Raw genomic sequence first — 144,179 nt, 5'->3', positions numbered from 1 at the left:
TGACTGAGGCCTAGACTGGCCACCACAACCACAGGCCCCAGAGAGAAGGGGGGATGCTATAGACCCCCAAGTTTGGGTTTCCTTGGGGTGGCTCAAGCTCTTGTATCTGAGCAGCAGCAGGAGTTGATAGGCCACGCCCCCATGGACATTCCACAGAGCCTAGGGCTTCGGCTCTCCGTCTCTCTTCTGCCCTGGAGACCCACAGTCCAGTCCTCAGCTGGGCTTCTGTGTCCTCTTTCTCTCAACAGCTGTGGCCCCGTTCCCTGAGTGCCCCCAGCCCACCCCGGCCACCCCAGGGTCTGTCCCCTGCCACGGGGACCTTCCGCTGCCTGCTGCACCCAGTAGAAGGGTCACCAGGACCTTCCACGCCACGGGGAAGAAGGGCTCCAAGACAGCTTTCAAGCCTGATGTGACAGCAGCAACTTTTAGGACCCACTCCTTGCTTGTCCCCTCGGCCTCCGTAGCCTTCTTGTCACTGAGGTCAGAGCACCAGCTGGTGACATCGCCCTGAATATCGCTCTCACAATGCTGGAAAAGTCAAAGGAGAAGCCAGAAAGAACAAAGGGGCCCTTCCCTGCCCGACAGATGAGCGGCTCTCTGATCTGGAAGGGTTTGGATCAAGCATCTGCGGTGCAAGCGGCCCAGGGAGGGGGAACGACTTGCTAATGGTCACACAGCAGGTTCACACTGGGATGCAAGCCATGCTCCTGGGAGCCAGTCTCAGCACGACCTGCACTCTGATCTTCGCCTTCCTCTTCGCCCTCTCATGGTGATAACCTGACTGTGAGGACAAAGCCTTGCTGAGAGGACTTCTAGCAAATTCCTAAACCTGTGGGTGGCCTTGGGGGCTTTCAAGAGGTGTTGTGACCACACCCAAGTCCCTCTTCCACCTGGGCCTCTGTTACTACCCCAAAGTGAGGAATAAAAGCCAAAAAGTCTCCTGGTCCTTCCAGAAACGTGTGCTCAGTCACCCAGTCATGTCCAACTCTGTGACCCCAGCCCACCAGGCTCCTCAGTCCATGGGATTTTCCAGGCAAGAATATTGGAGTGCATTGCCATTTTTCTTCTCCAGGGGATCTTCCCAACCCAGGCATTGAACCCATGTCTCTTGTGTCTCCTGCATTGGCAGGTGAGTTCTTTACCACTAGCGCCACTTCCAGGGATATCTGCTCTTAAATCGCCTGTGTGTGTGCACTCATATTTCAGCTGAAAGAATTAATCCCTAACAGTGGAACTTCAGTGGTGTGGGGAGAAACAGGGAACTTCACCAGCTCAGGAGGTGTCCCTCCCAGCCCCCACCCTAAGGACCATGCCCCATAAAGTGGGCATTTCAGGCAGCAAGGGAGCCCCCCAGGCCAGTTCCCTGCTGCCAGTTCCAGCCTCACTTCCAGTGGATGCTGCTCCTCCTTTGCTACTTACTGGGCAGCTGGTCCAGGCCTGCTTTGCCCAGGTGCTGGGACACAGAGCTCAGTGGACAAGCTACCGCCTGGGGAGCCACATCCTTCCGGGAGGTTCAGGGTGCCTATCTGCCTCAGAAGTGCTGACGAGGCCTGCAGGGTAGACCATTTTTAACTTTAAGGAACTCTGCATTTCTCCTTTTTTGTGGGAAGTGCTGATAAGGCCTGCAGGGCTGACCCTTTTTGGGGAACTCAGCATTGTCTGTTGTGAAGGCCACTCAGCATCTTATGGGGCGCGTGGCCCCAGCCACCTCCTGGCACCCCTTCTCCTGCCTACCTCCATGCTGTGTCTCTCTCCTGCCGTCTCGTCCTCCTCGTGGTCCATGGTATCGAAAGGGGAAGGTGCTGTGGTCCCAGGAGGCCTCGCCAGCTCATGGCCAAGCCTGGAGGTGACCAGGCCCACAAGTGCCATCCCAATGTCTGGGGCCAGGAGGCGCACAACGTCCATCGCATCCACCCGGCCGAACCTGAGTTGGGGGTGGGGGGCTGAGAGAGTGTCTAGCCTGGTTCCCTGTTCCCTCCCACCCACAACCCCCACCCATCACAGTCTTGCCCCTCTTCCAAGAAAGGTGACTGTGTCCCACCTATCCTAGGAGGCTTCCCTTTGCCTCTCACCAACCCCCAGCCCTTTCTGGATCTCCCTGTCTCTTGGTTATCTTCCTCAGGTATGGGGCCTGCATCCCTCCAGGACTCAGGTCCTCTGGGGAAGAAACCAGCCATGTTCTGCTGTCTCTGAATGCTTGCTTGGGTCTGGGCATCTAGATACTTCTCAATCAACAGGGGTCAGGGGTCTGAGTTTTCCCCCTGCAGCCCACCCTCGTGCCCAAGTTCCCCTCACCTGACGATCCCCAGATGCTGGATGGCCTCCTCCCAAACAGCACCTGCGGAAGACACAGTGGCTCAGGCTCTAGCCTCCAAGGTGCTCTGGGGGCTGCAAGGACACTGGGCAGCCCAGGCAGGGTTGGCCTCTCCCCTGGCCACCTTGGGACCCTTAAGGACCTTGGCCCTCCGCAGGAGGATGGGGATGGCCGTGTCCACATTCCCTCCTGGTGCTACAGGCAGGTAGGGGAGCATCATGCTCTCATCTCTGCCCACGACTGGCTGGTTCTTGCTGACAGTCAAGCACAGACTCAAGCATCACCCAGGGCCAGAAGGGGACCCAGGAGGGCTAGCTGGGAGGAGTCTGCAGTGGGGGCAGGGAGGGGCACCTCCAGACTGAATCCTGAGAAGAAGGGTGGGGAATCACCTGGGAAGTGGTGGGGTCCCAGAAGCCAAGTGTTATCCCCGTGGATGCCATCCCAGACAGGAAGTCAGAAATGGCCCCAGAAGCATGCTGTTAGAAATGTAGGAAGAAAGGGCTAAAAACACAGATTAGGGAACAAAGGGTGGGATAAAGGACCATCTCTTTCGTGAGGAGCGAGTGGAACTCTTCACTTTTCAATTATGCATGTGCATTACTTTGATAAAAAGAAAGAGCTAGAGCTGTGCTAGACTTCCTGGATTCACCTGACGGGAGTAAGAGGTTCTGAGATGCCGAGATATGCAAGCAGGTCACATCAACTGCATCTGAGGGTCATTACTTACAGGCTGGTGAGACCATCAGTTGAGTGTACTAGGCAGTTAAAAAGAACGAGGTAAATTGGAGCTACTGAACTGGAAAGTTGTCTCCAGTGCCTCACTTCCCAGAGGCTGATGGACTTAGTAACATTATGCTTAGGCACAAGCGTGGGAAAACACAGAGGGTCTGACCCACACAGCTCAAGAGGACCAGGTAGTCCCCAAGTGGCCAGATCATGGACACTTGCCCTTCATTTCTTATCCATTTCATCCAGGGTTTAAATTTTTTATACTAAGTGCAGATTTCTGTGAAATCAGAACAGAGCTTATGCCATAAAGATTTATAAAAATCAATTCACGGGAAATAAATGTAACGTCTTATTTTGACTAGACCACCACGTGACTCAGGAAGCACTGGGGGTGGGTGGGTGGGTGGGAGGAAACAGGAGAGACGGAGGCACCAGCTTGGTGGTGAAGGAGGGGCTGTGAGAACCAGATGCTTAGGGGGCCGGTCCCCTGTCTCTTCCCATCCTGGTGGCAATCCACAAGTCCCACCAAATCACGCTGGAATTTCAGATGAACAATGGATAAGTTTCAGTACGTGTCTGTCCCAGGAAATATCTGGGACATCCTCATATAAAAGTGTCTTTCTTGTTTATCTGAAATTCTGATGTAACTGGGTGTCCTGTGTTTACATGTTCTAACTCCGGTGACCCTGTGACTTGGGAACCTGGGCTCTGGGAGGACGTGATGAGAACTGTGCGCCTTCCTCTAAACAAATGTCCAGCCCCCACTTTGCAAACAATTCCAGGGAGTTGACAGAACCCTGTGCAAACCCATCCATTGGTTTGGACCAGGACTCAGGAAACTTATTCTATAAAAGCACCCGATAGTAAAAATCTTCAACAAAAGCAGCAACGCACAATACGTGTACCCCGCCGGGTGTGGCCACAAACCGATAAAACTTTATGGGAATTTCAAATTTCAGTTCCCGTAAATAATTTCCATGGGTCAAGAAAAATATTCTCCTTTTGATGTGGTTTTTCTTTTTTTTCTTCTTCCCAACCATTTAAAAATGTAAAAATCATTCTTGGGATTTGACCCTGGGGCCATAATTTGCCCACCCTGGGTCTAGAGCCCCCAGCTGACTCCCTCCTTAGCTCCCACGCCCTCCATGTCCTGCTGCAGCCCTGGTGCCCCCTGAATGGAGAGGGCGTGCGTGGTGCCCCCATGAAGCGCAAGGTCTTTCAGAAGTGGCAGGGAGGGCTTTTAGGGAGACAGTTGTCATGGACAAAAAGAGCTGGTACCGGTGTGATCTTTCTAATGATTAAATCACTTGTGGGCCCACAGCCTCAGAGTCCTTGCATCCAAGTTGCTGGGGGGCAAATGGGAAAGTGGTCTTTACCTTCAGGTCCCAGGGAGACAAAAGCAACCTGTAGGGCACCCTGCAGCAGTAGGAAGAGGACACTGGTGGCCCACACGGCTCGCAGGAAGAGCTTGGTGCTCCCTGGAAGAGAAGAGGAGTGTGGGCATGCAGGGTAAGGGTGCCAGGCAGCCTGGGAAGGCCTATGCAGCTCTCTCTGATGCCAGGCTCTGCCCTCAGCTCTCACTGGTTCCCTGGTGATGCGTCCCTAAGCAGGTGGTGGCTTACCTGGGGTGTTGAGGAGAAATTAAGTGGGCCGCCCCTCCTATTTCCTATCACCCTGTCTCCTGAGCTGTAGGACTCACAGCCGCTCTGCATCCAGCCCAGCCCCACTGGACCCCAGTGTGGGGCCATATTGGATTTGTGGCCGTGCAATCACCACCTAGAGACACGTGACTTCCCTGTGTGGGTGTTGAGGGGGAGGGCACAGACTTGCCGGTGAGCACAGCAAAGCCTCTCCCAAGGTCAGTCCCGCTCCTCGGGGACGTGAGCCCAGTGGCAACAGTGAGCTTTTCCAGAGGCTGGCCATCCTTGGTTCGAAGGGTGGTCTTTGCAGGCAGCGGGACCTGGTTTGCCCTGAGTCCTGAGCACCTGGGAGGCGCCTGGAGAACACTGGTCCAGCGAATACATTATTTAATCAGGCCTGAGATTCAGTCCTTCTTGTTCAGGTCGCCCTCAGGGAGCCCAAATGCTCTTTCTTTTATGAGAAGTGGCCTGAGAAGGTAACTGCTCCTTAATGGCCTTTCCTGATGAAATAAAAAATGGCACTCTCCCCTCTAAATTTTTTTTTTAACGGGACTATAAAATCCCAAATCTGGGGATTGGTGCCTCAAGTGAAGAGTAAGAACAAGCTCCCAGTGTATTCGTTTACTGGGAAACGAGGATCCCTAGGGCCCTGGGAATATTCTGTATTCATCCATTGCTCCCATCACCTCCGAAGGACTCTCTGACACAGATGCCTCGGTCCCTCCGCCAACTTTGTAAAACAAGGCATCGAAGAGCGTTTGATCCCTGGGAAGACACTGAGGAAATTCTCTGGCTGCAGCCAAGACACATTAAAAGGCTATTTTTTTAAAGGCTGGATGACAGAGTCCACAAGTATGGCGTGTGATTTTGCTCACCTCCCCTTCCCAATCCACCTGCTTGCCATCGGGGTCAGCCTACCTCTCATGCAACCAGCCGAAGGTGCCCCCAGCAGTGGGCTAAGCAGAAGAAACACCAGGCAGACCACTGAGAAACCATTGTATCTGGATAAAACAGCTGAAGGACCGGCGGTGGGGGCATGTGAGCTGGGTCTAGGGTACCCTAAGAGCCCCACAGTGGAAATGAAGACAGACAGGAGAGTGAGCAGGGAACAGATGTGCTGAAATCTCATTAAGAGGGTCTTGAAAATCAACCTGTCAGGATTAGATGCTTGTTCTTTCCAAGTGGTTTTTTGAATTCTTGGGTTTTTGTTGTTTTTTTTAAGAAAATAAATAATTCTATAGATTCTTCTCCCCAATCAGTTGCCTGCCTTTGAAATTAACCATTTCTCTGGCTCTTCTTCTGATTGGGATCTTGTCCCCCCTCAGTCTTTCTGAAGTGCTATTGTGCCAGACGCGATTCACTCAGCCACACACAATGTAACTTTGAAATGTGATGAAAAAAAAATTAGCATTTCCAGTGAACTGGAAAGAATGCATCTGATTTCAAAATGTGTACTTAAAAAAAAAAAAGAAAAAGAGCACCCAAATTGATTCTACCAACTATGGTGCTTTTTCTGCCAAGCCAAATCTGAAATGCATTTTTGCAAAGGGACAACTTTATTTATGATTTTTTTTTAGAGGAAGGAAATATGAAGATCCAGGAACAAGGAGGAAAAAAACATCTTGAGGATTTAATATAGCTTGGATTAATCAAAGTGCCAGCTTTTAAACTGTGTGCCCCCATGGAGGGGTGAATTAATGAGCGATTTATACAATGAATATATTTTTTTCTTTAATTATCTAGGTATTTCAGACGAACCTGCTTTTTCTGACTTGAATTCTCCAGATACTTCTCTGAAATTTTAGCTTCACTTTGCATGTATAATTACAGCCTCAAGTTGTTCAGAGAGCAAGTCTCCAGGTGGAGGGAAACTTATCTGGCCCCCCTACCCTCATGCAAATCAAGCTGGTTGCTCACCACTCAATCTCAACTCTCCCCTGAATCCTTCTGCAATGAAGAATCCATTTTGGAATTATCTTTAGATCAGGGTTTCCAAGGCTGGCTTGGTGGGGAAGTGAGGGGAGGTTAATGAGAATCCAGGCGCTGGACCCCATGCCTGGAAACTCAGAACCAGCAGGTCTGGGGCAGGGCCTGGAAACATGTATTTCTAAAGATCCACCTAGCAAAGTGGTCGATAACCCCTTCCTGCTTCTGCACTCACACACATAGCGAGAGCGAGAAGAAAATGCTCAGTTAGACAAGCTCACTTGTCTGCTGCCTTCCAAGGGCCATCTGTAGACACGAGGCTGAAGCTGAAGGCTGAGAAGATGGATTTTCCCCTCTCACAGCCCAAATTCAGTTGCAATTTAGATCTCCAAGAAATGGTAGGGTGGGGGGAGGGGGTGGACTGTGGAAACAACTTGTGCTTGCAGCCTGTGCAGCTCCCTAACCACACTGGGTTGGTTGGCCATCGTTGTCCTGCCTTCCAGAAAATGGGGAGGGGGCTGGTGGCACATGGTGGTGGAGTTCCCAGAGCAAGCCCTCTCGGGGGTCAAGGTCAGCCTTATCTCCCCCCTGCAGCTTTGCCAAAATGGACGGCCAGGTTGTGAAAATCAAGGGAGGAGGACCATCAAGGCGGCTTGAGCTACCGGGAGCTCAGGGCGGCAGACATTAGCCAGTGGGATGTCCCTTCCTCCCTCGGAAACAATCAAGCCATCTTACCTGAGAGCAGGGAACACGGCAGCAGGACCCGGAAGAGAAGCCTGGACATCACCTCTGAGGCCATGGGCTCTAGGCCGCCCTGTGACGCCTGCATCTATGCAGGGTGTCCTGCCCGTCCTCTCCTCGGCACCCTGCCCGACCTAGCCCATTTTAAGCCAGAGGAGGGGAGTCTGGGAAGGGGTGGAGATCACCCTGACTCCAAAGTGCTAGTTCAGTGGAAAGAATCGATCCTTCTGTCTTCTCCCCTCTGCCCCCAACTCCTTCAGAGTCTAAGGCTCCACATTGATGCCCAGCCTCACTGCCCTCCACTCTGCCCCCCTTCAGAGTGGAGGAGGGGCCTGGTTTTGAGATGGGCCAAGATGGATGCTCCCAGACAGCCTTTCTCTCCTCTCCCCACCGGAGAACTTTTGGGAACCAGAAGCCTTGAGTTCAGAAACGTCCAAGAGTGGCCCTGTCTTCATTAGCACTGATGTCTCGGCCTCCAGGGCCTGGGTGGCTTTCTGGCTTGGGTAATTATTTTTTCATTAGTTCCATCCATGCTCACCTGCAACCTTCACTGGATGCTGGGGCATAGAACAGTCACCTCTGGGCACACACATGACCACCTAGGTGCCTGGCTCTGTCTGCCCACCCTTCACCCCATGCCCACTCCCCCACCATGCAGGGCAGGCATCTGGCCCCAGGTGCCCTGCATACCCACCCCGGACACCTCCTCTGACACCCCTGGAAAGGCCTCAATGACCTGGGCATTGCGCTGGATTGAGAGCTACTGTGTTCCTGGGCCCGGGAATGGGAGTGGAAGCATCCCATCGTTATGCGCAGCTGCTCCCCCAGCCCCAAGAGGCACCCAGAGCATCTTCAGAGTCTGGAGGGGTCTGCCTCTGGGGCCGACACCCCAGGGGTCAGTGTTCTAGATGCTGAAACAGCCACCTGTATACACTCACTCACCAGCATTTACCGAACACCTACTTTGTGGTGGGCACTGTTCTAATGACTGGACTTCAGCAGGGAATCAAGGAAAGCTGTCTAGTTGGTGATGACATGTGCGGCTTCCAGTATTCAGTAGTTTTTGACCCATGAGGCCAGCTAGCAGCCCACTGGTCCCCAGCCTTGGCTCTCCTCAGGTGCCCTCTCAGGACAACTGTGCCTGGCCTGGCCCCTTTCCCTTGTCTTGCCTCTCGGGGTGGTCCCTGCTCCTCTGACTCTGGAGTCAGACCTGGATTTGAGTCCTGTCCCCATGATCTTGGTCTGTGTGGCTGGGAGTAAGCTACCCGCCTTATCCGAGCCTCTGTCTGCCTGTCTGTGAAAGAGGATCATTCCAGTACCTTCCTCGTGAGATGCAGCGGGGTGATGTGTGGACGTCGGTGGTCCATGCTCACCATGGTGCCAGCTGGGCTTATTCGCTGTTTCCAGGGATGAGCTGGAAGACCCTGGACATACTCCACTCGTGTCCGTCTATGCCCAGTAGCTTCCAACACTATCTAAAACCTCAAAGACCTACCAGAAACTTCTCCACAAACCAGCCAGATAATCAAGCTCCCCAGGAACCTGACTTTCCTAAATTCAAACCTAAATCAAAGATGTTTTCTTTGTTATTCAGTCTTTAAGTTGTGTCCGGCTCTTTGTGACCCCATGGACTGCAGCACACCAGGCTTCATTGTCCTTCACTATCTCTCAGAGCTTGCTCAAACTTACGTTGAGTCAGTGATGCCATCCAACCAGCTCATCCTCCGTTTTCCCCTTCTCCTTAGGCCCTCAATCTTTCCCAGCACCAGGGTCTTTTCCAATAGGTCCACTCTTCATATCAGGTGGCCAAAATACTGGAGCTTCAGCTTCAGCATCAGTCCTTCCAATGAATATTCAGGGTTGATTTCCTTCAGGATTGACTGGTTTGATCTCCTTGCTGTCCAAGGGACTCTCAAGAGTCCTCTAGCACCACAATTGCATTAACTAGGCTTTCGATAGAAGAAAATAACCAGCCAATGAGGAGATGACCATGAGCTCATGCACAAGGACCACACTGTAACCAGTTCCAAGTGAGCGGGCACTTGGGGTATTCTGAAGGTAGACAGCGCACTGGGTTCCTGTGAGATGCTGCTTCTGTGCAGCAGTAATTCCACTTGGCACTCTCAGCTGAAATTCCAATCGGGAAAAACCCTTAGGACCTTCTCCCTTAGAGCCCTCCATGTGTTTCCACAGTGTGATTTAGAGCTCACTTGCATCTAAGAATCCTATAAAAACAGTATTGCCATCTCCCTGGTTAACCAGTTTTTAGATCTTCTGAGGGGAGCTTTACCCCAGGACCCATGTCTGGCCCTAGCTGTCTGCACTGTCTCTGAGAATGAACTGCAGGCAAGTGTTGATCCTGCCAAATGCTAGAGGTTCAATAGACTTACCTTATCAGCTGGAGATTTACGGCACTTAGACAGCAGAGAGTGGACAATACGTTCTAGGACAGAATGGAAAGTACCTTCTAAAACAGAATAGAAAGTGAGGGTCATCGTCTCTGAACAGAGGTGGACAGACCCAGCTAAAGAGCACAGTGTACTTTGGGGAGCCTGCCCCACCCACCTAAGCACAGGACACCTGGATTTTCTCCTCAGCACAGCAATTAAAATCTCACTACAAAGGCCCGTTTATTTCCTCTTTTCTTGATCCTATTGCATGAGAGTCCAGGAGACCAGGTCATCAAACGTCAAACAGATTTGCAGAGGAGAAGGGGCCGTGTTGTACAGAGCTGTGTGTCCCCAGTTTCAGTACCAAGGGATCTAGCTCTGTGATTTGTGCTTATCTGCAGGCTTAGCTGTGCTATTGTTCACTCAATACTGTTTTGCTCTTGCGTTACTTAAATTATTTGAAAGGGAACTTTGACACTCCCATAGTGGATGGAAAAATCTATACCACTTGCCACACATAGGAAATATCCATAAAAACAAGTCCATGCTTATCAGCCTAATAACCTAGCCAGATATCAGCCTAATAACTTAGCCATAACATATCAGCCAGAAGCAGGTTAAGGGGGTTTAAGAGTTCTAGAACAAGTCACCGCCCACGACTAGAGGCTGTCATCAACACGTTGTAATTTGAAGACATCCAAAGATCATGGCATATTAGCAAAGCAAAGTGCCTTAGAAAACAACTGCAAAATGAAAAATTCCAAGATGCGGAGAGGGGCCCAGGTTTGCCCAAGGCGATACACTGGAGTTGGTTTCACAGGAATTCATCATCCTTTCCGCGTGATATGTTTTTCAGAACAAATTAGCATGGTGTGTGGTTGTTTTCTCTTTTTAAAGGAAACTTAATTTTATGTATTTATTTCTGAGCACTTATTTCTGGTTCAAAAAAATCAAAACACAGAAAAGGGTGTGCGGTAGCACGTCCTGTGGGCTCTCTCCTCCTGGCCTCCCCCTTCCCCTCCTGGGACCCAGCCAGCCCGGTTCACTGGTCTATACAGACTAGGTGTACACAAGCCAACGCACACGTGCATATTTTTTCCTTTCTTTATAAACACAGATGGTAGCACACTATAAACACTGTTCCCCACCGGGCCTCAACAATGTGACCGTGATGACGCATCTCCTCTCACTGTGCAGTGCGTCTCCGGGTCTGTTTTTAGCGCAACATGGTAATTCCATGGGCAGGGGAGGAATGGGGTTATTTAACCGGTTCTCTATGGCGGGCATCTACGTGGTTTCCAGTCTGTTGCTATTACCAACCGATCCTCAATGAATAAACCTGTTTATTCATCATCGCCAGCCCGAGCGAGGGGACAGCAGCAGAACAAATTCCTGGCAGTGCAATTAGCATGTGTCTGTAATGTTCTGTCCCCGCGGGATGGAGACCTGGGCCAGGGAGGTCAAGACCAGGGGACATGAGGGCCCAAGAGTTGCTTTTTATTTTCTCCATTTCAAGAAATTGCCTCTCTCAGCCAAGGTCTTTGGAGGAAAAAAAAAAAAAAAAAGAAAGGATAATTCAATTTGAGCTGCACACCCCCTGACTGGGTTCTCTATGAATTATGGATTTTTAAAAAGACAGAAAGGGAGGTGAGATATTGAATTTCCAAACTGGTTTTATCTTACTCAATTTAAAGTTCATCTCCTGATTCTTGTGTAGGTGCTGGCGTGCCAAGTGGCCACAGAGGCATTTGTCCCGGGCCTGTCCCAATTAGTCAGGGGCTTTGTTTGCAGGGCCAGCAAATAGGTTTGCCCTGTGGTCACTCAGCTGGAGCACAGCCTGCCCGCCTGTCATTATTTTTTGAGAAAGCAGAGACCCAGGCCTCACCACCTCCTGGTGAGGCTCATCCAGGGGACTCCAGGGCTCACAGACCATCAGGGGTTCCCTGCTTGGGTGAGGGGCTGTGTCTCAGAGTGGAGACCCACAAAGGGAAGACTTTTGAAGATGGAAAACACAAGCAGTGACTCAGAAATGCAGCAGACGAGCCTCCTGAGCCAGGAGCCTATACCACTGCTCTGAGGCCTTCTCGTTAAAACACCAGGCATGCCTGGCCAGCCCAGTGGCTCTGCACGAGCGTGATCTTCAGCTCCCCCACTCTACCGTTTGGCCTTGGCTAGAGACATTTCTAGTTGTCACGGACTTGGGGAAAGGAGGGGTGGGTGCTATTAGTTTATCGTGGGTGGAGTCTGGGGTTGAGGGTGCTCCTAGACACCCAACAGTGTCTCTGCCTCCCACCTCCATCCTCAGAGCAGGGAATCATCCCACCTGAAGATCAACAGTGCCCCAGTGGAGAAACCCAGCTCTTAGCCTGGCCTTGAGATGAAATCAAAATGATCTGAGTGCTAAATGCTACCTTGGGAAGGTGGGAGCCGCAGTTCTGCCCACCCTGAGCATAAGAGATTGTGGACCCCACTCTATTTCCCAGTCCTGGGCACATAGAAGACCCTCCCTGAATGCCAGTCTCCTGAATTTCTAGGTTGCAGAAATGTACACATTACATCAGAGGGAAGATGGATACACGGGAAAAGCAATAACTCAGCGCTCTCAACAATTCTCCTCTGGGCTCAGAGAGCCTCTTTCCAGGACACTGTTACTTTATATTCCTACAATATTGCTCAGGAAGGATTGTTCTTCTCAGTTTCCAGATAGACATATTTTCCAGAGAGCTGTTCCTGACAGCTAGTTAGTGAGGCAACCGGATCAGAATCGATAAGTCCTGGATCCCTTTCTCCTCTTTTTTTTTTTTTTTTTACAAAATGAAAACAGTTCTTCTTCTCGGATTATTAAAATGATACATGCACCTTGTTCCTTACAAAATTCAGACAGTACCAAAAACATGAGGAAGAAAAATAAAAAATTACCCAAACCTGTTCACCAAGAGATAAACAAATGTAGACATTCTAGTGCTTATCTTTCCAGCCCTTTCTCTGAGCCTGAGCATATGCATATATTTTTACTGTTTTACCCACATTAGGGTTTCCCCACCTGGATGCTGCTGACATTCTGGGCTGGATAATTCTCTGCTGTGAGGTGTCCTCTGCATCGTAGGATGTTTAACAACATCCCCGACCACCAGATGCTAATGGCATCTCCCCACCCCTGAGCAGTGACAACCAAATCTGTCCCTGAAAGTGAAAGTGTTAGTCACTCAGTTGTCTGATTCTTTTCGACCCCATGGACCGTAGGCCTGCCAGGCTCCTCTTTCCATGGAATTCTCCAGGCAAGAATACTGGAGTGGGTTGCCATGCCCTTCTCCAGGGGCTCTTCCCAATCCAGGAATGGGACCCAGGTCTTCCGCATTGCAGGCAGATTCTCTACTATCCGAGTTACCAGGGAAGCTCAGAACTGTCCCTAGACATTGTCAAATGCCCCAGGGGCGAGAGGGAGCCAGACTGCCCTGAGTCGGAAACCACGGATATCAGTGGAATCCCATGCCCAGTGCTCTGCATACACACAATGTTGGGAGAGAGAAAATGCTGAAGTTTATGACTTCCGTGTCCTTTGGCATTAGCGTCAGAATTGGGCATCAAAGTCCAGCTCTGGTATTTACGAGGTAAGAGCTCTAGGAAATGAGTTGGCTTCTCTGAGCCTCAGTTTCCGGTCTGCAGACTGGGACAGGGATAGGACTTTGTGCCAGGAGTGATCCCGAGGGGCCCATCCACAGACCTTGCCTAGACTGGTCCCGTGTATGCCTTTCCCTGTACTTCCTGCCGCAGGGACCCCAGGATCAGAAGGAGGATGGCCCCTGGCCAGGAGGGGGAGGTAGGCTGAAGGGTGATTTATTGCAGGCACCTAGGCGAGGGGAGCAGTGAGGGGCCTGGCGCAGACAGCATCATGAGGCTCTGTTTGTGGGCTTTGTTTTTTAATTCAATTCTTTTGAAAAACAGATAAGCGCACGTCTGCTTCAATCTAGTATGCTGGGTTTTTTTCTTTTCGTGTAAACTTTGGTTTCTTTTGAGCTTCAAATATTAAAAAAAAAAAAAAAGACAAATGTACTAGATCAGTGGAGGTTTAAGCAAATTGGTTTATTTCACTGCTGGGGGAATTGGGCTGGATGAGTCACTATCCTAGACTTGTCGGATTCCTACCAAGAAGTGCATGGTTTCCATGCTGATGAGGAAGACGAGGCCTGCAGCCTCCTATGGGCCGAGGAATCAGGCCCTGAGCCCATGGGCCCTTCGGGACCCTCCTTTCATGACCCCCAGTGGTCTTGGCTGGGCCTCTGCTCGCTCTGGTCTATGGTTGTGCTAAGTCACTTCAGTCGTGTCCAACTCCTTGTGACCCTATGGACCATAGCCCACTAGGCTCCACTGACCGTGAGATTCTCCAGGCAAGAATACTGTAGTGGGATGCCATGCCCTCCTCCAGGGGATCTTCCCAACCCAGGGATCGAGCCTGCGTCTCTCACATCTCCTGCATTGGCAGGCAGGTTCTTTACTGCTAGTGCCACCTCCCTTGTCCATAAAATGATCCTGCAGACAGATCTGATTGTGGCCCACCCGCTCCCTCTAGCATCAGTGCACCCCCTACCTTCAGAACACTAAGCTCATCCCCTGCAGGGGCCCCAGAGCCCTGAACTCTGAGCCCTGCCCACTGTTCTGCCAGCTCACTTGGCTTTCCATGGGCCCTGCCTGCCCCCTGGGTTCTCCCTCAAGAGGCCTTTGCACTTGCTGTCACACAGCTCTGCAGGCGGAGCATCCCGGCTCTCAGCCTCCAATCACCTCCTGGGGTGGGGGTCTGGGGGACCGTCCTGGCGTGCATCCTCATGTGCAGCAGTTTGGTAGGTGCTTCTGCGATCAACCAGTCTGTCTCTGGTTCGGACACAAGCACCTCCCCCACCCCGGGGGGGAGTGCTGAAATCCCGTCTAGTTTTGTTCTCTATGGCATCACCAGCGTCTCACACGATGCAGGGCACAGTCAGTAAATACAGCTCGAAGGAGGGAAAGTGACCCTCGCATGTTTGAAAGAGAGATTTTTCTTTTTTACCCTCAACATCTCACTCTTCCACATTCAAGTGGGACTTGTAACATAAGCTCTCACTATCCCCCTCGGCTCCCGGGCCCGAGGTGAGCATCTCCCATTAGTGATAGGGAGCCGCATCCATTAAGCCACCTGCGAGGGCCGGCGGCCGCCAGCCGGCGCGTGGGCGGAGCGATGACTCAGCGCTTCCCGGCTCGGGTGTCCACGCCGCCGCCCGCCTTCCCGGGGAGCCGTCCTAGCCAGCAATGGAGAAATTATGTGAGGCGTAATTTATAGTAAAAATCAAATGAACATTAATTCTGGTGAGTCACCCATGCAGAAAGGGCACCGGCGGCTGTGGACGTGGGCTGCGGGCGAGGACGGCTGGATGTTTAATCAGAGGGACGAGAGACTGTGCTGCCTGGTACCTAAAGTTTGGGGGGAGGGGGAGGGTGGGGACTCGAGCCCCTTTTGGTGACCACAGTCCCACATCAGCACCATCCCGGGGCTCCTGGACTCGGAGGGACGTGGCCAGTAGCCTTTCCAGCTCCCTATTTGACAGGTGAGGACTCGAAGACCAGAGGGAGACTCCAAACTCATCAGATGTCTGGCCCCAAAGCACCCTTCCCGGCCTCGCCCATCCCTGCTGTCTCCTGGGTGGCCCCTCTCAGCCGTCCCCATCGTCAGCGCCGCCTGCACCCAGTGCTCTCTCTGCACTCCTCTCCCTTCCTCCTGGCTGGATGCTGCCACCTCTCAAGGGGCAGCTCCAACAGCTCCTCCCCCAACTTGTGTCCTGGCTTCCCCTCTGGCCTGAAGTGGCCTTCTAGAAGGAACTTTCCAAAATGCAAATAGGTTGTCATTTGTCTGAAGCACTTGGGTAGTTCTTTCTTCCCTGCCCCCTCAGTCTAATCCAAGCTCGGGGTGGGACTTGGAAGGGGAGCGGCTTTGCAAGGTCAAGGCCCTCCCACTTGCTGCCCCATCCCCCATGGGCACACTTCCCTTCTACCTAGTCATCTGGCGACCTCAGGTACATGCCACCTCCTTCAAGAAGCCCTCCTTGCTTTCTCCTGGCCAAGACCCTGCTATACCCATGGCCAGGGTCTGTGTCACACCTGGGCTCTACACTCCATGAGGACAGGCTGGTGTCCAGCTTGTCCTCCCCTGTGTCCCTGGGGCCCAAGTCAGTGCCTGGCTTGCAGTGGGTGTGCTTATGTCTTTTCACACTGTCTGCAGGGAGAGGTGGGTAGTGACTGGCCACAGAGAGCTGGTGATGGTGCTGGGCAACCCCACTCTTCTTCTTCTGCCCAGAAGGGAGCTGGTTCTCAGAAAAGTTGAGGGGTGCCTTTGCTCACATTGACACCCCCTGCCCCACCATCACAGCCCCTCCACCTGGCAGCAAACCACACCCTTCCCCCCAGCCTTCCTCACATCCCACTTAGATGTGAAGGACTAGGTCGCAGATGACCGCTTTCACAGGTGGGTGCAAGTGCCTAGGACAGGGGCACGTCCTCTTTTTATCAGGATGTCATCAGTCCCAAGTCAGTGATGAGAACATCCTGCCTCTTGAGAAAGGGAAAAATTCAGAGAAGGGGGATATTGGAGGCAGACAGGGCCTCCCCTAATTTCCTTCTCCAAGCGTGTGCTCTGAGTTTTGTTCATCTGTGGAAACTCCAACCAGCTGCCAGGAAGCCTGGCCCTATGGAATCTCGGCTGTGGGGCAGGCTTTGCCAGGGAGCTGACCAGGAAGGCTCTGCAACTAGTGGTTCTGGCCCAGTGAGGCTGTGGCCTTTCCCCAGGCTGTCCTGGTGGGCATGTTGGGGGCACCTGGAAGCTTCCAGAGTGCAAAATCCCACCACACCTGTCCTGTGCCTTAAACATAGAACCAACAGCCACTCCTCATTTGCTCACTGCCTGTCTTTGGTGCTGAAGCCCCAGGTGCCTCCTGTACCCTGACTTCCCACTCCCACCCACAGAAACCCCCTCGTAAAGGACTGTCTCCCTCGCCTCTTCTACTTGGATATCGGCCGTGCACCTGCTGGGTGGCAGTACACCTAGGACTTGGGCAGAGCAGGGCAGAGCCCCACCGTGCAGCCTGCATCCTGGCAGAAAGGGACCCCCAAGCCCTGTAAACAGGCGAACTTTGAAGTGTGATGCAGAGACAGAGCAGCAGGCCCCGACTGGAGTGAGGGCCTCCGGTGGTTCTCTCTGCAGCGCCTGGCTCTGTCCAGGAAGGCCTGGTCCTTTGTCACTCTTTCTCATGAGTCTGGCCCCAAAACTATCTCCATATGTATATACATATATATACATGTATATATGTATGTATATTATGGTGTCATCTAACTTTATTTCTGTGTTGCTTTTCTTTTTTTTTTTTTACATTTTGAAGTGCCTTTATCTTTTCTTAAAATTTTATTGCAGTATAATTGATTTACAATGTTGTGTTAGTTCTAGGTACACAGCAAAGTGATTCAGTTAGATGTATACATATATTCATTCTTTTGCAGATTCTTTTCTCATGTAGGTTATCACAGAATAGTGAGTAGAGTTCCCTGTGCTCTACAGTAGGTCCTTGTCGCTTATCTACCTTCTATACAGTAGTGTGTGTGTGTTCATCCCAAGCTCCTGATTTGTCCCTCTGCCTTTGGGAAAGTTTGTTTTCGATACCTATCAGTCTGTTTCAGTTTGTAAATAAGTTCATTTGTATCATTTTTAAAAGGTTAGATTCCACATTTGAGTGATGTCGTATGCTATTTGCATTTCTCTGTCTGGCTTACTTCCCTTAATATAATCATCTCTAGGTTCATTCATGTTGCTGCACAAGGCATTATTTCACTCTTTTTATGGCCGAATAGTATTCCATAGTATATATGTTTGTTGTTTTTTCAATCACTAAGTCATATCTGACTCTTTGTGACCCCATGGACTGCAGCACGCCAGGCTTCCCTGTCCATCACCAACTCCCGGAGTCTGCTCAAACTCATGTCCATTGAGTCGGTTACGCCATCCTCTGTTGTCCACTTCTCCTCCTGCCCCCAGTCTTTCCCAGCATCAGGGTCCTCTCTGGCGAGTCAACTCTTCATATCAGGTGGCCAAAGTATTGGAGCTTCAGCTTCAGCATCAGTCCTTTCAATGAATATATTCAGGGTTGATTTCCTTTATGACTGAGTGGTTTTGTCTCCTTTCTGTCTAAAGGACTCTCAAGAGTCTTCTCCAACACCATAGTTTGAAAACATCATTTCTTCAGAGCTCAGCCTTCTTCATCTACATCTGTACATGATACTTGGAAAAACCATAGCTTTGATTTTACAGACCTTTGTTGGCAAAGTGATGTCTCTGCTTTTTAATATACTATCTGGGTTTGCCATGGCTTTCTTCCAAGGAACAAGTGTCTTTTAATTTCATGGCTGCAGTCACTGTCCACAGTGATTTTGGAGCCCAAGAAAATAAAATTCTTTCCACTTTTTCCTCGTCTTCTTGCCATGAAGTGATGGGACCAGATACCGTGGTCTTGGTTTTTTGAATGTTGAGTTTGAAGTCAACTTTTTTCACTCTTCACTCTCCTCTTTCACTTTCATCAAGAGGCTCTTTAGTTCCTCTTCGCTTTCTGCCATTAGGGTGGTATCACCTGCCTATCTGAGGTTACTGATATTTCTCCCTGCAGTCTTGATTCCAGCTTGTGATTCATCCAGCCCAGCATTTTGCGTGATGTATTCTGCGTATAAGATAAACAAACAGGGTGACAAATATACAGCCTTAACGTCTTCTTTGCCAATTTGGAACCAGCCTGTTGTTCCATGTCCGGTTCTAACTGTTGTTTCTTGGAACTGCATACAGGTTTCTCAGGAGGCAGGTAAGGTGGTCTGGTATTCCCATCTCTTTAAGAGTTTTCCACAGTTTGTTGTGGTCCACATAGTCAAAGGCTGTAGCATAGTATATATTGTATATATTCACCACATCTTCTTTATCCGTGCCTCTCTATATTTCTTTTTTTCTTTATTGTAGTTGATTTACAATGTTGTGTTAATTTCTGCCATATAAAAAAGCTATTCAGATATAGATATATAATGGAAAAGAATATGAAAAAGAATGTATGTGTGTGTATATTCTTTTCCATTATGGCTTATCCCAGGATATTGGATATAGTTCCCTGTACTATATGGTAGGACCTTATTGTTTATCCATTCAATATTTAATAGTCTTCTGTACACTTGTATTTTATCTTATTTGGCTGCACTGTGCAGTTTGCAGAATCTCAGTTCCCTGACCAGAGATTGACCCAGGACTGTGACAGTGAAAGGCCAGAATCCTAATCACCAGACCACTAGGGAGCTCCCTGTACACCTATATTTTAAGTAAACTTTGTATTTTAGAGGTTTTAGACTTACAGAGAAACTGCCACTGTGTGTGCTCTGCCATTATCACATGCCAAGGTATTAATAATTCATCACAACTAATGAGCCAGTGGGGCTGCCCACTAGTGGGAAGTGGGGCTTTACCACTACTGGTAAAGAACTCGCCTGCCAATGCAGGAGACATGAGAGTTGAGGGTTCGATCCCTGGGTTGAGAAGATCCCCTGGAGGAGGGCATAGCATCCCACGCCAGTATTCTTGCCTGGAGAATCCCATGGACAGAGGAGCCCGAAGGACTACAGTCCATGGGATCACAAAGAGTCGGACACAACTGAAGTGAGTGAGCATACACACACACACACACACACACACACACACACACACACAAAATGAGCCAATACTGATACATTATTATTAACTGAACTCCACCCCGTATTCTGATCTCACTAGTTTTTCACTCATGCCCCTTTTCTGCTCCAGAATCTCCTGGGGGACCCTGCATGACACTCAGCTGTCACGTCTCCTTAGCTTCCTCGTGATTGAGACACTTTCTCGCATTTTCCTAGTTTTTGATGACCATTTTCAAGGGTGCTGGCAGGTGTTTTGTAGGGTACCCCTGACATTTGGGCCGTGGGTTTGGGGGAGGCCTTCTCATCATATCCCTTCAGTTCTAGGCTCTCCATGCGGCCCTGCCACTGATGGGGGGCTCAGCTTGGATCATGACGGTCCTCCCTCTCCTTTCTACAATGGACTCTGGGAGCAAGTCCCCTTGTCCTGCCCAGACTTCAGGGCTGGGGAGTTGAAGGGGCACCTGCATGAATTCTCTGGAGTTACTAACATCCGTGTAGCCTTGTAGATGTTGGTTTTATACACTGGGTTATGACTCAGTACTACTTGGCTAGTCAGATGGTCCTAGCCTGGGTTCCACACTTGTCCTGCAGTCCTGGTCCCAGCCCAGGAATAAGCTCTTTTTAGCAAGGTGCCTGGTTCCTTTTATTGGAAAATGGTATTAGAAGCCAAAACCTGAGTGTAGGGTATGGTTGTTGCTACTGGATGTCATTACTTCTCAGAGTCCTGGATAGAGCTAGGAAACCTCTGTTTGTACACTAGCTTGTGTTGACACACCAGCCCCTGTAGACACACTGTTCTGGGACTATCTCTTCATCCATCAGTCTCTACATTCAGCTAAACATCCTCAATCATCAGGGCCCTTGAAGGGCATTTTTTTTAACTTTTTATTTTGTATTGGGGTATAGCCAATTAACAGTGTTGTGATAGTTTCAGGTGGACAGAGAAGGGATTCAGCCATACATATACATGTACCCATTCTCACCCAAATTCCCCTCTCATCCAGGCTGCCAAAGAACATTGAACAGAGTTCTCTGTGATGTACAGTAGGTCCTTGTTCGTTATCCATTTTAAATACAGCAGTGTGTACATGTCCTTCTCAGACTCTGCAACTATTCCTTTCCCCAGGCAACCATAAATTCATTCTATATGTCTGTGAGTCTCTTCTTGTAAGTATATTCATTTGTATTATTTCTTTTTAGATTCTACATATAAGGGATGTCATACAACATTTCTTCTCTGTCTGGCTTGCTTCACTCAGTATGACAGTCTCTAGGTCCATCCATGTTGCTGCAGACGGCATTATTTCATTCTTTTTAACGCCTGAGTAATATTCCATTGTGTGTGTGTGCCACATTTTTATCCATTCCTGTCCATAGACATTTAGGTTGCTTCAGTGTCTTGGCTGTTGTAAACGGTGCTGCAGTGAACACTGAGGTGCATGCATCCTTTCAGATCATGTTTTTATGTGGATATATGACAAGAAACGGGATTGCAGGATCATTTGGTGACTCTATTTTTAGTTTTTTAAGGAACCTCCATACTCTTCTCCATAGTGGCTGCACCAATTTACATTTCCACCGACAATGTAGGAGGGCTTGAAGGGCATTTTCTTTACCACTCAGCTGCCCTGGGGCATTAGAGTCTAGGTCAGGTTAGAAGCAACCTGAATGTCTATTGACAGGAATGGATAAAAATGTGGCACACACACACAATGGAATATTACTCAGGCGTTAAAAAGAATGAAATAATGCCGTCTGCAGCAACATAGATGGAACTAGAGATTGTCATACTGAGTGAAGTCAGACAGAGAAGGAGAAATATTGTATGACATCCCTTATATGTAGAATCTTAAAAGAAATGATACACATGAATGTACTTACAAAACAAGAAGAGACTCAGACATAGAGAATGAACTTACAGTTGCCAGATCAGGTTTAAATAGCTAATGTGCTAAAAAAAATTATTTTTCTCTGCCAAGCAAGACAAGGTAAAATTTGTGTAAGCTGCTTGTGCACCAGTAGTTCTCAACCAGGCATGAATATCCCCCAGGAGGACATGGGGCAGTGTCTGGAGATGTTTTTGGTTGTGACAGCTGGTGAGGGTGGCATCCCAGGGGTGAAGGTTGGGAATGCTGCTTAACATCCCACCATGCTCAGGATGACCATAGAGGATGATCCAGCCCCAAGTCTCCATACTGTGAAAGGTGGAGAAGCCTCAGGGTGCAAAGATGCAAGTGGGGAGGAACACTTGGGGGGCCCCCATTTAAAGTCATAATCTGTTTTCTTTCTTCTCATGAAATAATACTTAAATTTGTAGAAATGATGCATTATATTTTCTCTATTATGTTATAATTCTTTTATTTTTATATTTTAATTTAAAAAATTCAACCATAGTTAATTTATTATATTAACTTCAAGTTTACAACTTCAGATTATATTAGGTTATTACAGGACACTGAATATACTACCCTGTGCCATACAGTAAATCCTTATTGTTTAGTTATATATGGTGGTGTGTATATGTTTATTCCAAACTCCTAATTTATCCCTCTCCCATTCCGCGCACCCCCCCTCCCCTCATAAGTTCATTTTCTATGTCTATAGGTCTGTTTCTGATTTGTAAATGATTGTTTTTTTTTAAGATTCCACATATACATGCTACATAATATTTGTCTTTAACTTACTTCACTAGGTCCATCTGTGTTGCTGCAACTAGCAAGAATTTATTCTCTTTATGGCTGTGTAATAGTCCACATCTTCTTTATCCCTTCATCTGTTGATGGACAAGGTTTTTCCCATGTGTTGGCTGTTGTGAACAGTGTGAAGAACTGACTCATTGGAAAAGACCCTGATGCTGGAAAAGACTGAAGGCGGGAGGAGTAGGGGATGACAGAGGATGAGATGGTTGGATGGCATCACCGACTCAGTGGACATGAGTTTGTGTAAGCTCCTGGAGTTGGTGATGGATAGGCAAGCCTGGCATGCTGCAGTCCACGGGGTCGCAAAGAACCGGACACGACTGAATAACTGAACTGATGAACATTGGAGTGCGTGTATCTTTTCAAACTCATGTTTTCTTCTTTTGGGTATATACCCAGGAGCGGGACTGCTGGATCATATGGTAGCTCTATTTTTAGTTTCTTAAGGAAATTCCATACTGTTTTCTGTAGTGGCTGCACCAGTTTACATGCCCACCAACAGTGTAGGAGAGTTCCCTTTTCTCCACACTCTCCAGCATTTATTGTTTGTAGACATTTTGATGATGCCCTTTCTGACCAGTGTGAGGTGATAACCTCTGTAGTTGTGATTTGCATTCTCCAATAATTAGCAATGTGGAACATCTTTTCATGTGCCTGTTGACCATCTGTATGAACTATGTGGTCCTACAAACCACATTTGGAAGAAATGTCGATTTAGGTCTTCTGCCCATCTTTCGATTGGGTTGTTTGTTTTTTATGATTTTTTTAAACTTAAAAAAATTTTTAATTTGTATATATATGAATCACTTTGCTGTACACTTGAAACTAGTACATTGTAAATAACTTATACATTTTTCAGATTCTTTTCTCTTGTATGTTATTATAAGATATCAAATGTAGTTCCCTACATTCTACAGTAGGTCCTTGCCCTTAATCTATTTTATTATAGTAGCGTGTCTGTGTTAATTTCAAAGTCCTATTTATCTCCCACCCCATCCCATCCCCCTCAGTAACCATAAGTTTGTTTTCTATGTCTGTGAGTCTATTTCTGTTCTGTTAATAATTTCAACATTTTTTAAAATTCCACGTATGATATGATAGTAATAGTTGTCTTTCTGACTTTCTTCACTTAATATAATAATCTCTAGGTCCATCCACGTTACTGAAAATGGCATCATTTCAATTTTTATGGCTCAAAAATATTCCATTGTATACATGTACCACATCTTTTTCTTTATCTGTTCATCTGTCTGTGGACATTTAGGTTGCTTCCATGGCTTAGCTATTGTAAATTATGCGGCTATTGGTAAAGAATCTGCCTGTAATGCAGAAGACCTGGGTTCGATCCCTGGATCCAGAAGATCCCCTGGTAAAGGGAATGGCTACCCACTCCAGTATTCGTGCCTGGAGAATTACATATTCAGAAGAGCCTGGCAGGTTACAGTGCATGGGGGTGGCAAAGAGTCGCACATGACTGAGTGAATGGCACTTTAACTTCCATGAACATTGAAGTGCATTTTTGTTTTTGCTTTTTTAAAAAAATTATTTTATATTATAGTATAATTGGTTTACAAAGCTGTTTTAGTTTCAGGTGCACAGGCTTCCCAGGTGGCATTCATGATAAAGAACCTCACTGCCAATGCAGCAGACTTAAGAGCCGTGGGTTCGATCCCTGGGTTGGGAAGATCCCCTGGAGAAGGAAATGGCAACCCACTCCAGTATTGTTGGCTGGAGAATCCCATGGACAGAGGAGCCTGGCGGGCTACAGTCCGTGGGGTTGCAAAGAGTTGACGACACGACTGAGCACACACAAACTTGTACAGCAAAGTGATTCAGTTACACGTACACATATATCCATTTTTTTCAGTCTTTTCCCGTATAGGTTATTTCAGAGTATTGAATAGAGTTCCCTGGGCTATACAGTAGGTCCCTCTTGATTATCTATGTATAAATCATAGTGTATGTATATTAATCCTAGGGGTTCCCTGGTGGCTCCGTGGTGAAGAATCTGCCTGCAAATACAGTGCATGGGGTTACAAAGGAGTCTGACGTGACTTAGCAACTAAATAACAACAAATATGCTAATCCCAACCTCCTTATTTGTCCCCCCCCCCAAAAAAAAACTATCCCCTTTGGTAGCCATAAATTTCTTTTCTAAGTCTGTGAGTCTTTTTCTGGTTTGTAAATAAGTCCATTTGTATCATTTCTTTTTAGATTCTGATGTGAGTGATATCATTTGTCTTCCTCTGACTTCACTTAGAATGGCCATCTCTGGGTCCATCCATGTTGCTGTAAATGGTATTATTTCATTCCTTTTTATGACTAATACTCCACTGTGTACATGTACCACATCTTCCCTATCTATTCATCTATTCATTTCGGTTACTCCCATGTCTTGGCTATTGTAAATAATACTGCTAGTTTTTCTCTGGATATATGCCCAGGAGTGGCATTGCAGGATCATAGGGTAGCTCTATTTTTAGTTTCTTAAAGAACTTCCATACCATTTTCCACAATGGCTGTACCAGTTTACATTCGCACCAATAGTGTAGAAGGGTTCCTTTTTCTCCAAACCCTCTCCAGCATTTTTGATTTGTACTTCTTAATAATGGGCATTCTGACCAGTGTGCAGTGATACCTCATTGTAGCTTTGTTTTGTTCATTTATTTATTTGCGCCGGGTCTTAGTTGCAGCACGCAGGACCTAGTTCCCTGAGCCAGGTCAAACCTGGGCCCTCTGCAATGGAGCACTGGGTCTAAATTGCTAGACCACTAGGGAAGTCCCTTCACTGTAGTTTTGACTTCCATGCCTTTAATAAGTAGTGATGCTGAGCATCTTTTCATGTGCCTATTGGCCATCTGCATGTCTTCTTTGGAGAAATGTCTATTTAGGTCTTCTGCCCATTTTTTGATTGGGCTGTCTTTATGATATTTCCTAAAACATTAAAAAAATTTTTATTCACATAGTGATTCACAGGAATCACTTTGCTGTACACTTGAAAATAACACCACATTGTAAATTAATTATACATATATATTCTTTTTCAGATTCTTTTCCATTATAGGTTAATACAAGATATTGAACATAGTTCCCTCTGCTATACAGTAAACCCTTATTGTTTATCTATTTTTTTCTTTAAGACTGCAAAGAGAGATGATTTATTATATATATATATAGTATATATACATTCAACCACAACTGAGAAGAGAACTAGTCGAGAATGAAACTGTCACAGGTCCAGGGTAAAGCCAGGTGGATCTGTCAGAGGTGGTTGAGGTGATCAGAATGGCCATCAATGTTCCAGACCCATTGAGACAAGTTCTAGATGGTAGGCATGCAGACCAACAGCTTGTACCGCGTCCCTCACCTCCGACTTCCCTTCTTTCTGCTTCTGTGACTTCCATGGGTGTATCAGCTTACTTGGACCTCTGTCTAATCTTTCTTCTTTTGCGCTTCAGCCTGCACACCCTCTTCTTCCTCCACTTCACCCTCTTGGCGTGGAGGTTTCTCAGAAGATGACGCTAAGGCTGAGAGCTATCTGTTTTATATATAGTGGTGTGTAGCTGTTAATCCTAAACTCATAATTTATCTCTCTCCCCCTTTTCACCCATAAATTCATTTTCTATGTCTGTAGGTCTGTTTCTGATTTGTAAATAAGTTGATTATATTACTTTTTTAGATTCCACATATGTGTGAACATAGTATTTATCTTTCTCTAACTTCATTAGGTCCGTCCATTTTGCAGCTAGTGGCAAGAATTCATTCAGTTTTATGACTAATACTCCATTACCTACATACACACATATATATGTATATATACCACATCTTCCTTGTCCATTCATCTGGTGATGGACACTTAGGTTGCTTCCTCTTCTTGGCTGTTGTAAACAATGCTGCTGTGAACAGCGGGGTGCATGTATCTATTCAAACTAGTGTTTTCTCCTTTTGGATATATACCCATGAGTGCAAATGCTGGATTATACGGTAGCCCCATTTTTAGTTTCTTAAGCAAACTCCATATGGTTTTCCAGAGCGACTACACCAATTTACATTCCTACCAGCAGTGTAGAGGGTTCTCTTTTCTCCACACTCTCCAGCATTTATTGTTCGTAGACTTTTTGATGATGGCCTTTTGGACCAGTGTGAGGTGATACCTCATTGTAGTTTTGATTTGCATTTCTCTAATAATTAACAATGTGGAGCATCTTTTCACGTGCCTGTTGATGATATGTATGGACTATGTGGTCCATACAGACTATATTTGGAAGAAATGTCAATTTAGGCCTTCTGCCCATTTTTTTCATTGGCTTGTTTTTATATTTTAAAAAACTTAAAAAAATTTTTAATTCATAGATATATAAAAATCACTTGCTATATACTTGAAACTAGCACTACATTGTAAATCAATTATACATATATTTTTTTTCACTCTTTTCCCTTATAGGTTGTTACAAGATATTGAATATAGTTCCCTGTGGTCCACAGTGGGTTCTTGCTGTTTACCTATTTTTATATAGTAGTGTGTGTAGTCATGGGAAATAGACGGGGAAACAGTGGAAACAGTGTCAGACTTTATTTTTCTGGGCTCCAAAATCGCTGCAGATGGCAATTGCAGCCATGAAATTAAAAGACGCTTACTCCTTGGAAGGAAAGTTATGACCGGCCTACGTAGCATATTAAAAAGCAGAGATATTACTTTGCTAACAAAGGTCTGTCTAGTCAAAAACCACTGGGTTTTCCAGTGGTCATGTATGGGAGAGTTGGACTGTGAAGAAGGATGCGTGCTGAAGAATTGATGCTTTTGAACTGTGGTGTTGGAGAAGACTCTTGAGAGTCCCTTGGACTGCAAGGAGATCCAACCAGTCCATTCTAAAGGAGATCAGTCCTGGGTGTTCATTGGAAGGACTGATGTTGAGGCTGAAACTCCAATACTTTGGCTACCTGATGCAAAGAGTTGACTTATTGCAAAAGACTCTGATGCTAGGAGGGATTGGGGGCAGGAGGAAAAGGGGATGACAGAGGATGAGATGGCTGGATGGCATCACCAACTGGATGCACATGAGTTTGAGTGAACTCCGGGAGTTGGTGATGGACAGGGAGGCCTGGCGTGCTGCGATTCATGGGGTCGCTAAGAGTTGGACATGACTGAACGACTGAACTGAACTGAACTGAACTGTGTGTAGTCAAAGCTATGGTTTTTCCAGTGATCATGTATGGATGTGAGAGTTGGACCATAAAGAAGGCTGCCCGCCAAAGAACTGATGCTTTTGAATTGTGGTCCCAGAGAAGACTCTTGAGAGTTCCTTGGCCAGAAAGAAGATCAAACCAGTCAATCCTAAAGGAAATCAACCCTGAATATTCATTGAAAGGATTGACGCTGAAAGTGAAGCTCCAATACTTTGGCTACCTAAAGCAATGAGCCAAATCACTGGAAAAGATTCTGATGCTGGGAAAGATTGAAGGCAGGAGGAAAAAGGGATGACAGAGGATGAGATGGTTGGATGGCATCACTGACTCAATGGACATGAGTTCGAGCGAGCTTCAGGTGATGGTGAAGGACAGAGAAGCCTGGCATGCTGCCGTCCATGGGTTTGAAAGAGTCGGACATGACTGAGCGGCCGAACAACAAAAGTGTGTACATGTTAATTCTAAACTCCTGTTTACCCCCCACCCCCAGAATTAACCCCCATGTTAATTCTAAACTCCTGTTTACCCCCACTATCCCCTTTGGTAACTGTCAGTTTGTTTTCTTTTCTATGTCTGTGAGTCTATTTCTGCTCTGTAAATAATTTCAATTATTTTTTTAGATTCCATGTATATCATATGATAGTTGTCTTTCTGACTTTTTTCACTTACAATGATAATCTCTAGGTCCATCCATGTTACTGCAAGTGACATTATTTCATATTTTATGGCTTAGAAGTGTTCCATAATATATATATATATATGTAACGTATCTTCTATATCCATTCTTCTGTCAATGGACATGTAGGTTGCCACCATATCTTAGCTATTGTAAACTATGCTGCTATGAACATTGGAGTGCATGGGGGTTTTTTTTAACTTAAAAAAATTTATATTGTAGTATATTTTGGAATTCCCTGGTGGCTTAGATGCTAAAGAATCCGCCTACAATACAGGAGACCCAGGTTCGATCCCTGGATCAGAAAGATCCTCTGGAGGAGGGCATGGCAACCCACTCAGTATGCTTGCCTGGAGAATCCCATGGACAGAGGAGCCTGGCAGGCTACAGTCCATGGGGTCGCAGAGAGTCAGACATGACTGAGTGACTAACACTTTCATAGTTTATTTTGGAGCAGGAAATGGTAACCCACTCCACTATTCTTGCCTGGGAAAGCCCATGGAGAGAGGAGCCTGAAAGGCTACAGTTCCTGGGGTTGCAGAAGAGTTGGACGTGACTTAGCAACTAAACCACAACAACATAGTTGATTTGCAATGTTGTTTTAGTCTCAGGTGTACAGCAAAGTGATTCAGTTATGCATGTATCCATTCTTTTTCAGATTCTTTTCCCATATGGGTCATTTCAGAGCAGAGCTCCCTGTGCTATACAATAGGTCCTTGTTGATTATCTGCTTTATATACACCTGCATGCTAAGTTACTTCAGTCATGTCTGACTTCTGTGGCCCCGTGGACTGTCTAGCCCACCAAGCTCCTCTGTCCACGGGATTCTCCAGGCAAGAACACTGGAGTGGGTAGCCATTACCTTCTCCAGGGAATCTACCCAACCAAGGGACTGAACCCAGGTCTCCTGCATTGCAGGAAGATTCTTTACTCTCTGAGTCGCCAGTTTTGAGTAGAATTCCCTGTGCTATATAGTAGGTCCTCGTTGATTATCTATTTTATACATGCTTGCGTGCTAAGTCACTTCAGTCATGTCCAACTCTTTGCGACCCCATGGACTGTAGGCGCTTCCTTCAGGAGACCTTCTCAACTCAGTGATCAAACCTACAGCTCCTGCATTGCAGGTGGATTCTTTACTTCAGTTCAGTTCAGTTCAGTTAAGTCACTCAGTCGTGTCCGACTCTTTGCGACCCCATGAATTGCAGCACGCCAGGCCTCCCTGTCCATCACCAACTCCTGGAGTTCACTCAAACTCACGACCATGGAGTCGGTGATGCCATCCAGCCATCTCAGCCTCTGCTGTCCCCTTCCCCTCCTGCCCCCAGTCCCTCTAGTGTATATATTAATCCCAACCTCCTTTTGTCCCTTCCCCTACCCATCCCCTTTGGTAACCATAAATTTTTTTTCTACGTCTTTGAGTCTGTTTCTGGTTTGTAAATAAGTCCATTGTATCATTTCTTTTTAGATTCCACACGTAAGTGACAACATTTGTCTTTTTCTGGCTTCAGTTAGTATGATCATCTCTAGGTCCATCCATGTTGCTGTAAATGGTATTATTTCATTCCTTTTTGTGGCTAATACTCCACTGTACACATGTACCACGTCTTCCTTATCTGCTCATCTGTTAGTGGTCATTTAGGATACTCCCATGTCTTGGCTATTATAAGTAGTCCTGTTACAAACACTGGGGTGCATGTATCCTTTTGGATCATGTTTTTCTCTGGATATACGCTCAGGTGTGGGACTGCAGGGTCATATGCATGTGTGTGTTAGTTGCTCAGTCGTGTCTGACTCTTTGGAGGCTCCTCTCTCCATGGAATTCTCCAGGCAAGAATACTGGAGTGGGTAGCCTTTCCCTTGGTAGCTCTTCGTTTGGTTTTTTAAGGAACCTCCATACTGTCCTCCGTAGCGGCTGCATCAGTTTATATTCCCACCAACGGTGTAGGAGGGTCCCCTTTTCTCTACACTCTCCAGCATTTATTGTTTGTAGGCTTTTTGATGATGGCCATTCTAATCAGTGTGAAGTGATACCTCATTGTAGTTTTGATTTGCATTTCTCCAATAATTAGCAAAGTGGAGCATCTTTTCATGTGTCTCTTGGTTATGCGTATGGACAATGTGGTCTATATAGACCACATTTGGAAGACCTATTTAAGTCTCCTGCCCATTTTTTTGATTGGGCTTTTTGTGTGTGATATTTTAAAAAACTTTAAATTTGTTAATTCACGTGTATATCAATCCCTTTGCTGTACACTTGAAACTAGCGCTGCATTGTAAATTATACATTTTTCAGGTTCTTTCCCCTTATAGGTTATTACAAGATACTGAGCATAGTCTCCTGTGCTCTAGAGTCCTTGCTGTTTACCTATTTTTACATACTAGTGTGTATATGTTAATTCCAAACTCCTATTATCCCCTGCCCCCTGTCCCGCTATCCCCTTTGGTAACCCTAAGTTTGTTTTCTATGGTTTTCTATGTCTGGGGGTTTGTTTCTGTTCTGTAATTTTGTCTTTTTGTTTACATCTCACATATGATATCATGTGACAGTTGTCTCTCTTCTGTTAATATGACAATCTCTAGCTCCATCTATGCTGCTGCAGATGGCATTATTTCATCTTTATGGTTCAAAGATATTCCATTATATACACGTACCACATCTTCTTTATCCGTTCATCTGTCAGTGCACATTTAGGTTGCTTCTGTGTCTTAGTTATTGTAAATGATGCTGCTGTGAACACTGGAGTGCATTTTTTTGCTTTTTAAAAAACATTTTCTATCATATGGTAGTATAGTTGATTTACAACGTTGTTTTAGTTTCAAGGGTACAGCAAAGTGATTCAGTTATACATATATCCTTTCTTTTTCAGATTCTTTTCCCATATGGGTTATTTCATAGTTTTGAATAGAGTTCCCTGTGCTATACAGTAGGTCCTCGTTGATTATCTATTTTATACATGCATGCATGCTAAGTCACTTCAGTCATGTCCAACTCTTTGCGACCCCAGGCTCCTGTCCCTGGGATTCTCCAGGCAAGAATACTGGAGTGGGTAGCCATGCCTTCCTCCTGGAGACCTTCTCGACCCAGTGATCGAACCTACAGCTCCTGCATTGCAGGTGGATTCTTTACCACTAGTGTATATATTAATCCCAACCTCCTTTTGTCCTTCCCCTACCCATCCCCTTTGGTAACCAAAAATTTTTTTTCTACATCTTTGAGTCTGTTTCTGGTTTATAAATAAGTCCATTTGTATCATTTCTTTTTAGATACCACATGTAAGTGGTAACATTTGTCTTTTCCTGACCTCACTTAATATGATCATCTCTAGGTCCATCCATGTTGCTGTAAATGGTATTATTTCATTCCTTTTTGTGGCTAATACTCCACTGTACACATGTTACCATGTCTTCCTTATCTATTCATCTGTTAGTGGTCATTTAGGATACTCCCATGTCTTGGCTATTCTAAGTAGTGCTGCTACAAACATTGGGGTGCATGTATCCTTTTGGATCGTGTTTTTCTCTGGACATATGCTCACGTGTAGGATTTGAGGGTCATGTGGTAGCTCTATTTCTGGTTTTCTAAGGAACTTCCATTCTGTTCTCCATAGTGGCTGCACCAGTTTACATTCCCACCAACAGGAGAACATTCCCCCTTTCTCCACACGCTCCAGCATTGATTGTTTGTAGACTGTTCAATGGTGGCCATTTTGACACGTGGGAGGTGTTACTTCATTGTAGTTGTGATTTGCATTCTCCAGTAATTAGCAATGTGGAACATCTTTTCATGGGCCTGTTGACCATCTGTATGGAGTAAGTGTTCCACACAGACATTTGGAAGAAATGTTGATTTAGGGCTTTTGCCCAGTTTTTGATTGGGTTGTTTTTTTTATGATATTGAGTTGCCTGAGCTGTATATTTGGAATTTAAGCTCTTGTCAGTTGCCTCATTTGCAAATATTTTGTCTTGGTCTGTAGGTTGTCTTTTCATTTTGTTTCTGCATACCTTGTTTTCTTGTTTCTCTTAGGTTGCTTCACTTTTCAGCAGAATTTATCAGTTTCTAATAAGGCTTATCTTCGGTCTTACTCTTGACCTTCCCCAGAACCCCTGGCCTCCCTGTCCTGTCCACCCAAGGGCCTTTCTGCCTGGTACCCTGCTGTGGGGGCACCTGAGCCTGGTTGGTATTAACTGCTGGAGCAGAAGAGGGACAGCCATCTCCCAGGCAAACCCCCAACATGAGGTGACTGGAGGCGTGGCACTGTTCCTGCAGTTCCCCCTCAGCTCCCCTTCCCAGCCTGTGGAGCCAGGCCGCACCCAGTAAGGTTTGTGAATGGGCACCAGGTCCCAGGAATTGTCCATCAACTCCAACTGCTATTGTGATTGGCAGGGGGGAGCAGTCAGTTTCTCAGAGGAATTAATCTGCTATACTGGGAACAGGGTGTCCTCCTGCCTCTGCTCAGATCACTACATCCTGGGCCACCGCTCACCCCCACACCTCCCACCCCTGCCCAGAGCATCCCATCAACTGTCGGGAGGCCACTCTGCACTTTTCAACTTCGCTGCCTTTTGCACATCCTCAAGTGTCTGAGTCTGTGTTCTGTGCATCCATTCGTCTGCCCACCCATCCCCTCATCCACCCATCCCCTCAATGCCTACTCTGCTCTAAGTGTGCTCTGGGATGTAGTGTTAGGCTCCGTGCGTTAGGAGCGCCTGCGGGAGGGCAGACCAGGATGTGTGTGCACATGGGCTTGCAGGGCTCCCGTGTGTGGAGCTGCGCTCCATGCACAACGAACAAAGAGAAAGAGACCCATCTGCTCGTTCTAAACAGGTTTATTAGGCACCTACTGAGTGCCACGTGTGGAGAAAGAAGCTGGAGGACCAATCAGTTGGCACAGCAGCTCTGGCCATCCCCTGGGTGCTCATCCAGAAGAACTAGAAGCCATGGGCAGCAAATAGACTTCAGCAGAGAGATCAGACGAAAGGGATGTGATGTCCTAGGAGGGCTGATGGTCAGAGAGGCTTCCCAAGGGTGGGGAGGGCTGGCCAGGCCAGGTGTCCAGCTGGGGTGAGGGAGAAAGACCCCAAAAGGGGGCACAAAGGGAGGTGCAGACTGGCCAACAGCTGCGGGCTCAAGAATATGAGGGCTGATGAGCTGCAGGTGCTCAAGGTCAAGGCTGGGGTCGGGGGCCTGCGCTCCTGGGTTTTCATCTTGATGCTCACTGGCCACCACAGGGTGGTTGACTGGGTCGGGCCTCCATCAGGGGAGCTGGCAGACACGCGGCCAGGCCAGGCTGGCCTTCCCCTCATCCAACCCCCCACGTCCTAGCTCCTGAGTACACAGCCTGTGGGTGCTGCTCTCTCAGACCCTTCAGGAAAGCCTCCGCCCAACCCTCTGAACCAAGCACAACAGGATTGGGGGGGGCCCTCCGGAAGGGTCCTTCATGGTCACTTTCCACAAGGCGGTGCCTGATGCCCCTTCCCAGCCCCGCCCATGTGGGGCCAGGTAGCGCCCAGGTGGACATGGACCCCTCTTCCCAGCCCAAGTTCTCACACCATCATAAACCAAAGAACCCCTACTGCCCCTTCAAACATGCACATGGAAAAGGGCCTCCCAACTGCCCGCTTCCCCTCCCAGCTCAAAGGCGGCACCATTAACTTTGAAGAAACAGCCTTTGAACGTGGGCTTGGCAGCAGGCTCAGGGCACTACGGGAAGCAGAAGAACTTGACCGTGGCTCTGCCGTGGCCTCAACATTTCACTTCCAAAGGCTTCTCCGGGAAGGTTCTGTCACTGCCTTGGTCTGAATGACGGGTGGTGCTAACAATGTCGTCCTGCACAGGGGGACCCAGAGAGGGGGCCATGACCATGCCCAACCCCCACCCAACCACCCAGTGCCGTGGTGATGGACAGAGACGCTGCCCCGAATCCAACAAAAGCTGCAAATCAAAACGGAGCTGGCAGCTCACCCAGGCACCAAGCAAAAGGTTTGTCCTCAGTGGTCACAAGAAGCCCTCTTCGGCCTGTGCTCCTGTTTCCTGCCCTGTAGGCTGGCCTCCACGACAGGTCCATGAGACTGACCACAAGGACTCTCAGCTGATGGGATGGATATCCTGCTGGGAACAGTCTCTGGGGTCTAAACAAGAGTTAGAAACCCTCAAATCCAGCCAGACCTAGACGAGGGGCCTGGGAGCAGCTAGGACGAGTGATGCTGGCTGCTGGGGGAGGGGAGTGGTGTGGTGGTGCTCTGCCTTCCACAAACCTGGCGCCCCGGGTGAGAGGGATGGAGGACAAGCCTGTGGCCACCTCAGCCGAGGTCACTGCATCCAGTGGGCTCATTCACTATGCAGCAGTACAAAGTGTTAGCTCTAGGGCTGTGCTGCTGTTAATTTTTTATTTTTAAACAGATGGTCTGGCGTTTCCTGCTTATCAACCAATACAGCTTGGCAATAAACTGGTACAGTAAATCCTCATGTCTCGGGTGGCTATGGGTGGGGGGGAGGGGGGCACCATGAATTAATCAGGCCTCTTAGAGAAGCCCAGTCACGAACCTAAGGTCAGCTGTGATGAGGTATTTCTAAGAGGCCCGTTGCTGGCCCAGACAGGACCCCAGTCTAACTGATATCTGCAGACCCTGCAACATGGAGACCCTTAAGTATAGGTGGGTTCTATCGGAGGGTGAAGACCACACCTTACCTCCCAGGACTCTATTTTCTGAGCAAAGGTCTCCTTCAAGGGCAAGATGAGATACCCATCAAGAAGAGGCTGAAGCACTAAGATTTCACAGCAAGGAGGGACATTAAGGAGGCTCAGTAGTACCACACAGAGTAGTGTCAGGGCTTTGTGGGGGACACAGCTGCTGATGGCTCCAAGGACACTGAAAGCAGAAAGGCTCGGGGGAGAGAGAAAAGGGGGCAAAGGGTTAACAGGATAAGCAAACCCCTCACACACCACAAGATGCCCACAACCCCCAAGGTCACACCCAGATGGATCTTCAACTTGGTGTCCTCCTTCCATTAGCCAAAACAGCCCTCAGTGCAGCGGACGTTTACGGGTGTTCTTCAGGCTGTTGTCTGCTGATTTAGAGAAGTAGCCATGATTTTGAGAACGGCCCCTTCTCAGGTGAAAGCAAGTAGGCTGTAATGAAATGGGCTGAGTGGAGCTCTCCCAGGCCTCCAACATGATCTCAGACAGATCACCTGTGTGAAGTTAACTCCTGCTGGCCTTAGCCCTTCTACTTGGCCAGAGGAAGGAGTCAGAGTTGCGAGGCCCTGCTGATGCTATAGAGCAGGGGTGGGGTGGGGAGCTGTATGGCGTGGCCTCCTTCACAATGGGAGGGAAAAAGCTGGTGGAACCCGTGATGCGTCACCCAACCATCATGCAGACAAGGAAACCCACATAGGTCATGTCACCTACCTGAGACCACAGGGCTACAGGTCCAGAGCAGGTCCAAAAAGTGTCCAGGGTGGGAGAGGATGGGTGGGCACAGGAACCCACCCTGGAGAGTCTCCTAAGAAAGGGACACCGCCTGTTGGTGGGGGCCTGGAGCACTTTGTGCCAAGGCTCTAGTCCCAGCAAGGTCTATCACCCAGAGAGCAGTACTATGGGCGGGGCTCCATTGAGATCATGGGGGTGTCCAGGAGCCCCCATCATAGCAGACACACTGCACCAGGCACCCACCCACTGCCCCCCCGCCCCCCGCCACAGCTAACCCCCAGGTACCTGCTGTTCCCATCGGGACTAGAGAAGTGGCTCTCGTACTGAACTCTCTCTAGGATCACTCTCCTCACTGGTCACAAAACCCGGGAAAACTTGAATCACCCTGTCCGGAAGATGAGGATAAGCAGCCTCCTCAAAGGGGGCCAGAGGAGGGGAGGCACTGCTGGTATCCGTAAGGCCAGCGGGGCACCCTCCCCACCACGTGGGCTCCAGGCCCCAAGGAACCAGCTCAGGACAGACTGAGCCCCGGAAGCTGAGGAAGGGCCCAGAAGCAGCAGAGACCCTCTACTACACAGTCCATAGAAGGTCTCAGAGGGAAAGCCTCCCAGACACTGGCCTCTGGAAGCCACCCCAGCTCCAGACTGACCCACCACCTGAGTTCAAATCTGGGCTCCCCCACTTTCCAGCTGTGTGGCCTCAGGCAAGTTATTTGACCTCTCTGTGCCTCAGCTTCCCTCTCAGATTACTGTGAAGACTGAGCGAATGAATATTCTCCTGGGAGAGCAGGCACTGCTTGTTGTGTGTGCTCACTTGTGTCCGACTCTGTGACGCCCGTGGACTGGAGCCCACCAGGCTCCTCTGTCCATGGGATTTTTCAGGTAAGAATACCGGAGTGGGTAGCTATTTCCTCCTCCAGGGAATCTTCCCTACTCAGGGATTGAACCCGTGTCTCCTGCATTGCAGGCAGATTCTTATACCCGCTGAGCCACCAGGGAAAAGACTCATCAAACAGAGAGGAACAAACAAGGCAGGAGGAGAGCTTCTCTAGGCCAAGCTCCTCAAGGAAAGAGGACCTCCCAATCCCCCAGGAAGGTGTCCCTGAAGGCCTAGCAGTAGTCACAGCTGCCGTGGCTCTTCCCACGGGCCTGGACAAGCAATAGTGAAGTCGGAACCACAGAGGACCAGGAGAAAATTCTGCACAGGAATAGGAATTACTCGAGGGCTGCCCACAGCCAAGGCCCCGAAGGCCCTCAGAGACCCCCAGTGCAGTGCCCTCCTCCTCTCCCTCCCCTGTGCCTTGAGCCACACCCAGGCTTCAGCCTTGCCCCAGCCTCCTTGGTGCCTTCCTAACCACAGCTGAGAGGCCCAGAGCTGCACAGATGTTGGTGTAGCCGTGGTCACTACCCTGACCCTATGGAGTCTGTTCCGACTGCTAAGCGGCCGCTAGAGAAAACCAGGCTACCTCGCTGGGCCCATGGGCTCGGTGAAGGCCCAGGGAGGGCTCACTGCCCCCTTCCTCCACTGCCTCCTCGCCAGGCCAGGCCACTCCAGGCAGGTCCATGAGCCCAGGTCTCTCAGCCCAATGTCAAGACAAAGTCAAGGAGGCCCTGGGCAGCCACTCAGAGGCTAATTCTGACGGCCCTCATTCCTCCTGAGATAATAATAGCTCCACTTTACTGCAGGAGGCAAGTGCAGATGCCTACAGAGGCCAGGCCTGCTCAGCCTTGACTGATGGGGCCAGGTGGTGGCGGGTTTGTGGCTCACCGACAGGGGGCGGCCGCCCCTCAGCTTCAGGGCCTGTGGACTGCGGGCCCCAGACAACCAAAGGCTCCCTAGGCCCAGAAAAGTCAAATCTCCAAAGCTTTTGGGAAAATCTCCTATGATTGAAACGTTCGCGGCTAACAGAAGTCAGACTTTAAAAATATCTGTGCAGATGAAACACATCCTGGGTGGGTTCAGGCCTGGGGGCAGCGTCGAGCTCCCCTCTGGGGTGGCGGGCATCCACAGATGCACTCCTGCTGTTAGTAACAGCGGTGGCACTTAGGAGTCTGTGCGGGAAGGGAGAAAGGTCCTAGGCAGAGGAACAGTTGCCCAAGGGGCACTGGTGGGGTGCTGAGGCAGGTGCTCAGGTCTGTTCTACAGCCAAAACCAGGGCCTAAACCAAAGCTGTATTCCCACTCCCCTCTGAGCTGGGGGTTGGGTCCTGCTGACCTCCCACCTCTAGACCTGTCCCTCGTGGGTGGGTCCCCTGTCCCCAGCACCCGCTCAGAGTCCTCACCTGCCCCCCCCTCCACTTGCCAGGGCCTTTAGCTCACTCACATGACCTTCCCACTACCTCTTCACATGCTGGGCTGCTCCCCAGACCTAATCCCGCCCCACTCTCCTGACCATATCTGGCCATGGCGAGGCGGCGGCCTCCAAACCCCCCTGCCCCTCTACCCTGCCACGACTGGGCTTCTGTGTGTCCTGGGACATTTAAAATATCTGTGCGGCCTTGGCACATAAAAGCCTAGTGCCCCCAGCTGTTGGAATACAGGGCCTCACTGGCCGGCACATGCCACCGCTTCCAATAAACATGTCAGCTGACCTGGAATGCGGCGGCCAAGCCCTCCACCCCATCTCACAGCTCTTAACTTGGCTCCTGTGTCAAGGGTATTGTCAGCCCAGCCCATTCCCGACCCTACAAGGAGAAGACAGGCGCGGGCTGGGGGCCTCTGTGGCATCTGTGTGCCCAGGATACAGAGCACATGCACAGAGCGTGGCACGGCATCCACCACAGCTGTCCCCCTGCCTGGCTGCTGACCCCAACGGGCCCCACGGCCCTGGGATTAATAGAGCACAAGGGGCCCGACAGCTGGCGGGGGCAAAATCTTTCCACACGGATGGTGACAACTGACATCACGCTGATTTGGGCCCTGACGGCTCCATGTGTGCATTCTTTTGGAAAGACCACAGCTGCAACCCGCCTGCTCACTGGAAATGTGTCCACTTCGCTGGGGAAACTGAGGACATTTCCAGTGAGCAACTGGGGCCTTTAAGAGGGAACTCAGATGTCGGGTGGTGGCTTTGGGAGACTCGGACTCGCAGGAGTGAGGTCTGCTCCTCGGGCCAGGCCCCCTCGGTCTGTGCTGTGGTTACACATCTTGTGGGGAAGAAGGGAAAGCAGGTTCATGACCCGACATGCTCACCTCTGGGGAATGGAGGAAGAGGGTAGCCTCAACAGCCCCCAAAAGAACTCAAAAAGTGTAGGGGTGAAATGAGATGATTTCTGGAATTGAGATCCTTTAAAGTCCACCCAGAGAAAAGGTAGAGGCAACCAAGGGAAGCAGGGCAGTGGGGCTGATGGCCATGCAGACGTGCTGGGGCCCTGGCCCCTCTCTGCCTCAGGGCACTTGGAAACTTCCGTAACAAGTTTAAAAATATACACGTCAAAAAAGTATTCAACAGAAGTTTGCTGAGGGCCTAGTGTGCGCTGGTACTCTCTGGCAGAGAAGGGAGTGGGTCCTGGCAGGTGATGGAACATTGAGTCCCCTCCTTGTGGGCCGCGGACTGGTGTCAGATGTCCCATTCCACTGGTGCATACCTTTTAAATTCAGTGTTTAAAAATACCACGATGAGCCTTGTAACCCTCCAGCCGACCCAAGAAAGCACAGGCGGTAACCTGATCAACTGGACCCCCTGCTCCCCTGCCCACCTTTTCATGGAGGCAGTGAAGACGTCACATGAGTTGATCTGGGTTGACCGTATGCTGCTCATGAACAGCACTTTGCCTTCATCATGCATAGACCACTTGCTTTTGAACTTCACTGTCTGAATATGGCCTTTCAGGCACAGGCTCTCTTTCCTGGCATTTTCTGGCAGTCAGTCAAAAACAGAGAGCGCGATGGAAGACCCCCTCCCCCACCAAACCCTTGAGTGAGAAGGGCAGCCGCAGCCCTCCTGGGCCTGGGGGCGCTGCTTGTGAGGCATCTCTGCTGAGGCCAAGGGCATGCATGGGGTGAAGCCCCTCATTAAGCCTCGTTCTTGGCTGCGTCTACAAATGGAACTGAAGTATGTGAAGTGGCAGAAATGTCATGGTAAAAGCAGAGCAAGACAACTGCGTCTGTCGATGTATTATGAGAAGGCAAGTGTCACTGAAAAGACCCGCCCCAGCCACTGGGTCCTGGTGAGACTCCACAGGGCACTGCAGCATGGGAGAACTCTTCTCACCACGTGTCCACCAGGAGAGGCCTTTCCTGGTTCTGGGGTCAAATCTAACCTGTCCCCTTTGATGGTGAGGGATACAGGAAGACCACCTGTCTTCACAACCCTTCTGGGTTCCACACGAGTATCTATCAGGGAGAGGAGGGTGCTGGACTGGATGTAGGCAGTGTCTGGGCCGATTTCCAGAGACGAGGACCACCGCTATCTGTTTTAAGAGCTATGCATTGATCTTGGCATACTGTATATGTATTTAAGAAACACGCAGCCAGGAGCTAAGTGATGGTGGTATAACTGTCCTTTAAAACCAAACTCATTTACGTAAAAAAAGCAAGTGAACCTAAAGAAAACCATTTCATGGCTAGAGTGTGGCAATATGGCAAAATCATGAAGCTACAGGAGCAACAAGTTTGAGCACAAATGATCTCAACACTTCCAAGAGACTGCAAAAGCTTCTCTAATTTCTAAGCTGCTACTGAGCTCAGAACATTCTGACTATGTTATCTGCTTAGAAGTGGCCATTCCACACAATAGGCAGCCACCTGGCTGGACTGAGCCTCCTCGGCTCCATGTCCTGTGCTTTGGAGCATCTCCACAGCTCTGCCAGCCCACCAAAGCTGCTGCTGAAGGAAGCCCTCAACAACAGGGCTCAGCTCTTGGTCAGGAGCGCCCCAAGGAACCTCTTGGAAAGCTCCCATTTTTCTCTCCTGAGTTTGCTCTTTGCCCCAAGTTTCCATAGTGACTTCAGAAAGAAACAGACAAGCACATTATTCTTCATGCAGGTAGTTCTCCCAACTCCACAAGTGCTCTCAACCACAGACCCTCTCTCATCACACACAAGCCTATTTGAAAAATACTTTGAGATGGGAATGACTTCTTTTAAATATCGTTTAAAATAATTAAATTATTAATTGTATTACCTCCTTTATTTATGTATTTTAGTGCCACATTATTAATACTATTATTAAGGGAAAGCCAGGGTTTACCTGTCATCTCAGCACCTTTCTCCTCATTAGCACTGCCTTCCACACTCAAGTATGTCCCATTTGGCTGACAATGACACAGTCACCCTAGTTGTGCACCATGACGAACTTGTCTATGCCTGCAATGAGTGGCTGGGTAGGAGCAGGGGGAGGACAGAGATTCAACAGGTCGAAGAACATTGTTTAAATTGCAGCCATTCTGAACTTAAACTGTCCAGATCCAGGATTAGGAAAAGAGGTCTACTGCTTGGGTTCAAAACGATCAGCTGCCCCGTAGTAGCGGTGTGAACAGTGCTATTTTACAGCTCAGTTACCTTCAAGAACTAAAAGTGGCCCTGACCCCAGCATACACAGCCTCTCTCTTCTCAGATCTTTTATCGAGGTTTTTCCACCCTTTGTCTTCGTGGCAGACTCTGAAATAAACTTCACTGAAGTTCAGTGTTTTTTTCTTGACCCATTAGAGATAAGAATAATGAAGTCTAGATCACGACCCCCCATACCCAGGCCCAAGCCCTCACGCCCACCCTGGGGAGGTCTGGGCTATCCAAGCCAGAAGAACAGGGTGGTGTGGAGAGTGGAGTCACATGTGCTGCTGGGGATCAAACTGGTGGCCTTGTATTGAAGGGCGGCTGAGCCAAGGCCCCGTGTCTACCTGTGACCCAGGCAGACAGTTAGATCCACCTCAGCAGTCGCATTGCCTGAGATCAACCCTAGAGAAGCCCTTGTGAACACATACACAGAAGCAGGTGAAAGGACAGGGGCGATGGTCTTCTAACAGGGACCAAGTGCATGGGGTGGGGGTGGGGGGGAACTATCAGCATCTTCTATTCAGACAGAGATGATGACTGACAATCTAAGAGCCAGGCAGCTTCCGTGACCCAGCCAAGGGTCTCCAAGATACAGGGCCAAGTGAAAAGCCACAAAGTGACATAGATATTACTTCTATTGTTTTTTTTAAAGCAATTTTGCTGTGGAAACTGGCCAGTATGTGAAGTTGGTAACCTCAGGGGCATTCGAGAGGTGGGTTATGGAGATGGTCACAAGTTGAGGGTTATTAAGGCAGACTTTGGCCTTTAGCTCTAGTTAGTATTTTAAACTTCTTATGTAATGTACTAGTTTACATATTCTACATGTAATTAAACATTAAATTTTTCACAGTAATGCCAGGGAGGAGCTGCTGCTATGTCACAGGTTTCATGGAGCAGACATCTTGAGAAAACTGACTTGTCTTTCTTGCGCCTAACTTCCATATTTGGGGGACAAGCTTTAAGTAGTTAACAGGTGCTTTTGGAGTTGGGTGAATTTTTGAACAACCGGCAGAAATAAGTGTCACCAAATTATCTTCACTTTAACCTTGCCCAAGCCTTTCCTGGCTGCTGGGTGGACTCTGCCAGGCTTGATTACTAAGGGCAGGTATAGTTCTATTTCTAGCTTCCAAACCACTTCTGGTCAGTTCCTGCTCTGCTCTTTCTTTAACAAGAAGCTGGCAGAATGTCAGTTCTAAAGTGATCAAGAAAAGAATGCGAAGCTGGGAACTGTCCATTTGGATGCTCACAAAAAGTAGATCTGATATCATGGGGCTGACATCCGAGCCCTCAGCTCACGGTCCGCATCTCAGTGAAGACGCCTCACTTGTTGGAATGAACAGGCACTAACCCTGAATCACAAAAGTTCTCATCTAAGAGATGGCTTTGCCATTCCTAGCAGGTCCCACCTCTGAGCCTCAAGTTTCCCCACCTGTACTGCCAAGGAGCTAAGATTTCATCTCTCGAGGAACATGAAAAGATACCCAACATCACTAATTATTAGGAAAATGCAAAACAAAACTACAATGAAGTATCATCTCACACCAAAGAGTCTACAAATAACAAATGCTGGAGAGGATGTGGAGAAAAGGAAACCCTCCTACTACCCTGTTGGTGGGAATGTGCATTGGTGCAGCCACTATGGATAACAGTATGGAGTGTCCTCAAAACACTGAAAACAGAGTTACCATATGACCCAGCAATCCCACTCCTGGCCATACATCAGGAAAAGACAAAAAGTCCAATTCAGAAAGATACATGTTCCACTATTTACAATAGCCAAGACATGGAAGCAATCTAAGTTTCCTTCAAGAGATGAATGGATAAAGATACGGTACATAAGAGGCCACCAAGACAAGACCCAACTTGACTGGCTGCCCCAACTTTACGTTAGGTTCTTCCTGCCTCTCTGGGAGGAGCACCATCGCCTTCCTGGCTTCTTGCCTTTTACCACCACCACCACCAACAACAACTGAGCTACCATCAATTAAGCTATCATTTCAGCAGCTCAATACCAGTTTGCTCGCTAATTCCTTTCCTCATTTGATCACCTTCACAACTCTGGAAGGTAGGTTTCTTTAGACCCTTGAAGGACCTTATTTTGCAACCGTGGAAGCAGAAGATGGAATAGGTAGTGCCACTAGTTAGCTATGAAGCAGGAGGCAAGATGTATCTCCAGCCCCAGCTGTTCCCAATCCGGCTTCTTGTCTCTCATCCTAGCCTTTCTGTTGAGTTCCTCTCACAGGATACCATCTTATTTCCTTTTATTGTATTATTATTTTTGTACAGTTTTGGTCATGCCACACGGCATGTGGGCTCTTAATCCTCTGAACAGGGATGCATTGGAAGCTCAGAGTCTTAACCGCTAGACCACCAGGGAAGTCCCTGTTTCCTTTTAAAACCCACCTAAGTAGCTTCAGAGAAAAGACGTTGAGAAAATCCCTTTAAACACAGAAGCACAGTGAGGCTGCCCCACTGCACCCATCTCCTCTAGAAAAGGAGCAATGATTCCTGTCTCTCACACAGTCTCAGGAGCACGGCAGCACACAGAGGAAGGGTGGCGAAGCCAGGAAAAGAGGAAGGAAGTAAGAAAAACATGGATCTAACTACACGACAAGACTAACTAGGAGAAGACAAAAGGTTAAACCAAAACTTATTTTTAAATTAAAAAAAAAAAAACCCAGAATTACCAAATAACACAGAGCTGTGAAGTCCAAAAGAACATGAGTTGGAAGTTCCTGATTTTGACATTTCAGAAAACGCTAAAATGTTCAAATTAATATGGAATGCCAACCTAGGCTGCCAACGAGGTTTTTTTTTTTAATATGCTGTCATTTAAAAAACTAAATAAAAACCAAATTTTAAATAAACTTCTAAAAAGTCCTCTAATATCTTCCAACAAAAAGCCCCAGGTTGCTATCAATTGTCATCCAAAAAGAAATGACACTGAAATACCGAAAGGTAGGAAGCTTCTGCAGCCTCCATCTCAAGGACAGCCCCTTCCAGGAATACGCTTAACCTGACGGAAACCCCACAACATCATCTCGATTTCTCTCACTCCACTGCGCATTGGCATCTGGAAACCAGTGACTTAGCAGGACTCTCTCCTACCTACGGGATTCTCTTCTACAAACCTTCCCACAGCCACCTTTCAGCATTTGCTGGAGCAGCTCCCAGATGCCTCATAAAGCAACCAATTCTAAAGGGAGCAAGACAAGAGAAAGATGCACAAAAATCAATACCATTTCTATAAACAACAATCAACAGCCTGAATATAATGATAAAGCAGATTCTGCTCACAATAGCAACAAACATTATCAAACACTTGGGAAATACTTGATACATATTCATATATCAAACTCCACAAAGGATATATTAGAATTATATAAAGAAAACACAAATCCTTAATGTAAGAAATAGAAACTCAAACGAAGAAGAGACCAAACTTCTGGCTGAAGGCTTAACAACGCTATTTCCCAACTTGATTTATAGATTGACTCAAAATCCAGTCAAGGCATCACCAAGGTCATTACAGAATTTGGTAAGAATGATTCTTAAATTCTGTAGAAAAATAAATGGGCAAAACAATCAGAGGATTCTGAGAGCACACAGAAGATTCTTATCCCAGCAGATCTTAAACTATAGTATGAAATGATGATTGTTAAGGCTATAAACCAACTAAAATACTGGGGAAAGAGACCACAACTTAATACAGCAGAATCAAATTCGCTACCAATAGAAAAATACACAGGCCCCACTACTGTCCCCATAGTCTAAAGATAGAGTGATAGTTTTCAAAACCTTCTTGTCTCAATTTGGAACAGGACATTTTAGAGTTTCTAAGTATTCTTGCCTGGAGAATCCCATGGAAAGAGGAGCCTGGCAGGCTACACAATCCATGAGGTCGCAAGAGTCGGACACGACTTTGCAACTAAACCAAACAAAGCAATACCAGAAAATTTCAAAGTGACGAAGATGAAGATTTCTTGGCAATCTAAAAAAAAACCTTTTGAGTTCTAGTGTGTTTCCCTAGAGTCATCTCAAGCCCTACCTCCTCATTCCTAGGCTGTCCAAATCACAATTTGAAATTCATTAGATTCATCTTGTCTCTAATTGTGAGTGTGAGGATGGGGTGGCAGAGGTGCTGGCAGCGGGTGCCAGATTATTTTCCGACTTTAGTCAGGGGCCCTTGCCCACCTGCCTGGCATCCAGCAGGCCCCACGCAGCCCTCGACTTCCCAGCTACACAGATTGTTCCAGAAAGTAATCAGGAATTCTCCAAGTCCTCAGTTGCCCCAAACCAATCAAACTCAGCCATTTGGAAAACAAGTCTTGTTTTTCCTTTTCTCACCAGTGAAGAGCTGGGAGGGAAGTGTTGGCTCTTTCAGGAAGAAATTTCTAGACCAGCAAAGGGAAAACCTCCCAATTTAAATGACTTTTAGGCTTCCCCCTCAAAAAAAAAAAAAAAAACCCCGAAACAAAAACAGATGGAAGTGAGAGGGTCCAGAAGTCATCATCAGTCAAGAGTGAGTCTTCACTTCTGATCTAAGAAGACCTGTTCTCTCATTCTTCTAGTTCTGTGACATTTTCACTAACTCCAGCAGTTCATGTCTAACTGTGGGCCTACTGAGACCTGTATAATCCTGGCCCTGGAAGTGACCTTGTCCATCCTCTGGCCCTACATCTCAGGACGAGGGAAGAAGGGGAGGCAGGTATCCGCCAGAAGCAGGAAGCAGAGGTTGGACCCCAGCAGGCCGGGGACCTGTTCATAGGGAGCTGGTCCAGAGCACCTCCCACCCCTGCCTGGCTGACAGGTCCTACAGCCTAGACACTCGCATCTGTGTCAGTAGGATGGCCCTCCCCTGACTGCCTTGGGGAAAAACAAAGCCAAGTGCAAATAACAAACAAATACCTTAGAATCCTCCTCAACTCAAGCACCACCACCATGAATGAGGCTGATTCCCTAGTTATCAGAACGGACTGATTACAGAGCCCAGCATCATTTGCCTGAAGATAATTGCCTCAATTCTCCACTTCACTTTGCCCATATAGAAACAGTCCCAATCTACCCGAGCCTCAGTGACTAGGCGTGTAAAATTGGTCTAATCACATCTTGAAGAGCTCGGGCTCAAAGGACAGCTCCAAGCGTCAGCCTGAACCATGACACCAGCAGACTCTCTCCCTCCCTCTGGCCCGCCACTGCCTCACCCTGCCCCCCAGCCAGGACCAAGCCTAGAGAGGTGAGTCAGACCCTTAGTAGAGCAGAGAAAAACAACGTGGAGGCTCTCTGTTAATGCCAGTGGCTGAGGGACAAGGTGGGAGTCAGGGTGAGCTGAACAAAAGCAAAACGGCGTGCCGAGGATACTCCTGACGGCTGAGTGCCCTCTGCCATCAGCAGTGCTTTCACCCACCGCCCACCATCCCCATGAAGGGCTGCCGCGCAGGGAAAAAAGTGCAGCTCACGCTGCATCACCTGGGCCGTGGGCAGTGCTGGCCACGCAAAGGCACCAGGCAGGCTGGGGCAGGGCAGGTGACCAAGCCCAGTCCACATTTCTCCAGGAAAGAGCAGGAAGAGAGCCAGAGTCCAGTGTGAACCTGGGACCACATCACACGAAAGCTAAGAGCCAGAGTCGAGGCAGAGAAAGAGAGGCATCCCGCCCCAGGAGGCTCTGGCCACCCAAGTTTACACCCTGCTTGGGGGAGGGGCCTTCCAGACACTTTCTGTTGGATTAGGAGCCTAGAAATTGCTCCGCCCATGACAGGAGCAGGTGGGCAGGCGGGTGGATGCAGGGTTGGTGGGAGAACCTTGAAAGAGCACAAAGCTAAGGCGAACGAAGGCCACTCATGAGAGGACAACACCAGCAGCACTGCACGAGGACACACAGTAGAGAATCGCAATCCCAACAACAGAAGCCAGCCAGGTCAGAAGATGATGATTCCCTCCTGTTGTCTGCTTCTGCTCTGGACGCGAGTGCTCCCAAAATCACAAAATCAGGGGCCCAGACCTGTGGCCCTTTCTACTGGTGAGAGCCAATCGATGCTGGTGCTGCTTGAGTAAGTGACATGGTGCCCAGAGAAGCGAGACGAACCCAGACCTCTGTAGGGGGCAGGCAGGAGGGCTGACGCCAAATTCCCAGGGCTGGAGGGGTTGAGCCTTCTGGCTGATTGCCACAGTCAGGGGTGGGGAGCACTTCAAACTCCCTGAATTCATTTCTACCCAAAGGAAAGTTTGAAAAGCTCTCCATCTTCAAAAATAACCTTTTCAAATGATTGTCCAAAAAATATGTTCAAGAGTGATTGTACCCACTCGCCTGGAGGAGCAGAACCAATCTTTTATCTTCCGTCTCATCTTGGAAAATGTACTGGTATTGAGGGGACCTGTGACAATGGCCCGGCAAGCCTTCTGAGAATTCCTGTGAGTCATCTGTCTCCCCAGAGGGGCCAGAGCAGGGCTTTGCACACAGTAGGCACGTGGCTTGAAAGCCTTCTAATGGGCTTCAAACAAGAGAAAAGAAAAGAAAGCCTCAAAGTCAGACGAGGGAAGAGCCCACCTCCTGCAGAAACCCACCAGATGGACACTCCCTGACATAACCACTGCCCACCAGCTTCCCTCCCTGGTTTGCCCATCTGGGAAGGATTGAAGACTTGCCACCTGTTGGCAATCCACTCTCTAATAATTGGGGGCATTTCCCACTGACGTGCATGTTGTTGAATGGCAGGGTTTGGTCCCCTCTAAGTCACCTCCATCCCCCCATAGGCCTGGAAGACTGTCCTGGTCACAGAAGTGACTCAATGTACAATTGCTATACAGCTCATTTCATTTTAATTTCTGAGACAGCTCAGGGCAGGGAGGCAAAGAGGCCCAATATAATGAATAGACAGACGGCTGATTTCTCCACCAGTGAGTTGTGGAGCAGAGAGCCAGAGTCCCACCTTGGTTACTAAAGGCCCACCCACCACCAGCTGAGGCTTCCCAGTTAACACCAGTATGCTTGTGTCCTGAAACTGCCACCCAGACATTCTTTCCTGCCATTGAGCCACCTGCACTTTCAAATGCCTCTGAAATAGAAGCCGAGTTGGAAGAACATGTCCATTGATAGAGCCCCCAGCTCCTCTCCCAGGGCCTCCAGGCCCCTTTCATGAAATCAGAGTCTGACTTGAAAAAAACTCATTGAGTGTGGGGTTCTAATTCCACCTGGCTCAGGAGTCCTGGGGAAAACATCTCCAATATGTGGTCCCCTGTCTTTTGATTTAATGCTGCTCCTGACCAAGAGCCAACCACCTCCTGACAGCCGTTCCATTTCACAGTACTAATTGTTCAAATACTCTTCCTTGGGCGGAGCTGACATCTCAGCCTGTTGGAAAGGTATCCCGTAGGTTCTAATTCTACCCTCCCAAGCCACATAAAAGACATCTTAGTGCCTCTTCCCCAGGATGATCCTTATAAAGGGCTAGAGACAATATTCTTCACGATGAACTGGGAACTGCATTCCCCTATCCCATGGGCTCAGGGGCCACCCTCCTGCCGAGCCCCCCAGGTGACATACATCTGCACTTTATTTACCACAGACAGCCCGCCCCTCGCTCCTTAGCCTGGTAACAACCTGAGGTCGTTCATCACCACTTGCTCCTTTTTGAAATTCATCCTGCAGCAAGCACTTTTAAAGTCATACACGTAATGCATTTTAAAGAGCGTTTTTTGCACGGAGCCATTTGCCTGGCCTCGGCACTAAGTACAAGATGGAACAGTATTTTAGTGTGGTCCTCCTGCTCTCGGAGCCCGTGTCAAATGAACGCCAGAAATGTACCTGTAACTATACATGACTGGGGCTCCCAATGTGGTGCTTTGTTAAATGTATGTTTGTTGATTAAAATGCATCTTGCAAAGAAAGTGCAATTTCTAATGCAGACTGTAGTCCAAAACTATGTATTATGTAATGCACATTTTTTTAATAATGCAGGCAATCTCGTGTATCTGTATTAGTGGATCGGCTCTGAGCTGCCATCTCCATTACAGGCAGAAAGCACTCCTGCAAAGCGAAGTACTTTCTTATGTCCACTAAAGAATCATAATCCCCCTCATTGCTGACAGCTGGCATTTGTCTCCATTGAAAGGGCATTCAGCAGCACCCACATCTGCCTGATTTTTTCCCAAAGTGCCCTAAGAACCACTTGAGTGATGTCTTTTATGTTCCATTCACTGTCTGGGGGGCTGCACTGATTGAAAGAAAGAAAGCAGATGGGTCAATGTGAGCAGAACCTTTGGAAATGTCTCAGGGTGGGGCTGAGAGATCAGGATTTGAGATCTATAGCTCCAAAGGACCCTGTCCCCTGTCCTGTAATAACATCCATATGTGATTCGTGCCATCAGACATCTGTGACAGTAAACCCCTTTCGGTCGCTCTGGACCGAGGAGGAGGGCACGACAAGAATGCAGATATGTGCCCTTTGACGAGGTTTGCAAATCGATTCCACTTTATTAGACCGATCAGTATTTTAATACTACAAACGAACTCAATGAACTCAAGACACAAGACAGGCACTGCCGAGAAGCCAGGTCAGGAACATTTAAGGCCATTCACAGCCAAGACGCAGATATAAAACCTCCACATGTCCAAAACAGTGGCTAGGATCTCACTAAGGTCTTAACTCTGGGCTTGACAGCTCTACGGCGAACATGGAAGGAAAGGGGTGAGGGTGCGCCCCACCATGCTGAGGAACTGCTGTGGATGCAGGGCACTCTACTGTGGACTACCACAGAAGGTAAAGCAGCATCACCTCATAGAGGAGGGACTACCCTGATGGTCCCGTGGTTAAGAATCCGCCTGCCAATGTAGGGGATGCGGGTTCAGTGCCTGGTTCGGGACGCTCCCACGTGGCATGGAGGAACCAAGCCTGTGTGCCACAATTGCTGAGCAACAGAAGTCACCACAATGAGGAGCCCGAGCACCACAACGAAGAGTAGCCCCTGCTTCCCACAACTAGAGAAAGTCCAAGTGCAAGAATAAAGACCCAGCAGAGCCATAAAGAAAGAAAAGGAAAAGAATCCCCTCATGGACTCTTGACATCTCCGCCACATTGACTCAAAGACAAGAAAAACCACCTGTGCCACCTGGAAGCTTGCTGGTTGCAGGACTTGAGGAAGCTTGCAGACTTGAGGAAGATGGTTTTGCTGAGTTGTACCACTGGTGGACCTGTCACTAGGGCAAAAGGGATGCTCTGTATTTGAATAAGGTAGGCAGAAGCAGCAGTCAAGTTGCAACTGGAACCCCTGAGCTTCCAAAGTACCACCCTTTCCCGAGCAAGGACCACTCCAGGGACCCCCTCCAGGAGAACATGGAGCTCATATGATTTTCCAGGGCCAAGAGATGGTCTCATCTCCTTTGGAGTTCAACGGTATGACCTAGGGGGTCTAGCTGTCCCCTAGCCTTAATACTCTGGTTGACCCAATAAATTTTCTCATACTGTAGAATGCATACTCGATTAAACAATGCTGATGGGTAAGTGGTTTAATGCTCTGATTAACGTAAGATTAGCCCTAAAGATTCTCTCCTTAATATAAGATTGCCTTTCCTTTCCTCTTCTTCCTACTCTAGCATCTTCAGCACCTAGAACAGAGGTTGGCAAGAGCTAGGCATTCAATATTTGATGAATAACCGCACTTTGTTGAAAACCTGTTTATGAAAAGATCTGTGAACGGTACCCGGCGGTTTCCTTGATAGCCGGACGCCCTGCAGCGCCCTCCAGGGTCGGCGAACTGGTTTGCACGTACTGAACATCAGCACAGATCTTCCCTGAGGGATGTTCTGGGCAAAGAGAGACTTTCAGCCCGCGTTCTCAGCTAGAGCTCAGGGTGGCCCACCAACGGGTTTGGGGACGTGTAAACCATCACCTCGTCTGTCTGTGGTTGTCCTTCTTAGCGAAGATGCTTATCTAACCATTCCGTAATTAATTAGTCGCTTCAGACGGGGGGGGGGGGGGGGGGGGGGGGGGAAGGACTGGAAACGTCTCAAATTACAGTCTCTAGACGAGATCTGCCGAAGTTGTCTCACGATTAATGACTGCCTGAGATTACCCTTTTCCAACTATAATATTAAGCCCTTGGAAAATGCCCTGGACTGGATAGTTTAATAGTGACGTACAGACGCTCATTCCTCCAGAATACAGAATATCTGCAAATTTTTTAGCTGCTTCAGGCTTTGTTCAGTTTATCAATAACCCTGGAGAAGCTGGGGAGGGGTCCATGGAGAACCCATGCCCCGCTGCGCAAACACTCTAACCTGTGGCTCGCTGGCTGGCTGGCTCGCTCGCTCCATGGCACACGCCTGGTTCCCCCGCCGCTCGCGTCCTTCAAAACCTTTCAAACAAGGTTCCCTCCTGCCACCTGCCGGTCCACTAGGGTCTGAGCCTCGGCTCCGCGCCACCGCGCAGCGCGCGGGGACCCGCCCCCGCCTCCCTACTGCACATGCCCGGCAGAAGTCCGGGCGCGCAACTTTGCAGAACCTCTCAGCCCCGTCTGTCTTCGCCTCAGTCTCCTCTTTCCTCTCCCAGGCGAGAGGACCAGCGGAGGCACCTCTCCGGAGTCTTCGGCTGCAGAGTCTAAGACTTAGAGAGAGGGGCCCCGGAGGAGACGGACTTTCCCACCCCTTTTCCCATCCCTTCTTTATGCCCAGAGAGGCAAGCAGAGGCGCGGAGCTTTAGAAAGTTGAGTGGTCAGGAAGGTAGGTGCTTCCCTTTTTCCCCTCGAGCCGAGGTGGGGCTGGGACCGCCGGACCCAGCTTCTTCCCTCGCGAGGGGCACCTTTTTCGGCTCTAGCGGCCGATGCGCTTTGGAGCTGCTCTCTGCAGAGCCAGAGGGTGGGTCGGATTCGCCGAGTGTGCGTGAGGATGGATCGTAGATCCCGACCTCAGCCAGGGCGCCGAGCTCGCCACAATTACAACGATCTGTGCCCACCCATAGGCCGCCGGGCAGCCACAGCGCTCCTCTGGCTCTCCTGCTCCATCGCGCTCCTCCGCGCCCTTGCCACCTCCAGCACCCGCGCCCAGCAGCGCGCGGCTGCCCAGCGCCGGAGCTTCCTGAACGCCCACCACCGCTCTGCAGCCCAGGTATTCCCCGAGCCCCCTGAATCTGACCACGAGGACACAGACCTCGAGCCCTCCCTTCCCGAGTGCCCAGAGTACCAGGAAGAAGAGTTCGACTACGAATCCGAGACTGAGTCCGAGTCCGAAATCGAGTCCGAGACCGAATTCGAGACCGAGTCTGACACCGCGCCCACCACTGAGCCGGAGACCGAGCCCGAGGACGAGCGGGGCCCCGTGGTGCCCAAGCGCCCCACCTTCCACCAATCTCTCACCGAGCGTCTCAGCGCCCTGAGGCTGCGGAGCCCCGACGCCTCCCCGAGTCGTGCGCCGCCAAGTACTCAGGAGTCTGAGAGCCCCAGACGACGGGAGGAGCCCGAGGACAAGGATCCGAGGGACCCCGAAGAGTCTGAGGAGCCAAAGGAGGAGGAGAAGCAGCAGCAGCGCCGCTGCAAGCCGAAGAAGCCCACCCGCCGCGACCCATCCCCCGAGTCCCCTTCCAAAAGGGGGCCTATCCCCATCCGGCGTCACTAATGGAAGACGCGCCCCGGATTCTCCTTGTGTTCTTTGACCCAGGTTGGTTGCCCACTGCTAAACTGGGGAGTCTGGGGTCGGTGCAGGACCGGCGGGAGGAAGGGAGGGAGGAAAGGCAGGTTAGAGGGAAAGCGGGAAGAGAGCGGGCTCAGTGAGCCAGCCCGGGAGGGGCAGGGGCACAGGGCCAACTGGGAAGGGCTCCCCAGATCTCCCCCAGGGTGCCGGTGGGCGCCCAGGTGACCAAACGGTTGTTGGACGATGGGGCGTCCCTCTGGAAACAGCCAGAGGTCTCCGAGCTGGTGTCCAGGACCCGCGCGACTGAATCCCGGGCGCACCCCAGGTTTCGAGCTGTACACCCAGAAGGCACGGGTAAGTCACTTATTTTATGCGCTTTTTCCCCTTCTAGAGAAACTAGTCTCAAACCAGTTGGCCATGGCGGGTGCCAAAAACGTGGTTCAGAAGTGCTCGCGCCAACTTTCGGAAAGCAGAGCCACCGCGCTGTAGCGACACTGTTGCAATGTGCGAAAAGTAACCTGGCAGGGATTGGGTGAGAACTCCGGAGACTTGCCCGCTCCCGGAAAGTCTCTCGCGCGCGCGGCGCTTAAGGCACTTGGAGCCTGGAGCCCAGGACCCTTTGCTGCCAATTTGCAGCCGCGGGGCCTCGGCGCCAGTGCCCCTCGCGGCTGTGCGCCAGTCCTGGCCGCCACCGCCCGTCCCCGGGGGCTTGGCGGGCCAGAGACCGCCGCAAAAAGCGTGCGCACCTGTCTGCGCGCCTCGTAGCAGACCTCTCCGGGCCAGCCGGCGGTTCCCCACGAATCACCTGTGCTTGGAGGGCAAGCAGAGGAGGTACGGGAGTTTCGGGAGGTGCCCGACGGGCTACCAGGGTTGGGGGCACGGACGTGGTCGTGTCGCGGCATCGCCAACCTTTTGGCGCAGCTGGTCTGATGGTGAGGCTGGGTACATCTTGGCTAGAGAGGTCCCGGGCTTTTTGCGCAGCTGCCTGGGGATGTTAGATAGCAGCTAAAAGGTCAGCGAGGTGGTCGCGAGCGGAAAGGTAAAGCAGAACAAGGAACAGGCTGGAGACGGAGTCGCGCCTATCATCAGGGAACCCCACAACGCACCCCCAAAGAGCGCATAGCCAAAGAGCGCATTCCGAAAGAGCGCAGCACCCGGTGAGCTGGGGAAAGGTGTAGGAGCCGCCGCAAGTCCCAGAGCGATTAGTGGAGAGACGGAAGGGGCCGGAGGCTCCGGCAGCCTTGGGGAGGGGAGGGCTGGCAGCCCGCACCGGCCATTTTTGGCTCGGGTGGGGATAAGTTTGGAATCTGTAACCTGAAGGCAAAGCTGGAGCACAGAAACGGCCGCAATCCGGCAACGCATCTTCGGTGCGTAAAGTGTGCCTTTCTCGCCAACCCTGGGGGGGAGAGACTGGTTAGTGAAAATGTATTTACAAAACCTCCCCCGACTTGGAAATTGATCTTTTTCTTGGTGCGCGGGTGTCTCGTTTGGTGCCGGTTTGAGCTATTCTGATGAGAAGGATTTGGGGGAAAAGTGAGGCGTTTGGAGACTTGAAAAGGCGGGTCGGGTTCTTAGACTCCTAAAATAAGGTTTCAGCCTATATTCAGAACATATCTTAAGGGGTCTTCCTTCCAGGTCTCCGCCCGGGGGAAGGCGTCGCGCCGCCCCAAAACTTCGCTCTGGTGGGCTGCGGCGCTGACTAATGGCTCTCGGATGCTGCTCTGGTCTTAACTAGTAAACAGCGGCGAGGGGGCTTCCTTGGGCAGCGGGGGAAGTGTCCAGAAGTCTGAAGGCTGCCTAGGACTTGGAGGCGGGTCCGGTGTGCCCTGTCTTTGGCTTGAAAGCATTAAACTGCCTAGGTGAAATGGGGCTCCCCAAAGCTAACGTTTCTACTTAGTGTAAAAACGGCGGCGCAGTGTTCCTATTGGAGGCATTGAACGTGCTGGCTTTTTCTCTGGTGATGTCTTGGCAGCCTGCGCTCACCCAGTTAAAGGTCTCTGGTGAATACGCGGCTGCGGTCAGGATGCCCTTGGCTTTTCAATGTGGGGGCTGCCCTCCCAAGTTGGAGAGTCTAGGGGAACTGTTTTCCTGCAGAGCTGGGTTTTCCATTAGAGAAACATGTTGCTTTAGCATATAAAAGTTGAAAAAAAAGTCCTCAGTGCAACGCCCACACCTGTCACCCCAGTCTCGGGCTGTTTTTTAAACAGAAGCCTGCGCGGGAGAGGGTGGCTTTCTTAACTGTAGGCATTATACCAGGTTAGTTGAGGGGGCTGGGTCCCCCCCTTCCAGGAACGCACTGTTGGCCATCTTTCAGACACTCCTCCACGAACTACCGGATTGAGAAAACCTGTTACCCTCCCCCACTCAGTTCCCTTCCCCCACCCCCTCCCTCCTTCCATCCTGATTCCAGGGTGGAAGAGTCATTAGGAACATACAGAACACCTGAGGAACATACCAAACCCCTGTGGGGAGGACCCCCACCCCACGGAGAGGGGCTTTTGCTATACACAGGATTCAAAAAGCCCTTTCTACCTACAGCACTAGTGTTTACCTGCCTCTCTCTCCCAGAAGCGTTTCTGGCAACTTCTCCAAGCATTCCCCACTCTCTAGTCTCCCAACTAGCCCTTTGTCTCACCTTGCTGCCCTGAGGTATTAGCATTTGAATGGCCTTATTTGCCCTTGCAACTTAGGAAATGGGCTTCTAAAAAGCAGCCCTTAGAGTTGACCACAGGGGTGAATTATCAGCCAGTTACGAGGTTTTGACTGGAGAGGAAGAAAGGAAGAGGAGGGGAAAACTAGTCAATAAAGCTGGTTAAATGGTCTGCTCCAATATTCAGGATTTTTTGTTTTGCTACATTAATCATTTGCTTAATAAAAATGTGCTTTTTCTTGGACAAAAGTGTTGTTTTAACTGAACTTGAGTTGGAAAATGATGCATCAGTGTTCAAATACTGTGTGGTGTCAACAGTATGATGCAGATTTATTTCTAAGGTTTGGCAAACAAAACATTTAATCTGTTTATCAGAATTCAGGAATTGGGAATTTTAAAGTTTGGAATTAAGATAATGTCTGTTTAACGCACTAGAAACTTTTCCTCTGGAAATGCTATCACCCCTTTACTCTTTAGCCTCAGTTTTAGCAGCTGTGATAGAAGGTTTAATGAGGAAGAAAGCTGAAACTTCAAGGTTGGTAAGGAATGAGCTTTAAAAAAAAAAGTGCATGGATTTTACTCAATTTTTCTATATTATCACTGCACTTCATGTAAAAGGCTACAGAGAGGAAACTGAGCAAAAATCTTGGTGGCTGGCAAAGTATGTCTCTTAACAGAAAGGTGACCGATTACAAACAAATCACTAGAATCAAATCAAACTTCCAGAGTGATGTCATATGCCAACTCAAGGACTGCCCTTCCCTTAAAAATTGTCCAGCAAAGAGGCGATGAGATTCTCAAATTACATCTTTAATCCCGTTTTAGAATGAGGGCTGGAATTCCTCATCTTGTTCTTCGGGTTTGCCATTAATGTCGCTGTTTTCTAAATTCTGATGCTCCAGAGCTGGATAGCTGGGTCTAAGACCTCAGGCTCATCGCCCACCCCTGCCTGCGGTCTGAGGTCAGGCCCAGCGGTCTCTGCCTCAGTTTCTTCATATGGAACATGAAGGAGCTGAAGAGCAGGTCCTAGCATCCCTTTCTGCTCCCAGTACCTCCAGGGTGACTAAGTAAAGCCCAGAGTTTCCCAATTTGACTCAGATCAATGATTTTAATGCTAAAGGAGCCTCCCTCCCCCCAAAATGAAAGGTTGATAAAATAAAAACACCAGTTGTGAAGAAATCTTTCTGTTTTGTGTTTGTCTAATTTAAGTTTCTCAAATCTGATTTTGCATTGGGGGCAAAAATGGTGCAAAAATCAGGAAAAAAAAAATCCATAAATAGGATTTAGAGAATTCAGGCAGACAGGTTAGAGAATTCAGAATTCCACCACAACCTCTTACTAACAAGGATGGGGGAGTGGGGTGGGTGAATAGCCTTCTGAAGAGCAGCTGTTAAGCTTAAGAGTTACTGCTTGTGTTAGGTGTGATGTTCGCTCATCTGCCCTCCTTCATCGCAGGGTCAGAAGATAGGCTTTTCAGGGTGGGGGCCAGCAGCCTGGAGATGCTCGCCGTTTGGGGAGAGAGCAGACAAATGCTCCCAACCTCAAACTGACCACAAGTGCTGAGTATATGTTCTAGTAACACTTACAAGTGCCCTGATGAGGACTGACCTGAAAAATTGGCTCAGAGGCTGCAGCTAATTAGGATAAACCAGTTTTCTTTCAACCTTTTTTTCCCCTTCATTATCACTCCCTCCCAGGAGCTTTTTCAGACATTTTTTCCTGAATTAGTCCTCATTCATGATATGTGAATACCACAGATTCAGAGATACACCATGTATCTGCCTGTCTACTGTGGACTCCTGGAATAGCTAAGGTTTTCTTGCACTCTCCCCCAAACCAATCTTACCTCTGTTGCAAATGCATGAAATTGTTTTTTTTAAAGTGTTTAAGAAAAACTAATTTATGTCAAATTAAGTGACTTAACATCCCATTTTCGTTCTGTATTTTAACCTTTGGGGGGGCTACATATCACAAGGCTATATATAAGATGAATTTTACTGATGTTTGTTTTCTTTAAATCTCGTGTTTCTTCCCCCAAGACCCCCGATACTGGTGCTAGTGAATTCACATGGCAGAGAAGTCCAAGTAAACAGCCTAGTGACTTAGTGCTTCTAAGGCCAAGAGTGTGCAGTGTGGGGCCACTGTCACCTGTTGAAAGCACCCAGCCAGTAAAGGCAGGACATCTGAGAGGAGCTGGCACTGCAGTACCCCACCTCCCCATTCCAGGGCATGCAGTGCTGTAATTCAGTGGGAGATTTGAGGACTACAAAAGGAAAGTGTAGGAGAAGTCACAGGAAAAAGGAAAGATGGAAGGAGATGAGACACCTGGGAAGAAAGGAGGCTGAGGTTTGGAGGTGGGAATCACAAAAGCTGTGTTAGGGCTAGAAAGAACAGGTTAAAGCAAGAGATTTGGGGAGGCAAAGGTTTAGCGGAACCTCCATGGCAGTCTGGAACATCAGCTTAGTATTAGGAAGAGCATTTTTCACAGCTGAGGGTGACAGTGGAGTGCAGTCACTTCTCCCTGAGAGTCTTACAGGCCTGGCCCAGAAGTTTCAATTTCATAGGTGCAGTCGAGCTGCCATATATACACCTCAACTGCTTCAATCAAATGGGAAGATTTACAGCCTAGGAAACCTTGCTTTATATGGTTTAAATCCTAAGTCCTGGATTCTGGTTCAGGGAGAGTCCCCAAATCTCAAACCTGAGGGGTGTGAGGATCAGAGTCCAAGACTGCCCCCCACCCATCCCCAAGCTGAAGAAGACAAATTTTTCCTCCCCCAGGCAAGAGCTGGCTTCTGAGTGCCCTGGCTTATGTTGCTGTCTCAATTAGATTTCATTAGGAGACTTTGCTCTGGGTAATTGAGGTTGTGTACAAAGGAGAAATATACCATTCCCCTTACAAAGTCAAGAGGAATAAGTCATGCAGCCAAGAAGCCCCTGGGGGCCTGGAATTTCCACCAAGAATTACTGAAATTTCAAACAGAGCTTCCACTAAAGCCAAATTTCTCTTCTGGGATTTCCTCCCACCATCCCTGCCCCCAACTTTTGCCCCCTTTAGTCCCCTTCCCAGGGTGGCATTGTTCCTCTAATCTGGAATAGCCACTTCCTCCCCTGGAATTCTCGGCTGCACCATCAGCCAGCCTAGAGGAGGAATCCACAGCTCCATCCAGGTGGCTGTAGACAATGTCTGGACCCACCCTATAAGCCCAAGGGGGTCAGGTGCCAGCCTCACGTCTGGCTGCAGAATGGGGTGGCCGTTCCAAGATGAGGGCCACCAAGGACAGCTAGTGAGCTGAACGAAGGGGCTAGCTGAACAAAGAGAGCTGGATTCTTGGTGGGAACCCTTGGCCCCTGGGGCTTTTTAATCTGAGATCAAGTCTTCACACCTCTGGCTGCCACTGTCTGTAATGTCAGCTCTGCGCCTGCTCCTAAGCCTCATCCATTGGAGGCATTTTCCCTGCACTTGGCATTTGCTGAAATAGCCTGGTCACGCAGACCCTTCTGCAGACAGCAGTAGGCTGCTGCTGCCTCCACCGGCTGAGGCTGGCAGAGGAGATGCTGGGAGGTAAAAGGATGGGCACAGTGAGTCCTAATTGAACAGTAATTAATTGAACAGCATCAAAGTCTTATTGCTACTCAGTCAGCACTCAGAAAACATTTGTCACTGGGAGGCTGAGAAACGTAATCATTGCCTGAATTCTCTTCCCTTTGTCCTCCCATTTCTGCTTTTGCCTTTTCCTCACAACTGGTGAAAAGATTCTCCTTTTCCTCATCTGACAGTAACCCACTGCCAGCTAATGACACATGGGGGCTGCAGAGAGGGCTCAGCAAACTGCCCCCCTGCCAACCATCCCCCCACCTCCCAGGAGGAAATGCCACCACCAGGGGAAGAGGGATCTTTTTTTTTGTCCTGGTTTCTGCTCTCTTCTCTCTTGCCTACCTCCCCTCCCTCTCAAGGGACCCTCTTCCACTTTGCTTTCTCTTTATTGGATACAGGGATGAACTAAAACAGAAAGCTAATAGGCAGCTACTTACAGTCTGGATAGGCCATGTGCCTTTAGCAATGAATAAGAACCTCCAGACGTAAGTACACTGACGATCGTTCACTGATTATGACGTGTGCTGCCAGGGAGGCATCAATAGAACAGAAGACGGAGCTGGGGGCGGGGGGTGTTGGCAGGGAGTCATGTGGGGCTGCCAAGGAAGGGGGCCATGTCCCTGCAGGTGACACTGGTGCCGTTTAAGAATCAACAGTGAAGAAATGCTGTCTTTTCATTTGGGGTTACTTCTTTACAAAAAGCCAACTGATCACTCCCTGTGGCACCTGGGCTGTCAGATCTGAACAGATTGACTTCCTTAGAAGTGCAGTGTTTGACTGAAACATGCGTAGTATTTCCCATCCTTTCTCAATGCATGAAGTGTAGAAACCCTATTCTATTTTAGTAGTTGAGGATACACAATTTTCAAGAAACCTCCACCTGGCTTCTGACAGCCCAGCCTTTCCTCCTCTTAGGGTACCATTTCACTGCAGACCCTAGCACAAGCCCTGCTGGTGGGCGCCAAACCCCAGGCTGCAGCTTCACCCCAGCTCAGTCTTTCTTTAGGCACCCTGCCTAGTCTCTGCCTTCCTCTTCTGGGCTACATGAACCCATTAACTAATGTTCCTTCCCCCTTTGTGCTCATTTCTAAAAATATTTACCTTTTCCCTGATAGAAATCCATTCAGAATTGGAAATCAATGCCTAATGTAATACTTTGCGATTATAAAATCATAATGGCAGATCTTAAAAACTGTGCCCTCTGGCCACCTCCATCCAGGTCAAGGCCATGTTTATCTTGGCCAATAAGGTCACCAGCCCTGAATGGGCTCGCCAGACAGTCCCACCAATTAGAGTGGTCACCAGTTAGCCCCTCAGCTGATCACCCCCAGCTCTTACCATACTGGTTTCTTGGGTCCCTGTGGCGAGGCTACCCAGCTGCCTTTCAGGTTAGCCAGCTCTTCTGACATCTGGCTACCCTTCTGCCAGTCTCTCAAGTCCCACTTCTGATTTGTGGTGAAGCTTCAGCTCTGATCCCCACTCATCCAAGAGATTTGGGGTTTTCAGATTCTGGTAGCCAGTCACTACAGTGAAATAAACAAGAGTGGACAAAAGGGGGACACTGGAATTAAATGCCGCAGTCTTTTCTTCCTGATCCTAATTTACCTTCAAATTAAGGCAGTTGCTACTTAAGTCTAAGGATCCTTTCTCAGCCCACAGCAGTGGTTTCAACTGGGGGCAGCTTTGCCTCCCAGAGGACACTTGGCAAATTTTAGAGACATTTTTAGTTGCTACAACGAAGGGGATGCTACTGGCATCTAGTGGGTAGAGGCCAGGGATGCTTCTAGATATCCTCCAGTGCCCAGGACAGTCCCCACAGCACAGAACTCCCTGGCCCCAGAGGCAACCAGTGTAAAGGCAGAGAAACCACCATATAAATGAGCTATGCTGACCAGTTCTTAAATTCTTCCCTCCGGTGTGCTTCCACCTGGCCCTTCCTAGGCCCACCACTCTTTCCTGTAATGTCCCCCCTTTTTCTCTCCAGTGCTCCAAGTGTTTTGAGAGTCTATCACCAAATTTATTTCTCCCCTTGAAGATTTTATCTGATCGAATGATTTCATATCCTAATAAGGATAACTGTCACTTTGAATTTGGGGTCTTGTCTTGACTTTGGTCCCGTCCTCCTAAATGATAGGCTGAAAGAAATCTCCACCCAGACTGTACCTCCTTCTCCCCTCTGTCAGGTCCAAAACCAGACTGGCTAGGCACCATGCCAGCTTTTCTCCAGGTCCTCCTTGACTTCTCCATCCCAGACTTGGGCTCTGCTGACCCTTGCATGTTGCACCCGGGGGCTGCTGGAGGGTCCTCTGGGATCCCTCTGAGTCCCTCCCTCCAGCCTTCTTGCTTCCTTCACTGTGCCTGTTTCTCTCTCCCTTAAAGGTCACGACCAGCCAGGGCCTCCTTTGTTCTCTTCAGCAGGACCATCCTCCACACTGCTTCAATCCTGCCCTAAAACTAGGCTCAAATCCTCACTTGCAGGATTTTAAAAAAAAAGTTCAATATCTGTTCCATTTCCTACCAAAGAAGCCTCCAAACTGTTTGCCCTGCTATTCCATGGCATCCTCAGAGAAACACTATCCAGTATTCCCTGCCTCTCTCTCCCACTGCTGCCCCAGACCCGGCTAGGTGACCTGTTCTCTTTATCCAGCCGTGTGCCATGTTTCTTACTATTGGATCTTTGTTCGTGGTAGGCCGACGTCTCCCATCCCCCCACTTTTGCTCACAGCCTAGCCATCCATCCCTCCGTGGAGGCCCATCTGCAACTCCATTTTCTCCAACAAGGTCCCCCCCAGCCCACCACCCCAGTTGAGGGGTCTTTCTTTTCATTTTTACGTTGCTTAGCCTCTAGGAGGGAGGATACTGTCGGCCCGATCTTCATCCCGTCAGTGCGTGTGCTCTCCTGGCAAATAATCCAGGTGCTACAGGCTCCTGGGGATGCAGAACAGACTCTCTGCATCCATTCCTTGTTGAATGGTGCTGTGGGAAAGAGCCTCGGTGACAAGGGCTGTGCGCGAGGCCTGGTGAGTGTAAACCGTCCCTTTAGGGCCCCCATCGCGGCCTCCTTGAGGCTCCAAACCGCGACACCTACTGACCTTCCACTTCGGCAGGGCTCAGCATCCCCGTGACCTCAACTCCTTATCCATCTGGGGCCGTTCCTCTGCATCGGGGCAGTGAGCCCCCTCTCTCCTCAGGGTCTTGGCCCTCTACCTGCAGGCCCTTCGCCTCCTCCTCGCCTCGCCCCGGCAGCGGATCCCCCTTAGGGGTTTGCCCACCGCCATCGGCGAGAACGAGGGCTGCTCCCTGAGAGACCCCACCTCCTCTTTCAGCCTCGGTGACCTGGGGCGTCAGGAAGTGACCCCACAACGCCAGCCGGCCTCGTGGCGGCCCAGGCCTGGCCGCCATACGCCCGCCCACCAACCGCTCCTAACCACCCCAGCGGCACAACCTCTTAGGGCGTTCCAACGCGGCGCCCCCTATTGGACCTCCCACTCACATCCGGTTTCCGGTCTGACGCCCCCCGCTCATTCGCTAGGCAGCTTTGATTGGCGTGACCCCAGTCCAATGGCTGACCCAGCGCTGGGGTCGGAGGGGAGTGAATTGACTGTTGCAACCCAGTTGGCACATTCCGTGGATGCCCAAAAGGTTGAGCCGTTACGCGTGGGGGTAGTTGTTCAAAGTTTGAACCAAAGTTCAGTGTTGGTACTTGGAAGTGTATTGACCCGAAGAGCTGAGATGATACGCCCTTGGGGGGGGGCGGGGCTCCAAACATTACCCGGGGTCCGACTTTGTCAGTTTTCCTCGGCACAGCTCATCCGCATGGGTGGTACGGGGGCAGTGATGCGCGGTGGCTCTGACCCCCTCGTTCAAAGAGGGATGTGTTAGGTTTATCGAGGTGGGAGTGTGTGTGCGTACGTGGTTAGCCTGACCGTGGCTCGTAGATACAGCGATCCAGGCGATGCGATCTAAGCGATGCGCCCCGCTTGCCGCAGCCCACCTTGCACGTACCATCCCTCCCCACGCCCTAAGGCCAAGTGATCACCTCCTTCTTGCCCAGCTACCTTCCACCTAAAAGTGGCTCATGGGTCCATGTCACCCACTGGCGAGACAGATATGATGCTTGAGTCCCGGGTCTTACGTGAACTACACGCAGCAAATTTTTCCTAGGGCTCAAATCCCTCCGCAAACCCCCAAACATTGATCTGTGTCCATGCGCACGCCAAGCCCACCCAGGTGGTGTTGGCATTTATCCCTGCCGGCTCTGAGCCCACCACGCGCTACAGCGACGGCGATGGGAGCTCAAGCCGGGCGACTGCCGGGTTTGTGGCCGGACTTAGTGCCGCCTCAGCGGGCTCAGGCATTAGAAAAGTAAAGCAGCTGTTTTGGGGGACCCATAGCGAGACGACAAGAACTTGAAGGGGGCTGGAGAGGGGCTAGAGAAGCTGACTGATCAACCCCGCAGCCGGTGCCGGAAGCGGGCAACAAGCGCACCGCGGTCGCATCGCAGCTGCCCGCACGGCACGGTGTGTATCTTTGGGTTCGGTGCGCACAGGGTTTTTCAGTTTCCGAGACCACCTTAAACCGGCCATAAATCTCAACTGAAATTCCATTTAGCCCTCTCCCAGAACAGCAAGACCCCTGGAACTCTGGGGCCTTCAGTCTGTGGGGTCCCTGTGTGCGTCCCACAACCCCCAGTTCCGTGCCGCGGCAGCTACCGCTTGTAGGGTCTTGGTAGTAGATACCCAAGACCCTCTTACTCCCTTGTATTTATCGTCGTCCCCATGAACGGAGAAGAACCCTGCCTGCGTCACCGTAGGCCACTGCAGAGACCCCAGAATGTGGTGGGGATGGGGGACATTGATGTGCTTTATAGGAGCCTGCCTCGGCAATCGGCAAACAAAAGCCGTAGAAGCGATGTAAAGTAACCCAAATACATTTAAAAAACAAATTGCGTGCTCACACTCGTCACCCCCTTTCCCCTCGCCACCAGTCTGCTCCGCTGGTGGGCTCACGACCACCTGTCGCATCCCCGCGCACTCCTGCACCCCCTTCGCACGTGCCCGAAGCCTTGCGCTCCAGACTCGGGACTTAGGATCTGAGGCTGCTCAGGGCTGGGGGCTGTGGCTCAGGGGTTCAGGGGTAGTTTGGGGTTACGAAACACTCCTGCAGTCCCCCCTCCCCCCGAGGAGAGTCTGTTGGGTCTGGGAGGGAGGGGTTCAGCTCCTGCGCTCCCGCAGCCCGGGGCCCACGTCTTGCGTCACGTGTCCTGCAACGCAGGAGAGCGCTCTCTCTGACCAGGGGAGAAGCGAGGAGAAACACAACAAATCAGTCAGGGAGAGGACTGGAAGGAGCCAAAACGTCCCTGCGAGGCCTGCGCGCATCAGCCCCCTTACCCAAAGTCTGGGGCTCCCGGAGCCTGGCGCCGGCTCCCAGAGCCATCTCGACACTGGACCTGCGTCCTCTGGTGGCAGAAAAAGAGCACTACGAGCGATTTTCGGACCGAATCGGCACGCTCCTCTGATCCAAGCAGGCGGGGCTGGCCTGGGACTGAGCAAAAGAGAGAGGAGGGGACGAGTAACGCCAAAGGTGGTGGGGGGTGTCCAGGGGGCAGCCTGAGGGGATAAAAAGTGACCAGAAAGGAGCCAAGACTCAACCAGCAAAAATAGACTTGTTTTTGCCATGGTCTGGGGTTCGAGGCCTTGAACCCCTGAACCCCTAGACCTCACTAGGGTTGGATAGTGAGGTCGGAGAACTTTCCAGCTGGTACTTTGATTTAAATTTTTTGAAAATATTTTTTTTCACCCTAGTTCGGTTGGGTGCTCCGTCTCACGGGGCCCCAAGTTTATTTTAAGAAGCCGCCACCGTGTTATGGGCGTGCGCAACTGCCTCGACGGCAATAATATGTCAGGACAACGCAATAACCCCCTTGAACTCGGGGAACAGCCCGAGCAACCACCTTTGGAGGCCCCAGGGGCAGCTGCCCCCGGTGCTGGGCCTGGCCCAGCCGAAGAGATGGAGACCCCACCGCCTCACAGCGAGCCCATCCCCATCGAGACTGAAGGCGAAGCCTGTGGACCCCCAGAGGTCTCCAGACCCAACTTCCAGGACCTCAGCCAGGCCATCAAGGAAGCCGGAGCCCAGGGAGGGTACAGCCCCCCTCCCGAGGAAGCCATGCCCTTCGAGGTCGAGCAGGCCAGCTTGGGAAGCTTCTGGCCTACCCTGGAGCATCCTGGAGACACCACTGGGACCGGTGCAGGCCTTGAGGCCTTCAGCCCACCGGTCATGGAGCCCGGAGCCTCCCATGAGGCCGTTCCAAGCCTGGGAAGCTACAGCCCTCCACCAGAAGAAGCTATGCCTTTTGAGTTCGAGCAGCCTGACCAGGGAGACAACCAACCTCCCTTGCAGGTCTCAGACCTTGCTCCAGGAGGCCCAGGTTCGGTGGTCTTCAGGGCTCCTCCCAAGGAGCCCCGAGCCATCAGACCTGCAAACGCAGGCATCAGAGGAGGATGCAGCCCTCCCCGCGAGGAGGATCTGCCATTCGATTTTGATGGAGCAGCCTTGGGGGACGACAGCCCACCCCCTGGGCTCCCCCGAGCTATCCCACAGATCGACGGCGGTGGGGGCAGCCAGATCACGACCGTCGCGGTCTCGAGTGCGATCCTCCTCACTCCCGCCGCGAACGAGCCCCCCCTCTGGGTCCCCGGCATCATCGGCAGCCCATCTCGAGAGGCTGTCAGACCTTCTCCACACTTCGCGGGAGACAGCCCCCCGATGGAGGTCTCCAGACCCCCGCGCGAGATTGGCAGCGCCCCCGTTGGGGTCGATGACGCTCCCGGCGACATGGACAGCCCCCCAGTCGCGCTTGACGAACTGCGCATCGAGGTCTCCGGAGCTCCCGTTGAGAGAGAGCAAGCAGAGGGAGAGAGACCCCCAGCCGAGGGAGAAGCAGCCGAGATGGAGGGAGGTTCAGCCACCACAGCCGCAGAGGGAGGCAAGGTCCCTGATCCCGGGGACCGAGCCCCTGCCGCCGCCGCCGAGGCAGCACTGGCCGCTCCAGCCGCCGAGGCAGCCCCGGCTGCTCCAGACCCCCCCGCCGCCGGAGCAGCCCCTGCCGCTCCTGCCGCCCCAGCCTCTCCTGCCGCCCCGGCCGCTCCTGCCGCCCCAGCCGCTTCTGTCGCTGGGGCAGCCCCGGCCGCTCTTGTCGCCAGGGGAGCCCCTGTTGGCCGGGCGGCTCCTGTCCCCCGGGCAGCCACTGTCCCCCGGGCAGCCACTGTCCCCCGGGCAGCCTCCGTCCCCAGGGCCACTCCTATCACCTGGGCAAACCCCACCTCGGGAGCCCGACCCGAGATCAGTTTCCTTAGACCCCCCAGCCCGGAGATCCAGGCTGCCGATCCGCCTGTTCCGCAGCCTCCGCGCGCATTTGCCTGGCGGGGCAGGTCAGAGCCCAGCTGCTGCTACCTCTACGACGACCAGATATCCGTCAGCAGCGACAGCGGAGACGAATCCGACGATGGGACCTTCGGATGCCGCCGCTGGTTTTCGTCCAAGCGAAACCGCCGCCGCCGAAAGCCCCGGAGCAACTTGCTCCACAACTTCCTCGTCCGGGCCTTCCGAGGCTGCGTCTTCGGATCCGAGAGTCCCCAGTTCAGAGGCTCCTTCAGCCCCAAGGTCAAGAAGGTTGCCTTGGCGGAGAAGCGCAGACAGGACCGCAAGGAAAACGCGGGGAAGTTTGGCCAGAAGCGGTCCGAGAAGAGACACAGCCAGCTCACCAACAAGCAACTCCAGAACAAGAAGATGGACAACTCGCATACGCACCGCATGCTGTTTCTAGGTAATGCGGCGGACTTTGCCCGTGGGGAGCAGGGCCACCCGGGAACCCCGGGAGCGGGTGGCAGGGCTGCCCGATGGGCCTCCGGGCCTGGCGGCGGGAGGTGGGTGTCTGGGCTGAGGCGGGAAGAACCTGCCAGAAAGTTCCAGCACGGGGCCCTAACTTTGCCCGGGGAGCGGGAGGAATCTTGGGTGGGCTTGGGTGGGGGAGAATGTGCCCTTTGGGGGATAAACATGGCGCGATACAACACTTGAGGGTCGTTTCCAGCTGGACAAACCAGTGCCAGCGATCGTAAGACCACGTCGCCGAGTCGTGGGGTGGGGGACGGCAAGAAAGGCGGGGGCTTCAGGTGAGCCAGGAACTGCGGGGCGGGGGGGATGGGGTGGGGGTGGGGCGCTCAGGGGTCGCTCATGCTAGCTGGCTGGGGCCGGCGGTGGGTTGGGGGTTGATGGAGAACGTGCGTCCCTGCCTCGCCCGGCTCGGCTTCCCGGTATCGGACAGCTTTTGTGGGTGTGCATTGGTGTCCACATTGTGTCCGCCTGTGCATGGTATCCTCAAGTGTTCTCCAACCCCCATCCCTGGCACCCCCCAAATTACCCGCCGACTGTGTACTTGTACCGGGGAGTGGGCTGTCTTGTGTTTTGCGCCATTGCGCGGGCAAAAACTTTCCGTGAACACACAACACACTCCGGCGGTACCTGTGTGCTGGCGCTGGCGCTCTGCAGCGGGCGGCGCGAAACGGGCGGCGCGAAAAGCCTGAGAAGTAGCGGGAGATGCTGGGGAGGTTGTGGGGCCGCCAGCTGAGCTGGGGGCGGGGGCCGCCTCCGGGCGGCCTCCATAACCTATTTTCTGTCTGTCTTTCTCTCTCTTTTCCCCTTTGCGCTAAGCGTTTCCTCACTTCTTTTTCGTTCGCCAAACCCTCCCGCCTTTACGGTTGAAAAACCAGACACGCAGGTATCTGGGGTGTCCGGGGCTGCGCGCAAAAATTTGGTATTCTGCACACATTCGGTTTACCTGGTGGGGGATGAAGGGAGGAGGGGCAAAAAAACCCTACAAACCACACCGGGACTGGTTCCAGGGGATGGGCGTGGCTATGTTTAAGAACTATGAAATCATTTTTTTTTTTTTTAACCTAGGGAAGAGCCTGAGGTAAGCCAATCCTTTACCCTTTTACCAAATACAGTAGGAGGGGCTTGGTTCTAAGAGAGGGGTTATGCGTTGGGAGTTGAATGCCCATCTTGTGTTTGAAATGCAATTAAAATAAAACTTTTTAAAACAAGCTTCCAGTGTATTTTAAGTGTGTGGATAAAATGTGAAAAAACTGTGAGACATGTAAATGTTTACATGTGAATTTTTTCAAGCAGCTTTAGCTGGGGGCAGAGAGGCTCAAAGGTAAGACCCTCTGCATATGGGCTTGGGATACAAAAACATTAAAAGATCTGTTGATAATCCCATTGGGAGGATGCCGTTGATGGCCCTGGCCTCCACCCTCCTCCTCCCCTCACTTTTCCAACAGCCTCCTCCTCCCCCCACAACAACACCCTCTGCTGCATCTCCCCAGTCCTTCCCTGGCCCCGCCCAGTCCCCCTCCCTCCTTCCCCCTCCCCTAGATTCTGCTTAGCTCAAACCTGGGTCTTGATTCCTGTGCCACAATCAGAGCAGCAATTAGCAAAGGTCTGAATGTGTGGCTTAAGTGAAGATTTCAAAAGTGAAACTCCACAATCCTAACTTTTTAAATTTTATTCTCTAAGCCCTCTCGAGGGATTTCAAGATTACAATTTTTCAGGCTATGCTACATTTGCTAAATATTTTGTAATGTGCCATATAACTGTGTGCTATTTTGATATGTGCTTCCCACAAGTCACAGTTTTAAATGTGATGGTCATTTTATTCATGCCCACCCAGGGAAATAAGGACAGCATCATTTCCCTCAAAAACATCCAGGAGGGAGGTAGTTTTACACTTCAGATGCCCTAACTGCACTAAAGGCCCAGAGCCTCAAATGACAATGTGTTCTTTTCCTGCGGACAACTGATTTTGCCACAACAGTTCCATTTCAACATTCCAAACATAGCACTGGGTAGCACACCTGTGATGGGGGAGGGGCCATAATTGGGGGCAGACAGGAGAGCCAAGGCACAGTGTGCACTTGCCGCCTAATTGGCAGTGTCCCTCACATGCTGCAGCCTCAGTTGCCTCATTTGTAAAAATCTTTCAAGCAGATCTTCACTAAATTTTCCTTTGCTCCATGCCCGGAATCTCCTATTCTAGGGCTTTAGGGTGGGGCACACCACCCACTTAAATCAAGACTGGAGGCTTATGCCATAGGTTATACAAACATTTACCCTGCAGCAAACAGTCCATGTCTGAGGCTGAGCCTTAAGAACAATAGAAGTTTCCCTTGCTTAGTCTTGTTTGGATGCAGGGGGGAAAATTCACCTTATAAAGATTAGCTGGGGTCACCCTGCATCACCCTGGCCCTACACCCAGGTCAAGCACCTTTGCATGCAGTGTGGTCCAGTGAGCCTTGGGCCCTGTCTATCAGGAAAACCTGAATTCAGAAAGCCAGGTTGCCTGCTGTGTCAGTGTGGCTCATTGAGCCAGGCTGCAATCTGATAAGACTTTTGTTTTTTGTTTTTTGTTTTTTTTTGCTGAAGTGACAAGAGAGGTACCCCACTGGATCTGAATGACTGATTGGGGAGGGGGAGAGAAGGCAGGGTGAAGACCCACAGACATCTAGGACAAACATTTTCACTAATATTTAAATCCTAACACATAAAACAAGATATCCATACATGCCCACCCTTGAAAATGCAGACCAAATGACCATCATTTTGATAATTTGTGACATACAGATTCAAATGTTGCTTTAACAACATGTGTGCATTTCTGTGTATATACCTTCCCCATTTTTATTGCCCAAACAGCTTAACCACATTACAGAGAATCTTAAAAAGATAGGTAAATGGTTAGATAGTCAATAACATGACTGAAATTCTAGAATAGCTAAAAAAAAGTGAAGCCCATTTCTTACTCAACGCTATCCAACGATAGATTTATTTCCATGTTTCTATTGCCTTTCTGAGTAATTTCAGTGGCTTAAACATGTTTTTTGGAAACCTAATTTGGGTGATTCCATCATTTTCCTTTAAGAATTGAAGGGACTGCCAGGTTAGAATTTCTTAGTAGCTACTGCATTTATTAAAATTGTGCAGGTAAATGCTATATATATAATAATGGCTATTCTGTCATGACACTTTATTTATACAGTGAGTCTCAATTAATTGTATGATCATTTATGCCACCAAGTACAACAGTGAGGGCTCCGTCTCATCCTGCTGGATACCCCTTTCCTTTTTTTTTTTTTTTTTTTCCTTTTTCAGTTCAGCCCTTTTTTCCTTATTCAAAATGCCTCCACTGAGTCATTTGTTGCAGTGGGAAAGTCATGGCTTACCAGGCCAAAAATCTCTTCCTTGCCTTTTAAAATCCAATTTCCTACAGATTTTCCTTCAAATAAAACCATTTTTCTATATAGCTATGTTAGTTTTTATCATTTGCCTACATTACAGATACCTTGGAAAACTGGTATTCAGCAAAAAAAAACAAAATAAGATTTGTCCCTTTTTTGTTTATTCCTCCCACCTCCTTACCTTCCCCACCCCCAGTTTGAAAGGAACAGCTTCACTGCCTTCAGAGTTATTAGTAACCTGTAATAGTAATGATTACACATAATGATAGCACATTCTTACTGTATTTTTAAATGCCTTTCAGTCACATTCGTCCTTTGCAACAGCCTTGGGCAATAAAAATGTGATGGGACCCCACTGCCTAGGCAAATAAACCAAAAGCCTAGTGATTAAATGTCAGTTACTTTTGCTCAACTCTGCAAGATAAGTGAGGGCGTCAGAAGTTTCTAATTCATTGCCTGTCCCCAGAATGCGGTGATACGCTATAAGGCATCGTTTTGTAAGTGTGCTGTGTGTTCTCTAGTTCCCTTGTCAGATGACAGGTGTCCAGCAGTCTTCTGCTTCCTGAATTATAGCCAGAACCAGACAGATCCCTGCTTATAAATGTCCACTGTGTGTCCGTGAAACGTGAGCCTCCCCATTTCTGGAATACCTGTCACTGTTCTGGTGGTATTTTGTTTCCACATTTGTTGTAACCCATCTGCCAACACCACAGCCTTAGTTTGTTTGTTGGACTTCTTTTTTTAAAAGCAGGTTTTCCTTAAAGTCTTTTAAAAATCCCCCAGAAGTATTCGTTAGTGAGGTCTAAAGTTTTTCTCTTTACTCAGGTTTCTACTAAAAAAAATACACACACACACACAAAAATACACCATCATCATCATTTTAAAATAGTGGCTTTTATGCCTAGCCCCCTCCATTTTTAGTGTTCCAGTGTAATAGACTTGTTTAGAATCTCTTGGCTTGGATCTAATGACCCTATTAAAATAACTCTTGCTCAATATTCTTCATAGTGATTATTTTTTTAAAAGTATTCCTTCCTTTTAGTCAGGGTTAATTCCTTCTTAGTGAGAGTCAGTGCATAATCTTAGAAATCACCTTTGACTTTTATGGAGGAAGGTTGATATTAAGCAAAAAAGAAAAAAAGACATCTTTTTTAGAAAAGGTAACCTAACTGACTAGATTTGAAATTCTCCATATCAACCATGAATCTTTTTAGAGTCAATTTCCCCACCATATGAAATGTACCTCTCACCCCCAGCAGAACTGTGACAACTGTGACCCTCTAATTCCCTCCCCATGAAGTGATTTTGGGAGACGTGTAGATTGCAAAGGCAAACTGTCCTCTACAGTTGATGTGACAGGGTCCCCACTAACAATGAAAAAAGTTAGTTGAGGGGGAAACTGCAAGCACTGGTCAGCCTAATTAACCCTCTCCAGCCCTGGTGCCCCTCCACCCCACCTCACCACCACCACCCCCCCCCCCCCCCCCCCCCGCCAAGGAAGAGGAACTCGGACTCTGGCCCTGTTAACTCCAACCTCAACAGATTTCATTGAATTAGACTGAAAGAGTCTTTGTTCCATCAGATTCCTGTTCTGGCCCATGGTCATGCAGGGCATAAGATGGTAAAAGTCGGGCCGGGGTCTCTCCTTGGGATTCATCTAAAGGGTCCACTAGTCCAAGTGGCCTTTGTAAAACTGAGGAAGGCTAATGGGAAGCCCCAGATACAAACTGACCATTGGTGTAGGGCAAGGAGCCTCTGAAAAGGGAGGGGAGGGGTGTTTCCAGAAGAATCAGAGAAGGATGTGTCCTTTTCCTTCATTGTCTAAAATGGGCACCAGATACTAAAAACTGAGAGGAGCCTTTAACTAAGGGCTTGGCACATATAAGTGTCTGATAAATGGCAGCCATTATTTTTAGGCGTCTTGCTTGTCTTCCTGGATTTTTCTCTCCTTGGTCCAAGTGAGGGTTTTTATTTGCTTGTTTGTCTCATATTTTCTTAGCTTGTGGGATCTTGGTTCCCCTACCGAGGATCGAATCCACACCCACTGCACTGGCAACGCAGAGTCTTAACCACTGAACCGCCAGGAAAGTCACTGGTTGTCTTCTTTGTTTACGGTATTCCCTGTGAGACTTACAAATTCTAAAAATCCGAGGCACCCATCCTGTCTTTTCCTTCTCAACATTTCCGAATACACTCTTTATCCAGGTTTTATAAACAAGAGTCAACCCAAGCAGTAGACGGACACGTTGCCACATTTATGATGGTGTGGAGTCACTGTTAGGTGAGTGACAAGATGAGGTGGGAGCTTATTCTTCACCTGTCCTGAGAAAGCATTACCTACTCCCCTCTCAGATCCCTCGCTGCCGCCCCCCCTCCTCTTTATTAGCCCTTATCTATAAATCAAATCACTACTGTGGTTGTGCCCGGGGTGCTGAGCACTGATTGCTCTGTGCTTATTACACATGCCAAAAAAAAAGATTGTCTCTAGTTTTCCTTCTGACAGCCAGATGGAGAAGAAGGCCAGCCACTGGGAATGGATGATGAGAAGACCCTCCGAGAATGAGGTAGGGAACAACACCCAAAAATACCCACGTTTGACTTTTCCTGGTTGTTGATGACATGCTCAGCTGAGACATGAGACGCTCTGGTCTCTGACAAACAGCAAACCCTTGAGAGGCGCAGCCCCCTCCAATCAGAATTCCTGGAGTAGTTTCACCCAGGCAGCAACTGGGGGCTGTAACAGGGAAGGACATTCGGGGACTGATCTGTGACAGAGCAGGGAACTGAACAGTAAGGGAGCATGCGCTGCCATCCTGCCTTAGAGGAAGAACGCACTGCAGGGTAATTTGTTAAACCTCAGGAGAATTCTCAAGCCTTTTGACTCGTGGAGTTCTGCCCACAGAACCTGAACTTAAGATCTTACTGATGTTTCTTAATGATTCAAATTGGGGCGAGGAGGGAGGTATAAAGGCATAAATTGTTATCGGATCCCAGATTTATTATGAGTCAGTCAACGTTTCTGAAGTTGTCACACACACTTGGTGTGTAGGACAGAGTGAGTACCTTAAACTTCCCTTAATGAGTTGATAATGGGAAGGGAAATCTCATACTCACTTCTGAAGGCGTGCCCCAGACAAGCTTTCCCAACCTCCATATCAGCACACAGCGCCTATTCTTCTAAGGGAAAAAGAACTCGATTTATCCAGCTCTCACCTCTCCCCTACGATCAAAAGACCAGAGCACCTCACTTCTCTTTCCTCTCTGAGCAGTTTTGCCTTGCCTCAAACTGACTGCTAATTTGCAAATGACTGTGAAGATATAGATATAGATAGATATATATATTTTTTTTTACAGGGAACCTTTATTCAGGTAAGTGTATAGCTGTGGGATTTTTAAAAAGAAACAGTAATTCCTGTGATGAGGCACACAGACTAAAAGCAGACACTGTAATGTAGTCCATGGCCAAGAGAGGCTGCTTGCCAGGGCTCTGCTGAAGGATCCAGAGCCAGGTCCTGCATCTCGGCAAGTCTCCATCCAGGCCCCACTGACCTGGGGGACCACAGGCCTGGGCCTCAGTTTCTTTAGCCATACAAGTAGCTAACTGGTCCATCTGAAAAAGAAAACAAACCAACCTGTTGAAATAGGGTGTGTCACTTATGAGGTACACAGCTACTGAAATTGCTGGGGCACATGGACACTCCCTTTTAAGTAGATGCTTCTTGTTTCTCTGTGGTTCCATAAGGTACCTCCTAAGTTTTTTTGGCCTTTGTAGTTTCTGAAGTTATAGCAAGTGTCTGTGTTAATTCTCAATCACTGTTCTCTGGATAGGTCTGAGAGGCCCACAGTCTACTCCATTAACTTATTCATAAAATCATGTATGTCATTCAGGGGTCCTTCCACCCACTGCCCACCCCCAAATATGAATAATTTTTTTACTGACTGACTCTAGAAGGGCCAAGAGACGATGGGAGTGAGTTGGTATTTCAGGTGACCACTAGATGGTGAGGTGGTACAGGCAGAAGAAAGGTGTCACATCTGTAGTGACAGCGAGAGGGGAAGAGGAGAGCCAGCCAAGATAGAGGAGGGCCCCTCTTCCCTGCAGCCCCACCCCAGGACAAAGCCCAGGTTCTGATCAAAACCCCTTTGGTTGGTAAGGCCCTGGAGCTTTGGTCAAACTTAGTCTCTTATTCTTAAACTGTGACTTCTCCCTGCTGGCTCTCTGCTGGGATTTTAGCATTTTCAGGGGGCTCTGTATAACAGAGGGGTCCTTCATAGGCAGACCACTGACATGTTGCCATGGAGACCAACCTGTGCAATGTAGAATGTGTGGGAGCATCTCTAACCTCTGCCTACTAGATGCCAGTAACACACATACACACACACACACATATACACAAAAATACACAATACACATGCACACATACACATACAGACACACAAACATACACACATACATACAAACACACATATATACGAACGTACACATACAAACATGCACACACACACATGCATACATATACACACAGACACAAATGTACACACACACACAATACACATGCACACAAACATCCACAGATACACACATACATACATGCATACACATATATACACATACACACATACATATACACACAAACATACACACATTTATAGACATAGACACATACACACACACACACCCCACCCCACCCACCACCACCACATACACACAGTGTGACAACCAGAACTGCCTCCAGTCATTGCCAGGTGTCCCCTGGAAGCGGGGGAACAGAAATCACCCCCAGTTGAGAACCACTGCCCTCACATCAACATCAAATCCTAGGAAAGGCAGAGCTCATACAGATCATAACCTGACCACTTTAAAAAGAAAACTATTATCTTCAGAGAAAAAGTTGCTAACTTCAGTTACTAGTAACCACTCAGAAATGTTAATTCCAGCCTTGGTGATCCTACATTCTCGGGTAGAACTGATTTCCAGATATCTCTGAGAAGAAGGTGACCTCCAGAAGTTCACTAGATGACCCTAAATGGAAGAGAAAAGGAAATTATTACAGGGAAGGAAATAATGAATCGGTCTAAGATTGCTGATTACGCAAGTCAGTCTGTAGCTAATCAATAGTAGATCAGGGCGTAAATAGATTTTAACCCTTCAGTGATCTCATCTACCACTTAGGGGTTCTTTAGGGGCTTCTGTTTGAAGCAGGCAGGGGATGGGATTCTCCCTATCTGATGTGCATAAATTGATTCACTCTGCATCAGAGAGGAGTATGGTCAGGATAGTAAGGACTGGTACTCAGATGGCTGCTGGTCACATAACAGGTCTAGATGGCTGGGGCCTCACCTACGTGTGTCCCACAAAAAAAAAAAAAAAAAAAACAGAGCCTGTGATTGGTAATGTGTGCATTGCAGCCATAGGGTGTAGGCCCTGCTAGCTGGTTCATTGTAGTCCTAGCCCTATGGGGAACCAGCCCATTGCATGGGGGTGACCCCTAACCGTTAGGACTTGAGATTTCAAGGCAGGAAGTTGTAGAGGTAGGTAGGGGGCAGTGGAAGGAATGACTCTGAATGTCTGTACTGATGAAGGTAAAATAAGATCTTTAAGAAATAAGACATACTTGTGCCAACAGAAGTGAGAACCCAAGGATGTTTCCTGTTCAAGAGTTGCACTTGGTTTTTGGTAAGATGGTGGATACACCCAGCTGTCCATACCCCCATTGCTAGGGCAGATTCTATAACCAATATCTTGGAATAATCATAACAAGACTAAGTAATTTAAAAAAATTTTTACAGATTATTTTTTTACTCAAGTATAGTGAATAACTCATTTTATTTTTAAATAGTGGTCTAGCACCCCCCAGCTTCCACCTAACCAGCCCCCTTCCCCGCCCAATTAACCCTTATGGAAGGAGACTTTTTGCTTCTTTATTATATTTTGAGCCTAAAACACTTACATGTTTGCCCCCTTCTGGTCTTCCAATAGAGCTATTACAGATTCATTTGAGATTTATTAGTTTTTAAGATTTTTTTTTTTCATTTTCCTTAGCGAACTTGGAATTTGGGGACCTTAAGTTAACTGCAAAGTCTCGAAGGAAAAAAAAAAACCCTACTCTCCATTCTACATACCTATGAGAACTTAGATTTTTGCTTTTACTATTAAGATTACTTTAGGATAAAGGGTGAAAACTGGTTGGTAGTTTAATAAATTATCTACTGGATATTAAAAAAAAAAATAGGTTCCACGTTTAGTTAAGCAAAGTGCCCTCTAACTAAGATCTGCTTATTGCAGAATCCTCGAAACTACCCAAGGCATGTTTTTTTTTGCATGTTGATTTTGACTTTTTGCCTGGGACCAAGTGCAACATCTTTCCAAGGAAATGCTTAGAAGGCTCCAGGCAGAACCCAAAACAAATGCCAGACGTTAGGGGAAAAATTTTAAAAGTTGGATTGTCATAAAACTAATAGCTGTTTATAATTCCACACTTAGGTGATTTCATTTCTTCCTTTTTAGCTGCTAAAAGGGAAGCATATTAAGATCATTTTGTTTTGCAAACAAATGGCTTGTTTTAAGATGGACACTTGACTGAGGGTTCTCTTTCCCAGTTGGAGGGTTTCTCTCGGGATCTTTATCCTTGGAAGGTTTGGTCCGGGGTGGACTTGTTGTGTTCATCCTTTGCCATGCTCCCAAGTTACCCGGATTGCAGAGGGGGTGGGCACAGAAGCCCTGGCTTCTTCCCAGGATCATGGAAAGGGTGCACTGGGTGAACATTAGCTGGCTCTCATTTCCGGAACCTTGGTTGATTCCACTGCTCTATTCAAGGATTCCATGAATTTGCCAAGTGACAGCCAGGAAAGGCCAAAACTTGATCCTTAAAATACCAACAAGGCTCCTCGTCCTGAAGATTCTGCATGGTCAGGGGAGATACTTAAACTTGGTGGGTGGCCCTAGAGAGAGCCAGGAGGTGCGGCTGTCAGTGTTCAGCTTTATGTAGAAAGAGGTAATGACCCAAGGGACAAAGCCAAATCCCTTGCAGATGTCTTATCCTGAGATTTAAGTTGACAGGTGGCACAGGTCTCGCTTTTTATTCTTTCTGACCCTAAAACCTTGATTCCCCAGAGATAGGGTCTGACTTCCCATATTATAAGGCAGGCTCCAAGCTGGGCGCTGACCTTTCATTCTGCCAGGAAGAAAGGGTTGGGGAAAGGCCACCAGGACTGCTTCATTGGAGAAGGGCAGGGGGAGGGGGGAGCTGCCCCATTCTCCCCGGAGGTCTGCCCAGCTCAAACCTGGGGTCAGAAATCAGCCTCTTAAGAGATTCCCTCATTTTTTCTTTGCTTTCTCGTTTTCTCTTCCTCTCTTTTGAGATTAAAAAAAAAAAAATTCTTACTTTAGGGAGGTTTCTGAGCAAGCAATACCTTTTTTTTTTTTTCCTTTTTTTTAGGGAAAGGGGCCAGAACACCAACTATTTGGAAGTGGAGACAATAAAATAATGCAAGGCTGTTCATATCTGGCTGGCAGATGGCGCTCGGCTTTTACAATTGAGAGCCTGGCTTTCCAGAATTCACAGGGAGCTTGCGCCCAAGACAGATTTCCGCAGCCCCCTCCCCTAATCCTCTTTCCCAGGGTCACAGTCCCCGCCCCTCAAGGCCCAGGGATCATTTTCTTTTTTTTTTAAAGGGTTTCCAGTGGAACAATGGATCTCTAAGCACAGATACCCTTTTAACTAGTGGTTCTGTTAGACCATGGCCCATGCAAAAAAACACACTATCACAGTGACCTCTAACCTCCCAGCCCTTTCGCGTGCCCTCAGTCTTCCGGGAACCAGTTCTGAGACCTTGGGCAAATTGCTTATCTTCTGGGTCCCAGTTTTTCTCATCTGAAAAAGGAGAGGACTGTCCTTTTCACTTTAAACTTCTCTAATTCTCTTCTTAAAAGTTTTAATAGGACAGGTATGCCAAATAACCATCCTGCCCCACCACACACACACACACACACACACACACACAAATGTCTTTCTTTTCTCTTAAAGCATCCTTTCCAAAATAGCAGCTTGTACAGGAAATATTAGGCCTGTCTTTTGCTCTTTGGCACCTAATTAATAATTTCTGGGTACCCGTCATTGGGAGAACCTCTGCAGGATGCACAAGAGGGTGGAATTCTTTCTCACCCCCATCCAGGGCTAGAAAAGAAATTCAGAGGTGTCAGAGGTCCTTTTGTCCATCAGAGAAACCCTGGGAGGTTCCTGGAGGAGTTAGCATTTGGGACAATGTGGGAAGATCCTGGGAGATGAGGGAGTAGACTTTGGGGTAGATACTCAGTGCTGGCTTATAGAAAAGATACTGGCTGGGGGTGAATCCTTACAGTTGTTTCCATTCATGAGAAAATGGTTGGGGTTTTTGAGGGTCTCTGAGATTTCAGGGCTAGTTTTTCTTTTCTCCCATTTATGACCTTTCTCTACCTCTCAGGGCTGCAAGCCTGTTGAGCTTCCATGGGCATTCTTACTAAGAAGAGTTTTTCCCAGCTAAGGACCCCCACCCTCCATCTCAGGCCCCACCCTGGGCTTAAAGGAAGGTCACATCTGTCATGATGAGGCCAAGTCCAGTGGAGGGACAGTGAGATCCGATGGGGTCTGGGGCCAAGTTCCTTGGTTCCAAAGAGAACAGGGACCCCTTCCATTTCTCTTCTCCCCTCCCTGCAGCAGCTGTAAAACCATGAGGTCATCTATTTGAGAAGGGCCACGTGAACTTCCTCCCATGCCAGGACCTACCAAATCCTGTCACAGGAATTCATTCCTGTCCAACAAAACCTACCCTCCACTCACCGTTCTTAAATACACCCTCTCCCCTTCCCCTTTATAACTGAAAAAATTAAATGAAGCTGAATAAAATATCCTCTATGCCAACAGGTTTCTCTCAAACTCCTAATTTCCTGGGGCTCCTTTAAAGTTTTTCTTACTTTTTTCCTGCCCGCACCTTCCAACCCATAGCCCTGAACTTTGAACAAGGCAGGTTAACAAAGCTCTCCCCCTTCCCCGGGGCTGGGTGTTGGGGGGGGCGTTCCTCTGAATGTGGGGTCCCTGGGAAAGCAGGGCAGGGGGGTTGCCCTATTAAAGACACCTTTTCTGGGCCAGTAGAATTCTCCCCCACCAGAGGTCAGCAAAGAGCTCAGAATGACTGGAATGCCTACAGGAAGTGGGATCACTTAGAATTTTCTAGATGAAATATAGCAAGCCCTATGGAAAAAAACCCCAGGTTTTGGGGGGTGGGCATCTCAAATTAGGGTCCCATCCTATTCTGGGTCCCTGGGAGTTTAAACACCAGTGCTGCCATTCTGTACTTAAGGGAGACAGGGGGCTTACGTCCATTCATTTGGTGGGTTTCTCTACCACTTTTTCCCCCCCTGGACAGCATACACATCTTTACCTTCTGGGGGGCCATGTCCTCTTAGAACCCAGTCTCCCACATCGGGCCAAACTGCCCACTTTCGCTGCCCACAGGACTGGGAATCCACACCCCACACTTTCCCTGACCCCTTTCCCTTTTTCTTCCAGAAGTTGTACTTATTGTTAAAATGACATTATAATATTACAGGAAATCCACCCCCCGCCCTGCCCTTATCCTGTCAGGGTTTTATATCTTCTTATCTCCTCCTGTTCTCTACCCAGACATATGGATGTTTCTAAAGAGGGTACTGATGGCGGTGCGCAAACAACTTCACCTTTAACTCACCCCCCCACCCAACACTCACTGACTTCCTGAGCGCATTTCCCACATTCTCCATTGTGTCTTTTCAGGGTTCTTTTACTTGCTCAGCGCTTTCCCCTGGGGTGGGACAAGGGGGGAAGGAATCTGAATTCCTTTCTTTTCTGAACTTTTGTGAACTCAGAAGTGGAAAAACCAGCTCCCCTCCAAGCCAGTTCTTTCTTGAGGAAAGAGAGAGAAAGAAGGTACAAAGGAAAGAGAGAGAGATAGCAACATAGAGATGAAATTAAAAGTTAGAAAGAGGAGGAAAGAGGGGAGAGAGAAAGAGAAAGAAAGAAAAAGTACTTTAGCTAAATGTAGCTCTAGAGGGGAGCCATAGTCCCTGCCCTTTAGGAACTTATGGTCTGGGAGAAGGAGGAGGAGAGGGATCAGGGTACAAGGAATGGAAGCTGTACCAGGTAGAGGATGGAGCGCTGTCAGTTCAGGCTGAATGGCCAGCGCAGCTGAGGGGCCAGGCTGCCCTTGACTGAAGGCCTGGGGTGCAGGCCCAGGAATCTGAAGGGGGAGTGGGGAACGACACAACACATCCCTCCCTCCCCATTCCACCACCCTTCAGGACCCCACCCCAGGAGGACAGGGACTGGGGGCTGGTGCTGAATGCCAAGACCAATGCCCCTCCCTCCCTTCCCCACCATCCCCTGAGCTGTGACCTCCACTCTTTCTACCACAGTTGGCCCTTTTCCACTTGCTAGAACATTATTCTCCTGACCCTAAGAGGATTCCTCAATTTTTTTCCCCTTAATTAGTAATAAGCCCCATTCTGGCACAGCCTGATTTTCTGAGTGTTTTCACAAGCCTTACCCCACTGAGTGGTTTGATTTTTAAGAAATCTGGCGCCCGTTGGACCTTTTTGACCTTTAGAGAAAAAAAAAGCCAATCTTTATGAGTTCTTTGATTTGATAGTTACTCAAAACAAAGCAAAGTAAACCTTCAAGTTGAAAGTGAACACCCTGTATATTACGTATACCTCTCAGACGTTGAGGAAATCCTCAGAAGTTTATAGGTTAGTGTCCTCCAGAACTTGGCTCCTGCCAGACCCAGTATAGGCATTGTGTGCTTTTTTTTTCCTTCCTTCCTCCCTTCCTTCCTTTCTTCCTTCCCCACACTTTTGAAAAACAAGTTTTATTCTCCTGGGTATGTTCATTAGAGACAGGGGACAATTCTGTTCCATGAGGAAGGCGGAGGGGGCTTCTGCAAGAGGAGACAAGATTGATTGCTTTGAGCTGGGGCTGGGGGGGCCCTCAAGCATATCACACCCAGATGCAAATCTCTCAGGCTATTAAAAAAAAAAATACAACACAAAAGCTGATTTTAGCTTCCTGGCATTAGTGGGGGAAATATTCCGTCAGCTGCCTCTGTGTCCTGTGCTTGATTCATTAGCTCAAGCAGAAAAATAAAATAAAAATCTTGTCCTAAATTGTTGTAGTAGGACCCCATTCTCCCCAGTTTGGGCCTAAAGCAAAAAGCAACAACCAAAAAACGTAGTCCACAGAGGCAGAAGACTTTTGCTAGGTTGAACAGGATTCATTTGTTCTCAAGGTTTTAACTTCCCTCCACCAGGAAAAGTTCACCCTTTTCCCAAGCCCCCAAGTTAGAAACGTGTTACTAATTGATTGGAGCTAAATTTGCATTGCTTTGAAACCCAGCAGAATGGCCGATTAAGGGGCCAGAGGGGGGAAATGTAATTGCTAGCCTGATAGCCCAGAAAGCAGCCTCACCACCAATATGCTTATCGAATGGGCCTTCTGTGACCTTTAAGAATCCTGGGTTGGGGGGGGGGGTGGTGGTGGTGCGGAATGGGAGAGAAAAGAACCCTTAGGGGGATAAGGATCATCAGGGCTGTTCTTCAGAAAAAAAAAAAGAAAAGAAAAATAAAAGCTTGTTGGGAAATGTTTAATGGGAATTTAGCATAAAATGACACACCTAATTGAAGGAAATCGTGGTTCCAAGTGAAAACAGTTGTCACGAATTAATTTTTGACTATTGGCAGATCTGAGGTTTACCTCATATGTAGACTGTCCAACTTGGCAAAGAGCATGGAATACTGCCCAGTTCTCAGTGCAAATGCTCCCATTTTCTCTCACTGATAAGTCACTGCCGAATTGGGGGGTTAAATGAGATGTCAAAATGGCTGTGTTTCCTTTTTGCCTTTCTAGTAGCATCTCTTAAGTTGCAGTAGCCACGCGTGTGTCTGCCAGGCCTCTCAGAAGCATGAAATCCTTGCTGGGTCGGTGAGTTTGCCTTCATTTGGGCATTTTTGTTTATTCATTCATTCACTCAATATACACTTAAAATGTGCCCTTCCCCATGGGGAAGACAAAGGTATAAGGCATTGCTGCTCTCTTTGGTCTTACAATCAAAACAATCCCAGGAAGTTAACCGTGAACCATTGCTGCTGGGTGATTAAATAGGAAATAGACATGGCAGGTAAGAGAAGATAGAAAGGTTGTCAAAAAACACAGATGTCGGTGGTCTTCCAACCCTTCCCCAACCTAGTTGAGCAAAGCAAATCAATGGTCACATAAAATGATTGTTGAGTCTTGATAATGAGACTGTAGAAAACCCAGAAGGATCAAAACAGAAGTCCATGTGTAGATATTCCACAGGCACACAGTTCAGATTTCCACATCAGTCCAGGACTAAACAGTTATAGGTAAGCAGCAGGGCTGGGACCTTCTCGAGGCCCAGTGTGGGTCTCAGAGAAGCTACTGAACCAGGCCTTTCTTCAGGAGGTGTTGCTGGGGGTTTGCTGGGTGAACTGAGGAGTGGACTTGCTTTCAGAAGGGATTCCAGAGGCCTGACCCTGGGATGGTGAAGCTCCTTCTTCATCCAGCTCCTTTAGCCAGCTCCTTCTCTCTTCTCTGATTTTTCTGGAGCCTAAGCCTTTCAGGATCTTCTGGGACTGAAAATCCTCAGGGGATAGCCTTAAATTCTTCCACCTAAGCTTAGCATCTTCTGTTTATGTCTAGGATTTGTATTCTGAGGGGTGGGGTGAAAAAGCATTCACAGTTTGCATCCAGAGGTCCTGAGGTACTGTGGAGTATTTTCGTCTTAGCTTGGGTCCTCCATCTTAGCTTGGATCTTCCATCTTCTGGGATGCCCTCCATTTTGGTTTTAGTCAGTCCTCCATTTTAGGTCCTCAACTGCCCTCCATTTTTGCTCCCGTCCTCCATCTTAGATCCTGGCCTGCCCTCCATCCTAGTTTCTGTCCTCTCTCTTAGCTTCTGGGCTCTGGGACTCTTTTTCCTATTTTCCTAATGGAAATAGAGATACTCACCATTCAGGTTAGTATAATTAACCCCCAGTCTTTGCGGAAAGAAAAGTGCAGAGTTAACTGCAGAATTTAATTTCCAGCTTTTGTCTCACAAATACTTTTGAGTCATCTCTTCAGAGCCTTGGAAGAGTTGTTTCATCTATAGGGCTCTTGTAATACTCAGCATAGGATATGTGGTTTTTATAGAAATACGTGTGTGTGTATACAGATAGGTAAATAGAGAATTCTTATTTTAGATAATAAGAGGAGAGAAGTGCTTTCGTGAAGGCGATTGAACTGAAGGAACTCCCCAGACAACAGGGACTGGTTTTATTTCAGGAGTCAAATTCAGATTTACAGAATTAATAAGTTTGGGCTTCTCCTTGTTTGTGACATTTTCATACTTTTCACCTGAGACGCACACTTCGAAATCAATGTGAATGAAAACCCATTTTCAGGGCATAATGTGAAGCTTGTTTACCAGCTCAGGGGGAAAAAAAAAAAAATCAGTTTGCCAAGTCACTTTGAAAACGTCCTTTATTACAAGTGGCTGCCTCTGTAAATGAATTAGTAATGTGCAGTTACTTCCCCACCGCGGCCTGATGCTCTCTTGAATCCGGACCACTCTGCTAGGATACCTTGAAAACGTTGTCCATCCTGAGAGAACTGATTGTTAAGAGATGGGGCCACCAAGGCACGGAGAACTGCAGTGAGCAAATGGTCCCATTGCTGGGACTCAGGGGCCCCCCAGCTGCAGAGTCCCCTTTCAAAGACATCTGGACAGCTGAGGCTGGGAAGAGTGGATTTTGCTTCCTCCCTGCTCAGGGATGAGCCTGTGGCAAATTGGAGAAGCGGGCTTCTGGCCCCAGGCCTCCTTACCTCCCTGCAGGTGGTTGTGTTCTGTTCAGTTAATCCCATTAGCTGGCAAAGGCTTATGGGGCTACCCTTAAGGGACATTTGCATTTTAATAAAGAGCTCTCTGAGGCCAGAGAGCTGAAAGAGTCACGTTTTTAATAGTGAAATAGAATTCTAACAAGAGGCTGTGGAGGAAAGACTGGGGAGGGAACATTTGGGCAGTTGACACCCCAACGCTTCCCCCACCCCCAGCTCTGTGCACCCTCAAGCAGTGAATTCAGCAAATTGGCTCCCTGCCCCCACCGCCCCGTGACCCCAGGGCTTGCTCGCTCTCCAGGTACAGCTCAGCGGATGTAGGAGGGGGCCTCATCCGAGTGGCAGAGTCAGGTCCACATCGAAGCTTCAGGTGCCTGACTCATTCCGGCTCAGGCCGGTAATAACAAGCCCCATGTTTTTCTCCAGCGTCCACTTCTCTGACACAGAATAGTCAGGAAATAAAAGATTCGAGTACTATACAGCTGCTTTGCTTTCTCGAAAAAGAAAAAAAAAAAAAGTCGGGGGTGGGGAGGGAGAAAGGAGCAGGGAGGCGGGAGACTAGGCCGGCAAATAATGATGCCGCAAAAACAAGCTTATTGCTGGTGTGTTACATAAACAGCCCCACCATCCTTTGCTGCAGCCCAGGGAAGAAGCAGTGCTGTAGTGACACTTGGGCTATTTCACACCTGAGCTTGGAGTTACTCAGAGGTGCATTAACAACTAATGATTCAATCGAGGGAGGCCTGGATTGCCATTTTGACTTGCCACATATTAGCATACCCTTCTAGAAACCCGGAACCTGCCAATTAAGCTCCCCAGTGAAACTCAGAAGGGGCCTTTCCAAGATGTCTGATATTTAGGAAGAGGAAATTAAGCTAATTGTGAAAGCGCCTGACATGTTTCCTTAATATCTAGGTAGTTGAAGGCTAGGATTGAATATTATGAATTCCTCACATGATAAGTGTTTGCATATATGCCATGGCTTCCACACATGGTTTTCCAAAAGTGCAGCTCAGAAGTACTCAGGGCCCTGGCTTCCTTTGCCTTCTTTTTTTTTTTCTTCTTCTTTTTAATCTCCTTTATTTCCTTTTTCTCCCCCCCTTAAATGTTACTGCATTGCTCACCTGAAATGTCCTTTTCAGAAAGTTCTCTGATAGCTCACAGGCTGGTGACGTCTTCACAAAATGAGAGGAGCTGAGATTGCCAGAGAGGGCCCTGGGCACTGCAGTGGCTGTGGCAGGCAGGAGTGTCACCGGTGGAGCTCTGCAGCCCTCGGCAGGCAGGAGGAGGGGGGCGCATTTCATTATGTGTGGAAGTTATAGCTTTATTTCAAACACAAACATGCAGGCCAGCAAGGATATTAAATATGCAGTCATGCTTTCCCTCTGAGCGAGGAAGGCGCTCGGATTTTATCTTCCTTCCAAGCAGCTTCCTTCTGCCCCTTAGATAAGTCAACAGGGAGAATCTACCTCCAAGTGTGGCTAAATTGCGACCCCCTGACAACGCCTGGGAGGGAGGGAGCTGGCATGATGGAGCCGAGGGCACCCTTGCTGATGGGGAAGATGGCCTCACAGCACCTTGGCTGCTGCCGCAGAGAGGCCGGCTCCAAAAACATCGATTTTTCTCCCCACTCTCCCAAGGTTAGGATTCTGCTTAGAACTCTCCGCTTCCTGCTAAAATTTCCATCACCAAAGGGCCTGATTTTAGGCAGAGAAAGGACCACTTTAGCAAATGAGAAGAGAGGAAAGCTGAGGGTCATTTCAACTGCGGCAAAAATCAGCCATGCCATTTTCCCTGACAGCACTTTAATTATGATGAAAGAACAAGATGGTTTTTGGTTGTTGTTGTTGTTGTTTTTTTAAACCAAGGAGGCTGGGGCTCTGAAAGAGATATGAGGGGGGTGCCAAGCGGGCTGTCACTACACAGTGATGGATAAGCCGAAGGAGGGAGGGAAGCCCCCTGCCCGTGGTCCCGGGTCCCTGCCCCAGTTGTGCTGGTCAGGCCGGCTGTTTGTAGCCAGGGCCGAGCCTGGCCTGGGAAGAGCCCACAGGACAGGCCTTAGCCAGTGCCTCCTGAGTGCCGGCTTCTCCCTTGCCCTCTGTGGAGTGAGCTGTGACTTTAACCTTGAGCTGGGGGGTCTCGCTCGTGTTCTGCTCCATTGGCTTTTAAAGCAGCTGAGGGTTTTCAGTGGTCACACATCTCATTGTTGAAAATGGTTGGTTGTTTTTTTTTTACAGTCAGGTTCTAGGGCCTGGGAGCTGCAGAGGAGGCCAGAGAGAACCCTGCAGGTCTGAGGTCTGAGGGCTGAGGCCTGAGCTGTAGCAATGGGAAAAGAGGTGGAAAGCAGATGTTAATCAGTTTCTTTATCAGTTTCTTTCAGCTCTGGCGAGAATCAGGGAAAAGGCCCATTTCCCCTTCCACCCACCCTGCCTTGACCTTCGACCTTGAGCTCTCAGGAACTCCTCCCCCAGCCCGACCTCCCCCAGCCCCTGAAGGTGGCCCTGGGATTCAGACTGGCAGTATTTAGAGAAAAAGAAAAGTGAATTCCAGACTCAATCCCAGCTGAAAAGAGCCTTAGCTCCTGGGCTTGGGAATGTGAGGAAGAGAGCAACGTGGATCCAGACTGCCCACGGGGCCCAGGAATGGAGGGAGGTGGTGGGGCACTATTTCAGCCCCCTCCTCCGTTTTAGAACCTTTTCATGCCCTACAGACACCAGGTAGCGGCTGCTGGAGAGCCTCTAGGACGGAACTACACAAAGCAGGAGACGTGATGTGACCCTGACTTTGTGCCTCTGAATTACCCAATGTCTGTTACACACGCAGGCAGAGCACCCTGCAGGCTGCGGTAAACACCGAGGGGCGTAGTTCCCCCAGCCCTTGGGGGTGGGGCGCTCTACGCCAGCAGGTTCTTCCAAACAGTCCATGACTTTTCCAGGGTCCCTTCTGCCCCTCACTGAACCGTCAGGCTGGTACAGACCCTTCTGGTTGTGATGACAATTACCAGGCAGAGGGTAGTGAGACAGCAGGGACTTAGGGCTCTATGGCAGGAGAATAATGGGGATTTCCCAGTGAAGCCACTTTATTTCTTGCACTTCGTCGAGAGAATTCACAAGCCAAGTGCAACACCCGCAGGATCTCACGGGAGGTGGCAGTGGTCTCAGGGTGCAGAGACGCCTCCTTTTTCTAGAACAACTGCAGTGTCCCCATCTGAGCCCCGCCAAAAGGCAGATTCTTTATCTAGATGCTCGGCGACTCTGCCTGCTGCAGAGATGGAGGAACCGTGATCCTGCTGATTGCAATGGACCGGTTGAGAAAACACAAGAGAAAAACAAATCTTTTTCTCAGTCTTCTCTTTACTGCTTGGGAAACAATATTAGGGGCCGGCAGTTGGGTCTGCATGGAGAAAGATACAGGGGCAGCATCCTGACCTCCCTCTCTGTTGGGGGTCTGTAGGTATTTTAGAGGGATTTTAGTTTGGAGGAGGAAAAAAACAGAGAAATAAGATACAGAGTCTACGGGGTCAAAGCAGGTCACATTAGGAGACTGTACCTTTTCAGTGTCAGAGTAAGGATCATCTGAGAGGATTTGGGGTCTCTCTTGGAAATGAATAGGCACTTTGGAAAAGGAAAATATCCGGTTCTTTAAGAAACGAGGGTGATCGGTTAATGTCAGGCATCCGTGATCATAATCCTGTCTGAAGAACTGGTCTCGTTTTTCACGTCAGAATTAATTTTGGTTGAGATTAGATGGCTTCTTAATTTAGACCATTTGCATTTTACAGAGTTCTTAAAAGGGGGTGTCAAGCCACTTTCTGATGGCACCAGAGCCAAATAAATAGGACCATATAAAAAGGTTATATTGATAACCTTTTACAAAATCCATTCTTTCTGCTTTGTCTTCTCTCTGGCAGACTGAGTCATTTAGCACAACCTGAAAACTTGGATTTTCCTTGCTCGAAAAATGTAACGCTTCCTACTATAATATGTTTTTTCTTGTCGCCCACAAACTTCCTCTTCTGGTGACCCTTCTGACTTTTTGTGTTCTTGACACTGAAACATCCAATCAATTCGGTCAAAAGTCCAGTTGTGAAAAAGCATCTGGATGTTTTGTCCCCAGACAGCCAGTTTGTGGAATATTTGAGGATCAGCTCATCTGACCCCCTCCCCTGACATTCCTGCCCACCCATCCCCCTGCCCCATCCCCGCCCGCCCGCCCACAAGTAGGCTTATTTTTAGGGATCAGAGGAGACAGACCTAGAAAGCCAGCCAGCTCTCTGAGGAATGAGGAACTAGAAGGGGCATGAATAAGACGTGAGACCCTCGTGCTTTCTCTGCAGTGGCCACCTGGAGTCTGCTGCAGAGGGGCAGAGGGTCACCAGTCTTTACAGGCAGGCACACAGAGGGCAGTCTTTGTGATTAGGCTCTTGGCAGCACCATTGTCAGGGTCAAGATTCATCTGGTGCCTGCGGCCACCTTAGCACGAAAAGGAGGCTGAAGCCACCTGCCCTCATTTTGTCTTAGATTATCACCAGCTAAGGGCAGCTAGTGAAAAATACGGACGAGGAGTATTGCTTTCATAGGAAAAAAAAAAAACTGGTCATGATTCAGTTTCTTGAAAAAGTGCCCCCCCATCCTTTATTCTCAGAGTCACTAAAACTAGGACTCGATCATCAGTCTCTTCTCTTTCTTTCTCATCTGGCTAGCTAATTCAGACTCTTTGGGCTTCAGTTTCTTTCAATAGCCAGGCAGGTGGGGTAGGAAGGGGATGCTAGTGGGGGCAGAGGAAGGGGGAAGGGCTCCTTGGCACCCCTCCCTCCTGGACTTCAGTCTCAGGCAGAGTAGTTCTATTTGCAGACAGCTCAGCCAAAGCAGAGCATTGCTGTTACCCCCAGATGCTGTTTCCAATCGATCTTACTCATTTTCCCTCTGGGGTGCAGGCAGGGCAGAACCCAAATCTGCTCAGACTCCCCAAGCCACCCAGCCTTGATCTTTTATTTCTATTTTATAGTCACAGAACCTTGAAGATACTTTTTTCAGCAGTTTAACCACATACTGAGAATTTCAGGCGGAAAAGGTCAAGAATTGATAACTTTCATTTATCAAGAGTTCATTAAGCAGACCTCTGAATTCTAATAATGACAAATCAGTGTCACATTGCTGGGAGGAAAAGACTGACAGCTGGGTGATTTCACAGAACTATCAGGTGTTGGGAGGAAGGTACAGCTAGGGTTCAATTACTATAAATTAGAGCGATTGTTTGTTTCCCTGGGGTTTTCCTGTTGCTAGTACCTTTTTTAGTGTGTTTGTAGTTTTACTGAAAACGCAGTTTTCTGCCACTGTCTCTTCTACTTTGGCATCCATTTTAGAAGTTAACTTTTTGTTATAGAGTTCTATTCTTTAGTTTTCTTCTTCTTCTTTTTTACAAAGTTCCCTTCTCTGCCTTCTGTACCCTCAGTAAATCTAGAGGATATATAGTTATGCCAGGGTGAGGAATACACATCTATTTAGCACATTTAAGAATGTGCAAGGCAAATGAAATATAAAGTTATCTTATATCTGAGATGAAAACATTGTGTCCTTGGGGATCACCCTAGTTAGTTCACAATTTGGGGTTTTCCCCCACCCCCCTTTTGCATTCAACTAACTTGTGGCAGATCACTGAAACATATTTAGGCTGATTACTGATTTTTACGCAAAACTATTTAAGAAATTCACTTTGAAGGCTGAGAAAGACTTTCAGTTCCCCTGCTCTGGAGCGCCCCCCTGAGGCCTGGGTTAATAATAACACCATGATAGGAATTTGCAGCTAACTAGTTAGGTCTTTGTGCCTAGGCTCTTGAGTAAACTCAAGAGAGTTGGTGGTGAACACGGAGGCCTGGCGTGCTGCAGCCCATGGGGTAGCAAGGGGTTGGACACCACTGAGCGACTGAACTGAACTGAGTTAGGTCTTTCTAGACTTTAGGATGCTTTGAATGGTTATGAATAAACAGAGTATCCATTTAGCTTGAAGATTAGATGTCTTTGCATCCCAGCTAAGTTTTATATCAGCTTCCTCTGAAAGATTCTTTCACGAGCTTTTTGAAGCAGCTCCCAGGGAATCCAATTATGAAAGCATCCTGTACTCAGAAGGTAGAGGTTTGCCTTTTCAGAATAACGGAGCAATAGCTTCAACCATCATCTTCATGAGAAGCATCCTTATTGGAACCAGGCCCCAAAGTGGGATATTTGTCAACTTCTGGAGGTGGTTCTCTGTCCATCAGCCACCTGGCACCATCTTGCTAAAAGATAGGGACCCCATACCTTTGTGGCTGGTGGCATAGACGAAAGAAAGCTTCGTCTGGGCTCCTTCTTGACTTACCCAGCCTTCTTCTTGCCCTCTGCAAACCACTAGGACACAGTATAGGCATTTGCTCAGGCCAGACTTTTGACATTGCAGAGTTGCTCACTTCACACCAGAGCTTCCAAGGTTTAGTCTGGAGCCTTCACTGGCTTTCCTCAAAAATCAGCTGCCTTCATGAGTGACTGCTGATGTCTAACCCTCCGTCAGATTAAGGGACCTAGTGAAACCTTTGCCCTGCCACCCCACTCTCAAGGTGTTCATGTCTTCTATCGATGAAGGGCTAGTTTTCTATAGAGTTTTCATTTCTTGGTGTTAGGTCACTGCAACCCTGGGGTAAAAATAGGTGTAGTTAGTATGTTACAGATTAGCCTCCGAATTTCCAGCTTTGTGGCACTTCCTCTAGTAATACCAATTTTGGTGACACATTTCCTAGAATCCCAGGCTTGCTTCATTTGCTAAAATCCTCCAAGGACAGATCTTGTTTGCTTTAAAACCTAGAAGGATTTCAAATCAGACTTCTCAGCTCCCACTTCCTCTTCCCCCTCTCTTCTGTCTTGATTTTCTTGTTTTCTATTCAGGGAGCAAGGGCCCCCATCCTTCCCCTCCCCAACCCAAGGCTGGCGTTTTTGTTGACGGCTGAGCACACGTGGCCTTCCATGGCCAAAGGCCCTTTCCTGGCTGGCTCCAGAGTTGTCACCAACAAGTCGAGGGGGAAAACTTGAGTTAGGCCTCACAATTTCAGCCAAGCTGGGCATACATCGAGTACACCTGTCACTTGAACCGGTCGGTGTCCAAAATGCAGCCCTAAGGGTCACAGCTGTGGCATTATTTCAGCATGAGCAATTCAGTATTTAATGTTCCTTGGAAAAATAAATCATTCCAAGCGGCTACTGTTCACCTATTAACCCTTAGAGGATTTCATAGAAGGAGCATGGGGATGCCATCCATAATTTTCTTGGCCAGCAACATGCACTTCCCAGTTCTGTCTTTTAAAAGACCATTCCTTATAAAATGGAGAACAGGGAGTTGCAAGAACAGCATTCTCTTGTTTTGTGGCAGGCGCAGCCTTCCAGGGTAAGAAGTTAGACTTTCTTTTCCTCTCATTTATATTTTTACCTGCATAGTACATAGCTTTCTACACACTGGCATTCCATTTCTTTCCTCTTTTCATGGTAGCTTATATTAGCCTGCTATCACTGGCAAGTCTTATTTTACAATTAAGTGCTGGGTGTGTGTGGGGGGTGGGGTGGAGGGCAGTTCATCATTAATCAGATCTTGGGATTTCATGTGAACGGCCCCCCAAAGCAACCAACATTTTAAATGTATCCTCCTTTCTGTCACCTGGGTCTTCATAAATGACTTGTCCATCTGCAGTTAATCCACACAGTGCAAATCGTTTTGAAGGCTGAGTGGTCCCCCTTCTGAAAGAAATTGGCTATATTTAGTTTTTTAAGCAAGCCTGCTTTGTGTTCTTTGTAAAGTCAGCGACATTCTTTCAATTTTTTCGGTGTAATTAGCACAAAAGGAGCCGTAATCTGAGAAGGTAGTAGAGACTTAAGCGACCAAGAAACAGAAATGTTCGAGAAAGCAGGCAGAGGCTGCCTTCCCAGTTCTGGGCGGCAGGCAGAGACCCTAGGACGTGGCTGTGGGCACAGCTGAGGTCTGTAGCTCGTGAAAACATCTCCTTTCCATCTGATCCCAGACTGATTGCAATGCCCGTTGTTTCAGGTGGCTAGTTCTCTCTTCCTCATAACTTCCAGAGGTCGGCAAAGACCTGAGGAGCCGCTGTAGCATCTGGGCTTCGCTGAGTCGAGTAGCTCCTGGCTCATCAGGCAGAGGGCTGTGCACGCCGCCCAGTCCTCCATGGGCCGCCGGCAGAGGCGAGAGCACTCTCTGGGCAAATACTGAGTTGTGACCATACAGAGGCTAAACGGAGATGGAGGGGGGAGGGGCGAAGCTGGGGCTTCTCTTGGAACCAAGCATTTGTGCCCCTCAAAATAAAAAACCAGGGAAGGAGGCGGAGCTAAACTATAATTACACAGTTTTCTATTTCATTATCAACATGTGTGGGCAAACACAGAAAGATGAAAATGTACCCACAGTTTTAGATAAATGTGTGACTAATTATGTCCCATTAATTGCTTAATTCTGGGTTTACCAACAACAGATGGAAGTGGGTTTGGTGGGGGGGTGGGGTGGGGGGGTCGAAGGTAAGTAACACCCACAGCCCCATCAGAATCTTACTTGTCCCAAACTGAGGCTAGTAACTAATTGCAAGCCTGTTTGAAAACAGTCATCTATACTTGGTTGGTAGGTAAATGCAGTAAAAACACCAAGATGGTAAAAGCTGTATTTAGCAGTTATTTCCTTTATACACAAAACAGCATTTAATGAAAGGAAATTTATTACCTGATTCATCCAGAGTATTTAATGCTATAAACACTTAATTATATGGGGCTAAATTTGAAGAATTGAATGCAATGGGGAAAAAAAAAAAACCCCAAATCTTTAAAATCAGAACAATTAAAGGATTTCTTTTTAGAAAGATATCTTATTAGGACTTTAGGGCTCTCTTGATTGCGCCAACTTGCTTTTTTTTTTTTTCTCCTGTTGGTACTTGTTTAATAAGATGTTGAATCAAAATGTCATTTAAATAAGACATCTTGTGAACAAAGACACAAGTGAGCTGACCCTGTACCTATTGCTAACCAGTCCTCTCTGCATTATTTTCCATCCTGGATGAATTTCTATCCTAAAGGCCAAATTAAAAGTTTGAAGCAACAGGCTTTCCCATTACCTAACAAAAGTTAGTTTGGTTTAGGAAAATTAACTCTTCTGCTATAGAGTGGTAACAGTTTTACATACCTCATCCCTCAATTAGGACCTCCAAATAAGTGGGCCCATTGATCTGTGGTTGATGTTAGTAAGCCACTCATCCAAATCATCTACCTTGAATCTTTTCAGGGCTATCATGTGTATCATTATTAAGGTTTCAGTTTTTAAAAGGAACAGGGTAGACTCGACTTTATTGTGTCCCACTTTTCAAAGTGTTTGGTGACTTTGTTAAAGTCCACTTCTGGGAATGTCCTGAGAAAGGCACTGAGTAAGGGTCTTGGGAACTGGGCATCATAGAGACCAGGACTTTCCTCTCTTTGATGGTGTCCATCTATCAGAGTCAGGAAAGAGCCATCAAGGCACCAAAGACCCAGTTTCCCTCATTTTGTGAACTGTGCTTTTAAGATGTTTGATTGGTATCCCAAAGCCACTGGCTCAAAAAATTGGGTCCAAACACATTGGCTAACATGCCTCCATATTTTGTTTTGATTAGAGTATATTCTAAGTTAAAAATAAATTATTTTAGAATTAATAGGAATCAAATTGGGTAATTTCATGTGGCCCTGTAGTTAGTTCCTTGATGTCAGCTTTTGAAAGGAAGTTTCACTAACTTGAACACCATGTTTAGTTTTGAATGCAAGTTTAGGGTTACCTTGTGGTTGTCACTGTTAACTAGTGAGTGTGACAAGGAAAAAAATGCCCTTGATAAGCAGTACATTAGATTTTTAAGAACTTTATGGGACTAAGGAATAGAACCTTCTCATCAGGGATTAACTAGGAAGGCTTTTTACAATACCTGCTTCATCATGTGCATAGTACAGGTGTCAAGTCACATTCATTTGCAACAACAAATTCAGTCATTCAGTTAAAGTGCAAAATGTGCTTTAAAGACAGAAAGCACCAATGAAGTACTAAACATTATTATTAAAAACTTACAGCTGAGGTTTCTGTTTCAGTGGAAACCTATTTGTTTCCTAGGCTATTAAAATAATATCATAATTTTATTTTCTCTGGAACCTCACAATGACCCATCTAATGAAAGGCCAAGAAGAACACATGCTTGTCCAAAAACTTAATTACACCATTAAGTGTAAAAACGTTTTCAAGATTCTGAGCTATAGCAAGTATATTGCTTCTAAAAGCAGACGAGGCATTCTTTCTCAGACAGGAAGATGCAAAAGAGCCAAGGAACACATCCACCCATAAATATGAAGCTTACAAGACCACTAAAAAAGAGAAACAAACCCCGACTTGCCAATCCATCCATTGTTGTAAAGTATGCTTTGCTGGAGGGAGCTGTTGATCGGTTAGCCATGTGTACAGCATGGGAACCCCCCCTGTTTCACAAAGTCATAGCACGAGGTGACCTAGTGTTTAGGTTACGGGTGTATTCTTATCCCCACTTGCTGGCTTTGGCAGGGAGCAGGTCACCTGAACCAGGCACTTTACACCCGGGACATTCTGGCCCTTTGCCCCTCTTCAGAGCTTGAAATTTCTATGACTTCCATCTTTCCCTGAGCCAAACAAGAGGCCCCTTCCACTGGAAAACTCTCCAGTCTGGACTGTTCCAAGAATTATGCTAATGGATTGCTCCACTCTCAAAGCATAAACCAGGCACTTAAAATGGTAACAACCTATTAAAATAAATCACTAATTCATATGAAAAGGTCACGCATGGTGGCCTCTGAACCTGAAAGCCTTTAAAAAAAATTTTTTTAATTAAAACTTTTAAGGCCCTGGGTAGGTCAACTGCTAGACTGAAAACTGTAGACAGTATCAGCTCACCACGCCAATTAAGTAAAATCTCATCTTTCACTTTGTGTCGGGTGAAAACAGAAAGCCAAACAAAAAGCCGAACAGACCACAAACTAGCTTGTGTTTCAGAGCCCTTAGTGGCCTTTGCTTACCTGTAAACCATTGATTCCACCTGCTGTCATATATTTACAAAGTAAATGCTTTATTTGTTCATCAGTGGTTGGTCATAATAAAATATAGGTGAAAGCTACACTAAAAAAAAGAAAAAAATGTTTTTCCAAGAATGTCCTGCCAGGTTAGAAGTTGAAATGGCTGAAGCCTGACCTTGCTTTATACGTTCCAGGACAATAGTCCTGATTGTACTTGCCTGGAATATGTGTCAGCATATGACATGGGACAGCTTCACTCCTTTCAAAGTTCAGGCGTCATATTTATCTAAAAGGAGGGAGATGGTAACCCAACTCAGGGATTTCCAAATAAGGAGACTCTTCATTATATTCTTTGTAGTAATGTGTAGCTACTGGCATAAGTATCAAGGTTGTATTGGTTACTATTTACCTTGTTCCTCTTAAATACAATGTATTTGCTCTTCGCTACATTAGAAGCAGGAAAGGAAGATGCTTTGGAACAAATGGAGCTTAACAAAAATCTGGCCTGTTCCTCCCCCTTATAAGCCTTCACCAATTTTTAAAAATGACAATCGATCAATTAAATTCAAGCAAGAGGTTTTTATTTATTTATTTATTTTCCCTTTATTTTAATTTACAATACTGTATTGGTTTTGCCATACATTGACATGAATCAACCACGGGTGTACATGAAGAGGTTTTTATTTACTAGGTAAAGATAAAAAAACTCAATCTTTAGGTAGTCTCTAATCTAGCTGGTAAATGATTAAGTCATGGTTTCAGACAGCCTTACTGTGGAATTTATTTATGAGAACATTCTGGTCTATAGGGTTAATATTTTTATCCGTTTTTGTTTTGGTGGATGACAGTTCCTTTGAGGTTTCTGTCGACAGAAGGTGTATTTTTGTGTGGAAAGAGAGGACATATCCAGAGCGTGATCAGAACCTGGCTGATTTGGGAATGGGGGTGGAAGGGCAAACACAGCAACTTTTCTGCAGAGTCCGAGAATGTCTGGGCCCCGCGCTGTCAGGAGAGGTAGCAGATATAGATAGACCATGAGAGTCTGGAGTGAAGATTTCGCTTCCTGTTCTTAATTCCGAGTGTTCTCTGCTGACTTTGAATTGCCCTGCCATCTCTCAGGTTCATGAAGTGAGGCCTTGCAGAAGGGGGGTGGGGGTGGGGTGCAGAGGTGTACCTGGTGGGGTCAACAGCAAATAATGGGTGACACCTTCATCTGCCACACCTTTTCTTATTTTGAGTTGAGCAAACTGGGGGAAGGGGGGAATTTCATCAGTCCCGTTGAATGATTAACAGTGCCTTTCTATTTTCAAAGAAAAACTATAGGGACAATTTACTCAAGGCCTCTGACCCAACCAATCAATCACTCCACCCCCTAGGTATGTTAGCTGTGTTTCCATTTACAAATAGGCTGTTTTCCTCTCCTTTTATCCTCCAACTTTTATCCAAAGTTTTAATGACTGTTTCAAAGTGAAAGAAAGTTAAAGAACGGAGAGAGTAGTAGTGACTACTTGTGAATTTGGGTTGATTGGCAGGTGACCCGTGAACCACCGAAGGCAGTTGCCAAGGTCTTAGACTGACGTCCTGGCTACTCTTGACTCACCTGGGCACCAGGTGGGCTGCTGGGACCAAACTTTTATTGAATGAATGAATGAACTGTACCCAAGCAGACACCCGCTTGACTTCAAACGACTCAACCAAGGTCCCAGGAAAAGCGAGCCACCGCCGAGCCGTTGAGGACTGACTCGGTGTCACTGCCCTTAACCCACTGCGCTCGGCCTGCTGTATCCTGAAATGGGATAGTGCTGGGGTGGGGTGGGGGAAACACTTGAAAGTTTTTAAACAATTCTCAAATAAATTCGTGATCAATAAACGACTTTTCCATCTGTTCCAGAACACCCCCAGCCACCGCGGCCCACAGGCCCAGCCACGGATAACTGAGACAACCCTGGCCCACCACCTTGCCAACCCGGGAGGACTCCAAGGGCGCCGACCCCGCGACCTGGCCACCAGCGCTCGGCGCTCGCGTCGCCGGCTTCACCTAGCGATGATGTTCGTTTCGCGCTCATATCACATCGCCTATCGCGCGCCGCGATTAATTAGTGCCGACACCTACCTCCGCGGGTGCGCGCCGCTGGGAGGGAGGGCAGGGTGGCCGGCCCCGCGCACGCTAACTGGGAAGCGGGAGGTAAGGAGGCGCGCCGCCGGGCGAGCGCCGCCGTCGCACACTTTGCACGCCGCCCAGGGCTACACCACTCACCGAAAATTGGGAGGCAGGTTTGGGAGGCGGGGTCCGGCGCCCACCGCCTTGGGCGCCCCCGAGCCCCCCAGCGCCGCATCCCCCACGCCCCACGCCCACACCTGTGTGGACCCCCGCACCCGCCCGCACCCCCCGGGGTGCGCAGCAGCCCGCTTGGGCATGTCCCCGGCGGGCCGATTTTTCGGCTTCCCCTTCGGTTTATAGGGGCCACCGCGGTGGGTCCGTCCTCTGAAGAGAGGCTGGGGCGTCATCGGGCCGCTTAGGAGCGCTGCTCTTCGGCTGCACGCTCAGTCGCGTCGGCACCGTGGAGCGGGCTGCGTCAGGTGGCCGGCCCGGCGCGCTGCTCGCTCGGCTGGCTCTCTGGCTCCGGGCGGCGGCGCCGTGGCTGGAGCGAAGCCTCCCGGCGCGGGGCGGCGGCGGGCGGCCGGCCGGCAGGCAGGCAGGCACTGCCTTGCGTGTGAGTGCACCTCACTCACATGTAAGTCCGGGGGCACCGTGGCCTCCCGCGGAAGTGCGAGTCGCCCGGCGCGGGGCAACAGCCACCGGGGCCGGGACAGGGCAGGGGCGCCCCGGCGCCACCGCCCTGCCCGAGCCTTCGGGGCATCCCCCCAATTCTCTGTCTTCTCTTCTCTTTTCTCCATTGGCGTGCCCAAGAGCCTAACCAAGGAGCGCCTGAGGGTAACAGCAAACTCGTGCCATCGCGCCTTCTGCACTTTTTCTTTTTTGAGTTGTTTGACATTTCTTGGTGCTTTTTGATTTCTCGTATTGTTGGGTGCTTTTTGGTGTGTTCTTGCCCCTTTTTCGTTTGCTCATCCGTTTTGGCGCTAACTCTTAGGCAGCCAGCCCAGCAGCCCGGACGAAGCCCGGCAGCCGCGCTCCGCGGCCCCCGGGACAGAGCCGCGGGGATCGCAACAGACTCCCCCGACACGGGGCGCACGGGGTCCGGCCAGCCCGAGGCCGGGGGCAAACAGGGCGCCCGGGCCAGGCGAGAGCCAGGCACCCCGAGGTGGCCGAGCCGTCATGCTGAAGATGGCCATGAAACTCAAAGCTCGAGCTTTGGAGAGCCAGAGGAAGACAGCGTCGGCTGCGGCCGAGGTGGCTGCCGAAGCTGCGGCGGTGGCTGCAGCGCTGGCCGAGCAGCGCGCGTCTTGGAAGAAAGGGGTCGCCAAGAAGCCCCCGAAGAAGTCGGAGCAAGAGGCGCCCGGCGAGAAGTTGCTGACCGAAAAGGAGCGGCGGAAGATGGAGAAGAAGCTGCTGGAGAAGAGAAGAAAAGAGGAGAAGGAGAAGGAGAAGGAGAGGAGGAAGCTGGAGAAGACGCAGAAGACGACGACGAAGAAGAAGGGGCCAGAAGCCCGGGAGGCCCGAGGCCCGGAGGCCGCCGCCGCAGCCGGCGCCGCCGCCGCCGTCGAGGGCGCCGCGGAGGGCGCCGCCGGGGTCGGCGTGGGCGCCGGCGCCGGGGCCACGAGTAGGATCTGGATTGAGTGGGACACGGACTCGAGTGACGAGGACGACGACTGCGACGACGAGGAGGACGACGACGACGACGACTACGACGACTTGTTCGACGCCCTGCGAGGCTTCAGGAGCGCCGTGTGGGGGTCCGGGCGGCTGGAGATGAGCGCGCTGAGCGCCCACCTGCCGCTGCTGACCTTCCTTGTCTTCTCCGTGCGCAACCCCGCGTGGGTGCTGGACTTTCTGCTGCACCCAAGCCCGGACGAGGGCCGCGGCTGCGGCTTCTTTTTCGGGGCGACCTGCTGCTTCCGAATGTTCCTGGGCTGCGCCTTCTTCTCCTTCGTGGGCGGCCCGGCCAAGCGCAGAGGACGAGGGCACTCCGGGGCCTCGGGTGCCTTCGGGTCCGGCCCTGCCGCCCGTCGCCGGGGGCGCGAGGAACGGCTCGTCTAAGTCAGACCCTCGCCCCCACCCCCAGACGCCACCATCGCTGTGTAGTGTGGAGTTTTATTGAGTATTTGTGTATGTGTGTTTGGACACATTTTCCTTTTCGGTTGCTCTGTCCTTTGGTTCGTGCTCGCCTCGCTTTTTCCACACTTCCCTGCTCTCTAGCTCTCTCTATGTCTCTCACTTCTTTTCGAAAATTTTCCTAAGTCCGGGCTCTGGCTCGCACTCCCTCCCCTTCCGCCCACCCCGGCCCCTCGGCGGCGCCCGCGGGAGGGGAGGGGGGCGCTCGGCCTTGGGGGCCGCTGGGCGACGCGGCCCGGGGGGGGTGGGGGGGTGGAGCGTTGGCGTCGTGCGAGGGGTCGTCACCGGCTCGGAGACGCCCCCTCGCCCCCCCTCCCCGGGGACCGGCCCCACTTGGGGCCCAAGCCAGGGGGGGGAGGCGAGGGGGCGTCTCCCGGGCCCGTCCCGTCCCGGGCCGGACGCGGGCGGAGGGACCCCCCCCTACTCCCCGGGTACCCGGGGGGGGGGGCGCCTCCCTCCGCCCGCTCCCGCCCTCCCCGCCGCCGCGGCCGCTCCTCATCCCTCCTCCTCCTCCTCCTTCCACCCCCCTCGCCGCCGCCGCCTCCGCCTCCCCCCGCCTCCCCCCGCCCGCCGCGGAGCTCTGGGTCGGGGCGGCGGCGGGGCTCCGGCCGAGGCAATAAGAGCGGCGGCGGCGGCAGCGGCGGCAGCAGCGCCCGCAGCTCCGGCTCAGGTCTGCCTCGCTCCGCGGCGGCCATCAGACCCCTGGGCTCAGGCTCGAGGGGCTGGGAGCCGCGCGTTCCGCTCGGGCACAGCGACACCGCCCTCCCCGCGCGCTCCTCCCCGAGGAGCCGAGTCCGCGCCCGGCCCGCCCGCCCGCCCGGCGCTGCCCCGGCCCTCTCGGCCCGCGTGAGGCCGCCCGCGCCCGGCCCCGCCGCCGCCGCCGCCGCCGCCATGGGCTGTCTCGGAAACAGCAAGACCGAGGACCAGCGCAACGAGGAGAAGGCGCAGCGCGAGGCCAACAAAAAGATCGAGAAGCAGCTGCAGAAGGACAAGCAGGTCTACCGGGCCACGCACCGTCTGCTGCTGCTGGGTAAGGGCGGGGCGGGGGGCGCCGGCCCCGGCCCGGCCCGGCCCGGCCCGGAGGGGCCCCTCGGGGCGCCCCGCAGGCCGCGCGCGCCGAGCCCGCCCCCCGCCCCGGCTGCGCGCTCCCGAGCCCGCCGCCCGCCCGCGGGCTCAGCCTCCGGGGGGCGAGGCCGGAAGGGGGACCCCGGGGCGCCATTCGGCCGGGCGGGGGCCTGAAATGGGGCTGGGGGCCGTGGCGACGCGGGCGCGGGGCTCCCTGCCCTGGCCGCCCGCTCCCGGTCCGTCTCCCGTCCTCCCCGCGCCCTCCCCTCCCTCTCTCTCTCTCTCTCTCTCTCTCCCTCCGCGAGGCCTACACGGCGCCGGGGCTTCGGGTGCGTGTTGGGGAGGGGGAGGGGGAGTCCCACAGGGCTCGGGAGACTGCGACAAAAAGAGGGTTTCGGGGACAGGAAACGGGGTGGCGGGCCACGGGAGGGGGACCCGCCTCCGTGGGGTGTGTGATTTGTCGGGAGAGGGACAGGGAAAAAGCCAGCCAGCGGGGGAGAGGCGGGGGGACGCCGCGGTGGCGGAGGGGGCCTCGTCGAGGGGAGGTTCGGCTGGGGAAGTGGCCGCGGAGAGTGGGGGGGGGCGGGTGACATCAGCCCCTCGGAAGGGCTCCGGGTGGTAAAGGTGGTGCAGCGAGGGGGAGGGGGCGCGGGCGAGTCGTGGCGCCGGAGCCGAGGGGGGGGCGGGGGGCGGGAGGAGGCTGCGCGGCGGCCGCTGGGCGCGACTTGGTGCGTTTGGGGCAGGACACCCTGTGTGCGCGGAGCAGACGTGTCCCGGGCCGGGCCGGGCCGTGGAAGGAAGCGAAGGAGAATCGAATAAAATAAGGCCGAAAAAAAAAAAAAATGGAGTTAGTACGCTGAAGTGCCCAGTGAAGCCAAATGACACGTCATTTTACAGTATGACCTTTTTTTCCCCTTCCAGATATGCAGGCTTTTTGAAAAGCAAAGAAGAGAATTAATTGTAGCAGCTGCCGCCCACCCCCCCTCGCAGCAGCGCCCCCCCCCCATAAACCATTAGCACACACACATTTTCCTGTTAGTCGGCCACATTGAGAGCGCTTTGTGAAAAAAGGAAAAAAAAAAAAAAGACATGCACAAATCAAAACTGGAAAATGACATTTGTCTGTAAATGGCTTCTTGGTCTGGAAATGGCGTGGTTTTTTTTTTGTCCTTTTCAAGGTGGGGGGGGGAATCCAGGGCACTTGAAGGAAAAGACTTTTTTTCCAGGTGGAAGGAGAGGAGAATACATGAATTAGTTGTTTGTCAAGTGACATTTGGTTGTTTGGTTTTGTGTTTTCTCTTTTGATTGCGGTTTTTCCTCTTTGGCAAAAAAAAAAAAAAGGCGTGGGGGGGGGCTGTTAACTCTAAGGAGATGGCCTTTCCCCCATTTTTCTTAAAGGTGCTGATTTGGAAAAATAAATAAAACAAGCATAAAAGAAATTGTTGAAATGACCAGAAGAATTACACAAGCATTAATTAGTATGGAAGTTTTCCATTTCCTCACTAATTTGGCTATCTGAGTGAATTTGCTAGGTTAAGACCTAGTTCAGGGTCACATATCAACAAAAGAGCTTGATTATAAAGAATAAAATGTAAAGGGCTGTTTTTCCGTTGTGGTGGCGTCTCCTTTGCTTTTGGGGGACGGGTCATGTCTTTGTTCTCCTGGGTCCAGAAATATGTAAAGCAGAATATTAAGTGAAAATAAGTCTCTTTGGTGTTTATGCATTTGCAATTACAGTAATTAAATGGTACATATGTTGAGCTGTTGTCAAAAACTTCTAAAGGTGGAATTATGGTGTGTGAATATTAATTGCGTATAATTTGATTTCAAAGTATAAGCCTAGAAAAGTCTAGAATCTTTCCTAGGAACACTCTTGCTATCTGAATAATTTAAAACAAGTGTGATGCAAATGGTACCTTAAATTTCTGACACCTTTGCACAGTGATCATAGTCTCCCCTTAATTTGAGACTGTTAACTCTGAACGCACCTGGCATCACTAGGCTAACCTGCCCCAGGGGTCCTAGTCTCATTATCATAAAAAGGCTCTGGCATGGGGCTCTGCAGCCGGGGTCAGTGCCATGCGTTTTACATCTTTAAATGGTGATTCTCGCTGAGTGATGCCCCTTACCCAAAAAAAGAGTAAATATCATGATGCCCGTTTTAAAAAAAGAGGATCCTGTTTTTTAATTTAATGGAATAAAATTTGAATCTATTTTACAAAAGATCTTGCAGTAGTTTTTCAGTTTCTCTGATTTCCTAAATGTGGAAACTGAGGCACAGACCTCTGCATGTAAAAGAGAGGTGCTACGAATTTTAACACGAAATAAGAATATTGGAGATTCTGATTAATATTATGTATTCTCTTCAATAGTACTATTAATATTTTAATTTGTGAGAGTTAGGCTCATTAAGATAGAATGTTTGCTTTGAAATCAATGTTTCTGTGGAAACTAATTTTAACTTGATATTGATTACAGCCTTGTGAAAAGGCAAAAGGAGGAGGAATGCTTTGCTCTCTGGGCAGTAAAACAAAACAATAAAAAGTGAAGAGGGGCTACAAAACCAAATAGGTTTGTGTGGGAGGGGGACAAAAATTGTCCACTCAGGATTATTTGTTGGACAGAGTATCCATTTACGGAGGCCGAGAAACTAGCAATCCTCCTCCTAGCTTGGTGGAACTATGTTTTTTTCCGTAAAATACATGTTTTTACAAATTTAAGGTGATTTCAAATGGGGCATACGCCCTTTTTCTAGCTCTGTTAGTCGTGAAGGGCTTGGAATCATTGAAAATTCCGTCGTTTTCAGGAATATTTCCCCTTATGATTAAAGTCTTGTCCTTTTTAACATGTTATTAATAGGGTTGTTCTCAGGCACTATATTTAAATATTTTTCAAGACAGCAAATCGATGGTCTTTCATCTCCCCCCCCAACCCCCAAATGGTTGTTATATCCAGAGAGTTTACCATAGAAAAATAAAGTTTGCAGTAAAAGGGGGGAGGAGTGTGGAGAAGTGGATCAAATGGCATATTTGTGGGGCTAAGGGGGTGATTTTTAAGTAGCCCAGGGGACAAGAACCCTGCAGACAAAACAGCTACTTTGAGAAAATGTTGGAGAGCTGCTGCGTCAGTTTAGATCTGGGGGCGCCTTAGGGGTCTGGGCATTGTCTGTGAACCCTGAGGTATTTTAACCATGAAACAGCTGACAAACAATGAATTATGTGCCCATATACATTAAGGTGTACATTTTTACCAGTGAATGTTCATAGTTCAGAGATCCAGTTTCATAGTTATAACTGTAATTTTCCTACCTCCCCCCACCATGACAAAATTGCATCATTCTTTGTGTGCCCACCCCACAAATTTTAAAAGAACTAAAAGAAAACACCTAAACAAACCAAAACCTTTAATTCTTGTTTGTTGTTCTGATGGTGAAATACTGCAGGTACACACAAAGTTGGATGTTTATTTCATTTTTTCTGCGTCGAAATGTCAAGGAAATTTACACGTCTCTTATTTTGCTTGTGTTTTGCGTGTTGCTTCTATGGAGAAAACAGCAGTAGTGTCTCTCTCTCTCTCTCTCTCCCTCTCTCTCCTCCCTGCCCAAAGTGTGTAAAATGCCTGTTTCTTAACCTGAGACTTACTTTCATTTTCTAGGTGCTGGAGAATCTGGTAAAAGCACCATTGTGAAGCAAATGAGGATCCTGCATGTTAATGGGTTTAATGGAGAGTAAGTGTCAAATCTTTACCAAGGGCACGATCAGAGTATCACATTTTATACTAACCTTTAGGAAGTTTAGGTAGCTTTTAGGGGCTGGGCAGCCAATGTCCGCTTAATTTTTTCAGCCTACATATCAGGAAAGAGCTCTTTAGGGGCTCTTTTCCTCCTTTTTTACTCTGGTGCAGCAACAAACAGTAATAGTTATAAAGCCCCTGTGTTGGCCCCGTGACAGGTCTGCGGTAGGTTTTGGTGCAGTGGGTCTCCAACGTGGCTAACACCGGCCCTGGCCATCCCTTTGCCTGGCCACCCTGACCACTGCAGAGCTGGTCCCCACCCCCAGCACATTTCAGCGCAATGCACCAGTGCAGGATGTTTTAAACTATTAGGGAAACATTGTTTCAATAATATTCTCACATAAAACAAAGTGGGAAGAGTCAGCCCTTGTTAGTAATTCTTCATCTCCCCCCCCCCCACTTTGGAATTATGGGCAAATCATCATTTCCCTTTTTAAAAATCGATGATCTTGCCTAAAGAAAATAAAAAGATATTTAAATGATAGAAAGGCTGGGAGTTAGGTACTTCTAGCCAGACCTAGGAGCACTTTTGCCTTTGAAAAGTCCTTCAAGGCATCTTGCTTTAGGACAATGTGACAATACCGCAGTGAGAATAAAGATGAAAGGAGAGAGTGCATATATGAACATGTAAACTATAGGAGAAGAATGCAAATAAGCGGCAGAGGTCTCCCCAGACCCACCTCTACTTTCACGGGGGTGGGAGGGCTGGTAAGGGTCGTCAACCTGACAAACACTCGCAGGCACTAGTTTGCAGTTAACTAGTTGGTTAGCAATCCTATTCCTTTTCTTAAACCTGGGTTCAATTTAAAATTGCATTCCCCTTTAGTTTCCAAAGGGGAGGCTGAGTCAGGGGCATAGTTTTAATTCAGTTATGCACCAACCCTTCCCTCCAACGAACTAATAAAGACCAGTTACTGTCTCCTACTGTGCACTACCCAGGGGGAAACAGATGAATTTTATCACCTATTAGAAGTAAAAGAACTGCAGGAGGCAGCTCTTTATGGAAAATTCTAGAATTTCTTAGACCAAATAATCATGGAGGGGGAAGGTAGAGAACAGGATGACATCATCCATACAAATGGACATTTAGTTTAGGATGCTTTCTAAGTTAAAAATTCAGAGGGATGAGCTCTTTTACCAGTTTTATGAATGGCTCTCCTGATGAGTTAATGGTATGCAAGTACATGTTGATTAAGTCACCTTCACATGTCACAAATTAATTCTGAAATTCTTAATTTGACACACCTTTCAGTAAAGCCCTGCCACCAAAGACTCCTGTCAATTAAAAAGCGTGAAATAGGCTTTTTGCTGTGATTTTGTAATTTAAAGAAAAACCTTGCATAATTTTCCCCCCAGCAACTTTTCCGGGGAGTGCTGCTTCAGGAGGCTTGTTAAGCAAAAATAATTTGACCATGTCCCCTCTAGATAAATATTTTGATTAAAACTGGATGTGGCCTGCATTTTTAAAAGGATGCAGAGCCACTGTTTACCTTAGCTCAGGTCCAATAGAAGATAGGACATCCTTGAAATAATTCACTTAAAGTTTTATTACTCTGTGGATTGCCGTAAAATTTTTTAATTTTTAGAGAAAAGTTTCTCCCCCCTAAGTGAACCTGTCTGTATAGCAGACGAGGCATTTAAACCAGCACTTCTCTTTTCTGGGTTGTTGGGTTCTTTTTTTGCACATCCCCCCCCCCCGCCCCCCGAAAGAGGAAGAGACATTCCCAGTTTGCCTGTTTGTAGAGGAAACCATAGGTAATCTCTGAGGATGTTAAATTTAGCCTGTGAAAGTGACATACAGGGGAATTCTTTATGTGAGCCTAGAAACCTTATTTTTATCTCATACAAATGAGCCTCCTTTTTTCTTTTTCCTCGCTGCGGTATTGCAACAAAGGCGGTTTCCTTCTCCACTAGGAATTCCCTGCCAAGTGAGGACATCCGTCCACCCAAGGGGATTCTGTGTAGTGGCTCAGGGTCTCTGCCTCCTTGCTCCATAAACGTGCGCTTTGTCAGGACTGGGCTGAGCTATTACATTTGCCTTAACTGTCCGCAGACTGCTGTGCCAAGTACCTCTGCAGAGTAACCGTGGCATATTAATATGACCTTCACAAATACAGAGGTCAAATGCGGATTTTCCTAACTCAACGCTAGCTAACTCTCTTCCTTACATTTGAGGGTGGGGGGAGTGCCATTAACACTGGATGAGCTAATAAGCTAATCAATTACAAGACCTGGTAGACAGCTTAAGCCATCCTGTCCCTCCCACCTTTAAGGAGGAGTTCCTGCCAATCACGAAGATTGGGTTTGGGGAGGGAGGGGCTTGGTGGTAGTGGGTTTTATTCTTTTAATCTTTTTTTTTTTTTTTTTGCTGTGTGCCTCACAGTCCAGGCACACTTTTAATTGATGACAATTTGTGGGGAACAGTTACATAGAAATAAAAACATAGGTAGCTGCCCAAGTCCAAGAAGGGAGGAAATTAATAATGCACCAGAAAGTCACGGGCCAAAAATCATGGACCTATGTGTGTTCAGTACAACACGGCGACTGAGGTCTGGAACCATCAGGGGCCTTACACGCTGCTATATTCTCCAAAGAACTGTGAGATAAATCACTGCGTTAGCTCCCTGATGCATGTACATTTAGTGAAAGCACAAGAAAATAATTATCCGTCCCTCCTGTACCTGACGGAAGTCTCCAGAGGGTTCTGCTAATGCTGCAGTGAAGGTGTGGAATTCTTCCCTCCATGGCCTGCAGTCTCAGTAGACGTGCCAATTTAGCCAGGAAGGCGACCTAAGAATGAACGGGAGGATGGCGGCCGTTTGTTTAGGAATGTAGGGAGGCTGTGTGGGGTTTTTGTGAAATTGCGGTGCCTTGCAGATTAGGTGAGCTTTCAATCTCTCTTTAAAAGGGGCGGCGAAGAGGACCCGCAGGCTGCAAGGAGCAACAGCGATGGGTAGGAACATTCAAAAACAGAAAAACTTTTTTTAACACACACACACCTGACACACACAAAGCTCATACTGGGAAACAGGACACAGAGATCCGGGAAGAAAACCAAAATCATTTAAGGCCATCAGCCATCTTGGTATATACATTTGCAAACAACACAATTTCTTGTCATTTCAGAGCAAGTGAAGTGCAAAACAGGTGTTTTTTTTTTTTTTTTTTGCCATCCTTAAGGTATAGTTAGATTCAGCTGGGGGAAAGCTGTAGATTTCAGCATTAAGACGGTCAATTTAGGATTTCAAACATTGATGGTTTCTATCCCCCACCCCCAGCTCTCCATTTGAATTGGCTACTTGTTTTTAAAACTACTAAATTCTGTCTACCCTGTGGCTGGTCTGATGTTAAAATTTCAGACCTCTTTGGGGAAAAAAAAAATCTTTTTATCTCTATTAAAATATGTGGTGCCGAACCGTCCTTAATTGGGCGGGGGGAGATAAATGCTTGGCACCTTGAGGAGGGAGGTCATTATTGAGAATGATTTCGAAAAGTCTCTGGTCTTTTTAAAATTGTCATTTTATCCAGTGGACAGGAAATTAATGATGGCCTCCATCTTTTTCCATTCATTATCAAATTATTTTTTTCCTTCACTTCCTGCATCCGCACTGCCCATCACACTCATGCACACGTACATACACGCATGCCAGGTAACCCTCTCCAAGCACTGCTCTGCGTATTCAGCATGCAGTGAGGGAGCAGGTCTTTGTCCTGAGAACATGCAGAGCCAACTGACCTAGCCTAGGGCACCTCAAAAATAGCTTCTGTGGCTTGGGAGGGGAGGGGCAAAGGAGATGGGGGTCGGGACCAAGTAACTGACACATGTTTGTTCATCTGTTTTTTTTAGACTATATAACCCCTAGATGATGGCTTCAATTTCTCATCTTCCCGGCTATGTCCTATCACACTTTGCATGCTGGAATTGCCCGTCTTAGGAACTTCTAATAAGAATACTATTCTGTTGTGGGGGGTGGGGGGATGGGGCCCCAACACCTAACCTCTAAAGATGACTGAAAAAAAATTAAAAAAAAAAAACAAAAAAAAAATCAAAAAAAAAAACCAAGAAAAAAGTAATCCCTAATTGACAAATACGTAGTGTATCAACCACCCAAAGCATCTGCATAAACAGTGATTGACAGCTTACTGTACCAAAAGTTGGCATTTGAGAGCTATGACCCCTCTCTATTGAACCACCTCCCTATTGAACCAATACCTGTATACTTCCTAGATGCTATGCTAGATCCCTGACTGAACCCTACTAATACCTACTAACAGCCTGCTCTTCTATCTGTGACTCTGTTCTACAAGTTAAAACTTAAGTATTAACAAATGTGATAAATAAAAATTCTCTGCATGTCTCAGCAACCCCTGTATCTTGCGTCTGTCTTCTGTCTTTCTTCTTTCGTCTGTCTGCCCACCAAAAAAAAGAAAAAAAAAAAAGCATAAAGATAAAAAGGTATAGAAGTCAGTATACAACATAGCCTTCCCCTAACACTTGGAGGGAGGGGGTGGCCATCTCTTAAAATTTGAACCCAGCATATAAAGCAGCCGTGATCTCAGGCTTTATATATGTTGTGGGTAGCGGGGAGGGGGGGTTTTACAAAATCCAAACAGTACTTCCAGCCCCCACTTTTCATCCATTCGAATTCTGTATGTAGTTGATATACATTTTGGCTTTCATTACTTCAAAAACATATGAGGAACTTTATCAGAGGCTGTCACAATCAATGTTAAATTCATTAAGCGATAGTAAAAATTATGATAAACCTGCCAACCCCCAGTATAATATCTCCATCTACATAGTAATTGCTTCAATGGAGGAATTTTTGTTTTAGTATTACACACCCGAATTAGATTTCAGATTTCTATTTTAGCTGTTTTATACTTGATATACTCCCACACCTATTCACATACGTAGATGAATACTGAGCACATTCTCAGAATATCCGTATTTAAGACTGGAAGTTTTCCAATTACCATACTACTACTTAGACCAAAATATCAACCTGAATGAAAGAACCAGGTTTCTGGAAATAACTTTTCTTTTGCTTTGGGCTCATTTGGGCATTAATACCCAGACATACATGATTTTAACTATTGTGGGACCTTAAAACCAAAGCTCCAAGGCACTCATTACAATGGAAATGGAGCTTCTTTCTAATGAATGGGAATGAGACTGTCTTGTGGGGTTTTAACTTTGAATTTCTGTGTGCAATTTGGGAACAAACATGTCCGTTTAAAACTCCAACGTCTAAATACCTGATTTAGGCCGTAGCGCCAAGTTGGGACACGACTGGGAATTTCAGAAACTCACAAACTCACAGAGGGGGTCAGGATGAGATCCCTTTATATCGATGCTGGTTGCATTAAGAGTCAGGGGTTTGGGGCACAAATCCCCCACTTCTGGTTGGCAGCACAGCTCTCCTGGAGTTCTGCCTTGCAGCACTTTTATTAAAAGCCATGAGGGGGTTCCTGGTACCATCTGTAGCCCTGCACCCGCAAAGCATACACCTCTTCAGCCCCTGATGAGGGCAGTACCTCCAACTAGCTCCCCCCATTCAGATACGAGACGGGCAGGGTCTCGGAGGCCAGTTGCACCCTGGGGAAAGGAAGAAATGAGATCACTCGGAAAACAAGGGCCCACCGCTCAAAGGAATATGCAAAAGGCTTATTTTGAAAGGGTGAAAGGCCGAGTTCTCCAGGGAGCGGGGCTTTGCAGGCGATCACATGGCTACACAACCCACCCCACCCCCGGCCCTGGAGCTGCCTCCCCCTCCCCACGTCACACTGACCTCCCGGCTAGGCTGCTCTTACTGTTAACATCCCCTCCCCGCTTGTCCTCTATGCTAATGTCCTGTCGTGTTCTGCCCCTGCTGAGGGGCTACGTGTTTAATTTCTACCTCCATCCCAGTACTGTAGGTGAATTAACCCCGTGAATACATCAACAACTGGATTCCAGAGATTTATTTTAAAAATCCCCAGCAAGAAAAATATAAGCCCTGTCCCCCTCCTGCCTCTGTCACCGGGACCCTCCGCCCCTCCCCTGAGGACAGCACCTTCCATCTTTGTGACACTACTGTCACCTCCCAGGACCTGATACTCAGTAGGTGTGTCGTGGGTGTGGTCCAATCCCCTAGCCCACAGGTGACCCACTCTGGGCAATACTGTGGCAAGAACACAGCCCCAAAGAATCTTCCTTGGCTGTGTTTGATGATGGACAGTATCTGAAGACACACGGGGACAAGCACAATGTCAGGGTTCCCCAGAGTCAAAGGGCCTTTACCTGTGGCCCCAGGGACCCTGAAAGTAGCTGGTTCCACACAGACCACACCTGCCCTGCCAGGTGTGCAAGTTAAAATCAATTAAAAAGTGATGAAGGCACTAACATCTACTTAACTGTGGGGCATAGGCCACACCGCCTCCCTCCCCTTCCCCCCGTAAGTCCCAGATCTTAAAAGACTTACAGGGAGGGGTGGCAGAATTCCATTTTACTGTATTCACATCGAGGGATCAATGTATATTAACATCATCAACTAGAAATATTGTCCACTGCTGCTGGCCGCATCGAGGGACACACAGTGACTATTCCAATAAATAAAAATAGGGCCCTTAAGTCTGTAATTAACACTACCACCTACGTTTCATTCACTGCTGGTCCCTATGCTAATCCAGTGACTGAAGAAGCCCCAAGGCACACCATGACCTTTCCGAACCTCCCTAACCCTACAATAACACCTTCCCGCCCCCACCAAAAGCTTCGGGACAGGGATGCCTGGTGTGCTGCAGTCCGTGGGGTCGCAGAGAGTCACACAACTGAGCAACTGAACCCTCAGTAGGGATGCCAATAAAGGCCAGTAGGAACTTTTAGGAAGTGCTGGTATGCAGTGGGGGCGACAAGAGGGTGGAAGCCCCTCTGAATAGTAAATAACCAGTCCACACTTCTGGTACAGTAGCCACAATCCTTATCTAGATGCTTGGGGTTCTGCCCCACTTGGGCGTGTCCTCAGGACACAATGGATGGTTATCATTTGAAACCACCATTATTCAGGAACCTCCAACCTAAGCACAGATCTGAACCCACCACTCCTTCAAGAACAGAATACTATTTTAGTTGGAAAGTCGTGATTGAAACGACACTGTGAGTCAACGTGATGCAATATGATTCTTTTTTTTTCTTTTCAATCCCACTGTAGTGAGAAGGCCACCAAAGTGCAGGACATCAAAAACAACCTGAAAGAGGCCATTGAAGTACGTGCCTGGTCCTTTTCTGTCATTTCTTTTAGCCTCCCTTTCAGACAGTGCTCTCCCCCTGACCTTTGCTCCATCATTTTCAGACCATCGTGGCCGCCATGAGCAACCTGGTGCCCCCTGTGGAGCTGGCCAACCCAGAGAACCAGTTCAGAGTGGATTACATTCTGAGCGTGATGAACGTGCCGGATTTTGATTTCCCTCCCGTAAGCCAAGCCTGCACCCCCTCCCCACACCACCAGGGGCCCCCCTCCCCCTATTCTGCCACAAAACTCAGTTTGCACACTGCCAGCAAAATCCAGTTCTTTGACACTGTTAGGAAACAGTTAACCCATTAAGAATCCTTATTCTTTAAATGACGGCAACAGCTAGCAATAATCATTAGGGCTTTAGTCAAGACGGAGGAACAAAGTTATGTCACCCCTTGTCAGTCTTGACTCACCTCTCTCCACAAGTAAACATCCCAGTTCAATACTTCAATTCCCACTGGATTGGACTGTAAATTTTCACAGAAGAAAAAGTCATGAGTTCTGGCAGCCTTAATTATTCCCTTGTACACATCTTGTGACAAAGTACTGTATGTTGAGTATGGCACGGAAATGCTAATCGTCCAGCGATTGAAACTATTCTGAGATATCAAGGAATGAGAAATGAAGTGCCAGCTCTGAGTTTTATAGATGGGAGATATTCTCATTTTAAACAATTTGCCATTTAACTTTTGTTAATTTTTTTTTCTAAAATCAGTCCTTGCCTTTGGCTAAATGAAGTCTTTTCTTATTAATTAAAAAAAAATTACAAAAGGCCCTCACCTAAATGTCATAACACAGGGATTGTCTTCTCTGTTCCCTGGCTGATGTGCAGGACACTTCTTGCACAGATTTGTTGGCTCTGTAAAGAACTATTTTTAGGGAACAGAGAACTGCCCATGCCCTAAGCATATATATATATTTCGACCCTTAGTGAGGGAAGAATAGTTTATAAGAGGGGAACAGGAAATAAGGTGGAAAGATGGGCAAGTTTATAAGGTCCAGAAGGAAAAGACTTGTCTACAGCAAAAACAATGACTTATTGTTGCCTTTTGTCAGGATTTCGTGGGAATTTGTGTTTGTATATTTTAAATGGGTTTGGCTGCAAACTTCTCCTATCCAGGAAGCAGTATTAATAAGTATGGCTAGGTAAATTTTCTTAAATAGGAAGAAATAAAAGAAGAGTCCAGCAGTAAACACAGCATACATAATGCCCAACACAGACTCTTCTGTGATTCTGTAGCTCTAATAGGAGAAAATGCACCAGGATGGTGACTCTTAAGGGTCCTCCCATTTAGCTTTTGACCCTTTTCTTGCTGCATTCACATTGCAGAAAAACCTTTCCTTCCCTTGTAAGGGGAGATTGCCCCATATAATTAAAAATGTTTTTATGTCAAGTGACATATGAACTGTGACCTATTGCAGTTTAAAACTAGGCAGAGGTCATTTGCTCCTTTGATTGATAGGCATTGACTGACAAGGTCAGATTTGCCAGTAGCTCCCAATTATAATATTTTTTGCTAAAATTCACATTTTCCTGGAAGGAAAGTTGCGGTCTCATCACATCTTCATAAATGAGATGTCTTACCTCCATGACATCAAATCATTTATTGGCAAAGTCTCCTAATTAGCTTGTATTCCTCCTAGGTAAGCAATTGGGTGAGGAAAGAAACTTATTCAGTAGTTTAGTTTGGCCCTTCATCCCATTCCCAAAAAAGTACAGAATGAAAACTACCCAAGACCAGTAATCCACAGTAAGAGATCAGCTGGTGTCAATTTCCAAATACGTGTAGCACGCTGAAGTTCTGTATGAACACTGACTCCTTAGTTTGCCTCGAAACGGAATAATTGCACCCAGGGTTGGTGGCAGGGTGAACTCTGGTCTCACTGACTGGGAGCAGCCCCTGTGTCTAAACATTCCCTCTCTTGTTCACTTCCAGGAATTCTATGAGCATGCCAAGGCTCTCTGGGAGGATGAAGGGGTGCGTGCCTGCTATGAGCGCTCCAATGAGTACCAGCTGATTGACTGTGCCCAGTAGTAAGTACACTGTCTCCGCATCAGCGTGCACGCGCACACACACAAACACGAGCGCATGGAGAACGTCCTAAAAACCACAACTCACACTGTTTAAGTTACTTCTTTTCAGAGAAGCCAGCCTGCAGTTTGAAAGTTGTAGTCCGATTCACTGGGTTTATAAAGCCCTTTATTGCACTTTTTAGTGCAATGACGTTATTTTTATACAAACAGGTAATGCCTGGTAGAGCAAAATGATAATTACCTGCAGTAAAGTGATGTTCATAATTAATTACCTTGAAGTAATTAATTGAATTGACCTCCAAGCATGTGGGGAGATAGGACAGCTTTCACACTTTGGATAAGGTAGAAGTATTGTATTTTATTGCTATAATTTAAAACGTGACAAAGAGGAACAGTGTGGCAAAAATATGCCTCCCCCCTCCTTCGTGGCCAGTCCAGTATTTCTACTATCAGGTAAGTGACTGTAGTAGCTGCTAGAGTCCAATATGTCTAGTTCATCTAGAGTTGGGTATTGTGTTGAATTCCATCTCCTATCCTTATTGATTCATTCACACTGGGCTTAATTCGAGGATGCTCCCCCCGTGGGGTCCTTGCTGTGTCCCTGCATGGGCTCTCTTCCAGTGGATGTGATAAACACAGCTGGAAAGTTGCTTTTTAAATAGTTTATGACCTTGCTTATCCTGTACATAATATAGCAAATATGTGATGTTCAGAGCCATAAAAGATATTTTAAAGGTATCGTTTGTTTGCTGATGTTGCACAAATGTACTCAGCGGTCTCAGTTATCATATATTCTTAAGTTGGATTGTCTTTTATGACCGGGGGAAGGGCAAGAGATATTTGTGATGTTTCAGCCTCTCTTATGTAAGTAACTGAAACACACACAATTTTGCTATTGAAAATATTAAGTAACCAGAAACACGGTACCCGGCTGGCTCACAGAAAGCTAAAATTGCATTACTTAGGAGCCCCACGCCTGAGGAACTTATGAAAACCACTTGAATAAACAGGAGGGAGGAAGAGGTGACAGCACTCCCAACTGCAAACACAAAGCAAGTGCCCCAAATTCCTGTTATCTACACATGACAAGAGCTTGTGTTAGGGGCTGTGAAGCCTGTCAGTTTCTCTCTCCTTGGCCCTGCTTTCCCATTGGAAGTGCATTGGATTATTTTCAATTGTCACACTATAGCTATTTTGTGATTTCATATACAAGCAAATCTGTATATTTTTTCAACAAGTGAGAAAAAAAAGTCCATCTTGGCCAGTCTCTGTGACCCCCCCGCCCCAACCCCCACCCCCTCTTCAACAAAGTCTCTGATTTTCTCAAAAGTTTGAGCTTAAAGCTGGAAGTGCTAATTATAGTAATGCAAAACAAATGGAAATCCTGGAATTGTTTGCCTTTTGTAGTTTGGATCCAAGTCAGAAGTACAGGTACAAGATTAGAAGGATTTAACCACTCCAGTTTGGAGTGCTCTGGGAGGGGGTAGGGTGTAACAACTTCATTAATTAACACTTTAGCCAGCTTTTTTTTTTTTAATCTCACACCATTTAAAAGTTGTTTTTTTTTTTAAAGCAACACTCAATTACTCCTGCAACTTTATCTGAAAAAGGCAACATATGCAGTTTATGGAAAGTTTTAAGGAAACTCTAAGAAAAAGGGAACACAGCTCAAATTTTATAAAATGTCTTCCCCAGCCCAATGATTGGAAAGCAGCTCTGCCCCTGCAGTGACCAGTGTGTTTCTGGTTTCACTGCCTTTATGTTAAAAAGTTGATCTACTGCTACCTTGCCCATTTCTTAAGGCGCCTGTTTTTATTTGTTGAGCCGGGGTTTGGCTGGCCCCACTCCAGATGTCTCTCTCACAAGATTTGGTGCTGATGATCTATTTTTAGAACTGTGGTTCTGTTGCCATGGCAACATGCTGGAGGCCAGGGCGGCTGGGGAGCTATTTCTGGACTGGTACTGTAATGTAAGACTGATTGGGCAAGTTAGTATATCCTCTAAGCCAGACTAACTTTAAACTGGTAAAAAGGAAGGAGGAAAGAAGAAAAAAAAAAAAGGTACAGAATTTCTTTAAACAGACTTTTCTTTGTGATTTTTCTTCTCTGATTAGCCCCCTTTAAAATAATTCCAGACCCCTCCCCCCAAGGGGGAAAAAGAAAAAAGCTGGTTTTAACATTAACACAGTAATCAGTGTTTTAAAAGTTATTTTTCCTAACAGTGTTATCTAGTCTGGCAACATAAGCAAGGTACTTTTTGCTTTGGGGACAGTGTGTAGCTGTGGAGAAGGAGGTAAAAAACACTGATTTTCCCCTGTAAAGCTTTCTCATCGTTAAGGATGGCCCCTAAGATCTCCACCCCTCCACTGTGCAGGCTCCCAGCCTGAATAAGAGCCCCTAACCTGGGTGGCTGTGAGGGTTTTTGAAAACACTGAAGTTTAATATCTGGACTGTGCTATTTCATAGACCAAGTAGAACGGAAGGGAACGTTGTGTCTGTTTCCTGTTCAGTGTGGTAAGGGCCCGGCCCCTTCTTACAAATAGAAGGAAGGGATACCCTTTCTGAGTAACTCAGACAATCTCATTTTCATTAGTCTCTTGGGAGGGAAAAAAACCTTGCTGCTCTTAAATGTGCCATTTTTTTCCATTTTTTTTAAACACCGCATGACAGGAAGAGTCCAATTTTCATCCTACTTGCCATTTTAACCAAAGCCAAACAATTTGAATTTAACTCAGTCATTATCAAATGGCACAAAATCAGTCAGCTGATTGATCTGCACAGAACCAGCCTTTTAAAATCAAAACGAGGCCAGGAGAGCCCACTCCTACTTCCTGATTCCTAGACGTACTACTGCTCAGGCAGGTACATTTATCTTATATTCTCTTTGCTCTAACCTCTCTAAAGCATAAGCTTGGAATCATAAGTTTAATGAACACAAGAAAAATTCCCACTGACTTAACACCATGTAACTGTGGGGTGATCATTTCCATTAGCTGATCGTTGCAGAGAGGCAGGAATAGTGGGTAGGCAAAGTGGCATGAGTATGTGGTCACCCTGGTGCATCTTTTTCTCCCAGCTTCCTGGACAAGATTGATGTCATCAAGCAGGATGACTACGTGCCCAGCGACCAGGTACGCACACATTCTCACAAGCAGAGGACTTGGAGCCCTCTGTCCCAACTAATTGGCAACTCCAGATTGGCAGTTATTAATGAATGTTAGTTGGTTTCGGTGAGATCCTTTGACCCAAGATTCTGTTTTAGGATCTGCTCCGCTGCCGTGTCCTGACTTCTGGAATCTTTGAGACCAAGTTCCAGGTGGACAAAGTCAACTTCCAGTAAGTAAATGGTTCCCTTTAAAAAAAAAAAAAAAGATATCTTGACGTTCCTTCTGGTAGGGAGAGTGGTGGACCAGTGTCGGCCCTTGGAGTGACCAGGTATCATTTCTCTCCTGCAGCATGTTTGACGTGGGCGGCCAGCGCGATGAACGCCGCAAATGGATCCAATGCTTCAATGGTACGGAAGCCGAGGGCTTCTCTGCTCTTTAAGGACATTTTGCTTTTCTAGTTGTTAAGGATCACTTTCCCTGCTAACATGCGTTATGTTTGCTTTCTTGTGCTGAAGATGTGACTGCCATCATCTTCGTGGTTGCCAGCAGCAGCTACAACATGGTCATTCGGGAGGACAACCAGACCAACCGCCTGCAGGAGGCTCTGAACCTCTTCAAGAGCATCTGGAACAACAGGTTTGTGCAGCGACGCCCCCTCACCCCCCCAATCTCCTTCCTACTGATGTCAAGGTCAATAGAAAAGAATCTTGTACAAGTTCTTGTGCAAGCATCTCAAACCACTTGCAAAAAGAATACTCTCTTTTCCTGGGCAATAAACCCGCTTCCCTCTTTCTTAGATGGCTGCGCACCATCTCTGTGATTCTGTTCCTCAACAAGCAAGATCTGCTGGCTGAGAAAGTCCTTGCTGGAAAATCGAAGATTGAGGACTACTTTCCAGAATTTGCTCGCTACACTACTCCTGAGGATGGTATGTGTGGCCTTCTGCAGTTGATTAGTGCCCATTGGTCCCACAGGGTTTTGCATATGTTAAAGATTTCTATTCTTGATTTTAAAAATGAATGATCTCTAAGAATGGAACTCCACTTCCCCAGCCACCACCACCACCACACTATAAGGGGTCTATAGGGGGAGCAAAAGAATCTCATTCTAATTACTTAAGTAACAAAATATTTATATTCTTTACAGCGACTCCCGAGCCTGGAGAGGACCCACGCGTGACCCGGGCCAAGTACTTCATTCGAGATGAATTTCTGGTGAGTAGAGACTGTTGTTTACTTAATTCTAAATCTGGGGATCAAACCATCCAGTTCCTCCATGTTATTTCACCAATAGCCAGCATGACTCTTAGCCTTTGTGCCCTTCAGTTGGGGATTGTTTCAACATAATGTCAATAACTAGCGGGCAGAGTTTGGTAGATGACATCTACTGGTGAGTTACTGGCGAGGGGTCACTGACCACCATTCCTCTGTCCCCACAGAGAATCAGCACTGCTAGTGGAGATGGGCGCCACTACTGCTACCCTCACTTCACCTGCGCTGTGGACACCGAGAACATCCGCCGTGTGTTCAATGACTGCCGTGACATCATCCAGCGCATGCACCTCCGTCAGTATGAGCTGCTCTAAGAAGGGAACCTCCAGATTTAATTAAGGCCTTAAGCGCAGTTAATTAAAAGTAAGATATAATTGTACACGCAGTTGATCACCCACCATAGGGCATGATTAACAAAGCAACCTTTCCTTTCCCTCAAGTGATTTTGCGAAACCCCCTTTACCCTACAGCTTGCTTAAATATTCCAAATTTAGAAAGCTTAAGGCGGCCTATAGATTAAGATTAAGAAAAAAAGGCCACAAATGTTCCCTTCTCTCTTTAAGTAACTAAAATATAATAGCAGCAAACAGAAATAAATAAATGAAATAAATGAAACAAATGAAATAAATATCGTGTTGTGCAGCATTAAAAAAATCAAAATAAAAATTAAATGTGAGCAAAGATGTGACTCCTGTGAATTATTTGCGGTTTCGAGCAAACATGCACTGTTCAGGGTTTGGACTACATCAAAAGTTAGGAGGCCCCCATGTTTAGGTGACAAGGCCCCAAGGTTATAAGTGGGTGTAAAATCTTCCCATACTATTTGTTGCCCTAATCTTGGGTTTCTGAAAATGATTTTCAGACAATACCAAATGATCACCCTGTCCTCCTCCCAAACCGATGCCCTGAAAAAAACCATTAAGGTCCATCAAAAAATTCTATACTTTGAGCATTGCTGCCCTATCCAAGTATTCTACCAATTTATACCTTTATATACTATCTTATGGTGTGTCTACTTACCTACTCTCCCCAAAATAGGTGTCTGCTTTTCAGCTCTTTGTCCATCCAACATCTCAATTGGGTGGGAGGAATTTAGTAATGCAGTTTCAAATCAAGTAGATTTACTCAAGAAATAGTGTAGAATGTATGTTAAATCATCACATTGTATACACTGAATATATTAAAATTGTCAATTATTAACTCAGTAAAAATGATGGGAGGGGTGTGGGAGGTAGGGGGTCGGGAGGAATAAACCTGGTGTAAAGCTATCAAATAGTTATAAACAAATGGTGTAGTGATTTGGGGAAAAATTAGGCTGGATCCCTATCTCATTCCATATGTAAATGAACTCAATGTACAGCAAACATGTATGTTTAAATACAGAAAGTTACTTTTAAAATGGCTATCTTTACAGTTAAAATCTTGGTTTATAGACGGCCTCTCTAAACGTGATGTAAGATTTAAAAAATTTAAATGGGGGGAGGACTGTAAAAAAAATCAAATATGAGTGAGGGCAGGGGTGGAAACTGGGTAAAAATATGTAAGAAAGGATTCATTTCCCTAATAGGCAAAGAGCTCTTAAGAATTAATAAGCAAGCCCATCACAAAAATGGGCAAGGTACACGAACAAGCAATTTTACTTTTTAAGGTACAAATAAGTAATTACCTCTACACCTCATCTCATACACAGATGAACTCAGTGGGTCAAACACATATGTTTAAATACAAAAATGTACTTTAAAAATGGTGACTTTTACAATTAAAATCTTAGTTTATAGAAGACCTCTCTAAGCATGACCTAAGATTACAAAATATAAAGCGGAGGCGGGGAGATGGGAGAGGACTGTACATAAAATACGAATCAGGGTGGGGGTAGGGGTGGAAATTGGGTGACAATATGTAAGAAAGGATTGATTACCCTAATTAGCAAAGAGCTCTTAAGAATTAATAAGCAAGCCATCATAAAAATGGGCAAGATACATGAACAAGCAATTTTACTTTTAAAAAGTACAAATAACTATCTCTACCTCATCCCACACACAAATGAATTCAGTGTTGGTCAAACACATGTTTAAATACAAACGTACTTTTAAAATGGCAATTATTACAATTAAAATCTTATGGAAGGCCCCTCTAAGCATGACCTCAGATTAAAAAAATATAAAATGGGGGTGGGGAGGTGGGGTGGGCGACAGCTATACAAAACTTAAATAAGAACGGGGTTGGGGTGGAAACGGTAAAAATACATAAGAAGGATTAATTTCCCTAATAAGCAAAGATCTCTTATTCAATAAGCCATCACAAAAATGGGCAAGATACATGAACAAGCAATTTTACTTTTAAAAAAGGTACAAATAACTATCTCTACCTCATCCCACACACAGATGAACTCAGTGTTGGTCAAACACATGTTTAAATACAAACATGTACTTTTAAAATGGCAATTATTACAATTAAAATCTTATGGAAGGCCCCTCTAAGCATGACCTCAGATTAAAAAAATATAAAATGGGGGTGGGGAGGTGGGGTGGGAGACGGCTATACAAAACTTAAATAAGAATGGGGTTGGGGTGGAAACGGTAAAAATACGTAAGAAAGATTAATTTCCCTAATAAGCAAAGATCTCTATAAGCCATCACAAAAATGGGCGAGATACGTGAACAAGCAATTTTACTTTTTAAAAAAGGTACAAATAACTATCTCTACCTCATCCCATACACAAATGAACTCAGTGTTGGTCAAACACATATGTTTAAATACAAACATGTACTTTTAAAATGGCAATTATTACAATTAAAATCTTATGGAAGGCCCCTCTAAGCATGACCTCAGATTAAAAAAATATAAAATGGGGGTGGGGAGGTGGGGTGGGAGACGGCTATACAAAACTTAAATAAGAATGGGGTTGGGGTGGAAACGGTAAAAATACGTAAGAAAGATTAATTTCCCTAATAAGCAAAGATCTCTATAAGCCTTCACAAAAATGGGCGAGATACGTGAACAAGCAATTTTACTTTTTAAAAAAGTACAAATAATTATCTCTACCTCATCCCATACACAAATGAACTCAGTGTTGGTCAAACACATATGTTTAAATACAAACATGTACTTTTAAAATGGTGATTTTTACTATTGAAATCTTATGGCCCATCTAAGCATGACCTAAGATTAAAAAAATGTATAGTGGCGGTTGGGGATGGGGTAGGAGAGGGCTGTATAAAATGTAAGATCAAATATGAATGGGAGTGGGGGTGGAACTGGGTAAAAATACATAAGAAAGGATTAATTTCTCTAATAAGCAAAGAACCCCTAAGAATTAACAAGCAAGCCATCACAAAAATGGGCAAGGTATATGAACAAGCAATTTTACTTTTTAAAAAGCTACAAATAACTATCCTTATCCTCATTCCATACACAAATGGACTCAATGTGGGTCAAAAACATATATTTAAATATAAAAATACATCTTTAAAATGGCTACCTTAAAATATTGGTTTATAGAAGGTAATAAGCATGACATAAGATTTAAAAACCATAAAGGGGGGTTGGCCGAGGAGAGTGCAAAACTTAAATGTGAATGGGGGTGCGGGTGGAGACTGGGTAAAAATCTATAACAACAGGTTAATTTCCCTAACAAGCAAAGAGTTCTTAAGAATAAACAAGCCCATCACAAAAATGGGCAAGGTACAGGAACAAGCAATTTTACTTTCTAAAAAGGTACAACTAACTAACATTGGGGAAACCACGCAACTTCACTCATAATGAAGTGAAATACAAATAAAAATCTTGCACCATTGCTGGGGGAGGGAATGGGCGCCAGCACTCATAGGTCCCACACCAAACTCACTGAATCCTTGACAGGTCATGGCTTGGACCTGAGATCTTCTTGGGTTCCCTATAGTTCTTCATCCCCAGGCTCATCCCTTAAGCTCATGGTCACCCATGGTGTGGCTTCCTAGAAGGTTGGGAGGGAGAGACCAGCTCACCCCCAGCATCAACCATTGCACCCTCTGAAACAGGCCAAATGGGACATCAGTCAAGTGGGCTCTCTACCTCAGGCCCAAACCCTACTTCCTGTTCTATTTTCCAGGTCAAATTAATCCCAGCCAATTAATCCTCAAGATCAGTACTGCAGAGGTGAGCAAAGAGTGTGCCACCGGGGGCAAGAAGAGTAGCAAACACCCCCTATCCATTAACCTTCCCAAAGTTCCTATGTAACATTCATTCCACATAAAAACTGTGTACTTACTAGCGAGATTTCATCACAAAATGACACTCAAAAGCCGCCCAAATGAACATACAATCAACATGAGTGCTTGCTATCCAAATACAGCCAAAGACCCACCCCTTAAATGTGCATAATCCTCCAAAGTACCCCAAACAAACACCAAACCCTGGGCAACAACTACAGGACCAGCCCAACCATAAAAACACCCATCCAGGTAAAGTGCTGGCAGAGAATAGTTCCCAAGCCCCTCTTCCAAGATGGCCAGCCGGAGGCTCCACCCATCCAGAGATTCTAGAACCTTCTCGGAATAATCCACATTAGGTTGCCATAGCGCTAGCCACATATCCATCACAATTAGAAAACAAACTCTCAGGCTATAGAACATGTATATGTGAAAAATGCAATCCCAGAACCCCAGGCCCTTGCTGATCACAACTGGCAGAGACTGTGATGACATCCAGAAGGATGGTAATAAAAGTCACAGTTATCCAGCATCTACCAGGCACCCATCAGCGCCTAACCAGGCAGGGTCCGCTGTTTCCGCCTTTTTTACCAATGACTAAAGATGGCCTAGAGAGGCCAAAGTAACTTGCCCCAAGAAAGATTAGTAAGCAGGGAAGATGGGCTTCAAACTCAGGTAGCCAAAGCCCACTGCTTGGCTGCTATCATATCCTGTAGTTCTAGACAATACGGGAAAAGAGAGAGGGTCTCCTGGTAGTCTTTCCAGGATGTCAGTTGTGGGGAGACCATGACCCATGGTCGCCATTGGATTCCATAGCTGGTGGTGATGGGGGTAGCGAGATTCGTGAGTAGGCAGCAGAGTGGAAGGGAGGAGTGCCCTCCTCCCTCAGAGTGGCGCTGGATACACGCCCCCAACCCAGGGATTGAACCTGCATCTCCTATGTCTCCTGCATTGCAGGCAGATTCTTTACCACCAATAATAAACCACTAAGTGGCCTGATGAAGCCTTAGTTTGAAGACGGTCTAGAATTTTTATCCATCTTCACTTTCAAAATTATCCCCAAAGAAATGGCCGCCTCAGCACAGCCCTTCTATGTCAAATGGTATTCTCTTATCATAATAGTTTCTTGGACATTTTTTGGTCTTTTTATTCAACAAATAGAGAGCAAAGAATCTATGCCAGCCACTGGGAGTTCAGCTCTCATGGGGTTTACATATATCAGGGGAGACATGCATTTACCAAATAAGTAATTGAATTACAGATGATGACAAGGCCTCTGGGCTAGTAAACAGGTTGGGGGCAATGGGGAATGGGAACTATTGGAGGGATTCCACTTGAGACAGAATAGCCAGGGAGGGCTTTTTGGAGGAGGAGGCTTTTCTTACTGGAATACAAAGGATAAGAAGGAGCTAGTCATTTAAGAATGAGTTACCAGTAGCAAACATCACTCTTCTTTATCGATATTGATATTAAAATATTAATATCATTTATGGAGCACTTTACTAGCACTTTATGTGCCAGACAGTGTCCTAGGCCCTTTATAGGGGTTATTCCACTTAATCATTTTGAAACCCTAGGAGGATGTACCCTATCATCCATATAAGATGTGTGCAATCTGTTATCCCACTGTACAAAAATAAAGAAGGTAAAATATATCTAAAACATTATGAGTAATTTATATAAACTATGCTTTTAACACTGGTTACACTATAAAGGTCATGTAATATTCACTTAATTAGTGTAACTTCTACTCAGGTTGCTAACAGAGAGTTGGGGAATTTAGTGTCTCTACGATAATTTTTCTGTGTATCAACATTTAATACTATGAACAAAACAATTATCTGATTTTGCCTGTCTTGTTCTCTGTATCAGTTAGGAATGTATTCAGCCACACATAACGGAACCTGACTTGGAGTGGAACAAACAGGCTTACATCTCTCACCAAGAATTCTGGAGGTAGGTGTTTCCTGGTTTTATCTCAGTAGCTCATCAAACGGCAGCGCCAATGCCTCCCCAATTCTCTTGGCTTCTCTATCCTGGTTGCAAAATTGTATATCTTAGCCTAAAGCAGAAAGGAGAACAGGACACCCCAATCAGCTCTTTCATCTGGAATGCACATGCTTTGTAGATGCCCTTCAGTTTCTCTACCATGTGAAATATACAGAGATACCAGGATAGCAAGTTAGTTAGATGGCTAGATAAATCACTAGCCAGCCAGCCAGAAAAGTATCTGTTCAATAACACTATTGCACATTCATGCACACACACAGACGTATTTGTAATCTTTTGTTGCACGGACCTTAATGGAACATCTCCACCCAGAACCTGTTGTTTTTAAGGATTAGGGAATACAATAGGTAAAACATTCAAATCATAAACGACTAACTTGCATAATTATATGTAAATCAGTTTGAAAGCTTGGATGAAATAGATAATTTTCCAGAAAACATTGGTTAATCAAAATTGACTGGAGATTTAAAAAAAAAAAAGACTTAAGCAGACCATATAACATAGGAAAAAAATTACAGAGCCTAGAGAACACCATGGCCAAAGGGCTTCAGGCTCTTGTGGGAAGCTAGAGAGTTCAAGAAAATATGAAAGTGGTTTCTGGGGCTCCAGTGTCTGTTTCTTGATCTAAATGCTGATTAAGCAAGCATATTCTATTTGAGAAAATTCACAGAACTATCTACCTATGATTTATTTGATTTTTTTTCAGTACTGTATACTTAAAAAAAGAATCTAGGATGAAAGGGAAGAAAGGATTCTTTATATATAATGAGGAAATGGAAAAAGGCAGACCCAGGTAGTTATATAGGTGAATTCTACTAAACCTTTAAAGTTCAAATAATTCCAATGCTACTTAAATTATTCAAGCATATAGCCAAAGGAAAAATTTCAAAATTATTTTTATAAAGAAAAACACTGATTCTAAAACATGCCAAAGATTGCATCCAAAAATAAAATTACAGACCAATCTCATTTATGAATATCAATCATAAAACTTTAAAATATAAGCAAGCAGAATCCAATATTATCCAATCTAATATTAGATTAAAAAAATAAAACATCATGCCTAGGTAAGATTTATTCTCTGAATTCAAGGTTGGTTCAGTATTGGCAAGGCAGTAATATTTGCCAGAATTTAATACCTATTTATATTTTTTAATAATCCAATAAAATAGTAATCAATGGATGCCCCCTTAATATGATGAATTTATGTAACATATACATAACATTAATTATATTATATAAATGTTATGTATAGATAAATTATTATATATGATACATCTATAAAACATATTTTTCTCCAATATTCAACAATTTACTTGATGAAGAACATCTAAAACTTTTCCACCAATGTCAGAAATAAGAATCAAAAAAGACAAGGTTGCCTCACATTGCCATACTGTATTATTTTATTGAGCATATGAGCCAATTCAATTAGAAGAAAAAAATTAGAGGTCTGAGAATTGGAAAGAAGTAAAACTATTCTTTATCACAAGTGATATAATTAAATAACTTAACTCCCCCCAAAAGTTCACAGAGAAACAATTACTAAAAATTGAGAATTTAGCAAAGAACAGAGTTCTAAGATGAACATGTAAAAATCATTAGCCTTTCAAGTTTGATTTTCCTTCTGAATGACCTACCCGACAGCTGACTTGAACAACATAACAAACACATAGACGCTAAGACTTAACAAATATATACCACTGAATAAATATTATTCTCAAATGCACATGAAATATTCTCCAGGATAAGTCATGTGTTAAGTCACAAAACATATCGCAATGAATTTAACATTAAAATCATTCTCAGCATCTTTTCCATCTAAACTGGAATGAAACTAGAAATCAAAACACTAAGAAAATGAGAAAATTCACAAATATGTGGACACTACACACGTTCTTGAACGATGATTGAGTCAAAGAGAAAAGGAAAATTTAAAACTATGTTGGGATAAACACAAGTGGACATATAGCGTGCCGTAACTCACGGGATGCAGGAAAAGCAGCGCTGAGAGGTGTTTATAATGACGGACTCCAACATTGAAAAAGAGGAGAGACCTCGAACAAACAACATAACTTTACATCTCAAAGAACTAGAGAAAGAACAAACTCAGATGAAAGCTAGCAAAAGAAAAGATACAATAAAGATTAGAGCAGAAGTAAATCAAACAGAGGGCACAAATCAAATAGAGACTAGAAAAACGGGGGGGGGGGCGGGGGAGACTAGGAATTGGTTTTTTTGAAAATGTAAACAAAACCAACCAACCCTTAGTGAAACTCACAGGAAAAGAGACTCAAATTTTAAAAATCAGAAATGAAAGAGGAGCCATTACAACAGATGCCTCAGCTATTAAAAAGAAAAAGATAATTAGGGATTATTATGAACAATTATATGACAATAAACTGGATAACTTAGATGAAATATATAAATTCCTAGAAACATACAACCCGCCAAAACTAAATCAAGAAGAAACAGAAATTCTGAACAGACTAATAACAAATAAAGCAGATTGAATTAGTAATCAAATCCTTCTCAACAAAGAAAAGCCCAGGGCTAGGAGTTGGTGATTGACAGGGAGGCCTAGTGTGCTGTGATTCATGGGGTTGCAAAGAGTCGGACATGACTGAGCGACTGAACTGAACTGAACTGAACTGAGATGGTGTCATGGATGAATTCTACTAAACATTCGTAGAGAAATTCATACCAATTCTTCTTAAAATATTCTTCCAAAATAACAGAAGAAGAGGGAACACTTTCAAACTCATTTTATGAGGCCAGTATCTGATACCCTGATACCAAACCCAGAAAAAGACACCATAAGAAGGAATTCCCTCATGCCCCTGTGTAGGACTCTGCTTTCACTGCTAGGGCCTGGGTTCAATCCATAGTTAGAGGACTAAGATCCTATAAGCCACATGGCATAGCCACAACTACAGACCAATATCCCTGATGAACATAGATGCAAAAATCCTCAAAACACTAACGAACCAAATTTAATAATCCATTAAAAAGATCATATACCATGAACCAGTAGGATATATCCCTGGAATATAAAGATAGTTCAGCATGAAGAGTAAAAATCACATGATCATCTCAATCAATGCAGAAAAGCATTTGACAAATGGCAACATCCATTCATGATTAAAAACACTCATCAGGGGCTTCCCTGGTGGCTCAGTGCTAAAGAATCCACCTGCCAGTGCAAGAGATGTGGGTTCAATCCCTTGTCTGGGAAGATCCCATATACCTCACAGCAACTAAGCCTGTGTGCCCCAACTACTGAGCCTGTGCTCTAGAGCCCAGGAACCACAACTGCTGAGCCCATGTGCCACAACCACTGAGGCCTGCCTGCCCCACAGTCTGTGCTCTGCAAAGAGACACCACTGCAATAAGAAAGCCCGGCTACTGCAATGAGGAGTGGCCCCTACTCATTGCAACTAGAGAAAAGCCCGGGCAGTAACCAAGACCCAGTACAGCCATAAATAAATAAATAAATAATTTTTTTTAATCTCTCAACAAAATCAGTGTAGAAAGAACTTTCCTCAGTACAATGAGGCCATTAAGGAAAACACAGCTAATACCATAATAAATCGGGAAAAACTGAAAGCTTTTCCTCTAAGATTCAATATAAAACAAAGATGCCCACTCTCATCTGTTTTGTTCAGCATAGTACTAGAAGTTGTAGCCAGAGTATTAGACAGGAAAAAGAAATAAAAGTCATCCAGACTGGAAGGGAGGAAGTAAAATTAATTGCGTTTGCAGATGACATGATAGCATATGTAGACAATTCTCAAAACTCAACAAAAAACAAAAAAACTGTTAGAACTAGTATGAATTCAGTAAAGTTGCAGGATAAAAAACATATTAAAAATGAGTCTTAATTCTATACAAGCAACACATTATCCTATGAGGAAATAGAGAAAACAATTCCATCACAATACCAAGAAGGAAAAAAATAACAACTTAGAAATAAACCAAAGAGTTGAAAGACTGGTACACTAAAAATTATAAACCACTGATGAAGGAAATTAAAGAAAACGTAGGTGAGCAGAAAGACATCCTATTTTCACGGATTAGAAGAATATTATTAAAATGTCCATACAACCCAAAATGGATCTATAGATTCAGCACATTCACTATCAAAACCCCAAAGGCATTCTTTACAGAAATAGAAAAAAAAATTCCTAAAATTAACATGGAACAAAAGACCCCCAAATAGCAAAAACAATTTGAATAAGATTAACAAAGCGAGGGTAACACATTTTCTTTTTAAAATTACACTACAGGGACCTCCCTGGTGGTCTGTATGATAAGACTGTGTGCTCCTAGGGCAGGGGGCCTAAGCTTGATCCCTAGTCAAGGAACTAAATCCCACAAGCTGCAACAAGAAGATAGAAGATCCTGCATGCTGCAACTGAGACCCTGCACAGCCAAATAGATAAATATTCTAAAAAATACATTACAAAGCTACAGTAATAAAAACATTAATATATATGTAATAGATACTTAATTATATAATATATACTTATGTGATATATATTATATAATGTATATAATTATTCTATATTTATATACTATATAATATATGCCCATATAATATTATATAACTGCTTATTTTACGTTATATGTATTTCATATCTATGGTTATACTTCTATGAGTTTCACTCTGTTAGATCGATCCCACACATAAGGGAGATCACCCAGCACTTGTGTTTTTGTGTCTAGCTTATTTCACTTAGCATAATGTCATCCGGGTTCATTCACATTATCATAAACAGGATTTACTTCTTTTTTTAAAAGCTGAATAATATTCCATTGCATATACAATCTTTTTTTAATTCATCAGTAAATAGATCAGTTTAGATTGTGTCCGTATCTTAGCTATTGTGACTAATGCTGTAGTGAATGGGGGAGGGTTATCTCAAGACACTGATTGTATTTCTTGCGGCGAGTCCAGAAGTAGGACTGCTGGGCCATATGGTAGCTCTATTTTGAATTTTTCGAAGAACCTCCATCCTGTTTTCCATAATGGCCACCCCAGTTTACATCCGATCCATAGTGTGTAAGTGTTCCCTATTCTCCACATCCTCACCAACATTTACATTTTACCTTTTTTTTTTTTTAATTTTAAAATCTTTAATTCTTACATGCATTCCCAAACATGAACCCCCCTCCCACCACCCTCCCCATAACATCTCTGTGGGTCATCCCCATGCACCAGCCCCAAGCATGCTGTATCCTGCGTCAGACATAGACTGGCGATTCAATTCTTACATGATAGTATACATGTTAGAATGCCATTCTCCCAAATCATCCCCCCCTCTCCCTCTCCCTCTGAGTCCAAAAGTCCGTTATACACGTCTGTGTCTTTTTTGCTGTCTTGCATACAGGGTCGTCATTGCCATCCGGACAGGGGTGAGGCAGTATCTCATGGTAGTTTTGATTTGTATTTCCCATGTGATCATTGATAATGTGTTTTCATAGACTGTTGGCCACGTGTACGTCTACTTTTGAGAAATATCTATTCATGTCCTTTGCCTATTTTATATTCAGGTTATTAGATTCCTTTTTTTGAGTTTTATGAGTTCCTTCCCAATTTTGCATATTAACCACTTATGCACACCTATTCTTCTATTCCCTACATTGTCTTTTCCCTCTGTTGAGTGTTTCTGTGCTCAGCCTTTTTGGTTAAATGCAGTCTCACTCACCTATTTTTGCTTTTGTTGCCTGTGCTTTCAGTTTCCAAAGAATCACCACCCAGACCATTATAACAAAATTTTTTCCTATGTTTTCCTGTATTAGTTTTATGGCTTCGGGTCTTAAGTCTTTAATCTATTTGAGTTGACTTTTTTTTTTTTTTTACCATTTTAAAAATTGAAGTATAGTTAATTTGCAATGCTGTGTTAGTTTCAGGTGTACAGCTGTCTATGGACAAATAGATACAATCTTTAAAAACAGAAGTAAACCCTGTCATTTATAATAATATGAATGAACCTAGGTGACACTATGCTAAGTAAAATAAGCTAGACACAAAAAGACAAGTACTGGGAGATATTCCTGATGTGTGGGATCTAACAGAGTTAAACTCATAGAAGCAGAGGGTTAGGATTGGTGGTTGCCAGGGGTTGGGGTTGGGGTTATGCAGGGGAGGGGAGGGATAGTTTAGGAGGTAAAGTTTCAGCTATGCAAAAGAATACATTTGGGGATCTGATGTACACAATATGACTGTAGTTAATATTGCATTGTGCTTTAAATTTGCTAGGAGAGTGGATCCTAAGTGTTCTCACTACAAAGAAAAAAAAGATGCTATGTGAGATCCTATGTGAGAGGATGAATATGTTAATGAACTTGATTATCATGATAGTTTCACGATGCATATATATACCAAAACATCAAATTGTATAAGCTAAATACATACATTTTCCATAGTCCATGGAATTCTCCAAGCCAGAATACTGGAGTGGGTAGCTGCTGCAGAATCTCCCCAACCCAGGGATTGAACCCAGGTCTCCTGCAATGCAGGCGGATTCTTTACTAAGTGAGCCACCACGGAAGCCCAAGAATACTGGAATGGGTAGCCTATCACTTCTCCAGAGGATCTTCCCAACCCAGGAATTGAACCAGAGTCTCTTGTATTGTAGGCAGATTCTTTACCAGCTGAGCTACCAGGGAAGTCCTTCCATTAGCTATTATACCCCAATAAAGATGGGGAAAGTCAATTAGCATGTGAAAAGTAAAACAACAAAGCTTTTAGGAGAAAACGTGGGAAACTACTGCTTGGATAGGACTCACAAGTTGTATTTCATTTATATGACTTTTTAAATTTTATATTGGAGCATAGGTCTTCCCTTGTGGTTCAGATGGTGAATAGTTCGCTTGCAATGCAGGAGACCTGGTTCGATCCCTGAGTTGGGAAGATCTCCTGGAGGAGGGCAGGGAAATCCACTCCAGTATTCTTACCTGGAGAATCCCATGGACAGAGAAGCCTGGTGGGCTACAGTCCGTGGGGCTGGATAGGGTCGGACATGACTGAGCAACTAACACCCACATACACAAAGCCGATTAACAATATGGTGATAGTTTCAGGTGGACAGCAAAGGGACTCAGCCACATACATACATGTATCCATTCTCCCTCATATATAACTATTAAATTTTCCCTAATTCATCGGTTTCTCCCTCTCTTCTTTTTTTTTTAAACAACTCTTACTACAATTTATTTAGTTGTTGAAAGAAAAGGGTTATTTGTCCTCTAGAGTTTTCCCTAGTTTAGATTTTGCCACCCTGCAGTTCAGACCTATTTGGAATTCTTATTTGAACAAAACAACAATTATGAAAAAAGTAAAAATAGAAATATAAAAAGTAATGAAATTACCAGGGAAATCTGAAGACATGGATATTTGACAATATTTTAAAAATTAGTGTTAACTTTTTAATATGTGACAAGGGAATTATGGTCTTATTTTTAAAGGAACTGTAATATTTTAGGTGTACATACTGAAACAAAATAATATGATGTTCCAAAAGAATCTAATGGCGTGGGGGTGGGGGTTGTAGCAGCAGGTGTCTGGTAATTCCTTAACAACAGGCTCTTCCAAGCACAGCAGTGGGAGCAGGGGAGAAGGCTTGATTTGTAGCACTTGCCAATTTCCATGATGTAAATACTCCCACTATGGTTGGCTGCAAACTCCCAGCAGTGTGTCATTGAACACAGAATTGGGAAGAGAATCTTGGGTCTTGGAACGGAGCATGGAACTGGGTCTTGGCAGGCAGAGCAAGTCAGCTCCAGGACATCACTGGTATCGGGCGGAGGTCAAACAAGATTAGTTTCGAGTCCATCCTGGTTGAACCTGAAAGATGAGTCCTCGAGGGTTCATTAATTATTCTAATTTTTAAAATTGAGACATAATTGACATACAATATTATATTTGCTTCAGGTGTGCAATGTAAAGATTTGACTTATTTATTGCACAATGATCACCACAATAAGTTTAACATTCATCCACCACCACACAGTTAAACATTTTTTGTGATGAGAACTTTCAAGATCTCTCTTAGCAACTTTCAAATAGACAATAATCTTATTAACGATAGTCATCATGTGGTACGACACCCCCATCTAATTCTGTATATGCTCATTTTGTATCAAAATTTTAAAAACAAGAAAAAAGAAAGAAAAATCCTAAATCTCAAGATTAAACTTTTTTTTTAACTTACAGGGTAATGAGTGGCCATTGCAACTAATTATAAACAAGAATTAGGACTTCCCTGGTGGTCCAGGGGTTAAAAATCTGCCTGCCAGTGCAGGGGATATGGATTCGATCCCTGGTCCACAAAGATCCAACATGCCGTGGAGCAACTAAACCCATGAGCCACAACAACTGAGCCTGTGTGCTCTAGATAGAGCCCATAGTCAGTAGCAAGAGAAGCCACTGCAATGAGAAGCCCATGCATCACAACTACAGGGTAGCACCCATTCTCCACTGCTTGAGAAAGCCGACTCACAGCAAGGAAGACTCAGGGCAGCCAAAAATAAATGTTTATGAAAAAAAATTAAGAATTACATGTAATCACATCAGTGGTCCATGAGAGACTTGCCGAAGTAAATTAACAATAAAAGAGCTACAGTGTTACTCAGTGCCCACTACCTGCTTGACCTTGTTGAGTGCTTTACAAGGAATAACCCAAGGGGCTATTCTCATCCGTGTTTCACAAACAAGGAACCCGACAACCAGAAAGCTGAACAACTTCCTTGGTCTGCAATCAAGCAGCCATTAGGCGCAGTACTCTTCAAATCCAGGTAATAGGCTCCAGAGCCTGTGATTTTAAACTCTGACCTAAGATACTTGATTCAACACCCAAATTTGTTGGATTGGAGATAAATCAGTGATGTTGCTGAAAGACAGTCAGTATGTGTTGTATTGTACTCAGTCGCATCCAACTCTATGCGACCCAGCCCACCAGGCTCCTCTGTCCATGGCACTCTCCAAGCAAGAATACTGGAGTGGGATTGCCATTTCCTTCTCCGAGGGATCTCTCCGACCTAGGGATTGAACCCAAGTCTCTTGCCTCTCCTGCACTAGCAGGTGGAATCTTTACCACTGCTCCACCTGGGAAGTCAATGTGCTGTCCAGGAAATCCTTTCCCCATTTACTGATTCACCCTGTGGACCTGTGCTGGACCAAATGATAAGCAAGGGGCTCAAGCTGCTGAGCACAACCCCAAGGAAGTCTGGGTGCCCTCCATGTCTTTAGAGCGCACATTTCGAGACACAAATGTGGTTTTGTAATTAGGGACTTTGGGTCTTGCTATGTAGGTGGTCTCCAGCCTTGCATCTCAGATTCCTTCCTCTCTAAGGTGAGAAATACAAACTGAGAGCCATGATTCTGGCTGGGAGGTCAGACTTGGGAGTAGGTTTAGGAAGAGAGTTAAAGAAAGAAATACTCCCATTTAAGAATCTGGAATCAACGGCCTTGACCATACAGCCTGGAAGAGCACCTGTCATTCAAAGTCATGAAGAGTTTGAAAATGAAACACCTGGAGAAACAGGAGGGCCTTTCCATCAATCATCTCTTGAAATTAATGAGATCATCACGGTGGCTCTTTCAATAAAAGGAATGTGAACGTAGACCTCCCTGACCCTACCTACCAAAATTTTTCTCATGGCTCTCAAGATTCTAATGCCTTAGGTTCTTTAAGTTTGATGAACCCTTTAATGTAGTTTCATTTGGGTGATTTGATGATGCATTTTCCGCTTAATTTCAAGCCAAAAAATTTTTTAGTAACATATTGCAAATAGACTGGCCACTAAAAAGCTGTAGGTCAGAGAAATAGAAGCTCCTGAAGGAAAAAAGTTATGACCAACCTAGATAGCATATTCAAAAGCAGAGACATTACTTTGCCAACTAAGGTCTGTCTAGTCAAGGCTATGGTTTTTCCTGTGGTCATGTATGGATGTGAGAGTTGGACTGTGAAGAAAGCTGAGTGCCAAAGAATTGATGCTTTTGAACTGTGGTGTTGGAGAAGACTCTTGAGAGTCCCTTGGACTGCAAGGATATCCAACCAATCCATTCTGAAGATCAGTCTTGGGATTTCTTTGGAAGGACTGATGCTAAAGCTGAAACTCCAGTACTTTGGCTACCTCATGCAAAGAGCTGACTCATTGGAAAAGACTCTGATGCTGGGAGGGATTGAGGGCAGGAGGAGAAGGGGACGACAGACAATGAGATGGCTGGATGGCATCACTGACTCGATGGACATGAGTTTGAGTGAACTCCGGGAGCTGGTGATGGACAGGGAGGCCTGGCGTGCTGCAATTCATGGGGTCGCAAAGAGTCGGACACGACTGAGCAACTGAACTGAACTGAAAGAAAAAAATGGTAAAAAGGTGGGGGGAAATCAAACTGGTGCAGAAAGTTTTAAGGAGAAATTCAAGTTTTCTCGCCTTCTCAAAAGAAAAAAAAAAGAATTATTGTCACTGAAGTAGCTGGAATAATTTTTATTTGTCTCTAGGAACCAGAATCCAATTAATACATATTGCAGAAATGAATACATATTGCAAAAGAGAAGGGACCTTTCTTTAATTAATAACTAGAAAATCTAAAAACCAGCAGATAATCCAGGTTAAATTCAAAATGATAGTACATGATTAAGCATTAAACCTTTACCCATTAAATTGTAACTCATCATACAATCCATTGACAAATCACCCCATAAAAATTCCATAATTGCTTCTCTCCGCAACCATCAGCTCAGTTCAGTTGCTCAGTCGTGTCCGACTCTTTGTGACCCCATGAATCGCAGCACGCCAGTCCTCCCTGTCCATCGCCAACTCCCGGAGTTCACTCAGACTCACGTCCATCAAGTCCGTGATGCCATCCAGCCATCTCACCCTCTGTCGTCCCCTTCTCCTCCTGCCCCCAATCCCTCCGAGCATCAGGGTCTTTTCCAATGAGTCAACTCTTTGCATGAGGTGGCCAAAGTACTGGAGTTTCAGCTTTAGCATCATTCCTTCCAAAGAAATCCCAAGACTGATCTCCTTCAGAATGGACTGGTTGGATCTCCCTCCGCAACTATAAACATCTCCATTTTCTTCATATAGAGGTTCAAATATTCTTATAATAGTTTCAGCAATAAATTGAAGTTGTAATAGTAGCTTACCCATTGCCTTATGGCTTTTACTTTTATTAAGCAGTAGTAATACTAGTAGTAGAGACACCATGAGGTCCCTGGTGTGTGCCTGTGATGAATTCAGTTGGTCAAAGTTCAACCCTTGATGAAATCCATCATGTCTTCAAAGTACTGTTCTTTCTATATAAAAGAGGATTTGTTTCTCACTTACATACTGAAGAGAAAAATTAAACTTATGTCACTTCCCCCCGCCCCAATTAGGAGTTTTAAATTCAGACCTGGAATTAACTCATCCTCACATATGACCATGATAAGAGCTTTTCCAGGCTTGATTCAGTGAATCTGCTGCAACTCAAACCTTTATTGTAAGATTTTAAATTCAGGTGAGTTTCAGGAAGTCAGTTTCTGCTCTTGTCCTCAAAATAAGCAATTCTGACAGTTTTCCTCTGCATTCCATTGTGGCTTTAGGTTCATCAAAGCTGGTTCCACCAGTTGGTACCATCTGAGGAATCTTATTACCTTGGGCTTGCTTCTGCCTCATTTAGTTCTTCCCCCAAATGATACTGATCCTTTGTCTCCTGACCCTGATGCTTGATGCACCTCTCTACAAATTAGGAGATGAACTGAATTGTAGTAAACAAGATCCAGACCACAGAAAGTGGGGTTTAGGGACAGAAGGCAAAGGATGAGCATCACAAAGCAGTCAGTATGTTTCTCTAGTTAATAGAACAAAGGAGAAGACCCTTCGGTAACTCAATAGGAATTGAAAAGGCGTTTGAGAGCAGTAGGTCTCTTCCTGGTTCATTTTTTTTTTTTTAAAGGTCTTGGCAGAATAGTAATAAAAGGACACTTCCTTAACATCACCAGTAGTGAGCATGGACCCAACAGCCAGCAATACTCAACATTCTTGAAGTCAGGAACAACAAATGTCTGTTCTCATTACTGTTATATAGTTTTGTTCTGAAAACTGCACTTCTAGAACAATTAGACAAAATAATAATAACAAATGGAATTAAATACACGAGAAAGTAGAAGATAACATTCTCATTATGTGTGGATGATATGATTGTATGACTTAAGAAAATCCCAAAGAAAGCTTGCAAGAAAATCCCAAGGAAAGCTTGCTAAGTGTATTACAGTATGAAATTAACACGAGCACTGGGCACAAAGTGTTTTAATACTCACCTGCTACATACCAGTAAAAGATAACATCTATGGAGTAGTTACCCTGGGCCAGGCACTGTTTAATTCTTTGCTACTCATAAACTATACAACTATAGCAATAAAATTTTATACCTGTGGAGTGTTTATTATGGGCTAGGCCTTGTCAAAATACTTCAATACTTCTGACAATTGTAAGAGGCTTTAAATCCTGTTGGTGTCATATGATATTATAGATTAAAAATGTGTTGTTTCTACATATATTTATATAACATAGCTTATAATTACACATATATGTGAATTTATACATTCTCTATTAAATTTTATATAATTTGTTATACTATGCATTATAAATTTTATTTTATTACCAATTAGTCATGGTTATATTTTTATATTACTACATACTTATATAACATTTCTCATGCTATAATTACATATATAGAGAGTAATATATTACCAATTATATAATTTATTATGCTATTCTATATTTTGTTATATAGATTAATATCTACTAATGTGTTACATTTAGGGCCTCCCATGTGCCAAAGCAGGAGATGGAAGAGACTCAGGTTCAATCCCTGTGTTGGGAAGATCCCCTGGAGAAGGGAATGGCAACCCGCTCCAGTATTCTTGCCTGGAAAATTCCATGGACAGATAAGCCTGGCAGGCTACAGTCCATGGGGCCACAAAGAGTTAGATATAACAGCACACACAACAATATGCTACATTACTACATAGTTATATATTTCATATCACAGTTACATGTGTATAATGGATACAGTTGTACACATTAAGTTATATACAACTAAACTACATTATACTACATTATGTTTTCAATCACACCATCTATGGAGGAGGAAACTGAGGTACAGGAAGGCATCCTTCATTTGAGGTCACGAGGCTCCTGGAACTCCCATGCCACTCTGCTCTCGCTCCAGAATCACTCCTTTTTTATTTTTGGCTGCGCTGGGTGCCACAGGGCACGCAGGATCTTAGTTCCCACACTGGTGATCGAACCGGTGCCCTCTGCAGTGGCAGCGCTAGTCCTAACCATTGGACCACAGGGAAGTCCCCAGAACCCCTGCTCCTAACCTCTGCACTCCCCACCCTCGCTGGTGCCGCTGAGCTCTCCACTGACGGTGGGGACCTCTGCCTGCTCCGTGCCTGGACAGAGACAGGCACAGACAGACGCTCTTGCATCTCCTGCATTCGCAGGTGGATTCTTTACCACTAGCTCCACCAGGGAAGCCCTAATGTTTCTGCCAAGGGTCAAAAGCTCAATGAGCATGTTGTGTGTGATTTTAAAATTCCAAATGGCCCCATTCTCCCAGCTACATGGTACTGAAGGTGAGAGGAACATGCAGAAAGGCAGGGCACGTGCAGGGCACAGAAAGGGAGGCAAGGCCATTGGATTTCTTCCCTCAGGACTGTGAGGAAAGAACCACATGGAAACAACCACTGGTGACGGATGCTGCAGTGGAAGCATGTTGGGTGGGGTGGCGGCCAGGTAGCGGCAGCTGGACCACTTTGGAGCTGAAATGGTAACCAGGAACCAGTGGGAGGAGCCAGGTGGCTGAGCCGGGCAAATGGAGCTGATAAGCAGGTAAGCAGAGGAGACACCCAGGAGAAAGGTCCAGTGGGCAGCTTCTGGGCTCTCACCAGCCTCCCAGGTCCATGCCTCTGTGGGTGGTCTGGATTCCCCTCAGCCACCACTCCATTTCCTCCCCTCCTACATACACACCTTGATTACTTCCAGGGAGTCTATATTTCTTGGTGGCACTAGTAGTAAAAAACCCACATGCCCATGCAGGAGATTTAAGAGACACAGGTTCGATCCCTGGGTTGGGAAGATCCCCTGGAGGAGGGCATGGCAACCCACTCCAGTATTCTTGCCTGGAAAATTCCATGGACAGAGGAGCCTGGTGGGCTACAGTCCTTGGGGTTGCAAGGAGTCAGACACGACTGAAGCAACTGAGCACACACACACACCTTTCTTGCAATAATTGGTGTGTGTGTTAGTCGCTCAGTTGTGTCCGACTCTTTGCAATCCCATGGACATAGAAGTCCATGGAATTCTCCAGACAAGAAGACTGGAGTGGGGTGCCATTCCCTTCTCCAGGGGATCTTCCCGAACCACGGTCTCCTGCATTGCAGGCAGATTGTTTACTGTCAATAATTAGACCCACCCTAAAAACCACCTGACAGTTGGGTACAGAGCAAACGCATTCAGAGTTTATAGCACATGTATCAACACCAACACTAACCTCTTATAAAGTAAAACCAGAAAAAGATACAAACCACCAAAACAAGAAAAATTATAAAATATTTAAGAACAAATGTAACAAGTGCAGGTTTTTATTAGATGAAAACTGTAACTTTACTGAAATACAGAAAGGAAAATTGGAATAAATGGAAAAAAACAACAACAAACCCTCCTTGTGCTTGGCTAGGAGGATTCCACATTGAAAGATCACAATTCTCTCTAAACCAACCTCTAAATGTAACACAACCTCAGAGTACACTTTTTTTTTTGTTGCTCCATGTGGCTTGTGGGATCTTGGTTCCCCAACCAGGAATCCAACCCATGGCCCCTGCCATGGAAGGTCAGAGTCCTAACCACCAGACCTCTAGGAAATTTCCTACCCTGATTTTTTTTTCCCTACTCTGATTTTTTGAAAGCAGCTAAATTATGCTATGTAGGTCACCCTGGAGATTGTATCATACAAAAGAAAAGCAGATAAAATTCTGAAAATAAAGGTTATAGACAGGAGACTTGCCAACTAGATATAAAAAATATTCTAAATATTACAACCATGTTATAAAGAGACAGAGCATTAGAACAAAACACAAGTCCAGAGAAGAGACTCAAGTATTTGGAAATCTAATATATGATCCAAGTGGCATTTGAATGCATAGGTCAGGATTCGTCAGTTACACGTAACAGAAACTCAACATGAAATAGCTGAAGCAAAGCAGGATTGGACGGAGATTCGTAACGCTACAGGAAGATCAAGGGTGGATATCTGCATCTTGGATTTATCCTCCCAGTTTTTTTTCCCCCATATGGTGAAAACCCTGTCCCATGCCCCAGTTCTTCCAATCTCACCATCAAAACTTGACTGAGAAACAAGAACCAAGCAACAGACCAAGCAGCATGCCTTCACACATGCTTCCATTTGTATGAAAAGCGTGCATGCGTGTGGTGTTGGGGGAGCATGTGTATCTATTTGCATATGTTTAAACTATGCCCACCCCAGCAGGACGCATAGTAAACAGGCAATATTGGATGCCTCCAGGGAGCAGGTACAAGGTGAGAATCATTTTCCCTTTACTGGACCTCAGGAAAAGCGTTCAAGACGGACCCCAGGTGACAGCCCAGCCACCACTGGTCTGTGCAGGTGCATCTTGTTTTATTGACCTACTTATTCCCTTTTACCTGCAATTTCCATTTCCACCATTGCCAGCAATTCCAGGATGTTACATGTCTAACCCTTTGGTGTGTGTGTGTGTGTGCTTGGGGAAAATGTGTAAATTGTCTGGGGGCACATTTTTAAAAAAATGAAGCACGTTTATATATTAAAACAGTACAATCACAGCAAGTGGCATATCATATGTCATTTCCTTGGACCCATTCTGCATGTTATACACCTTCACCAAATGAAACTATTATAAATGATTGGCTGTGGCTTTGAAGTCACTTATCTTGAATTTGCATGTTAATATTGAACAGGCTTCTTAATAGATATATCTGCAATATTTTGAAGAGAATACATACATTTGCTCAGTATTTGCATTTGTCCAATGAGTTTGTAATTTCATTTTTTAAATTTATTTTTAATTGGAGGATAACAATATTATATTGGTTTCTGCCTATATCAATATGTACCCTCTCTCTTGAGTCTCCCTCCCACCCTATCCCATCCCTCTAGGTTATCCCAGAGCACCAGATTTGAGCTTCCTGCGTCATGCAGTAAATTCCCAGTGGCTTCTAATCCCACATATGGTCATGCATGTGTTTCAGTGCTACTCTTTCAATTCATCCCACCCTCTCCTTCCCAGTGAGTTTGTGACTTTGGATTTGACAAATGTGATCGCTCTAACAATAAGTGGAAAACATGTATGCCAACATCAAACAAGTTGATGTTTTTAGGATTAAATATGTTCGTTACTATGCTAGTTATCTATGGTATCTCATTCAGTTCAGTTCAGTCACTCAGTCGTGTCCGACTCTTTGCGACCTCATGAATCACAGCACGCCAGGCCTCACTGTCCATCACCAACTTCTGGAGTTCACTCAGACTCACGTCCATCGAGTCAGTGATGCCATCCAGCCATCTCATCCTCTGTCGTCCCCTTCTCCTCCTGCCCCCAATCCCTCCCAGCATCAGAGCCTTTTCCAATGAGTCAACTCTTTGCATGAGGTGGCCTAAGTACTGGAGTTTCAGCTTTAGCATCATTCCTTCCAAAGAAATCCCAGGGCTGATCTCCTTCAGAATGGATTGGTTGGATCTCCTTGCAGTCCAAGGGACTCTCAAGAGTCCTCCAACACCACAGTTCAAAAGCTTCAATTGTTTGGCACTCAGCCTTCTTCACAGTCCAACTCTCACATCCATACATGACCACAGGAAAAACCATAGCCTTGACTAGATGGATCTTAGTTGGCAAAGTAATGTCTCTGCTTTTGAATATGCTATCTAGGTTGGTCATAACTTTTCTTCCAAGGAGTAAGCGTCTTTTAATTTCATGGCTGCAATCACCATCTGCAGTGATTTTGGAGCCCCAAAAATAAAGTCTGACACTGTTTCCACTGTTTCCCCATCTATTTCCCATGAAGTGATGGGACCAGATGCCATGATCTTCATTTTCTGAATGTTGAGCTGTAAGCCAAGTTTTTCACTCTCCTCTTTCACTTTCATCAAGAGGCTTTTTAGTTCCTCTTCACTTTCTTCCATTAGGGTGGTGTCATCTGCATATCTGAGGTTATTGATACTTCTCCCGGCAATCTTGATTCCAGCTTGTGCTTCTTCCAGCCCAGCGTTTCTCATGATGTACTCTGCATATAAGTTAAATAAGCAGGGTGACAATATACAGCCTTGACGTACTCCTTTTCCTATTTGGAACCAGTCAGTTGTTCCATGTCCAGTTCTAACTGTTGCTTCCTGACCTGTATACAGATTTCTCAAGAGGCAGGTCAGATGGTCTGATATTCCCATCTCTTTCAGAATTTTCCACAGTTTATTGTGATCCACACAGTCAAAGGCTTTGGCATAGTCAATAAAGCAGAAATAGATGTTTTTCTGGAACTCTCTCGATTTTTCGATGATCCAGCGGATGTTGGCAATTTGATCTCTGGTTCCTCTGCCTTTTCTAAAACCAGCTTGAATATCAGGAAGTTTACAGTTCACGTATTGCTGAAGCCTGGCTTGGAGAATTTTGAGCATTACTTTACTAGCATGTGAGATGAGTGCAATTGTATGTTATTAGTCACTCTAAAACTAGATGGTGTATGGCAACATGTACTCTGATCAACCAGCAACAACAAATCTGGATTCAGATTAACCATCAAACTAAATACAAACATAACAGACTTCACCCACCACTCATTATTCCTTCAAATTTCACTTTTAATCTTCTATTCTTGTTTTCTCATTTTCCTTCAGGGATCACAGTTCACTGTGCATCAGTTTCCAATAATCCCAGTGGGTTCTGTTTGCCTATCTTCATTCATTAAAAATATATATATATTTGGATAGATTGGGTGCTTCCCAGGTGGCACTCGTGGTAAAGAACTCTCCTGCCAATGCAGGAGACAGAAGACAGAACTTCCTGATCCCTGGGTCGGGAAGAACCCCTGAAGGAGGGCATGGCAACCCACTCCAGTATTCTTGCCTGGAGAATTCCAGGGATAGAGCCGCCTGGCAGGTTATGGTCCATAGAGTCCCAAAGAGTCGGATATGACTGAAGCAACTTAGCATGCATTCATGTTGGATAGGTCAAATATTTTTAAGATTTTTCTTGAGGTATAGTTGGTTTACAATATTGTGTTAGTTGCGGGTGTGCAGAACAGTGATTCAGTTATATACATCTGAATCTAAAGAATAATATACATTATTTATATTTATATATATTGTTAGATTTTTTTCCCTTATAGGTTATTACAAAATATTGAGTATTGTTCCCTTCAGTCATTGGATTTTACTCATTGTAGAAACAGGATGGTTGCTCTGCTGAGAAGCAAGAGCTTCAGTTCTGTTCAGTTCAGTCGCTCAGTCATGTCTGACTCTTTGCAACCCCATGGACTGCAGCATGCCAGGCCTCCCTGTCCATCACCAACCCCCAGAGTTTACCCAAACTCATGTCCATTGAGTCGGTGATGCATCCAACCATCTCATCCTCTGTCATCCCCTTCTCCTCCTGCCTTCAATCTTTCCCAGCATCAGGGTCTTTTCAAATAAGTCAGTTCTTCGCATCAGATGGCCAAAATATTGGAGTTTCAGCTTCAGCATCAGCCCTTCAGTGAATATTCAGGACTGATTTCCTTTAGGATGGACTGGATCTCCTTGCAGTCCAAGGACTCTCAAGAGCCTTCTCCAACATCACAGTTCAAAAGCATCAATTCGTCAGTGCTCAGCTTTCTTTATAGTCCAACTCTCCTATTCATACATGACTACTGGAAAAACCACAGACCTTTGCAGGCAAAGTAATGTCTCTGCCTTTTTAAAATGCTGTCAAGGTTGGTCATAACTTTTCTTTCAAGGAGTAAGCATCTTTTAATTTCATGGCTACAGTCACCATCTGCAGTGATTTTGAAGCCCCCCCAAAATAAAGTCTGTCACTATTTCCATTGTTTCCCCATCTATTTGCCACAAAGTGATGGGACCAGATGCCATGATCTTAGTTTTCTGAATGTTGAGCTTTACGCCAACTTTTTCACTCTCCTCTCTCACTTTCATCAAGAGGCTCTTTAGCTTTTCTTTGCTTTCTGCCATAAGGATGGTGTCATCTGCATATCTGAGGTTATTGATATTTCTCCCAGCAGTCTTGATTCCAGCTTGTGCTTCTTCCAGCCCAGCGTTTCTCATGATGTACTATGCATATAAGTTAAATAAGCAGGGTGACAATATACAGCCTTGGCATACTTCTTTCCCAATTTGGAACCAGTCTGTTTTTCCACGTCCAGTTCTAACTGTTCCTTCCTGATCTACATACAGATTTCTTAAGAGGCAGGTCAAGCGGTCTGGTATTCCCATCTCTTGAAGAATTTTCCACAGTTTGTTGTGATCCACACAGTCAAAGGCTTTGGCATAATCAATAAAGCAGAAATAGATGTTTTTCTGGAACTTTCTTGCTTTTTCAATGATCCAACTGATGTTGGCAACTTGATCTCTGGTTCCTCTGCCTTTTCTAAATCCAACTTAAACATCTGGAAGTTCACAGTTCATGTACTGTTGAAGCCTGGCTTGGAGAATTTTGAGCATTACTTTACTAGCATGTGAGATAAGTGCAATTGTGTGGTAGTTTGAGCATTCTTTGGCATTGCCTTTCTTTGGGATTGGAATGAAAACTGACCTTTTCCAGTCCTGTGGTCACTGCTGAATTTTCCAAATTTACTGGCATATTGAGTGCATATGTGCTGGTATATTGCTCCCTTCAGTCATTCGATTTTACTCATTGTAGAAACAGGATGGTTGCTCTGCTGAGAAGCAGCAGCTATAGTATCCAAATTCCATTTTTCATATTTCCGGGAATCTCCAACAGACCTTTCACATCAGACCGAGAACAGTTTATCAAATATCTTTCCATCAGGAGCTTGTCAGAAC

At 46.9% G+C, this 144,179-nt stretch overlaps 2 protein-coding genes across 14 annotated transcripts; both read left to right on the top strand.

The window, feature by feature from the left end:
• Positions 1 to 51,459: 51,459 nt before the first annotated feature.
• LOC138091473 (neuroendocrine secretory protein 55) lies at positions 51,460 to 52,551 on the top strand. The gene has a single exon (XM_068987321.1). It carries the CDS (start codon positions 51,826 to 51,828, stop codon positions 52,549 to 52,551), a length of 726 nt encoding a protein of 241 aa, XP_068843422.1. The 5' UTR covers positions 51,460 to 51,825.
• GNAS (GNAS complex locus) lies at positions 52,472 to 118,533 on the top strand. Of its 13 annotated transcripts, XM_068987312.1 has the most exons (14): positions 100,178 to 100,353; positions 104,043 to 104,115; positions 107,089 to 107,133; positions 107,880 to 107,882; positions 111,374 to 111,428; positions 111,515 to 111,634; positions 113,395 to 113,492; positions 116,568 to 116,622; positions 116,754 to 116,827; positions 116,947 to 117,005; positions 117,114 to 117,234; positions 117,396 to 117,526; positions 117,745 to 117,812; positions 118,037 to 118,533. In XM_068987312.1, exons 1-14 carry the CDS (start codon positions 100,215 to 100,217, stop codon positions 118,181 to 118,183), a joined length of 1,188 nt encoding a protein of 395 aa, XP_068843413.1. In that variant the 5' UTR covers positions 100,178 to 100,214; the 3' UTR covers positions 118,184 to 118,533. The 13 variants fall into 13 exon arrangements, with proteins under 13 accessions (XP_068843419.1, XP_068843418.1, XP_068843421.1 ...); XM_068987318.1 differs by lacking the exons at positions 100,178 to 100,353; positions 107,880 to 107,882 and adding an exon at positions 52,472 to 52,593; XM_068987317.1 differs by lacking the exons at positions 100,178 to 100,353; positions 107,880 to 107,882 and adding an exon at positions 52,472 to 52,593 and having other exon boundaries at positions 111,371 to 111,428.
• Positions 118,534 to 144,179: the final 25,646 nt, after the last annotated feature.

Source organism: Capricornis sumatraensis, chromosome 15, assembly GCF_032405125.1.
Source record: "Capricornis sumatraensis isolate serow.1 chromosome 15, serow.2, whole genome shotgun sequence".
In the NCBI taxonomy this organism is placed as follows: Eukaryota; Metazoa; Chordata; class Mammalia; order Artiodactyla; family Bovidae; genus Capricornis; species Capricornis sumatraensis.
The sequence above is the reverse complement of the archived record's forward strand: the minus strand, read 5'-3'. Positions and strand labels throughout refer to the sequence as shown.

What these genes read in the sequence shown, in the direction of transcription:
- LOC138091473 (XM_068987321.1), top strand. Translation starts at nt 51,826, where the DNA reads ATGGATCGTAGATCCCGACCTCAGCCAGGGCGCCGAGCTCGCCACAAT.
- GNAS (XM_068987307.1), top strand. Translation starts at nt 64,680, where the DNA reads ATGGGCGTGCGCAACTGCCTCGACGGCAATAATATGTCAGGACAACGC. An exon ending in ACTACGTGCCCAGCGACCAG is followed by an intron (nt 116,623 to 116,753) that starts GTACGCACACAT and finishes ATTCTGTTTTAG; the next exon opens with GATCTGCTCCGCTGCCGTGT. An exon ending in ATGGATCCAATGCTTCAATG is followed by an intron (nt 117,006 to 117,113) that starts GTACGGAAGCCG and finishes CTTGTGCTGAAG; the next exon opens with ATGTGACTGCCATCATCTTC.